At 43.8% G+C, this 144179-nt stretch overlaps 2 protein-coding genes across 2 annotated transcripts; one reads left to right on the plus strand and one right to left on the minus strand.

Annotated features, from left to right (window-relative positions):
* Positions 1 to 6712: 6712 nt before the first annotated feature.
* Positions 6713 to 51506, minus strand: rbm18 (RNA binding motif protein 18). The gene is made up of 6 exons (XM_078226571.1): positions 51428 to 51506; positions 47524 to 47642; positions 28690 to 28816; positions 19861 to 19947; positions 14187 to 14272; positions 6713 to 9792 (listed from the first exon to the last, which is right to left on the minus strand). Exons 2-6 carry the CDS (start codon positions 47634 to 47636, stop codon positions 9618 to 9620), a joined length of 588 nt encoding a protein of 195 aa, XP_078082697.1. The 5' UTR covers positions 47637 to 47642; positions 51428 to 51506; the 3' UTR covers positions 6713 to 9617.
* Positions 51507 to 51786: 280 nt separating this feature from the next.
* mrrf (mitochondrial ribosome recycling factor) lies at positions 51787 to 103815 on the plus strand. Its single transcript, XM_078226572.1, has 7 exons — positions 51787 to 51872; positions 73695 to 73906; positions 74721 to 74876; positions 78547 to 78665; positions 86381 to 86472; positions 92136 to 92295; positions 100988 to 103815. The coding sequence occupies exons 2-7, from the start codon at positions 73723 to 73725 to the stop codon at positions 101063 to 101065; spliced, it is 789 nt and encodes a 262-aa protein (XP_078082698.1). The 5' UTR covers positions 51787 to 51872; positions 73695 to 73722; the 3' UTR covers positions 101066 to 103815.
* The last annotated feature ends 40364 nt before the right edge of the window (positions 103816 to 144179 follow it).

Consider the following 144179-nt stretch of genomic DNA (forward strand, 5'->3'; position numbering starts at 1 on the left):
GGGAGACCTATTGAGAAACCCCCATGGCCATCATAACAGATACCTAAGAATGCAACCTGCCCAGTTAATGGAGCAAGAGTAAACAGACAATGAAGACCACAGCAACACTACAGACAAGGCAGTGATGCTCACTCAGACTGGTGTGTTAGAGTCATAGAATCCCTACAATGCAGAAGGAGGCCATTTGGCCCATTGAATCTGCACCGATGCTCTCCGACAGAGCATCTTACCCAGGCCTACCCACTGCCCTATCACTGTAACCCCATACATTTATCTCGCTAATCCCCCTAACCTACACACCTTTGGACACTAAGGGGCAATTTAGCATGGCCAATCCACCTAACGTGCACATTTTTGGGCTGTGGGAGGAAACCGGAGCACCCGGAGGAAACCCACACAGACACGGGGAGAACGTGCAAACTCCATACAGACAGTGACCCAAGGCCAGAATTGAACCCAGGTTCATGGCGCTGTGAGGCAGCAGTGGTAACCATTGTGCCACCATGCCACCCAGTCGGAGACTTTCAGCACAACACTCCAGTAATATGCTCTTTAACAGGTTACTAGGATTGCTGGGGCACTGCCTGGGATGGTGGCATCAGCACAGAAAGGGGACTGCAGTAGGATTAATGTTTTGTGTTGCTTTCAATGGGCATGATGCACAGTTTGTGGCCACAGACCAGCAGCACATTGAGGGAGAGGAATCCCTTTCGGATTAGCTACATGGCAGAGTTGGCTGGAATGCCCACAAAGCGATGTGCGTGCAGTCAATAGCAGCCTACACCACGGGGAAAGCTGCAATCCTTGCCAATCATCATCCTCTCTCTGCCTGCTTGTCTCTGGCAAGAGGTAATGAGATGACGGTATGGGAATTGTTCCCTAACTGCTCTCTGTAGTATGGTCTTCTGGAGACAATACACATCTTTTTAGCCTGTCTTGATGCTCTCTCCACTCCCATTGTTTTGTTTCTTAAAGACTGGATTAGTTGTAAGTATTCGCATTCCAACCATTATTCATGTAAATTGAGTCTGTGTCTTTATAAGTTCTGTTTGTGAACAGAATTCCCACTCACCTGAAGAAGGGGCTCAGAGCCTCGAAAGCTTGTGTGGCTTTTGCTACCAAATAAACCTGTTGGACTTTAACCTGGTGTTGTTAAACTTCTTACTATGGTCTTCTACCCAGGGGCCTTCTCTCCCCCTCCTCCTCCCCCTCCCTCTTCTAGCAGTTTGACCTGCTTTGGATGGCCTCTGCTCATTCTCCCAGTTATGATCAATACCAAGGGGCAGACCTACCCGTTTGCCATGTCGAGGAGCAATTGGTCCATACAGAACCCTTTCAGGCAGCAAGAGAAAGGTACTTCACAGCAATTGCCATACCATTCATTGGAGATTACTGAAATTTCAACATAATGTATAAAGCACCCAAAATGTGTACAATTGTACTAACTGCCAAAAAAAATAACCCAGCAACTAACCCAAAAGTAACTCACGATCCCGTGGGGGAGAAAGCCATGAAGATTTTCTGATTTCATATTCCCAGCAGATCATAGCACCCCATAGTCCCACAGCAACACTATAGACAAGTGCCTGGGTGGGTAGTAAAGGAGACACTCATTGAAAACAATATAACTGAGTTTAATTTTTAAGTCTCTGTTTCAATCCTGATTTTAAATGGGATTTTTTTGTTGGCCTTTGATTGCGTTGGCTAAATGATGAGTTCAAACAAATTAGGCTGGTGCGACGATGGTCTGCGGAGAATTTAGTCCCGAGCATGGAGATTTAGGAATTTTAAGGAAGAAATTGGACCGACTGTCAAGGTTGAGAACTTCCCACTGCCAGGACATGATCTGGGTTAAGGACATCCCTGTCAGTGTAAAGTTTTCTCCAACAACAAATGGTGTTAGATGTTTAACAATCTCATCTGTTTTAGCTGAGAGGAAGCTGGAGGTGTGTTTGCCTCCATAACAATGTCCATTTTAATGTCTTCACATGCATGATGATTTTATAACATCTTCTAAAAAGCCGATTAGGCTGAATTTTTAAAATTCTTTTTATTCATTCGTGGGACATGGGCGTCGCTGGCTGGGCCAGCATTTATTACCCCATCCCCAGCTGCCATTGGAGAGCAGTTGAGAGTCAACCACATTGCTGTGGCTCTGGTCTAAGCCAGCATGAACTTCATCGACAAATTGAGCTAATTAATGAGAGGAGAATCGCAAAGAACCATTCCCCCAGAAGACTAATGGCAAAAAATCTTCACTGACTTTTTCCCAGGGTGGAAGAGTCAATTACTAGGGGGCATAAGTTTAAGGTGCGAGGGGCAAGGTTTAAAGGAGATGTACGAGGCAAGTTTTTTACACAGAGAGTGGTGGGTGCCTGGAACTCGCTGCCAGGGGAGATAGTGGAAGCAGATACGATAGTGAGTTTTAAGGGGCATCTGGACAAATACATGAATAGGATGGGAATAGAGGGATATAGTCCCCAGAAGGGTAGGGGGTTTTAGTTCAGTCGGGCAGCATGGTCGGTGCAGGCTTGGAGGGGCAAAGGGCCTGTTCCTGTGCTGTAATTTTCTTTGTCCTTTGTTCTTTGACTGCAGAGGAAGCAAAACTCTTCCTTGAACTCAAAGTCAGAGGGCGGTGGGAGTCTGGAATGCACTGCCTGGGTGGGTAGTAAAGGAGACACTCACAACCTTGAAAAGCTACGTGGATGAGCACTTGAAATATCATAACATTCAACCCTATGGGCTAAGTGCTGGAAAATGGAATTAGCGTAGATTTAGTGTAGTTTTGTCAGTGCAGACTCGATGGGCTGAAGGGCCTCTTCTGTGCTGTCTGACTCAACATAACGATTCTCAAAACATTTAAGTTTTAATATCCTGTTATGTATGCCCCTGTGGATTAAGGGACATGAAGAATTACAACGTAGGCTTGAATACCTCAATACTGGGAGCTGTTTATTGAAGGTGCGCACTCATTTGCTGTTGGGTCTAAGACTGCCCAACAGGGTCCCCACACTGGACAGGGCGAATAGACCAGATGACCCATACTCTTAAAGGGGCAGTCCACACCCCAAACCCCAACATACAATATATAGTCTCACAACACCAGGTTATTTGGAATCATGAACTTTTGGAGCGCTGCTCCTTCACTCCTTCATCAGGTGCGTGAAGGAGCAGCACTACGAAAGCACGTGATTCCAAATCAACCTATTGAACTTTAACCTGGCGTTGTGAGACGTCTTATTGTACCCCACCCCAATCCAACACCAGCATCTCCACATCATACAATATATATATGCATACATCACATATCCAAAACGAACAAGTAAATCTCAGATAAAAGAAGATCTGTAGAGATTCCAGCCCTCAGGAAGAACAGGAAGATGAAGAGTAATTTAACACCTATCGTGCAGATAGTTTTGGACGATGGCAAAAGTTAACCGTGGTGTAAAATCACTCATGACAGCTAGTTTACAGGTTAGTCAGCATGTGACCCATATGCCAGAGATAACAACAATCAACCCAGAATAGTAATGATTCGACAGCTATGATTACTAATGTGGAACAATTGATTATACATCAGGATGATGCAGACGGTAGACTGCAGGCCACTAATCTGATTGAAAGGATCGCGGAAAGTTTAAACGTGAAGAAAAGGAAGAGGTCTGGAGGTAATTTTAAAAGGAATTTTAATAATCTTTTAAATAGCTCTCTTAACAACAACAAGTCCCCATAAAAGATTTGCTGAAAAGAAGTCAGATTTTAAGACCCAGGCTCTTTTTAAAAATGACAGGAGATTGACGAGAAGAATAATGGGCAACCCAAATCAAATCAAATCAAGAGGCCATTAGACATCAATAAATTCAGCATGGATTTTATGAGCAAATTATTGAATTTTAGGACTAAAACTGACATTCATAAATCTGCCACCTGCCGTAGAAAGGCAAATAATAATGTTTTAATGGAGACAGTTAGTGAAATAGAAATTAATGGGGCCTTAGAAGATTTTAAGAAAAACACTATCCCCAGTACCAATGAAAGGTCAGTCGACGACCTTTCAGATTTAATAAACACCAATTTGATGATGTCACCAAGGTTCTTTATCTTGTAGGTGAAAGCCCAGATGGTTCATGACATATTGAAAATAAATAGAACTGCATTGCTGCTCTAACATCTCCGAGACATTCAAGCTCATTGACAATTTTGCTCGGGCTCCTCAACAAAACAATCACTAAAAGATTGGCCAGGGCAATTGAGCTTGCTCGTAGACGGAAAAGGTTTTACTGCCGCAACAAATGGTTGTAATGCAAACATTTCTGCTCTTTAAAACTGCTTCACTCGTGCAAAGTGGTCGTAGTAATAGGCTGTTATTTTTGTAGGCCTTTGATTCTGTTAGGCATAATTTAGTTTCTCAGGGAGTCAATTGAATGAGATGGTGTGGTAAATTTATTAATTGACGTGCACTCAGGAACCATGACTGATGTTGAAGTAGGACTGTCCTTATATCCAACAGTAAGGGCAACAAGCAAGGTGTCCCCTTATCATCCACACTCTGTCCAATTCTCTTCCTGCAGCTAGTGGTGCACTAGGGTAGACTTTTGTCTGTTTCCATAGCTAGTTACTCCCATAACAGGTTACTAGTCTGTCTCACACTCTCCTTCTCTCTCACTCAATCTCCCTCCAACACGCACTCAATTTCACACAAATGGCAGTAAAAATCTCCACCCACCACTCCTCCTGAATGCAGGGGCCTGGCAACATTCTCCCCGTGTCTGTGTAGGTTTCCTCCCACAGTCCAAAGATGTGCGGGTTAGGTGGATTGGCTATGTTAAATTGACCTTAGTGTCGGGGAATTAGCAGGGTAAATATGAGGGGTTACAGGAATAGGGGCTGGATGGGATTGTGGTCAGTGCAGACTTGATGGGCGAAATGGTTTTCTTCTCCACTGTAGGGATTCTATGATCCTCAAACTGGCCTCAGTTCACTACTTCCCCCAAGCCCCGCTCTCCGGCTCACTACTTTGCTCAGGCCCCACTCTGGCTCATTGCTTCCCCCAGGCCCCGCTCTCCGACTCGCTGCTCCCACCAGGCCCCACTCTCTGGCCCACTGCTGTCTATCTGCAGCAAAGGGGGGGGAAGAACCCACCCGAGATTGGAGGAGCTTCCTTTGAACAATCTGCCACTGCAACTTACCTGTTGGACCAGCATTTTCAATGGCTCTGGGGGTCACACAGAGAGGCTTTGTGGGCAATTGCAGCCTGCAGGCTGTACTTTGGACAAGCCTGCTCTAGAGAGTCAGCATCGATTCGATGGGCTGAATGGCCTCTTTCAGTGCTATAAATGGCAACAATGAAAGGTGAGATTATTACTTTCTTTGGTTTCATCATTGGTGAAGGATAAATGGAGGAGACTGGCAATTGCTAATGAAATTCTTCCACATCCTTTGCCAACCAAATCTCTCAGCTTGCAATACTGTTGACATTTAAACTTTTGATCTCAGAGGTAGTCACAGCTCATTTTTAACTTCGCTGTTTTTTTAAAAAAGAAAAATCCTCTTTTAGCTTGTAATTTTAAATTAATTTATTCGTTTAATTTTATATTAACATATCAGATGAAGGGACCGCTTCTCATTCCTTATCAATTGTTTGACTGGAGTCCTCCCTTATGAATTGTTCTTTTATTCTTGGTGATATTCTACAGCTTTGTGTGTCTATCTTCTCCAGTTAACACCCATTCCTTGATTAATTGTGACTTTTTACCTGCATGGGACAACTTGGACAAGCCATGGAAATAGTTGAAAAATATACTGATTTGGATGTTTCATCAATAGCACTGATTAATGTTCCTTCATGTCAGTTAATGCTGTGTTCAGGTGTGCAAGGTTAGGAAAGGACATAGGATGAAGTGCAAAGCTCCGTAATGGCAGTGCGGACATTAAATCAGTGTTGCATGCTGATTGACATCATTATCTGCTTGTGAACATTAGACGCGAGCACACAAACACTTTTACACAGAGGGGGTGGGATTTTATGGCCTTGCTCGTCCCGAAACGTAAAATGCCGCCTGAGGTTAACGGACCTTCCCGTTGGCCACCCTTGGCCCGCTCCGATTCCCGTGGCGGGTGAGGTGGTAAAATTCCAGCCAGTGTCCAATGGATTTTATCATCAGAAACTTGCGCCACTTCCAACATTCAAAGTGCCTTGTGGCATCCCCTAAACAGACATTATAAAGTCCAATTTCTAGTGCTCTCCTAGACGTCAATTAGTTTTGAAACCATGCTATTCATCATGTCTGTACTTAGATACAACTTCTCTGCATCAGAAAATCTTAGATTTGAAACTGGACAAAAAAAAAGAGTGAAACAAAACATGTTCCCCAAATAGCTCCAATATTACATCTGAATTGTTCGTTATAAAACTGGAAGAGTCACATTTCATTTCAAAACTGGATGACCAAAACTGTAAATGACCATCAGTGCCCACAGCTTAATCAAATGTATAGGTTACATTGATCAAAGCCTAAAATCAAGATAGTTATACTAATATTTTAAAGAAATCTCGGCATGTAAAAGTTCAAACAAAGCTTCTTTTCAGGCTAACCATGCTTCATTCACATGCAATACAGATAAATTCAGGGACAGAATTACTGTGTCTAACTTCTTGTATCAGTTCACAAGCACAAACTAAGGTGCTTGTCAAAATAAATTCAACCGCATGGCTTAAAAAGTCAGTAACTTTATTGTGCTCTTCAGGCAGGTCAAAGCTTTAGATATGTTAACTTTACAATGTTATTCTCCTTTCCCTTGTATTACTGCAGCAACTATACCCCAAGTGTTTCATTGACTCATGTACTTTGGGAAGTCCTGAAATTTTGAATCACACTATTTAAATGCCCCTCTCTTCCTTTTAAAAAAAATGTATTTAAAGTTTTGAAAGTTTATTTCTTAGTGTCACAACTACATTTACATTAACACTGCAATGAAGTTACTGTGAAAATCTTCTAGTCGCCACAGTCTGACGCCTGTTCGGATACGTTGAGGAAGAATTTAGCATGGCCAATGCACCTAACCAGCATGCCTTTCGGACTGTGGGAGGAAACAGGAGCACCCGGAGGAAACCCATGCAGATACAGGGAGAACGTGCAGACTCCGCACAGACAGTGACCCAAGCCGGGAATCGAATCTGGGTCCCTGGCGCTGTGAGGTAGCAATGCTAACCACTGTGCCATCTTGCTGCCCTTAGAGTTCTAGACCTAAGGCCGATTATTTTCTCAATTTAAATGTTGCATTGTAATTTTGCGGACTCTTTGTAATGCAAGCTAGAGAGGCAGCAATAGACAGTAAACATGTTTCCTGCCCAGGAGAATTTAGACAAGAAAAGTATTATTTCTTTTAACATGCATTTACATTTTACAAAAATGGAAGCCTGAATCACATTAATGCACCACCAATATCACGGTGCAATAACGAACACTTTCATTATTTAGAGGTCATTTTGCATGTAAAATATTTCAAATGCATTGGAAAGTGATGCTGTTGCAATCAGTATTGATCAGGAACACAGGCAAACATACTTAAACCAATTAATTTTAAATACATTCATTTTAATAGTTTCCAAAAGTTAAAACAGGCTTTACAATAATGGAAACTTTGTTATACCAATCACAAAATCCGAAAAAAAAAACAACCAATACATTGCATTCAATGTTGCTGATTTGGAAGTCTAATATGTTTATCTAAACATGTTTAATTGTAAGCCATAAATAACAAATTGACACAAGAAATGACATTAACATTTTCCTATTATTTAGTCAGGACAATGTCTTTAAAAGGGATTCAGTCATAAAATATGTACAAAATACAGTTTTCTAATTGAAATCATGATCTGTTCCAGGGATGACTCTTCAATGTACAAGTAAAAACCTAGGGTTAAGTATTGGCCCCTTCTCCAAGGCATAGGTTCAACCCATTGTGAATAGGAATGATCCGGTCACTTTGGGTCTGATTTGTATACCAACGATTGGAAAAAAAAATATATAGGAAGCAATCTTACCACTTTGGATGGTTGATATTGGAAAAAAAAGCCAGTCAGTTCCTGAGATTGAGTTAGTGGCTTGGCTACAAATAAGAAAGGCCTACTCCTCAAAAAGCTCAGTCATAGTGCTCAAAACATCTGGCGAGCTATAACATAAAATCTGCATTCCCCCCCCCCAGAACATTAACCAATTTAACTCCAAGGCTGTTTGGAGTAACAGTATCAATTTTTGTAAATATTTACAAATCCACATTCACACATTACAATACACGACTGTGCTCATGTTACTGCATGGCAAATATTTTGTTACAAATGGTTTAAATTGTTTTAATGACCCCCTCCTGCATGTGGAGGAGAAAACTATTTCCGATTAGTGCAGAGGATGATAAACCTCTTATAACATGCGGCAAGCAGTGCATATCACGATCCCCAATGGCCATACTCGGTTACCAATCATGTCCTCACAGCAAGAATATGCTGGATCAGGGTTGACAAGAAACTTTAAAAAGTATACACAAGTCTGGTCTTATTAAAGAAAAACAACTAAAGAGTGTATCATTCAGTTATTCTTTAGCGATGTCTGTCACGTGCTATACCTCAGTTTACAAATTTCAAGGCTTGTGAATAATGAATGAAGACCAAAAAAAAAGCTGATGGTTTACAGGCTACAAACGGTCTACAGGATCATGGAAAATAAACTGAGGACTGGATGTTGGATCTATCACTATCCATTGCACAGTACCTTGGATCCTGACTTTCCATTGTGAGGGGTTTTATATGACAGAAGTTTCAATATATCCCACCATTCTATACTAATCTGGATCATCACCAATTTGTATTTTGTTGGTGGATTTAAAATAAAAATTATAGTGCATCTGAATACAAAATGGCAAACTTAGCCTGCCACTTTCAAATGGTCAAGCATTGCCATGTGATTCGCCTTTGTTGTATCGTGATAAACAACAGTCAGTACATACTATTTTGCAAGAATCAGTTTATGATCTAACAAACTCGCAATTCAATTTGAATACGGCCAGTGTAAAACTTCTTAATCACCAGACTTTCCATGATGCTTATTGCTATTAAAATCGGTAACTGTATTTGTACTCAGATTCTAAATTTGCGAAGAAATGTAAAGGGTAAACGTCACCATATAATCCAGGGCCTTTAGAGGCAGCCTTGGCTCAATAGAGAATTGCAAGATTACAGATGCGTCCTACATGATAAACCACAGCAGAACTTCCTCGCATCACAAATTGCAAGAAGTTAAACAACAGTACTCAAGTAACAGCCATACTTCCGGCGCACCCAAAGTCACGGGCACAGAGTCTCAAATAGCGTGGACAAAACTGACACTCTGATTAAGAGATCAGCTTCCCAGGAAGAAGAGTCGAAACACTCCTAATTACCCTGCTGGAATACATTTGAACCACATGCTCACCGCTTCAATCTGTTTTCTTAGAAAAATAAATTATATCATATCAAGTCACTGTGCAGTAATTGTTAGGTTTGACAGCGCCATTGAGTATCTTACGAAGAAATCTGATCAGAAAAGGATGTGACTGAAGCAAAGTAGTCTCGGCCTCGGTCATCGCTTGGATTTCCGAGCAACTCTAGAATAGGGAGCAGTTCGTGATTTGTTATTCTGTGCTTTGTCTGTGGGCTTATTGTACGCGTAAGTTGGAGACCCTGTATACTCGGCATCTGGGTTTTCGGCCATCATCTTAAGCTTGGTTTCAATTGCCTTTATTTTTGCACTAATGCTGCAAATAAAAAGAGAAGACCATTAGAACAAGATTAAAGCGCTTTAATCTACATTATACGCTGCGGCTTTGAAAAGTCAATAGCAAAGTGACTTTTGAAATCAAGTAGCTGGCGATTAACATAATAGCTTAAGATATTGTTTGCTAGACTTCAGAAACGGTGGATATCTAATGTCAAGCACCAATATAGAAGCTTTCCCAAAATGTTTGAAGTTTTCATTTCAATACAAAAATTTTAAAAAAATGGAATAGCCTTGGTTGCAGAAACTTTCGGAACATCAGGACCTAGAATTTGATTCAACCAACTAAATGGCAATTGTTTTGCATCCTGAAATAACATGAATCAAAAAGACAGCGCACTCAATAACCAAACTGCATTCAGTAAATCACACCCATTTTCTTTTCCCTTCTTCTGTTGAAGATGCTTCAAATGATATCTACTATAAAATGAATTGTGATAAACTCCCAGCCCATGAAAATACGCTTCCAGTAATCAAATGAGACATGGAATTTGGATCACAAATTCAAATCTGCTTTAAAGACCCACATATCTATTCCCACATTCTCTTTTACGGGTTAAGATTTCACAGGATGCTGGGGAAATTCTACTGGGACACCACCAACGTTTAGCATCATTTCGATTCTATACAAGAAACACACCAGGGCGGTGTAATTTTTCAAAGCAGTAACTCCAGCTGTCGGCTATACTTTTCAAATGTGCTCTGTGATAATACTGTGCCTTTAAAAAATGTATTTATATTAAGTTTCCTGTGAGGGGTATGTTTAAAATTCAGCTCTGTTTTACCTGGTGCCAATTTGTCTGAAAAACAGACAGGTTGAGAATGCAGAATAATGATTAATTTTAGCTAGGGATGTGTTTGTTTTAATCTGGGTTAATACATTCTTGTTTATTTGGTTTTGCCCCTCCCCCTTGGGTTTCAGAGTAGGATTTTGATTAGGTTGATTGACAAAGTCATGTGCTCAAGGGGAGGAGCTAAGCTTACAGGGAAAAGTAAGCAGTTACTGCCGGGTCCTGAAAGAAACAAGAGATGTCTCTCTCTCTGGAGGCTGCTGTTTGGGACCTGCGAAATAGGTCTCTCTCTTTGTCCTCCCTCTCTAGAGATGTTCTGGAGGCTCGAGAACTGGCTGTCCAAGCACAAGCGCGTAAGCATTTGTTGCTAACTGATTTTGAAGAGGAGTTTAAGTCTATAAGAAGAACCTTGCTTGAGTTGGAACCAATAGAGATAGGTTAACAGTTAAGAATTGTATCTTGTCATGTTTAAGTATTTCAATTGTAAAAGTTAAGCTAATTCATTTGTTATAGATATTGTCAAATAAAGTTTGTTTTCATAAAAGCTTCCGTGTGTCAATAGAATCACACCCAAAATGAAACAGCTTATCCTCACACTAATGCCAAAATAGAAAAACTGTTGGGGTCTAATTGTGCTTCATAATATACTTTGGGGTTTCTGATCTGCATCTTAACATCTGATTTTATATTAATAAAATGTCTATTCAAATCTAGAAATGTATTATATTATTTCAAATCAGTTTCACTGTATCACTTTAGAAAGTTTAGTAATCTTTCTATAAGTAAGAGGCTTTGGTCTTCATTCTGTTCTTGGGCTTTGACTGCTACTGCAGGTGAACCATTAACATGTCAAACCACGGGGCCACAGGTGTCTGTCTCTATACAATCTTGACACTTTCGCAAAAGCCTTAAACTACTGACTGTGTTTTCTTACATTAGAGTCTCAGTATAAATAGCACCGGGTTTATCATCTCTTACATTGCCTATTAGAAGCACCAGTTATAACAAGTAGGTTGTGTACCCAGCTTGGTGGGAATAGTAAGGTTTTTCTAAAAATACATGTTTTAAAAACAAATATGTCAAAACAATCCAATGTACCAATATGTGGGACATGAAGCACTTCAAACTGATTGATTTTGTCCTTTTCTGTTGTGGAGATGGGGCAAGAAACAAAATCACTGGTCGAGCAGGTGGTTCAGCATATCTGTATAATTTATATCTGGTTTCCTCCTTCCATCCCACTTTTTGTTTATTAGTTATGACCTTGCTTAGCTCCACAGTATGCAGCTAAATGCAATTTATCTCCCCTTTCTCCCTCTCTTACACCTCCCGCCCCACCGCATTCCCAGCCCTACACAAATTTCATCAACTCTTGAAGGTACTGGTTGCTCACTGGGCTACAGTGCCATGGGCAATGATAATTTAAGCTGCCATTATTCCAGTTGGAGCCTTGATAGTTAAGGTCAATGAGCTGTGTCATTGTGGGTACATCTCGCTAAACCAATTCCTGTCCTGTCCTCACCCTAGATCAACATGTGGACATTTCCAAGAGGGTTTTCTGGATGCTGAGCAGGAGCAGAGGTTCTGACTGTTCCCCCCCCAACCCTCGAGCTTGCTCCACCATTCAATATGATCATGGCTGATCCAATCTCGGCCTCAACTCCACTCACCTGCCCGTTCACCATAGCCCCTCAAACTTTTACTAATCAAAATTCTGTCGTCCTCTTCCTTAAATTTACTCAAAGTCCTGGCATCCACGACGCTCTGGAGTAGTGAATTCCAGACTTGTAAACTTGACTACACATTGATGTTGACAGAGAAGCTCAAAATATGCTGTTCTTGTAATAAGTGAATCAAACATAAGTTAATGTCAGTGGGTAGCACTCTCACCTCAACAGTCCGAAGGTTGTGGGCTTAAACCCCACCCCTGAAACTGGAGGACATAAGACTCGAGCCTGATAGCTCAGTGCCTACCGAGACAATGCTACGCTGTCTTTTGGATGAAGGGTTAAACCAATGTTCCCAATGCCTTGGCCAATAACAACTACTCAACCAGTGCCACTAGAACAGTTTAATTGATTGTTCACATTGCTACCTGTGGGACCTTGCTGTATGTAAATTGGCTGATGTGTTTCCTATATTACAAAAAAGACTACATTACAAAGTACCTCATTCATCGTAAAGTGCTTTGGGACATCCTGCGGTCATGAAAATGCAAGGGGGGGAAGGCAGTGCCGTAGTGGTATTGCCACTAGACTAGTAATCCAGAGACCTAGGGTAAAATGCTGGGACCAGAGTTCGTATCCCACCATGGCAGATGCTGAAATTTGAATTCAGTAAAAATCTGGAATTAAAGTCTAATAATAACCATTGTCGACTGTCGTAAAAACCCATCCGGTTCACTAATGTCCTTACCAGGTCTGGCTTGCATGTGACTCCAGATGCACAGCAATGTGGTTGACATTTCTTTTATTCAAAATGGGATGTGGGACATCGCTGGCTGGGCCAGCATTTGTTGCCCATCTTGAATTGCCCTCATTGGCTTGTTTGACCATTTCAGAGGGCATTTTAGGAGTGAACTACCTTGCTGTGGGTCTGTAGTCACATGTAGGACAGACCAGGTAAGGATGGCACATTTCCTCCCCTAAAGAACATTAATGAATCAAATGGGTTTTTATGGCAATTGACAATGGTTTCATGGTCATAGAATCATAGAAACCCTACAGTGCAGAAGGAGGCCATTCGGCCCATCGAGTCTGCACCAGCAACAATCCCGCCCAGGCCCTAACCCCCTATCCCCACATATTTACCCGTTAGTGTTACAATCCCACTAACATACGCATCCCGGGTCACGAAGGGGCAATTTAGCTTGGCCAACCAACCTACCCTGCATATCTTTGGACTGCGGGAGGAAACCGGAGCACCTGGGGGAAACCCATCATCATTAGACTTTTAATTCCAGACTATTAATGAATTCAAATGTCACCATTTGCCATAGTGGGATTCAGACCCGGGTTCTATGGGTCTTTAGATAACTAGTTCAGTGACAATACCACTACACCATTGACTCTGGAATGCCATCTGAAGTGGCCGAATAAGACCATTCAAGGAGAATTAGGGATGGGCAATAAAGGTTGGCCCAGCGAGTGACAAATTTAAAAAAAAATTATTTTATACTAAAACTCTGCAGGAAGTTAAAGGCTAATCAATTAAACACTGGAGTTTTGCTTTCTATAGAGCGAGAAATGGAGAAAAATGCAATTACAAATATTGCAATTTGTAATGAATCAGTTTAGCATCGTTTATTCAGAAGCAAAATGCTGCAGATGCTGGAAATCTGAAGTAAAATCAGAAAATGCTGTAAATACTCAGGAAGTAAATACATCAGGCCAATGATCAGGCCAAGGCACCAGCAAGAGTTGCCCTGTTTTTAAATCAGATTTGTGCCTCCAGATCTTTTGTATGCATGAAAAGAAAACTGAGGGGTTCCATCTTCCATGGCACACTGAACACTGGCACTTTCCAGTTCTGCAGACTTTACATACTTGTGACTAACTGATTAGAGAAACATTCTCTACATTACCTCAGATTAGACTGCACAGGCTCAGTGCTCGAAGAAGGCTCCAGACTTATTGGAAGAATCTTATCGTTTTTGTACTGATCATATCTCTGCGTGAGGAAAAAAAAACAAGTGGAAGAAATAAAGATGATAAACTTTCACTTGGTCGAACCTTTGATCAGCACTATCAGTAGATAAAAACTCAAATCTGAAATCCACTCTCATAAATAAGGCTTGACTAAAGAATAAAGAATATGTTATATTTTGGTGGAAGAGCACTTTGTTTCTTCCAGGTGGTCACCCAACTTTCTAGCACAAACCCTAACATTTACAGAAAGGTAAATTCTTCAAAGTGCAAACAGTATGTTACATTTCCTTTGGTACAAGAATAGCTAAACATGAACCAACCTACTTATGGACAAAACAATGGATTGCTGGAATGAAATAATTGTCCACAGCAACAATTAAGATCTGCAAATGTGTGATATAAAAGTAGGAAAGCAAATGTGCTTCCAGCAAGAAAGCATCACTTGAAGGAGTGCAGATCAGCAGCAGAGATACAACACTCTATGCCTGATCTACGGCTTGTGCTCCCCAAGAGTTCTCCAACACCAAGTTTTTGGCAAAAGCTGTATTCACATAACAGGAATGCATATTATTCAGGCATGTTCAGATAAAGTTGACCGAGTGGAACGAGTGGAATAATGTTCATGTACTTCTAGTTACATGGCAATAGTGCAGGATTAAACACCAGATGATTCTGAGGCAGCATTTGACATCAAACTGGCATGGTAGTCCTAACTCTTAAATACTGAGTATTTGATCAATTCAAATCTCTATGCAATGCTATTTTATACAGTGCACAAATATACAATTATGTAACATTTGTACTTCATTTACAAATCTACATACATTACATGCATATTCTATTCTGTGATACAATGAGATATGAAAGAGAATGAGAGATCCATGGATTGTAGAAAAATACTACTGGGGACAGGCGGAGGTGGTATTTGAAGAATTATGCTGATATACAAAGACGGAATTCTCTAGCCCTTCACCAAAGCTACTGCTGAATTTCCCTCTTTTGCCGAAGTGTGCAAGTGACAGTACTGATATCAGTGGACTATTGGTTCAAATATTTCAAAAACAATGCATAGTCCTCGCTAGAAAAACAACCATCATCTGTATTAAGCCCTCACTTTCAACAGTTATGAGAGGTGTATTCTAAATAGAGTTAAATAATGTTGGTTAAGTTTATCTATGCGATCCACTGGAGATTATATCAACCCAAACCATTTATGTTTCCACTTATTTCTACATTGCTTTCATATAATGCCAATGTACTATGAAATATTTTAATTAGCTAAGTACAAAAGAGAGCTAGGATAACTCACTCACTACCAGTTCTTGAAATAATCCCCCACTGTACAATGGATATTAGTCATGCCGACACTTTTTGTACGGATTAGTGTTAAATACTATCTCCATCCTTACTTTTGAATATAATTATTTTGGAACATTTACAAAGAAAAAATAAATAGATTAATGAGTGGACAAAGGCGACCTAATGATATGTCCAACTAAAATGTATGCTTTAAAGTGTTTATGCAAAATGTTTTAACAGCCTGGTTACTATAGTTATGAAAATAGATGCTGCAATTTTCAATTTAGCTGTAGGATTTCCCACCCTGAAAATGGAAGATGGGTCTCTGCTCCTAGTCCCAGGTTGCAAAGCCCCCTGAAACAGCGTCATCACGTTCAGCTTCCTCGGAAATGTTTTATTTGGCAGTTGTTCAAACTTACTTTCTAGGTGGGACTTTTGAAATGTCCTGCAGCTGCTAATGGCTCCTCACCCGGGCAATTTTCATGAAACTAGCCAGGGTCCCCAACATACCCAAGGTATAATTAGAAAGCTACAGAATGTTCCCCATTATTTATGACAACACTCAAAACAGAAATTAGCATAGTTCGATAAATTAATCAGCCTACATGACCACTGCAATCAACAATACTGAACTTGACAAAAACAATCTTTGGTCGGAGTCAGATGAAAGGAACTAGTGCTGCTCTCTCACTTTCTCCATTTCAACCCCGAGTTAACCTATTAAGAACCAGAACTCTTCAATCTGATTTAAATCAGATTTAAGGTAAAAGACCACTCGTCCTTCATGTTCGCCTCCCCTCTACCCACCATGCAGAAAGAGCTCTTTGACACAAAACACTGACACATTCCCACCTTCTTACCTCAACATAGAAACACAGAAAAACTACAGCACAAACAGGCCCTTCGGCCCACAAGTTGTGCCGAACACATCCCTACCTTCTAGACCTACCTATAACCCTCCATCCTATTAAGCTCCATGTACTCATCCAGGAGTCTCTTAAAAGACCCTATTGAATTCGCCTCCACCACCACTGACGGCAGCCGATTCCACTCGCCCACCACCCTCTGTGTGAAAAACTTACCCCTAACATCTCCCCTGTACCTACCCCCCAGCACCTTAAACCTGTGTCCTCTCGTAGCAGACATTTCCACCCTGGGAAAAAGCCTCTGAGAATCCACCCGATCTATGCCTCTCAACATCTTATACACCTCTATTAGGTCTCCTCTCATCCTTCGTCTCTCCAAGGAGAAAAGACCGAGCTCCCTCAGCCTATCCTCATAAGGCATGCCACTCAATCCAGGCAACATCCTTGTAAATCTCCTCTGCACCCTTTCAATCTTTTCCACATCCTTCTTATAGTGAGGCGATCAGAACTGAGCACAGTACTCCAAGTGGGGTCTGACGAGGGTCTTATATCGCTATTATCAACCATTTTAATCTGAAAATTCATTACAGTGAGAGACCTGTCTTAACTTACACACTTCGGGACCCACCAGACGGCAGTGTGTCAGAGTCAGTATAAAGCACTGCTGCAGTGCGCAATTTGTTAGTCACAACTTTCAGATGACCAGAACTACAAAAGCCGCATATTTTGGATAGAAGTTTCCACAATGACTGCATCGGTTATAAACTTCTACCCGTTTTTTAATTCATTCATGGGATGTGGGCGTTGCTGGCCAGGCCAGCATTTATTGCCCATCACTGATTGCTCGAGTAGTTGGTGGTGAGCTGCTTTCTTGAATCTCCGCAGACCATGCGCTGGTAGGGAGGGAGTTCCAGGTTTTTGACCCAGTGACAGTGAAGGAATGTTTCCAAGATGTGGAGATGCCGGTGTTGGACTGGGGTAAACACAGTAAGAAGTTTAACAACACCAGATTAATGTCCAACAGGTGTATTTGGTAGCAAATGCCACGAGCTTTCGGAGCGCTGCCCCTTCATCAGGTGGAGTGGAGAAATGCTCTCAAACGGGGCATACAGAGACACAAACTCAATTTACAGAATAATGATTGGAATGCAGTCTTTACAGATAATCAAGTCTTAAAGGTACAAACAATGTGAATGGAGGGAGCATTAAGCACAGGTTAAAGAGATGTGTATTGTCTCCAGACAGGACAGCCAGTGAGATTCTGCAAGTCCAGACAAGCTGTGGGGGGTTACAGATAGTGTGACATGAACCCAAGATCCCGGTTGAGGCCGTCCTCATGTGTGCGGAACTTGGCTATCAGTTTCTGCTCAGCGACTCTGCACTGTCGTGTGTCATGAAGGCTGCCTTGGAGAACGCTTACGTTCTCTTCCTGTTGGGGAGCACTTCAGCGGTCACGGGCATTCGGCCTCTGATCTTCGCGTTATCGTTCTCCAGTAAGGTTTACATTAACACTGCAATGAAGTTACTGTGAAATTCCCCTACTCACTACACTCTGGCGCCTGTTCGGGTCAATGCACCTAACCAGCACGTCTTTCAGATTGTGGGAGGAAACCGGAGCATCTGGAGGAAACCCACGCAGACACAGGGAGAACGTGCAAACTCCACACAGTGACCCAAGCCGGGAATCGAACCCGGGTCCCTGGCACTGTGGGGCAGCAGAGCTAATTACTGTGTCGCCCGGCAGCATATGCCTGGTTATTAGAGGTTACAGATTGTGGAGGAGTACAATTCTGCTGCTGCTGAAAGCTCACAGCGCCTCATGGTTGTCCAGCCTGGAGTTGTTGGATCTGTTCAAAACCTATCCATTTAGCCTGATGGTACTGCCACACATGATGGAGAGTATCCTCAATGTGAAGACTGAACTTTGTCTCCACAAGGACTGTGCGGTGGTCACTCCTACTGATACTGTAATGAACAGATGCATCTGTGGCAGGCAGGTTGGTTAGGATGAGGTTAACTGCATTTCTCCTTGTTGGTTCCCTCACTACCTGCCACAGACCCAATCTAGCAGCTAGTCCTTTACGACTCAGCCAGTTGGTCTGTAATAGGACCACCATGTCACTCTTGGTGATGGACACCACATTCTGAACCCGTGTCACCTTCAAATGCTTCCTCCAATGGTGCTCAATATGGAGGAAAACTGATTCATCAGCTGGGGGAAGGGGGTAAGTGGTAATCAGCAGTTTCCTTGCCCATATTTTGCCTGACACCATGAGACTTCATGTGGTTCAGAACCAGTGTTGGTCCATGTTGAGGACTCCCAAGGAAACTCCCTCCTAATTGTATAATGCCACCTCTGCTGGGTCTGTTCTGCTAGTGGGACAGGAACAGGGACCCAGGGATGGTGCTGCTAGTGTCTGGGACATTTTCTGTATGGTATGATTCCGTTGAGTTTGTAAATGTCAGATTGTTGCTTGACTAATCTGTGAGACAGCTCTCCCAGCTTTGGCACAATCCCCAAGATGATAGTTAGGAGGACATTGCAGGGTCTATAGGGCTGACTTAGCCATTGTTGTTTCTGGTGCCGAGGTTGATGTCATCTGGTTTCATTTCTTTAAGACGTTTTAAGCAGTTTGATACAACTGAGCACCTTGCCAGGCCATTTGAGAGGGCATGAAGAGGCATCCACATTGCTGTGGATCTGAAGTCACATGTGGGCTAGACCAGGGAAGACGACAGATTTTCTCTCCAAAAGGACATTAATGAACCAGGTGGGTTATTACAACAGTTGGCAATGGTTTCATGGTCATCATTAGACTTTCAATTCCAGATTTTTATTCAATCTGCCACGATGGGATTCAAATCAAGGCTCCTAGAGCACTATTAAGCCTGGGTCTCTGAACTACTAGTCCAGTGACAATACAACTGTATCACTGCCTCTCCTCCAGTGTTTTGTCCATGACAACCTAGACAAGGATGCCTGGCCCATTTCTACAGATTGCTTGTAACTTAAATGTTCAGGTACAAAAATCTTCCAACATCCACAGTTAAGAAAGAAGCCTGTAGTAGGTAAAATACTGTTGGGAAAATAAGAAACTCCTACTGGGATGTCAAACTGATGTTTAAATATGAATTATCTCCTGGGATAGACATTGGAACAACTTACAAAATTAAAACCTGAAATATAGGATATACTTACACCAGAGTCGAAGAAAAGGTCTGGATTGTTTAAAAGCACAAATTACAGCATTTATTGTGCTAATCATATAGAGCTTCTGTTCATTCAGCAGGGTAAGGGTTAAAGCAAGCACTCAATGACTATAAAATTATAGTCCAGAAAAGAAAACCAGAAGACTGCATTTTAAAATCTCAGATCCTTTCTGAAAAATCAACAAGTTCTTTTATATATTTATGACAAGTTGAGAAATTTAGCAACAGTATTCACCTTCACTTGTGCATGTGCCCAACGCACTACCAGTTTCTTAGAGAGAGCAAGTTTGCCATTTAAGCACTGAATGGCCCGCTCAGCTTCCTAGAAAAATAAAACAAGGGGGAAGTTAATAGTATTTGATTAGGCATCATACGCTTCTCAAAAAAAACTTGAACACTGATATATAGTTATCTGAATAATTCATTAGGTTTAGTCCTGGTCAGACTTGGCTCAGTTTATAGCACTCCTGTCTCTTCTATAGAAGGTCAAGGCTTCACATTCCACTCAAGATTCAAGTACATAATCTAGGCTGGAAGGTTGGTGCATGACTAAAGGGGTACGGTACTATCAGAGGAGCATGCAGTCTTTCAGATGAGAATGTCTGCTCTCTCAAGTGGATACAAAAGAGACGTCAGCACTACCTGAAAAACAGCATGCAAGTACTCATAGCCAATAATATTTATCTATGAATCAAATCCTGAAACAGATCATCAATTTCATTGATGTTCCGAGGGACTTGATATGTGTAAATTGGCTGTTCTGTTTCTTACACTAGTAAAGTTGCTACAATTCAAATGCACTTTTTAAAAATTCTTTCACGGGATGTTGTGTTCTGGAAAGAACATTTGTTGCCCACACCTAATTGCCCTTGAACTGTGTGGTTTGCTAGGCCATTTCAGAAGGAACTTAAGAATCAACCACATATTGCTGTGGGTCTGGAATCACATGTAGGCCAGATTTTGTACCCTAAACATCATCCCTAAAGGGACAGCATGGTGGTTAGCACTGCTGCCCCACAACGCCAGGGACCCAGATTCAATTCTGGCTTTGGGTGACTATGTGTGGAGTTTGGACATTCTCCCCTTGTCTGCGTGGGTTTCTTTTGGGTGCTCTGGTTTCCTCCCACAGTCCAAAGATGTGCAGGGTAGGTTGACTGGCCATGCTAAATTGACCCTTAGTGTCCCGAGATGTACAGGTTAGTGGGGGAAATATGTGGGGTTATGAGGATAAGATCTGGGTAAGATGATCTATTGGAGAGTCGGTACAAACTCGATGTGAAGAATGGCCTCCTTCTGTACGGTGGGGATTCTATGAATTAGTGAATCAGATGGGTTTTTGCAACAGTCGACAGTAGTTTCGTCGTCAATATTGCAGGGGTTGGCTGGGCTTCTAATTCCAGATTTATTAATTGAATTTAAATTCCACCAGCTGCCATGGTGGGATATGAACCACTATCCCCAGAGCAATAGCCTGGGTTTTGGATTGCTAGTCTAGTGACATTACCACTACACCACCATCTCTCCAATTGTCATTGGTAGTGAAGCACTTTGGTACATTCTGAAGTTGTGAAATGAGCTATATGGATGAAAGTTCCATTCTTTCTAGTGATGAAACTACACAAAAACATGGGGAGAGCTGGCAGCAAAGGTGCAGCTCTGTACAGACCTGAAATTCTATCAATATGCTATGAGAAGGTCTTTAAAAAAATCCACCCAGGAAGTGTTTTGACTGAGACAGTTTCAGAAAGAAAAATGACTCAAAGGTAATAAGAAAAAAACCATGGTACTATAAGTGGCAAACCTATCCATGTAAAATTTATTGAGGACTATACCTTTCAGTGTTTTAGGAAAACTTCAGTTTGTCCAAAAAATACATATATCTCAATGTTTCAAACACAATGATAACCATTAAATAATCACTTCTTAGAACATCCAACTGGAGGTCAAACTACTGTAAATTAAACTAACAGTTAAATTTAGGTACTGAAAACAGAATTATCTCAGCAATATTCTGTGTGTCTCAACCATTCTTTGACCACTCACCATGCATTGTACAATGAAATATACTTGAAAACTTTGACTAACTGGAACTAAGATGGTGCTGGAGTGAGGTGACTTCTTCAGAGCTGTCCCCCGCATGCCCTCTAATTCTATCTTTTACTCTTGTTCTATGCTTTTAAAACTCTTTTCCAAACTCTTTTAAACTCTTCCCTGCTGCCATCAGGCTTTTGAACGGACCTACCATATATTAAGCTGATCTTTCTCTGCACCCTAGCTATGACTGTAACACTATATTCTGCACCCTCTCCTTTCCTTCTCCCCTATGTACTCTATGAACAGTATGTTTTGTCCGTATAGTGCACAAGAAACAATATTTTTCATTGTATCCGAATACATTGACAATAATAAATCAAATCAAAAGATTAGGACATATGCTAACTCAAACTGAACAGGTGACAATTTCCAGCAACTTTGGAAGGCCACTTACAGAACACCTGTAACAATCACAGGTACAGAGATAGTTCAACCGTTTGATGATATAAAACACTCCAGTTATGAACTGCAACAGAACCTTGCCACTAAAACAACATTTACAAGCCACTTGAGGTTCAATCATCGTTTAGGATGTCATCTTAACCCCTTAATTGTTACAGCTTGGACACACACCAGGCTGGATATACCACGCTCCAGCTCAACTGCTGTTTTATATTAAGTATATTCTGAAAGGTGCATTGGACAGTCTTAAAACATGGCCCTAAACTCTGGTTGACAAAAGATGGTATGTGTGAACGCCACTCGAAACCTGTACTTAATCAGTTAATTTAGTACAGTGACATTACCCGATTTCAGACCCAGCCCCAGAGTAAAATAACAAAACGTTGTATCATATCATCCAGCCTACAGGCAAGCAGAATTTGGGTCAGGGCTTGGGCCACTGCAAGTTTCTCAATGAACTTACAAATCTGTTGGTTTTGTCTTGGGAATCAATGGTTGCTGCTTAATGTGGGGAAATTGAGAATGGTTAAGTAGGCTTGGTGGCATTCTGCTTTTAGTCATCATAAATCTAATAGAAATAATCCTTAATGGACCACCATTGTTAAGCTTCTAACACTGCCAAGATGTCATCTGCACTGGTTAAAACTCTGAAGTTGCAGACAACGCATTTTTAAATTGAGAAATATTGGAACAAATAGAAAGTGTGAAAGAATTAGGACCCAGGATTTTCGCGGCCGAGAGTTCATACTGTGAGCAGCTAGTAATTGCAGAAAATTATAAATTGAAGAATTTATCAAAACATTAGTGGCAAGGGGAGATTTAGGTAGAAATGTTGAGATAAAGCTTGCTGTGAAGAGTAAGGGGGGGGGATGGAAGACAATGAGCAAATTCATTGCCTCAGTTTTGATAAAGGAGTTAGATACTGAGAATCTAACAGGTGGTAGTTACAATTTAAAAAGAGATGGACATGATAAAATTAGCTGAACTTAAGCTAGAAAAATCACTAGAATTGGCAGGATTACATTAGTTCATTGAGGAATTATCAAGAATTAGCAGACTGACTAGAATTTTCCAAGATACTTTGGAATGGTTAAATTGTGCTAGAGCTGTTTGAAAAAAAGATGGAGAAAAGCCAGGAAATTATAGCCCAGTTAGTCTCACTTAGTTGTTGGTAAACTATTCGTCTATGCACATTACAAAGCTCACAAAGCCAGTGCCATTCAGTACAGGTGGCCAAAAAGGCAGGGTGTGCTTGATCAACATTAGAATTAACTGAAGAAATAACAGTGGACAGAAAAAAGAAAATGTCGTGGATGTTATGAATGATTCATCTGGATTTTCAGAAAGCATTTGTAAAAGTACAATGTAAGAGACAAAAAGCAAAGGTGACACAGAATTAAAGAGGAGGTAGCCACACAAAGAGCTAGCTGGAGGGTGGGAGTAAAGGGCTGGAAACATGTGGCAAGTAGTGTTTTACAAGGTTCTGTCTTGGTGATGCTTTCATTTAATACAAACATAAATGATCTGCTCTTGGACATCAACCGACCAATATTAAGATTTGCTGATGACACCAAATTGCACTTTAGGTGAGATGAATTTCCAATCACATATCTGTCACCATCAAGATTGTCTAATTCCCTCTCTATTACATATCACCCAACTCGCCTCATCTCCTTCATCTAGAGCTGAAATTTTCTTTCATGTTTTGTTTCCTCTAGATGTGACTATTCCAACACACTGTTGGCTGGCCTCTCGTTTTCTACCTTTTGTAAACTTGAGGTCATCCAAAACTCTGTTGCCCACATCCTACATTGGACCCCAGTGAACAATGTCTCAATTTTAAAGTTCCAATCCTCATTTCAAATGACTCCCCAACCTCCCCACTCTTCTCTATCTCTGTAATCTCCTCCAGCCCTACAACCTTCAAAGGTATTTGCACTTCTCCAATTCTGACCTCTCGAATAGCTTGGATAATTGGCAGCTACGCGGTCAGCTGCCGAAGAACCTAATTTCTGGAACCTCTCTGCCTTTCTTCCAAGATGCTCCTTAAAACCTACATTTTTGGTATCTGTCCTATTATTTCATGTCGTTTGGTGTCAAATTTTAACATTCCCGTGAAGTGCCGTGGGACACTTTACGATGTTGAAGGCGCTATACAAACGTGCCAACATTTGTATCGCATCTTCAACTTCTACAGATGCACCACAGAAAGCATTCTTTCGGGATGCATCACAGCTCTTGCTCTGTCCAAGATGGCAAGAAACTACAAAGGGTCATGAATGAAGCCATATCCATCACTCAAACCAGTCTCCCATCCACTGACACTGTCTACACTTCCCGCTGCCTCGAAAAAGCAGCCAGCATAATCAAGGACCCCGCGCACCCCGGACATGCTCTCTTCCACCTACTTCTGTCAGGAAAAAGATACAAAAGTCTGAGATTACATACCAACCGACTCAAGAACAGTTTCTTCCCTGCTGCCATCAGACATTTGAAAGGACCTACCTCACACTAAGTTGATCTTTCTCTACACCCTAGCTATGACTGTAACACTACATTCTGCGCCCTCTTCTTTCCCTCTCTATGAACGGTATGCTTTGTCCGTATAGTGTGAAAGAAACAATACTTTTCACCGTATACTAATACATGTGACAATAATAAACCAAGTCAAAGTAAGTTATTATTACTGTGGGTTGTGAAAGACTATGGATGAACATAGCCAGATTAGGAGGCTATAGAAAGAGTCAGAGATTGGGCAGATACTGTTCAAGGTAGAAAAATGCAAAGTAACAGATTTGGCAAATGAAAATAGGGAAAGGAAGTACACAACTCAAACATTTAAGGAACTAATTGGAGCAGGGAAATCTTATTGCACAGGTATACGGGTTCCAAAAAGATGGAGGACAAGCCAATGGGCCATAAAAATAGGTAAATGGTTTGATGTGTGTCCAGGAGTACAGAATACAAAAAGGAGGTAACATTGGAATTACGCAAGACTATAATTAGACTGTACTTGGCATTACTGTGTAGATTGGAGCACCCTCAAACAGAAAGGATACAAATGTAATAGAAAAGGTGCCTTGTAGGTTCAGTAGGTTATTGTGAAGGACGAGAAGATAGAATTAGGAACAGAAGCTTTGGACATTTTTACCAAAGCTGCAAAGAATTAAAGTGTTACCCAATCAAGGTTTCATAATTATGATGGGTGAAGATAGGGGAGGTGGTGGCCTAGTGCTTTTATCGTTAGACTATTAATCCAGAAACTCAGCTAATGTTCCAGGGACCCGGGTTCAAATCCCGCCACGGCAGATGATGGAATTTGAATTCAATAAAAAATATCTGGAATTAAGAATCTACTGATGACCATGAAACCATTGTCGGAAAAACCCATCTGGTTCACTAATGTACTTTTGGGGAAGGAAATCTGCCACCCTTACCTGGTCAGGCCTACATGCGACACCAGCGCCACAGCAATGTAGTTGACTCTCAACTGCCCTCTGAAACAGCCTAGCAAGCCACTCAGTTCAAGGACAACTAGGGATGGGCAATAAATGCTGGCCAACCAGTGACGCTCATGTCCCATGAATGCATATAAAAAAGATAATTATCAAGATATTATTTCTACAGGGTAGCAACAGTCAACAAGTGGGCAGAGCTTCAGGATCATTGCAAAATGTATCAGGAGAGATGAAAAAGGATTTATTTCCTTATTATTTCCTATGGTTTCTAGGTGGTGATTACAATGTAGAATGCTCTGCCACAAATTATTGGTGAAACAAAGCTCAAACTCTTTTAAAAATGGGAATGAAATAATTGCTTGATAAAACATTCTAGAAGAGTCTGGAGAGCAGGGAGATGCACGAGATGATACTGGTAACCACAAACTGGAAGCAAATGGCCAATTCTGGGCCGTGATATTCTATGATTCTTTGCAAGTAGGGCAACATACAATTATAATTAGACAAATGCCATGGTTAAATATTTTAATGGCTTGTTGGCCTTAAAGGGCTGTGGGGCAACTAACCAGGATGCAGGGACAAGGAATGTAAGTTTGAAGTAGAATTTAGTTGAGCTTGTTTTCTTTAGATAAGAGTCTTCAGAATGACTGAATCTTAATTTTCAGAATCCTGAAAGAGATTGACGAAGCTGATCATGACTTTGTTTTAAATATTGACATTGTTTAATCTCTTTAAAAAAAAGTAGGGTAGTCGCCATGAAGAATATTTTCATACAAAGGATGCTGGCAAAAAACTTAAGTAATACGTTTTCCAGGAAGACCATTGAGGCAAATAGAAAACAGGGTCAAAAAGTATCTGAAGGCATTGCTGAATATGGAATCGGACAAGAAGATGGATACATAGGACACAGCGGAAAAGCACAGATTTTAAAGTTTATTTATTAGTGTCATAAGTAGGCTTACATTAACACTGCAATGAATTTACTGTGAAAATCTCCTAGTCACCACATTCTGGCGCCTGTTTGGGTACACTGAGGGAGAATTTAGCATGGCCAATGCACCTAACCAGCATGTCTTTTGGACTGTGGGAGGAAACCGGAGCACCCGGAGGAAACGCACGCAGACACAGGGAGAACGTGCAGACTTGCACAGACAGTGACCCAAGTCGGGAATCGAACCGACATCCCTGGTATTGTGAGGCAGCAGGGCTAACCGCTGTGCCATTGTGTTGGGCTAAATTGATGCCAAAGAGGGTATAATTTAACATGTACTGACTTCTGCGTTTGACAAGTCAGTCTCACATATGTACTTCACCTTACAAAATGCTGGGATCCACTCCTGCAACATACACAACCTCCCAACACAACTGAGAGCTAATAAATCATATCTTTTGTTTTTAAAGCCAACAAGGCTTCTGTACCTACTCTTGTTAAAAGCAGGTCAAGAAAGTACAAAGTTAGCGTGACATAATTAAGAAATCTCACTTTAACATTACGGTAAATAAAAATCAACAGTTGAAACCAGGTTGGTTACTTTTCACAAAGCTGTTTTAGATTTTTCTTTCTCTGTAGGGAAATATTAACTGCACCTTATTAGCATTTGAGGGGAAGTGAAGTCAATAGAAAAAAAATACCTGAGGGAGGGCACCTAAGGTCGCCAATTATTAAGGTCTGTACAGTTGACTGGTAAACAGACTGGCTCAGGAGGTTTTCCTCATGTTCACTGCAAAGGTCATCTGGTCTTTATTTTCCTTTGCTGCTACTAAGTTCTAATATTTGAACCCTTCACCAAACCAATGGTTTACAGAAATTTCAAATGTTTATCCCGGCGGTTTGTGAAAATAGAAAGGAACTGGTCTCTATATAAATATTTTATTCATCCCTTCAAGTTCTGAATGCAATTGCCTTGTATACATGATTAAACACCCAGACACTGTGAATTTTGATAGGGCACAGTGGAAAAGGACAGATTTGATGGGCTAAATTGATGCCAGAGCGAGTATAATTTAACACTGACTGTTGTACATGACAGAGAGTACATTAAATTTGATATCTAATACCAGGAATTAAGTCAAAGATAAAATCCCACCACAAATACTGTCTGTAATAATGCTCAGTGAGGTTTGAGAGAAATGAACAGGTAAGCTTGTTGACTGCTCCTAAAACAGGAAAACAGCCACTGGCTATTAGGCATTACAAAAAGGAATCTCCATTCACAAAGTTCCAAGGGTGTGATATAAATATGAAGTCATTATGAAGGCATAAAGCACATGCATAAAGTAAAGTCTTAGATAGTATTTGACATTAACATTTAATTATTGAGATTTTGTGAGCTTGTTATGAGTGACCCCCGCTGTGATTATATAAAAGTGCTACTGAAGCAGGGACTGTGCATACAGAAGACTATACTGGCCATCTTGCTGGTTGTTTTCAAACAAGTGAGCTTTGTTGTTTTCTGCTTTCCCGCTATGAGCCTTTTCATTGTAATTTAAGCCAATATGTTGGCTTTTTATGCGTGCCGCAACATACAAAGTGTGACCCCCGCTTGATAAACCACCCAATGTCCCAAGCTTTTGTTTTTACTTAATTAAGTTTGCAGAATGAGGGATGATTGACAAAGTTGTTGTAGGCAAATTGTTCTAATACTGGGGGATTAATAAAAATTACAATGCAAGAATGAAACTTAAGTTAATAGGCTGGTAAGTTACAGGGAAGGCCACGAAGATGAATAATAATTAGGTACAACAGACAACTGGATAGAATTGTGACAGTAGCAGAGACTAAAGAACATGATGAGAAAATTGGTAGATAGGAAATTAAAATGACACCATAACCGTGACGGATAAAATAAATAACGTTTAATATGACTTTGACATGCATATTAAACAGTTATTTGAAAACACTTTGCTGCTCCATTGTTAAATAACATTGAAGCAACTTTTATATTGAGGTTTCAAATAAAACTTAACTGTACTAAGAGTGTTAAATTTAGGAACAGTATTAGTTGCCAGATTTCTTTAATTCCACACAAGTGTCCAACATAAGTACCAAATTAAAAAGCCTTGATTAATCTAAAGCAGTCCAAAAGCAATATCCTTGGAAAAACACCTACCTCTTTTGTCTCAAAGTTGACAAAACAGTAGCCCCTAGGTTGCCCTTCAAGTGGACCCGATTTATGAAATAGAAAGTCAAATTGCTTGACTTTTCCAAATTTCTGGAGAAGCTTTAGAAGGTTATATCTGCAAAACAGGGGAAAATATCGTTAACATGAATGCAGTGACAGGCATTTCACAATTGAATATCACCGTCAAATAAACCTGTGCATCCACACATAGTTTTAACAAACTTTGTGTGTAGCCTCAACTGTAAATTCAAATAGGTGGTTTACTGAGGGCTCTATTTAAGGCCTTGCTTTTATCCCAAGCTGGAACATTTTGTAAAACTCAGTATAGGAACCTCCTGCACATCAAGAATCAGAATGCCATGACTTGTATCTGTTGAATACACAAGTTTAATTCAGGGGATTGTGCAATGAACATCAGAACAGGCATATTAGCAGAATGAGTACTATGTGGGGAGTGTCATGGGCGGACATGGTTAGTGACAGAAAAGCAAAAGTGTAAATGGTTGGGGAGAAATCTTTTTATTTAGCTTAACCAAAAGGGAATATTCCAAAAGAGAATATGTAAAAAGGACAACACGACAGGGAAAAATGTTTCATTTTTTGGGAATAATGTTTCTTTTTCCTCTCCCTTCAATTAAAAAGTGGGGCAATTTCTTTTGCCAAGACTTCAGACAGTTCTGGTTTTGAGTAGCACCAACTTTGGGATTCTGCACATGTCAACTCAAAGCCACTTTCAACGTATTTCCTCTGGTATCTCACTCCCATACAAAACGAAAATATAATAATTTATACCATGCAACAAAAATAAGACGGGTAGTTGGAGGAGAAAAGTTTATTGGTGAACCTTGAAAAAGAAAGATTTCCACGAGTACTTATTGTGCAGAATATCATGGCAACAGCAGGGCACAAAAAGCTGACAGCCCCCTTCCATTTCCAATATCAGTTTGACATTACAATCTAATAAAATCAATCCAATGGCATCCAGTGTCCAAATCTTTCTGGAGGAATAATTTTAAAATGATTTTGAGTGCAGCTATTTAGGTTCAGACCTCTGCTTCAAGGACATGGTCAACAGCAGCAATGGATTCGACAGCTGTAAACACAACTTGTCAATCAAACAAGCCATTTCCACCCAATTCACTGCCAGGTTTTAAAAACATTTCTCAGCCTCTCGTTTTAAAGAGCTATTGTGCTAAGTGGGACCCCCCTTTCATTCAACCATTAGACGGCAACTTTCTATAACTTTTAGTATCACAATGGGAAAGCCTTAACTGGGAAGTTGATAATGGACCAAAACTGAAAGCTGGGAGTGAAGAAAAAAATAGCCAAACATCGAATTTAACACAAATCCTCATTTTACCCTGATTGATAAGACCTTACTGATAAAAGTACATGACAAATTTTAATCAAAGTAACCTTACTTTTGCGGTTTTGCCTCCATTCTTAATACACGCAGTTTGGAGTGAAACCATACTAACGTGACAAACAGTCTAACTGTGCTGATAATTCAAATGCAGTAGCTTTGGGAGGTATATTAGTAGCTTCCCTTATTTTCCCTCTAGCAGTGACCTTCACGTACAGAGGTGCTCACCTTCCCAGTCACCACCCACTGAGGCTAGACAAATATACCCTTTTCCCAAAGGGAGTTTGAGGGCTTTAAGAAGTTGCAAGGAATGCACAACAAAGTACAGATCTAGATGTCAGGAGTTTACAGAAGCATTTCAAATTTTAATTCCATTGATTTATGGCTTATGTGATATTAAAGTAAAACAGAAAGGTTTACACGCGCGGCAGAAATCAGAAGCTAGGGGAGGAGTTGGGCTGAAAGAAAGAGATCAGTTTCTGAGACAGAGATAAGCATTTAAGAAACCAATGGGGAATCAAACACGACAAGAAAGGCGTGAAGGCAAGACACAGGTTTAACAACACAAAATAGGGAGCAGAGAATGCTTGCAATATACAACAGACTGAGAGAATAGAATTCTTACAGATATAATGGTACATATGAAGAATGTATAAGAGGTAGGGGTAAAGAGAGGACAGTCAGAATTACAGGAATTATGGGTCAGAGCAGGAACTTATTTTTCAAAGAGGTGGCAATATAGAAAGATATCGTTGATATGGATTACGTAAGAAGTCTCACCACACCAGATTAAAGTCCAACAGATTTATTTGGAATCACGAGCTTTCGGAGTGCTGCTCCTTCATCAGGTGAGTGGAGCCCACTGTGCATACCCCAGTCCAACGCTGGTAGCTCCACATCATGATATAGAGTAAGGCAAAGAGACACAAAACCAATAGAAAGTCACACAAACAAACCAAGGAACAGAAAGAAATCAGGAGAGGAGGTTCGAGGGCGAGATAGATCAATAAAGAAACAAAGATGGCCATGATGTGGAGAGGCCGGTGTTGGACTGGGGTCACACGACACCAGGTTATAGTCCAACAGGTTTATTTGAAATAAAAGGTGGAAATATAGGTGGACAGAGAAAGATAAAGTTCATGGTACATAGCAGAAATACTGATCAAAGCACACAGCAATCTCAAGAACATCTGTCCAACTACTCTGCCTGACGATTCCATTGGCCCAGAATCTACATCATCTTCCAGCAATTTGAAATTCCTGTGGGATTCACACGATCTTTGCCTTTCCTTTCCCGGGCAATGCTGATTTTTTAGCAATCGGACTGGTCCATGGGATGCAGCATTCTTCTCCCTCCTGTAATGACGGCCTCCAGGTCTTTCCCTCCCTCCCCAGTCCTTGACCTTACTGGCGCTGCACTGTGTCCCCTTTGTAGGGATGTTGGGACATTGGGCTTTCCTACATGAAGTAATACTTGAGCCGCAACATGGGAGATGCATTCCCAGCTTCCTTTAATTTTCTCCACAGGGTTTCTGTATGGAGTTCGGAGGCACTATTTTCAAAAATGACCCATCTAGCATCTTATGGAGAGAGAGCTGTACTAAAGTTTATACAGTAAGGAGTCTAACAACACCAGGTTAAAGTCCAACAGGTTTATTTGGTAGCAAACGCCACTCGTGGCTACCAAATAAACCTGTTGGACTTTAACCTGGTGTTGTCAGACTCCTTACCGTGTTTACCCCAGTTCAACGCCGGCATCTCCACATCATGACTACTAAAGTTTATACGCATACATAAAACGCAAACTGTTGAGGCATACATTTATAAAACTTTCACATTTCAAAATATTGTGGAGCAGTCACAAGTTAAGAATACAAGATACATATGGAGTCTGCCACACAACCCTTTGAACTTACTCCTTCAGTCAATACGATCATGACTGATCTTTTACCTCCATTCCATTTCCTGCCCCCTTCCCATACCCCAGATTCCCTGGGAGATCAAAAATCTATCAAACTCAGTCTTGAACAGACTCAACAATGGAGTTTCAACAACCATATGGGATAAAGAATTCCCAAAAAATCATAAACCTCAGTGAAGAAATTTCTCCTCATCTTAGTCCTTAGTTCCTTCACTGTCGCTGGGTCAAAATCTTGGAACTCCCTCCCTAACAGCACTGTGGGTGTACCTACACCTCAAACTACAGAGGTTCGAGGAGGCAGTTCATCACCACCTTCCCAAGGGCAACTAGGGATGGGCAATAAATGCTGGCCAGCCAGTGATGCCCACATCCCGTAAATGAATTTAAGAAATAATGAAATGATTGACCCCTTATCCTGAGACTATGCCCGTGTTGTAGAATCCCGGGGGAGAAAAAAAAACACTCAATGTCTATCCTGTCAGAATCATGTGTGTTTTAGAGATCAACTCACATTCTTCTAAATTCCAGAGAATATAGGCCCAACGTACACAGTACCCCATCATAGGACAGTCCTCTAATCTCAGGACCCAATCTAGAGAGCCTTCATTGTACCGCCTCCAATATCCTTCCTTAAAATGGAGACCAAAGCTGCTGAAAGTATTCCAGGTATGGTCTCACCAAAGCCCTATATAACTGCTACCGAGTGTCCTTATCCTAGTAGCCCAATCCCCATGCAACAAAGGTTAACATGTCATTTACCTTCCTACCTGTTTGCTGTATCTGTAAGCTAACTTTCCACGTTTCTTGTATACTTCACCCACTTCTTCTCTGTATCTCTATGCAGGTTGTTTGTGTCCTCCTCATAGCTTACATTCTCACCCAAGTCTACACTGTCAGCAAACTTTGATACATTATTCTCCATTCAAGTCATCAACATAGATTGTAAATAGCTGAGGCCCCAGCACTGATTCTCGCTGTACTCCATTAATTACACCCTGACAACTTGAAAATGCCATGTTTACTCTGTTAAGAAGGTGGAATGAAATATGTTTGTGTTAGATCCCATATGTTCGACTCTAAACTAGAAGAATGGCCCCCAAATAAATCTACAGATCCTGTGGGAATTATTTGTTGGATTTGACTCAGTGCTAAAACTTTTGTTGTTGTTTTGGGGGGGTGTATTCTCGGAGCTTAGGAAAGTAGATAGATTTTGATTGGGGTCAATTTAAATATATGGTCTGGGTGACCATTATTGTAGTTAATTGTAGATGTGGTTCATTCCGATTGCCTTTCTTGCTGTGCGTTTTATAGTTTAATAAATATTTTGTTATTTGAATAATTTACAAAGAGACTGACTTCTTTCCTCACTGGGTTTCATCTCTTTTCCCACGTTTCTTCCAAATTGCAAAAATACATAGTTAAGAACCGGCATTCCAAGCTTCCTCTCTGGGATTTGGGATGCTCTCACATTGAACATCAGCGGGGTTCATAACAATTCCTACTCTTTGTTTCTTGCCCGTTAACCAATTTTCCATCCATGATAATACATTACTCCCAACAAATGAGCTCTCAGCTTGCATATTAACATCTTGTGTGGCATTTTATTAAATATCTTATGGTAATCCAAACATACTTCATCTATTGGTTACATCCTCAAAAAAAACGCTCATAAATTTCCCCTTTTGTAAAATCATGTTGACTTGTTCTAATCATACTAAATGTTCCTAAGTTAAGACTTTCCTAATGACAGATTCCAGCACTTTCCTGATGACATTATTCATTAATTTTTTTAATGGGACACGAGTGTCGCTGACTGGGCCAGCATTTATTGCCCACCCCTAACTGCCCTCCATTCCAGAGGTCATTTCAGAATCAACCACATTGCTGTGGATCTGGAGTCACATGTAGGCCAGACCAGGTAAGGACGGCAGATTTCCTTCCCTAAAGGACATTAGCGAACCAGGTGGGTTTTTCCAACAATCGACAATGGTTTCATGATTAGCATTAGACTTTTAATTCCAGATTTTTATAGAACTCAAGTTTCGCCATCTTGGCGGGATTTGAACCCGAGTCCCTGGGTCATGTCCTGGGTCTCTGGATTGAGTCCAGTGACAATACCACTATACCACTGTCTCTAATTGGTCTGTAGTGTTCCGTTATTTCTTGTAAGGAATATGGGCTCTAACCCGACAAAGAAATCGACAGTCAGATTAGTCAACTTATAACAAGTCGGAGAGATTTATTAAATATAAAAACAAAAGTTCAATGTTTGAAAGTCCTGACTAACATTTATCCCCAAACTATCATAAGCTGGTCATTTATGGCAGTAAGTGAATTATCTGCCATGATTCCCTACATTACAGTAAGAGTTTTAACAACACCAGGTTAAAGTCCAACAGGTTTATTTGGTAGCAAACACCATTAGCTTTCGGAGCGCTGCTCCTTCGTCAGGTGGAGTGGAGTGGTGTTTGCTACCAAATAAACCTGTTGGACTTTAACCTGGTGTTGTTAAAACTCTTACTGTGTTTACCCCAGTCCAACGCCGGCATCTCCACATCATCCCTACATTACCACAGTGATTACACTTCAAAAATATTCAATTGGCTATGAAGTACTTTAGAATGTTCTGGGATGATAAAGGCACTATGTAAACGCATATTATTTCTTTGGAATGTTTCAAAACACCTGCTAAAGGTAGAAAAATACTATTAAGATACTATTGCTAACTTAATTACAAGTAGCTTAAAGACTGCAGTTATTTGAAAACTAGTGCAAATGCATACACAATAGTTGCGAACATCTGTGGGGGGGAGAATAGAGCCAACGTTTCAAATATAGACGACCCTTCGTCAGAGCTCTGACAAAGAGTCATCATGACTTGAAATGTTGGCTCTATGCTCTCCCCACAGGTGCTGTCAGACCTGCTGAGATTTTCCAGCATTTTCTGCTTTTGTTTCAGATTCCAGCATCCGCAGTATTTCGCTTTTATCACAAAGGTTGAGAGTTTAGCAAGAAAAGCTACAAAAGATCTAAAATCTGGGTGTGCTAGAAAGTCGTTCAGCATATTCAGATCATCAGCTTCAAACAAACCCTGTTGCTTTTGGGTTCAAATTGAAGATAATTGCAATATCTATGTTGTGAATATGTGCTTTACTCAATTAAATCTTTAAATCCTCACCTTCATACTTCAATAACAATCTGTATGGAAGTATCTCCTGGAACATGTCTGTTGTAAGTTTATTTTCTTTTTAAACTCTTTATCCAATTTAGGAAATCTCAGATAATTCCACCCCACTCCAGTCTAGGCAGGATATGTTGCTGCTTTCTGGTGATTGGATAACCCAGAAGGGGCTGAGATTTGTTCTGGAACCTGCTTGGTCCACATGGTTGAGTTCCACACCGCACAATTATTAAGAGGCAATGAGTGTTTTCAGGGGTGAAGTCATGCTGACACCTGGGAAGTTCTTAAAGCGGGATTTAAAAGAAAAGATTTCTGGGATGTCATTTACTTCCAAAGGGGAGCCAAAAATCACACTTCTGTTTCTTAATAGCTTAAGCAAGCATTTAAGGTGCCACTATTCTTCATGATTTAGCCAAAAAAATTCATTGCTGTCTTTGTTTTTGAAAAGCACTTTCTGCACTGGCAAGATTTCCTGATGACATAATCAGAAAAAGTAGTGCCTAATGTGGAGTTAAACAGATTAGAATTGGTACACGCTCACTTCGACTTTTGCTAGTCTCAATAATCTAATTATAAAACCCAGTAGTTCAGGTGCCAAAACTGGCTTTACCACTCTGCATTGGAGGGGGGAAAAAAGAGAGGAGAGAGGGGGGAAAAAAGAGAGGAGAGAGGGGGGGAAAAAAGAGAGGAGAGAGGGGGGAAAAAAGAGAGGAGAGAGGGGGGAAAAAAGAGAGGAGAGAGGGGGGAAAAAAGAGAGGAGAGAGGGGGGAAAAAAGAGAGGAGAGAGGGGGGAAAAAGAGAGGAGAGAGGGGGGAAAAAAGAGAGGAGAGAGGGGGGAAAAAAGAGAGGAGAGAGGGGGGAAAAAAGAGAGGAGAGAGGGGGGAAAAAAGAGAGGAGAGAGGGGGGAAAAAAGGGAGAGAGGGGGGAAAAAAGAGAGGAGAGAGGGGGGAAAAAAGAGAGGAGAGAGGGGGGAAAAAAGAGAGGAGAGAGGGGGGAAAAAAGAGAGGAGAGAGGGGGGAAAAAAGAGAGGAGAGAGGGGGGAAAAAAGAGAGGAGAGGGGGGGAAAAAAGAGAGGAGAGAGGGGGAAAAAGAGAGGAGAGAGGGGGGAAAAAAGAGAGGAGAGAGGGGGGAAAAAAGAGAGGAGAGAGGGGGGAAAAAAGAGAGGAGAGAGGGGGGAAAAAAGAGAGGAGAGAGGGGGGAAAAAAGAGAGGAGAGAGGGGGGAAAAGAGAGGGGGGGAAAAAGAGAGGAGAGAGGGGGGGAAAAAGAGAGGAGAGAGGGGGGGAAAAACAGAGGAGAGAGGGGGGGAAAAAGAGAGGAGAGAGGGGGGGAAAAAGAGAGGAGAGAGGGGGGGAAAAAGAGAGGAGAGAGGGGGGGAAAAAGAGAGGAGAGAGGGGGGAAAAAGAGAGGAGAGAGGGGGGGAAAAAGAGAGGAGAGAGGGGGGGAAAAAGAGAGGAGAGAGGGGGGGAAAAAGAGAGGAGAGAGGGGGGGAAAAAGAGAGGAGAGAGGGGGGGAAAAAGAGAGGAGAGAGGGGGGAAAAAGAGAGGAGAGAGGGGGGGAAAAAGAGAGGAGAGAGGGGGGGAAAAAGAGAGGAGAGAGGGGGGGAAAAGAGGAGAGAGGGGGCAAGAGAGAGGAGAGAGGGGGCAAGAGAGAGGAGAGAGGGGGCAAGAGAGAGGAGAGAGGGGGCAAGAGAGAGGAGAGAGGGGGCAAGAGAGAGGAGAGAGGGGGCAAGAGAGAGGAGAGAGGGGGCAAGAGAGAGGAGAGAGGGGGCAAGAGAGAGGAGAGAGGGGGCAAGAGAGAGGAGAGAGGGGGCAAGAGAGAGGAGAGAGGGGGCAAGAGAGAGGAGAGAGGGGGCAAGAGAGAGGAGAGAGGGGGCAAGAGAGAGGAGAGAGGGGGCAAGAGAGATGAGAGAGGGGGCAAGAGAGAGGAGAGAGGGGGCAAGAGAGAGGAGAGAGGGGGCAAGAGAGAGGAGAGAGGGGGCAAGAGAGAGGAGAGAGGGGGCAAGAGAGAGGAGAGAGGGGGCAAGAGAGAGGAGAGAGGGGGCAAGAGAGAGGAGAGAGGGGGCAAGAGAGAGGAGAGAGGGGGCAAGAGAGAGGAGAGAGGGGGCAAGAGAGAGGAGAGAGGGGGCAAGAGAGAGGAGAGAGGGGGCAAGAGAGAGGAGAGAGGGGGCAAGAGAGAGGAGAGAGGGGGCAAGAGAGAGGAGAGAGGGGGCAAGAGAGAGGAGAGAGGGGGCAAGAGAGAGGAGAGAGGGGGCAAGAGAGAGGAGAGAGGGGGCAAGAGAGAGGAGAGAGGGGGCAAGAGAGAGGAGAGAGGGGGCAAGAGAGAGGAGAGAGGGGGCAAGAGAGAGGAGGCAAGAGAGAGGAGAGAGGGGGCAAGAGAGAGGAGAGAGGGGGCAAGAGAGAGGAGAGAGGGGGCAAGAGAGAGGAGAGAGGGGGCAAGAGAGAGGAGAGAGGGGGCAAGAGAGAGGAGAGAGGGGGCAAGAGAGAGGAGAGAGGGGGCAAGAGAGAGGAGAGAGGGGGCAAGAGAGAGGAGAGTGGGGGCAAGAGAGAGGAGAGAGGGGGCAAGAGAGAGGAGAGAGGGGGCAAGAGAGAGGAGAGAGGGGGCAAGAGAGAGGAGACAAGAGAGAGGAGAGAGGGGGCAAGAGAGAGGAGAGAGGGGGCAAGAGAGAGGAGAGAGGGGGCAAGAGAGAGGAGAGAGGGGGCAAGAGAGAGGAGAGAGGGGGCAAGAGAGAGGAGAGAGGGGGCAAGAGAGAGGAGAGAGGGGGCAAGAGAGAGGAGAGAGGGGGCAAGAGAGAGGAGAGAGGGGGCAAGAGAGAGGAGAGAGGGGGCAAGAGAGAGGAGAGAGGGGGCAAGAGAGAGGAGAGAGGGGGCAAGAGAGAGGAGAGAGGGGGCAAGAGAGAGGAGAGAGGGGGCAAGAGAGAGGAGAGAGGGGGCAAGAGAGAGGAGAGAGGGGGCAAGAGAGAGGAGAGAGGGGGCAAGAGAGAGGAGAGAGGGGGCAAGAGAGAGGAGAGAGGGGGCAAGAGAGAGGAGAGAGGGGGCAAGAGAGAGGAGAGAGGGGGCAAGAGAGAGGAGAGAGGGGGCAAGAGAGAGGAGAGAGGGGGCAAGAGGGAGGAGAGAGGGGGCAAGAGGGAGGAGAGAGGGGGCAAGAGGGAGGAGAGAGGGGGCAAGAGAGAGGAGAGAGGGGGCAAGAGAGAGGAGAGAGGGGGCAAAAGAGAGGAGAGAGGGGCAAAAGAGAGGAGAGAGGGGCAAAAGAGAGGAGAGAGGGGCAAAAGAGAGGAGAGAGGGGGCAAAAGAGAGGAGAGAGGGGGCAAAAGAGAGGAGAGAGGGGCAAAAGAGAGGAGAGAGGGGGCAAAAGAGAGGAGAGAGGGGGCAAAAGAGAGGAGAGAAGGGGCAAAAGAGAGGAGAGAGGGGGCAAAAGAGAGGAGAGAGGGGGCAAAAGAGAGGAGAGTGGGGGCAAAAGAGAGGAGGCAAAAGAGAGGAGAGAGGGGGCAAAAGAGAGGAGAGAGGGGGCAAAGAGAGGAGAGAGGGGGCAAAGAGAGGAGGGGGGGAAAGAGAGGAGAGAGGGGGGAAAGAGAGGAGAGAGGGGGGGAAAGAGAGGAGAGAGGGGGGGAAAGAGAGGAGAGAGGGGGAAAGAGAGGAGAGAGGGGGGGAAAGAGAGGAGAGAGGGGGGGAAAGAGAGGAGAGAGGGGGGGAAAGAGAGGAGAGAGGGGGGGAAAGAGAGGAGAGAGGGGGGAAAGAGAGGAGAAAGGGGGGGAAAGAGAGGAGAAAGGGGGGGAAAGAGAGGAGAGAGGGGGGAAAAGAGAGGAGAGAGGGGGGAAAAGAGAGGAGAGAGGGGGCAAGAGAGAGGAGAGGGGGGAAAGAAAGGAGAGAGGGGGGGAAAGAAAGGAGAGAGGGGGGAAAGAGAGGAGAGAGGGGGCAAAAGAGAGGAGAGCAAAAGTGAGGAGAGAGGGGGGGAAAAGAGAGGAGAGAGGGGGAAAAGAGAGGAGAGAGGGGGGAAAAGAGAGGAGAGAGGGGGGAAAAGAGAGGAGAGGCCCACAGCATATCAAAGGTATGCTTCAGTGTGATTTTTTAAATTAAATGAAGTGTAGAGATAAAGGGCTGTTAGAAATACAAGTTCTCAGAAAGGACAGGATAAACTATCACATATTTTCTATGTTTCTATAAAAAACCTGCTGTGAAAATTATGGTACATAGTATTAAAGGAAATGTAGCTGCACAGAAAGCAAGTTATAGGAAACACAACAGAAAATGGGGATGGGAGGGGTGGATAAATAATGTTTTTCAGATTGGCAGGATGTGGGTAGCCATTTGCCACAATAATCTGTCTGGGCCTGCTTTTGCTTTCTATTTATAGGCAATTTATTTTGACACAGGTATTAGGAATAATATAGTCATTAAGGGCCATTGAAGATTGTAAAGCATGCAAGCAATTGCAGGAGAGAAGACAGGTTAATAGAGTGAGAAAATATGTAGGAAAAGTTAATACACCCAAAGAAGCAAGATTCTTAACAGACTGGAGAAATAGACATTTGGGGTGTAGGTAAACTTTAAATGTTGGTAGGTAAGAACAATGAAAGGCAGCAAATCGGATTTTACATCGGTATATTCCAGGGATATTGAATACAAAAGCAAGTTTGTGGTGATGTGGAATTTGTGCAAGATGTTAGTTGGACCAAAGTTTAAATTTGCTTTGGGCACCTACTTATAAGAAGGACGTTAGAGAAATGGAAAGGGTACAAGGCAGATTTACTCAAATTGTTAATCCATGTATGAAGAAAGGCTTCCCTGCAGCTGAAAAGAGAATAATAATGGGGGAAATCTACTGGAGCTTTACAAAGTTTGGATGTTTTTGAGATGTTATCATATAAAAAATGGTTTTCACTAGATAATTATATGGTAACGTAGCATAACAAATTTAAAATATTATGGATGGCCTAGCCCACTCTATAGGAAATAAACTGCCTTTAGGAAAAGCACAACTTAAAACACCTGATGGTGTAGACTTAAACAACACCTGCAGGAACAGTAGGCTATGCCTCACAATAGGTTACTCTGCAAATGTTGGAGTCAGTGAGAAATGACTAGAATGGATTAGGAATTGGCTGTGTCCCCTTAGGTAGAAAGTTAGGAATGGCTGTTGGCACATTACTAGTGCCGATGCATAGGAATTGGTGTCAGGCATTGTAGGGAATGGCTTGCAATTTTATGGACGAGGAAACAATTTAAGTGTTAGGACTGTGAAGAACAAATTTCTGCAAGGAGATTTCGATGCATTGTGAGAATGGGGCAAACTCTGACAAATGTCATTTAAAGTAGTGAAGGGCAATGCTTTGTACGTGGGTAGGACTAACACTAAGTATACCTACACTTCACATGAAACAGACTGGAGTTGGTTAGGTAAAGAAAAGACCCATGGCGTTATAGCTCAGAATTCTCAAAAGTTCAAGTCCATTCTCTAGAAGCCATAGCCAAAGAAATTAAGGTATTAGTCTATTTAACAACACTGTTTAAAATAAAACATAGGACACAATTTTGTGCTTATATAGACCTCAACTAAATCATATTTAGAACACTGCATGCAATTTTGATCCCCTCATATTGGTGGTGATTTGAGGCTTTGGAAAAGGACCAATGAAAGATCCAAGCACTCATTATATTCTCTAAAGCAGGCTTCAGAGTGACAGCAATCACAATTAACAAGCCCCAGCTGCCCAGAAAGGAGTGGTCATGCATGTTACTGCTGGCCAAGTTTGCCTTCTACTTCCCGACAACTGATGTGAACGTGAGTCACAACAGCAGCCTTCCCAATTCTCTCTCTTTCCTCTTCCTCTGGCTTTCCGCCTGGCAGTATTACAACTATTCAAACTTTTTTGCCATTAGAGTCAAGGCTTCTTTCAAAACAATAATATCTCAAACACCGAAAGCAATAAAACAGCAGTCAACCACATATGCTAAATCAATCATCGCCAGTGATTGTACCCTGAGGAACAATGCTAGTTTATTCTGACATAGTCCTGCTACAACATCTTAAAGTATGAAAGCCAAGATTTAGCCTAACAAAAGCAAGCTAAGCCTACCCTCTATACATTTTGAGCCGAGAACAGTTTCAATATAGTACTCACGTTTTCTGAATCTAACAAGCATTTCCAAATAAATCATTAGCCTTTTGAGAAACTGAGCAAAATTCCTCCACCAAATACATGACAAGATCCCCAACTTGTTTGTAAAGTGTTGACATGATCAAGTATTCAGTACAGTGATGCAATTCTACTAAACACCTGTAGAAAAGCAAACATTTGTAATTCAGATTTATTAACAGTGTAGAAGGCTATAAAATGATTAAGTAATCTATTACCCATGCGGATTATTTTAACCACAAATGAGATGCTGAACCTGATACTGATATTACTATGCTATGTTCAGATCTGCCACAACGTTTTAAAGACTATTGCAACTCAAGTTCTCGGATTGCGACCGAATCCCAACAGTAACCAGTGTAGAGCTGACGTAACCCAAGTTCACACTGTCTGCCTAATGAAAATACAGTCTGTTGTGTTTCTCAGCTTCTGTTCCTCCAGAAAATTCTCAGGTTCAGTATCGCAGACCACACCCACGATCAAACCCTCACCCCTTCACCGGCCCAATCGCTGGGTAAGTCGGTGAATTCCAAAATCAAATAGAAATTCTCTGGTGACTGTATTTCACCTTGCTGATAATATCCTGATGTGATTTAACTTTCTAAGGAAATAGAAGACCAGGGCTGTAGCTTAGATGACAAAACTGCCAAAAATGTATATATTTTTTAAACTGTAAAAGGCACATGAACAGCAGCAATGAAACACTGTACAGTTCCTCTTCAGAAAATAACTCAACTTGAATCTGAACTGGACCAGGCATATTAAAGTCATAGAGGTTTACAGCATGGAAACAGGCCCTTCGGCCCAACTTGTCCATGCTGCCCTTTTTTTAAAAACCCCTAAGCTAATCCCAATTGCCCGCATTTGGCCCATATCCATCTATACACATCGTACCCATGTAACTATCTAAATGCTTTTTAAAAGACAAAATTGTACCCGCCTCTATTACTACCTCTGGCAGCTTGTTCCAGACACTCACCACCCTCTGAGAAAAAATTGCCCCTCTGGACACTTTTGTATCTTTCCCCTCTCACCTTAAACCTATGCCTTCTAGTTTTAGACTCCCCTACCTTTGGGAAAATATATTGATTATCTAGCTGATCTATGCCCCTCATTATTTTATAGACCTCTATAAGATCATCCCTCAGCCTTCTACACTCCAGAGAAAAAAGTCCCAGTCTATTCAGCCTCTCCTTATAACTCAATCCATCAAGTCCCGGTCGCATCCTAGTAAATCTTTTCTGCACTCTTTCTAGTTTAATAATATCCTTTCTATAATAGGGGTGACCAGAATTGCACACAGTATTCCAAGTGTGGCCTTACCAATGTCTTGTACAACTTCAGCAAGACATTCCAACTCCTGTATTCAATGTTCTGACCGATGAAACCAAGCATGCCGCATGCCTTCTTCACCACTCTGTCCACCTGTGACTCCACTTTCAAGGAGCTATGAACATGTACCCCCTAGATCTCTTCATTCTGTAACTCTCCCCAACGCCCTACCATTAACTGAGTAAGTCCTGCCCTGGTTCAATCTACCATATTGACTCTGAATATTAATCTTAAATGCTGTTTCATTGCTGACTGTTCATGGGGTCTTCACCAGCCTCTCTCTCACGGGGGGGTTCAGAAAGACTATTAAATTAGAAGATAGGAATGTTTTAACTAACGAGGGAGGACAAAACTTAAGCTTGTCTGTATATCTCATTAAAATAGAACTGCCAAACACAAGTCTGAACAAAACCCACAAGATGCTTGCATTTGAATTGAATGACCCAGTACCACGTTCAGATACCTTGACCAGACAAAACAAATATTCTGGTGTGATTGTGTATTAAAACAAGTTGGACCATGATGTTAAATCCTGTATATAATGTGACAGAAAGATTGAAAGCAATGCTATGATACAAGATTTTTTTGAGTGTCGTGCTGAATAGGATTTTTTGAATGCAATAGGAGTTTTGTGACTACTCCTAACTTAATACTTTTCATTTTAACTCCAGCAACAAATTGCAGGAGGTATGAGTGAAGGAGGTGCATTTTGTCCTGATGCTATATCATACTGTAGTTCAATGTGCTCCCGAATTCTTATTCTTTACATCCATACAAAATATACATGTATATATTACTAAGTTTCTCTTGCTTTTGCAAAACTAAACAGCAACAGCATGATTCGAACATCCACCAAAAGAAACATTCTTCCAAATTCATTGCAAGAGAATAAAAATTATCCTTGATAACAGAGCGCCAGGGATCCAGGTTCAATTTCAGCCTTGGGTGACTGTCTGTGTGCAGTTTGCATGTTCTCCCCATGTCAGCGCGGGTTTCCTCCTACAGTCCAAAGATGTGTAGGTTAGGTGGATTGGCTGTGCTAAATTGCCCCTTTGTGTCCAAAGATATGTAGGTTAGGTGGAAATGCGGTGGGGTGATGTTCTTTCAGAGTCGGTACAGACTCAATGGGCCAAATGGCGGCCTCCTGCACTGCATGGATTCTATAAACACTTTTATGCTTAACAGAAATATCCTGGGACTTTTCTTTAATCAGAACCTTACTGCTTTTGAAGTTTAGTCAACATTAAAGCAAACCATTTAACCAACAATATGAAATCGAACAGCTCATGCCAAAGGTTAGGGTATGTGGAGTCAGGAAACCTGCAAATAGCTCCATGGATAGCAAGTGGGCCACAAGTAGAGAGAAAGAGTAGCTTTTCATTTTATAGAAAGATAGAAAGTAGTGTTACACACTGAACAATGCTGGTAACACTTAGTTGGAATTTACACTTACAATTAGGAACAAGTATCACAACATCAACATTTTCAGATGCCAAACTGTGCAGAAAATACAGCCAACACCGAGGATCAAGACACGAGAAAACCCGCTGACCCGGCGGTGGGAAATTAACTTCAACACGAAGAAATGTGAGGTAATGGATTTGTTAGAAACAAATACATCAATTACATCTTAAAAACTAAGAAACTAAATGGGATAGATAAGCAAATGGATCTAAGGAATACAAGTGAAAATATAATTAAAAACAGAATCAGGGGTTGGCAAAGGAATTAAACATTGTCAAAGGCATTGGGATTAATACCTGACTGTCTTGAATTCAAAAATAGTAAGGTTCTGCTAAACAGGACTCTGATCAGGCTTCCCTTAAAAACTCTGTGCACAGTTCTGAACACCATACTATAAAAAAGGAAATAGAAGCACTGGAGAAAGTGAGGAATAGATTTACAAGGATAGGACTGGAACTGAGAAAAATCGCACAAATTTGGGCATTTTTCTTTAGAAAAAAGAACTAGGAGACTTGGACATTAGAGGCATAGAGGTTTACAGCATGGAAACAGGCCCTTTGGCCCAACTTGTCCATGCCACCCTTTTTTAAACCACTAAGCTAGTCCCAATTGCCCATGTTTGGCCCATATCCCTCTATACCCATCGTACCCATGTAACTGTCTAAACGCTTTTTAAAAGACAAAATTGTACCCGCCTCTACTACCGCCTCTGGCAGCTTGTTCCAGACACTCACCACCCTCTGCGTGACAAAATGTGTTAAATATGTGCAGTAGTTGGATGGTGATATGGAGGAAATGTTTCCACTCGTGGCAGAATTCAAAACTCCGAGCCACAAATACAAGATAGTTACCAATAAATTCAATAAGGAGGAATGTCTTTATTCAGCAATTGGCTAGAATGTGGAACATGCTCCCACAGGAAATGGTTGAGGCAAGCTGCCTAGATGCTTTGAAGGCTGAGATGAGGCAGATTAAATGGGAGGGCCGGTTACTCAAGCAAAATAGCCCCCCTTCTGTGCTTTATGTAGATTTTCACTTAGTTGTAGTCGCGTTCCTGAAAATTGCGTCTTTAAGTGAAATGACTTTAAGCAAATCACATTTTCCCATCTAAACCAATGTAGGAGCTGCAGATAGATTCTGTTGGACATTCCTCATTCAAAAAAAAATGAAAACATTATACACTGCAAGTTGAAATATGTTACACTGATAAATTCCGAAATTGTTAAAGGAAATAACTTTTAAAATAAAATCAATTTAAAACTATAAAAGGAACTTTCTACTTTAAGTACTTCTTGCTCGCTGTTGATCCTACTTCCCGAACCTCCGTTTGCCACTCTCTGGGCTTCCTGACCATTGCAGACCCATCATCTTGCTGACCCTCCAACTTGCAGCACCTATTGCTCCCAGACCCTCTGATTTGTGGCCTCTCCCCATCCCTGACTCATCCTCCCACCGATCCTTTATCCCATTGGACAACCACTCCCTGACTAACCCATGACCTTCTCTCTTGAACCGGTTCATGATCCAGTCCAAAGCTGGAACTCTATGGTTGTGCAAGTGCCAGTCCCGATGTTGTGCAAATGCCAAGCTGGGGCTGTTACAACCAAATTTAAAAAAAAACAACTCCTCCATGCCGCTTCCCTTACTGAACCTTCGCTGTGAGCGAAGGCTCTGGTGATGAGTGGCAAGAGGCAGGAGGAGCCACTTCAGTTAAAAAATAACTCAGATTATAACAACCCCAGCTTGGCACTTCTGCATTATTGGGACTTGCACTTTCACAACCATGGAGCACCAATTTTGGATTGGATCTGGATTATGAACAGGAACATGGGATCGGCGAGAGGGTGAATCAGGGAACGGAGGGGCTGCAGGCTCGAGAGGGGCCAGGAACGGATCCAAGAGTGGGAAGGGCCGGGAGCGAGAGGGGCTGAGAGTCCAAGGGCCCGGGGCAGTTATGGAGCCATGGATTAGAGGGCCTGGGAGCAGTGGAGGGGACCACTCCAAAGTGGTGTTGAACTGGTCATGCAGGAAAGATTGTTGCGAAATGAAGTTAAAACTAATCTCACAATGTTAAAAAAGAATACAGGCCCCATTAAAGCAAAAACAATGTGAAACAGAGTTACTGAAATGTAGCAACGCAGTCTCGTATATCAAAAATGTAGCAACATATTCTTATAGATTAATAAACAAGTTTCATAGTTAGATGCAACTTCTTAAAAAGACATTTTTAAACCTCTGTTTAGGCATAACTCCGTGAATTTGCTGAAATATCACAGATCATAGACAGAAAGAGGCCATTCAGCCCATCAAGCTTGCACTGACAACAATCCCACCCGAGCCCTATCTCCGTAACCCCACATATTTACCCCGCAAATACTCCTGACATGAAGAGATAATTTAGCATGGCCAATCCACCTAACCTGCACATTCCTGTGGGTTGGAGATATTAGATGTGTCATATTAACATTGCTCTACAGGCCAGCGAAATACAGAACTAAAAATATGTGGGTGGCACTTATTTAGCAGCCCAATCCAATTATGAAGGCTTTGACTCCCCCCTCTAGTTTTGCTAATGTTGGCTGAAGTCTTCTGGGCAGTTTCCCTTAAAAGGTGGAATGGGACAGTGGAGAAAATGGAAGCAAAGTAAAGCAAAAAGAGCAAATCTGTTCCAAATTACTGGCGATTGTATGCTGTCAACTTGCATATTGCACTTTAATTTGAGTAGATTAATAATTTTAAATCAATATCTGATTCTTCCCGATCATGGTACAATACAGCACAGATACTAGATTTATGTTAATGCTACTCCACAGGAGACAAGTGTAAATCAGAACTGAAAGATACATGTGGTATTTGTTTAATAGCCAACATAAATATGGGTATTAAATATATTTTTAAAATCCAGCATAATGCTTATAGATAGCATATGTACATATGAGCAGGAGTCGACCACTCAGTTCCTCCAGCCTGTTTCGCCATTCAATAAGCTCATGCTGATCTGATTGTAACTTCAACCCCACACTCCTGTCTATCCCGATAACCTTTTACCCCCTTGTTAATCAAGAATCTATCTAGCTCTACCTTAAAAATATTCAAAGATTCTGCTTCCACTGTCTTTTGAGGAAGAGAGTTCCAGGGACTCTCAATCCTCTGAGAAAACACACTTCTCCTCATCTCTGTCTTAAATGAGCAATCCCTGATTTTTAAAGAGTTCTAGATTCTCCGACAAGAGGAGCCATCCTCTCCACATCCACCTTGCCAAGACCCCTTAGAGTCTTAAAGGTTTCAACCAAGTCACCTCTTACTCTTCTAAACTCTAATGGATACAAACCTAACCTCTCCAACCTTTATTCATTAGACAACCCGAGTGACAACATTTTGAGTCTGAACACTATTTGGAAAACAAACTAACATTTGCTGTACTTACTCGGTTAACCTGGAATCGAGGTTGCCAATCCAGAGTCGATGTCCCTCTTGTGAGGAGCTTTCAGAGAGAATAGAAGCATTCTCCAATGGAAGAGATTCATTTTCAGTCCCCATACGTTGCTAGAGGAAAGCAAGAACTGCATTTATTCAGTGCTTAGCACAACCTCTAACATCCCAAAGTGCTGAAGCACTTTTTAAGTGTAGTCACTGTTATAATGTAGGAAACGCAGCAACTAATGTGTTTAAAACAAGGGCCCACATGTAGTTATGAGACAAATGGCTAAATTAACTATTTTTAAGAGATGTTGGTTGGGGGGGTGACTATTTTCCAGCACACCAGGGAAAACTCGAATAATGCTGTTTGATCTTTTATGTCCACCTAAGGGCAGACTGGGCCCTAGTTTAATGTCTCATCTAAAAGATAACACCTCAGATAGTGCAGTACCACGCTGGAATATCAATCTAGATTATCCATTTGAGTCCCTAGCATGGAACTCGAACTGGAAAACCTTCTGACCCAGAGATTAGAGTTCTACCGCTAAACCATGGCTAATATCCCAAGAAGATTCAGCAGGTACATTACTATGTTAGCCAATTTAACATTTTTTTCAGCTGAACACACAGACTCTCACTGGGATACAGTTCCACACACACTGGCTCTCATTGGGATATAGTTCCACACACACACTGACTCTCACTGGGATATAGTTCCACACACACTGACTCTCACTGGAGAAATGTACTTTGTATTGGAGGCTCTCACTGTGAGAAATGTACTTTGCACTTCTGTATTGAAATTCATCTGCCACTTGTCCACCCATTCTACCAAATTGTCTGTGTCCTTTTGAAGTTCTACACTATTCCTCTCACAGTTCACAATGGTTCCAAGTTTTAGTATCATGTGCAAATTTTGAAATTGTGCCCTGCACACTAAGGTCTAGGTCAAAGCAAGGGTCCCAACACCTTAGAATCTCAGTTACAAACTTTTCATCAGTCCAAAAATATCCATTAAAGCACTTCTCTCTGCTTCCTATCACTCAGCCAACTTTGTATCCATGTTGCTACTGTCCCTTTTATTCCATGAGCTATAACTCATTGGGCGGCACGGTAGCACAGTGGTTAGCACTGCTGCTTCACAGCTCCAGGGTCCCGGGTTCGATTCCCGGCTCGGGTCACTGTCTGTGTGGAGTTTGCACATTCTCCTCGTGTCTGCATGGGTTTCCTCCGGGTGCTCCGGTTTCCTCCCACAGTCCAAAGATGTGCGGGTTAGGTTGATTGGCCAGGTTAAAAATTGTCCCTGAGATGCGTAGGTTAGAGGGATTAGCGGGTAAATATGTGGGGGTAGGGCCTGGGTGGGATTGTGGTCGGTGCAGACTCGATGGGCCAAATGGCCTCCTTCTGCACTGTAGGGTTTCTATGATAACTCTGTTCACAGGTCTGCTGTGTGGCACTGTATCAAATGCCTTTTGGAAGGTCTATTCACCTCATATACCCTCATCAACCCTCCCTGCTGCCTCGACAAAAAAAACCTCCCGAAAGTTAGTCAAACACTTTTCTAGGCAGTAGTGTGAAAAATACAGTGGGAAAGCTTTTAAGAAGCTTTCAGAGGCAAGGAGGGAAAACAAGGTTGAGATGTTGAGTTCCCGAGGGCAGGGACAGTAACTGAAGAATAGCTGTCAGTGCTGTAGTGAAGGGAGGGTCGAGGCTAAAAGCTCAGCTGCAATGAATGCAACTATCAGAGGTAGGTTGAGATGATGACAAAAAGGGATTAGCAGGGGAGAAACCCAAGTCAAATCGCTGGAACAACCAAGAGCTTGGTAAGAACGTGGGCCACAACTTGTAGTTTGCAGAAGATGAAGCAAGGAACTGATCAAATAAATGAAATAAAGTAAGCCACGTGGTAATTGTTCGAGCATGATGCTGGTTTCGTTTCAAATCATAATCAATGCAATAAAAAGTTGGCTAAATAATTGGAAATAGAATGGATATTTTTCAGGCTGGAGGAAGGTTTGTAGTGGTGTTGCCCAGGGGTTGGTATTGGGACTCTTGTTTTCCCGATATATATTAATGTTCTAGATCTTGGTGAGCAGGGGACCATTTCAAAGTTTGTGGATAACAGAAAATTTGGAAGTATTGTAAACTGTGAAGAGGACAGTGTAGGACTTCAAAAGGACATAGACAAGTTGGTAAAGCGGGCAGAAGAATTTCAATGTGGAGAAGTGTAAGGTGATGCATTTTGGCGAGAGGAACATGGAGACGCAATATAAAATAAGGGGTATAATTCTTAAAGCAGCTGAGGCATTTGAGTGTGTATGTGTTTTGATCATTGATGGTAGCAGAACAGGTGGAGAGTGGAGTTAGTAAAGCATATAGTATTCTGGGCTTTATTAAGAGGGGCATAGAGTACAAGAGCAAGGAGGTTATGCTGAACATATACAAGTAGTTGGAATATTATGTACAGTTCTGGGCACCACACTATAGGAAGGATGTGTGAATGCATTGGATATAGTGCAGAAGAGGTTTACAAGAACGGTTCCAGGGATAAGGATAGATTGGAGAGGTTAGGACTGTTCTCCTTGGAGAGAAGGCAACAAAGAGGAGATTTGATAAGAGATGTTCAAAATCATGAGGGTGCTGGACAGAGTAGATTGGGAGAAACTGTTCTGCTCGTAACAGGATCAGAACAAGGCGGCACAGTTTTAAAATGATTTGCTACAGAAGTAAATAGATATGGAAAAAATTTTTTTCACATAGTGAGTGGTTCAGGTCTGGAATGCCCTGTCTGGAAGTGTAGTGGAGGCAGATTCAACTGAGACATTTAAAAGGGCATTAGATGATTACTTGAATAGAAAAAAAATGTGAGGGGTACAGGGAGAACACAGGAGAAGGGCACTAAACCATTTTTTGGAGAACCGATACAGACGCAATGGGCCAAGTGGCTTCCTCCTGCGCCATAACAATTCTGGGAAAAATCAGATCTGTTCTGCGGTGGGTGAACAAGCAATCTACTCTGCCATGCGAACCCCTACTCCAGCTGGCGATGTTGAAAATTACTCCCTTTGGTTTGCAATACCTTTTTCTTCATGGCATTTTGCTCACTGGGCAGTTAGTAACTGCTGACCAAAACTTGGGTTCATATCACATGCTCAATAAGGAGCAGTTATCCCAAAGAGCTCCACCGCAGCACTGTCAGACACAGACCTGACACTGAGCCACATTATGACAGGTGACCAAAGGGCTGGTATTTGAAGGAGCAACTGAAAAGGAGGGAGTGGAGTAGAAGGGCTTCAGGGGGAATTTCCAAAGCTTGGGGCCCAAGTAGGTTAAAGCACAATCATTTCGTGCATCACTGGAAAATGGGTGGGTACACAACAAGAGCAGAATTGGAGGAGGGCAGACACCAGGGATGGGGACAGGAGCAACAAAACTTTTCACTCTATACCAAAATACATGTGACAATAATAAATCAAATCAGGAGCGGGGGCCACCGCGGGGACTTGGGAGAAGGAAGATAAAGTTTGAGTGAAGTGTTCTTGCAGAGGGCCGGCACTGACAGGACGGGCCGAGCGGCCTCCTCCTGTGTTGTCACCGACGGTCGGGAATGCACTACCCCCCCCACGGGTTACCCGGGGACCCATAACCCAGGGTGGGAGAGGCTCACTGCGGATCTCCAGACAGCGGTGAAGCGAAGGCCTCACGTTGTCCCCGGGGCGGCTCCCCTTCCTCCCGCGGATCACCCTCCATTTCAACCTCGGTGACAAGATGCTCTCGACTGGGGAAGGGAGCGGCGGCGGCGCCATTTGTTTTATTCATCCGCCGATCGCATCCTCACTATCCCTCCGTGCGGCCGACTCAGCCCCCACCGACCCCGGGCTCGCGCTCTCTCTCCCCCCGCCTTCCGTTACCTGTCCACCCGGCTGAAACTTTCATTCCCCCTCGCCTCCTCACCACATCCGGTCAGGACAACGGGTAACCTTTCACCCCGCCCGCCTCCACTTCCGCTCCCTGTCGCCCGGAGGGGGAGGGAAGACTACATTGCCCAGCATTCCTCCGCCCCGCGGGAGGACTACATTACCCAGCATGCCCCTGCGGGAGGACTACATTACCCAGCATCCAGCCCCCTCGCTGGGGGACTACATTGCCCGGCATGCCCCCCGGGGAGATTTGCAATCCCAAGGCTGGTCCACGGGAGGACTACATTACCCAGCATGCCCTTACCATGCGGCCACAAAGGCTCAGCCGGCCCGGGCATTCTGGGTAATGTAGTTCTCAGGGGGGTGGGTGGCCCGGATGTGGCAGCAAGACGGACGGCGCAGGAGGAGCGGGAGAGTCTCGGAAGCTTCTAGAAAGGTAGCTGACCTTCCAGCTTCATCACTCCCACCACCACAACAATAATAATAATAGTAATAATAATAACCGGCCGCTTTGCTAAGATGTCGTCGAGTAAAGCATCCCCGCTTTAAATGACTAAGACTCTAGGGCTTCAGGCCACATGTCCTTTAGTAGCACCTCTGTACCACAGGCTGAGCAGCCCTATGATTTGATTTGATTTATTATTGTCACATGTATTAGTATACAGTGAAAAGCATTGTTTCCTGCGTGCTATACAGATAAAGCATACCATTCATAGAGAAGGAAAGGAGAGAGTGCAGAATGTAGTGTTACAGTCGTAGCTAGGGCTTGAGAAATACCAACTTAATATAAGTTCAAAAGTCTGATGGCGGCAGGGAAGAAGCTGTTCTTGAGTCAGTTGGTATATGATCTCAGGCTTTTGTATCTTTTTCCCGACGGAAGAAGGTGGAAGAGAGAATGTCCGGGATGCTTGGGGTCCTTGATTTTGCTGGCTGCTTTTCCGAGTAAGAAGTCTCACAACACCAGGTTAAAGTCCAACAGGTTTATTTGGTAGCAAATTTGCTACCAAATAAACCTGTTGGACTTTAACCTGGTGTTGTGAGACTTCTTACTGTGCTTACCCCAGTCCAACGCCGGCATCTCCACATCATGCTTTTCCGAGGCAGTGGGAAGTGTAGACGGAGTCTCTAGATGGGAGGCTGGTTTGAGTGATGCACTGGGCTACGCTCAGGACCCTTTGTAGTTTCTTGCGGTCTTGGACAGAGCAGGAGCCATACCAAGCTGTGATACAACCACAGTAAGAAATCTCACAACACCAGGTTAAAGTCCAACAGGTTTATTTGGTATCATGAGCTTTTGGAGCGCTGCTCCTTCATTAGATGAGTGGAGAATTGGGTTCACAAACACAGCATGTATCAACAGAGACTCAATTGCAAGATAATGGTGGGCTTTCTTAAGTATCGTGTGGCGTGGAGGGACCAGGGCAGGTTGTTGGAGATCAGAACACCTAGAAACTTGAAGCTTTCGACCATTTCCACTTTATTGGGGATTGTCCTCCACTACATTTCCTGAAGTTGATATGATTATACATTGTTATACTTCAAAGTAATTACATAATTCAAATGATAAATATGATGGAGGAGGTAGTGAAAGGCTACATTAGCACATAAACACATTCACTCTCTTCCTGAGGCATTAGTCCCCTATAATAAAGCAGGGAAATTCACTTTACTCTTTGTGTGGCGTGACACAGTATTTAGTTTTGTATTGTTTGATCAGCAGATCGACCAATTCCAGTCCGTTTTGGGACAGACTGGATGTGTAGAAATTGTTACAGGAATGCAGAAACTGCTATATGAATGCAGGTTCTTTCTTTCAAGGACATCCATTTACCTATAACTTCTAGATTGCGAACTCATCTGTTGACATAGCAGTAGCCTGGATGATGCAGTTGGTTAGAACACTGGCCTCTGACCTCTCGGAACTAAATCCAGTCACTCTCAATTTACATTTTTCTAGTCATGGGCCCAGCATAAAATATCCTTCAAATTATATTAAACAGGTAATCTCAACTTAGAATCATCGAGTCATTTACAACCCAGGAGTCCATTTGGCCCATTGACTCCAAGCTGACCTTCTGTAGAGCAAACCACTCAATCTCGTTCCCACAGTCATTCCCAAAGCCCTGCAAGTTTATTTCCTTCAAGTGCTCATCCAATTTCCTTTTGAAATCATTGATCATCTCTGCTCCCAGCAGCCTTGTGGGCAGCGAGTAACTGGTTATTAACACTCGCTGCACAAAAAAGTTCTTCCTTACATCGCCCGATAGACCTGTGTGGAAAATGGAAAAATTCATATGCAATAGCAGTATTGGGCACTCTGGATGACACAGTGGTGCAGCAGTTAGTGCTGCTGCCTCACAACTCCAGGGATTGGGTTCAATTCTGGCCTCAGGTGTCTGTCTCTGTAGAGTTTGCACATTGTTCCTGTGACTGTGGGTTTTCGCTGGGTGCTCCAGTTTCCTTCCACAGTCTAAAGACATTCAGGTGGATTGGCTACGGTAAATTGTCTCTTAGTCTGTCTGCATTTGAGTGTGTGCTTTGTGATGGAGCATATTCCGGCAGCTCTTGCAGCCAAACTGATGCTAAACATCGTGCTTTGCACTCCTTTGGACCCCACCAGCAAGGCCAAGAGGGGTTTCTGACTCTTGGCAACCAAGAACCCCCATATAACCGACCCAGGGCACATGCCCATTGACCGGACTTTTACTGCCACGCCCACCCGGAATCCGGGCTGGTGCGCTTCGCACAATGCAATTCTCCACTGGCCTCGGGTGGGATTTTACGAGCCTCGCTCAGGCGAGGTCGTAAAATACCGGCCATTGTCTGTCGAGACCGCATGGTAGGTTGTTGCATAAAGCTAAATCTCACGGGATCCAGGGTGAGGTATCTAAATGGATACAAAATTGGCTTCTTGACAGAAGCCAGAGGGTGGTTGTAGAGAGTTGTTTTTCAAACTGGAGGCCTGTGACCAGCGGTGTGCCTCAGGGATCAGTGCTGGGCCCACTGTTATTTGTCATTTATATTAATGATTTGGATGAGAATATAGGAGGCATGGTTAGTAAGTTTGCAGATGACACCAAGATTGGTGGCATGGGGGACAGTGAGGAAGGTTATCTCCAATTGCAACGGGATCTTGATCAATTGGGCCAGTGGGCTGACGAATGGCAGATGGAGTTTAATTTAGACAAATGCGAGGTAATGCATTTTGGTAGATTGAACCAAGGCAGGACTTACTCAGTTGATGGTAGGGCATTGGGGAGAGTTTCAGAACAAAGAGATCTAGGGGTACATGTTCATAGCTCCTTGAAAGTGGAGTCACAGGTGGGCAGAGTGGTGAAGAAGGCATTCGGCATGCTTGGTTTCATTGGTTGGAACATTGAATGCAGGAGTTGGGACGTCTTGTTGAAGTTGTACAAGACATTGGTAAGGCCACACTTGGAATACTGTGTGCAATTCTGGTCACCCTATTATAGAGAGGATATTATTAAACTAGAAAGAGTGCAGAAAAGATTTACTAGGATGCGACCGGGACTTGATGGATTGAGCTATAAGGAGAGGCTGAATAGACTGGGACTTTTTTCTCTGGAGCGTAGGAGGCTGAGGGGTGACCTTATAGATGTCTATAAAATAATGAGGGGCATAGACAAGGTAGATAGCCAATATCTTTCTCCAAGGGTAGGGGAGTCTAAAACTAAAGGGCATAGGTTTAAGGTGAGAGGGGAGAGATGCAAAAGTGTCCAGAGGGGCAATTTTTTCACACACAGGCTGGTGAGTGTCTGGAACAAGCTGCCAGAGGTAGTAGTAGAGGCGGGTAAAATTTTATCTTTTAAAAAGCATTTAGATAGTTACATGAGTACGATGGGTATAGAGGGATATGGGCCAAATGTAGGCAATTGGGATTAGTTTAGGGGTTTAAAAAAAAAGTACGGCATGGACAAGTTGGGCCGAAGGGCCTGTTTCCATGCTGTAAACCTCTATGACTGTATGAGACACAGGCTGTCCAACAACAATAATAATAATTGGGCACTCTTCTGAAACTGTGTTTATAAAATGCCACTGAGACAGTTTTTATTTTGCCCATTTGTATTTCCTTCTTTTTAAAGAAAAGATTTTTCATTCGTAATTATACAAGGGGGAGATCTTCAAAGAATTGATGGCTCAGGTACAGACTTAATGCATTTCCAGGAGGAGCAAAAGGAGGTCATTTAAAGTTAGAGCTGCCTGAATGACTAAAAATATCGAGATTACAATGAGACAAAAATAGGAGACCTATAACAAATGTAAGGTTCATAATATAGAAGAGATTCAAGCTGAATAAAGAAAGTACAGGGAAGGTCCAAAAAAAGAATGGGGGGAATCGATTAGCAGCTAACATAAAAGAGAACCCAAAAGTCTTTCATTGACATAGATACCGCATGTAGGTTGTTGCATAAAGTTAAATCTCACGGGATCCAGGGTGAGGTATCTAAATGGAACACGTGCTGCTGCAGTCCCCCGGACGGGTCTCCCCGAGGCCGGGTGTGAGCGGGGCCCTCGCGGCTCCGTTCAGCCCGGTCGAATTCGACCCGTCCTTCTTTTACAGCTTGCCGGGGGACTGGAGCACCCCAATTTTCGGGTCCCTGGGCGGCGGTGGTGAGGAATTTATCTCCCCCTCTCTGTCCCAGCCTTTGATGCTGGGCACCCCCAACATGAATCCGGAGGGCTCTCCGGGCTTGGGGGGTGTCCAGGCGTTCGGGACGGAGGGGGGGACGGAGACGCCGCCGCCCACGGACCCACAAACCCAGGGTCGAGAGCCCGAGGGGAACCCCTCCTCCGCCGATCCTGGGGGTGGGATCGGGGGGGAGTCAGGACTAGTTGGCGGCTCCGTGCCGCACGCCCTGCGGCGGGGGACTCGGAGTCGAAGGGCGACGGCCCCGAGGAGGTAAGCTGCTCGGTGGTGGGCACGGGGATCGTTTCAGGGTCCACCTGTAGCGAGGCGGGGGACTCCCTCGTGCCCCTCACCGAGTCGCCCCATATCCCCTCTGGGGAACTCAGGGCTTTCATCGAGGACCATTCTGGTCGCCCTGACAGCGTCCGACTGGCCCTCGACCGTTGGTCGGACCTGGCGCTGCTCGTCCGGTCCACGCGGGCCTGCTCCCAGGCCGCGTCGGACCTGACTGAAAGAGAGCGGCGTCGGGTACGGGAGTTTCTCGACGGGCTCGAGGGGGAGCGGACTGGCGCGTCTTGCGCCAGCGCCCCCCACGCACTTAGATAAGTGGTGACGGTGGCACAATGCTACTGACATGAAGGTGATTATAGCCAGCCTCAACGTCAACGGCAGCAGCGAGCCACTCCGCAGGTTCCAGAACTTCTCGGTCCTCCGCGACGGGAAGTATGCGGTGTGCTTCCTGCAAGAAACCCGTACCATTCCGGGAGACGAAGCCCGATGGCTCCTGGAGTGGCGAGGGGGGGTCTACATGAGCCACCTCACTCTCGCTTCTAGCGGGGTGGCTATCTTGTTGGCCCCGACTTTTCAGCCGGAGATCTTGGGGGTCAAGGAGCCGGTGCCAGGCCGGTTGCTGCACTTGACGGTCCGTGTGGGGGGCGTGGTCATTCACTTGCTGAACGTCTACGCCCCGGGCGCCGGACCACAGCAAACGACTTTCTACGAGAAAGTGTCCGCTCACCTCGACACCATCGCTGGGGGCGAATGCATCATCCTCGGGGGGGATTTCAACTGCACCCTCGAGGCACGGGACCGCGCCGGCTTCTGGCAGCGCACCCCGGCGATGGTGAAGTTGCGGGACCTGCTCGGGACCCACGACTTGGTGGACGCCTGGAGACATCTCCATCCTGGCTCCAGAGCTTTCAGTTTTGTGAAGCCTGGAGGCGGAGCGTCCAGAATCGACCGCCTTTACATTTCGAGGGCGCACGTGTCCGGCGTGCCGTCGGCCTCCATACGGCAGGTGCCGTGCACGGACCACCACCTGGTGTGGGCGGAGTTTGCTCCGTCTCGCGTCCGGGGGGGGTCCGCGTACTGGCACTTCAACAACACGCTGCTGGAGGACGAGCGCTTCCTGGACTCGTTCTGTTGATTCTGGGCCGGCTGGAGAAGGAAGCGGGGAGGCTTCCCCTCCTTGAGGCTATGGTGGGACGTGGGCAAGACTCACGTCCGGACCTTCTGTCAGGAGTACGCGAGGGGGTCGACGAGGAGGCGGAAATCCAGGCTCGAGGAGTTGGAGAAGGAGCTCTTCGACCTGGAGGCACGTCTCAGTCAGCCCGACGCGGACCCGGCCCTGCGGCTAGAGTACAGGGAGAAGGGCGCGCTGCGGGACCTGCAACTGGTCGGGTCCCGCGGCGCGTACGTGAGGTCGCGGCTCCAGTTCCAGGTGGACCTGGACCGCGGCTCCCCCTTCTTCTACTCGCTGGAAAAAGGGCGGGCTAACCGTCAGCAGCTCCTTACGCTGCTGGCCGACGACGGTTCCCCCGTCTCGGATCCGGAGGGCATCCGGGCCATCGCCCGGGATTATTACACCTCCCTCTTCTCTCCGGATCCGTCCAGCGAGGATGCCCGCAGACTTCTGTGGGAGGACCTTCCGCAAGTCAGCCCGGAGGGCGTCGGCAGGCTCGAGGCCCCCATCGCCGTGGCCGAGCTGGCCGGCGCCCTCAATGGCCTCGGTCGGGGCAAGGCCCCGGGGCTGGACGGGCTGACGGTAGAGTTCTTCAGGGCGTTCTGGGACGTCCTGGCGGGCGACTACGCGGGGGTCCTGGAGGAGAGCAACGCCACCGGGGAGATGCCCCTTTCGTGGCGCAGGGCCGTCATTGCCCTGCTGCCAAAGAAGGGGGATCTCCGGTGCCTTAAAAACTGGCGCCCGGTCTCCCTCCTCAGCACGGATTATAAAATCTTTGCCAGGGCTTTGGCTTCACGCCTTGGGTCCGTGCTGGACCACATGATCCACCCCGACCAGTCCTACACGGTCCCGGGCCGATCGATTCACGATAACCTCCATCTGGTCCGGGACCTGATCCACCATTCCCAGAGGGCTGGTCTGTCGAGCGCCTTCTTGTCCTTAGATCAGGAGAAGGCGTTCGACAGGGTGGAGCACGAGTATTTGCTCGGGACTCTGCGGGCATTCGGGTTCGGGACGCAGTTTGTCGCCCGGATCCGTTTACTCTACTCTGCCGCAGAGTGTCTGATTAAGGTTAACGGGTCCCTGACGGCGCCCCTTCGCTTTGGGAGAGGAGTACGGCAGGGCTGCCCCTTGTCCGGCCAACTTTATTCTGTATGTGTGGAGCCGTTCCTGCGCCTCTTGTGGAGGAGGTTGTCGGGTTTGACTCTGCGCGGCCCGGACGTAGGGGTGGTCCTGTCTGCTTACGCCGACGACGTGCTCCTCGTGTTCACGGACCCGGCTGACCTGCGGAGGATGCGAGAATGCCAGGCGGTGTACTCCGCCGCGTCCTCCGCCAGGATCAACTGGGCCAAGTGCTCCGGACTCCTGGTCGGTCCGTGGGAGACGGACCCCCTTCCGGAGGAGCTCAGGCCTTTCACCTGGAGCAGGACCGACCTCCTCTACCTGGGGGTCCATCTCTGCCCAGCCGAGGAATCCTGGCCGGCGAACTGGCGGGAGTTGGAGGCCAAAGTCTCCGCCCGCCTGGGTCGCTGGACAGGACTGCTCCGAGTGCTGTCCTACAGGGCGCGAGTTCTCGTCATAAACCAGCTGGTCGCCTCCATGCTGTGGTACCGGCTGGTCACTTTGACCCCTCCCCCTGGCTTTGTCACCGATATGCAGAAAGCCCTCGTGCAGTTTTTCTGGGACAACCGACTGCACTGGGTCGCTGCCGAGGTGCTGCATCTCCCGATTGAGGAGGGCGGACAAGGTCTGGTGTGCCTCCGCACGCAGCTAGCGACCTTCCGCCTCCAGACCCTGCAGCGATACCTTTACGTCGAGCCTCCTCCACGATGGCGTGCGATGGCGACGTATTTCTTCCGCCACTTGCACGGCCTCAATTACGACGTGCAGCTCCTGCACATCAACCTGGGGCGTATTCCCACCTCTCTGCGGGAGTTGCCCGTCTTTTACCAGGACCTGCTCACGGTCTGGAACACGGTCGCCTCGCGACGCAGCTCTCCCCCGTCAGGAGTAGCGGCTCTCGTGCGAGAGCCGCTGCTCAGGAATCCGCACCTCCAGCCTTACGACTTCAGGTGGCTGGCGGAGAGGAGGGCCGTGGACGCCGGGGTGACCAGGATCGGGGACGTGCTGGATGGCGGAGGAGCGGGCTGGATGAGCCCCGACGTGCTGGCTGAGCGCGCGGGGGTGACCGTCCGGCGCGCGGCCAAAGCCATCCAAGACCTTAGGACGGTCGTGCTCGGCCCCGAGTGCGCACGCGGTCTAGAGGCGGCGCAGGCGTGCGGTGGGATCCCGCCCGAGCGTTCCCCTGCTCGGACGGAATTTCACATTGGCCCGAAGCCTAGACCTCCCCCCCCCGGGTCAGGTGCCCCACTGCGTGTGCCGCCTCGCGGAAATGCCCTCCGTGCCCTTTTCCACCGCGCGGAGGCGTTTCCTGTACGGGCTGCTGCTGCACACCTTTCACTACCGCGTCCTCGCCCGTCGCCCGGATACACCTTGGCGGGCCTTGTTGCCGCCGGGCGGCGGAGGTCCCCAGTGGAGGTCCCTCTACGGAGGGATCTCCCCCAATTATCTCGGGGACCTGGGGTGGAGGGTGTTGCACGCAGCAGTGCCGTACAACCGTAGGTTTTTCCGGTACACGGGCTCCCGAGACTGCCCTTTCTGTGGCCTCGTGGAGTCCGTGGACCATGTCTACGTTCTGTGTTTTAGACTGCACGCCCTTTTTGGTTTCCTCAAACACCTTTTACTGATGTTTTGTTTGCACTTCAGTCCCACGCTCCTGATCTACGGGCACCTGGTGCGGAGAGGGGCGGGTCGGGATGCCGACCTCCTCGTGAACCTGCTCCTGGGCCTGGCGAGACGCGCCATCAATAGGTCCAGGCAGCGGGCGATCGACGGGGCCGTCCATCCCGACTGTCTGCCCCTCTACCGCGGCTACATTCGCGGCCAGGTGTCTCTGGAGAGGGAGCATGCGGTGTCCACGGGCGCGGTTGACGCCTTCCGCGACCGCTGGGCGCCGCAGGGGCTGGGGTGTATTATCGACCCCGATAATCACCTTTTGGTTTGACGTTTTAAGTTTCCTTTCGACTTTGATTTTGGTTCGGGCTGTTCCCCCCTTCCTTTTGGGGAGCCGCCCCTTTTACTTTGTCCCTAAGTTAATTTGAGTTCGTTTACTTGATTGGTGCCGAAAGAGCTACAAGACATTGGTAAGGCCACACTTTGAATATTGTGTACAGTCCTGGTCACCTTATTATAGAAAGGATATTATTAAACTAGAAAGAGTGCAGAAAAGATTTACTAGGATGCTACTGGGACTTGATGGTTTGAGTTAGAAGGAGAGGTTGGATAGACTGGGACTTTACTCTGGAGCGTAGGAGGCTGAGGGGTGACCTTATAGATATCTATAAAATAATGAGGGCATCAATGAGGTAGATAGTCAATATCTTTTCCCAAAGGTAGGGGAGTCTAAAACTAGAGGGCATAGGTTTAAGGTGAGAGGGGAGAGATACAAAAGTGTCCAGAGGGGCAATTTTTTCACACAGATGGTGGTGAGTGTCTGGAACAAGCTGCCAGAGAAAGTGTTAGAGGCAGGTACAATTTTGTCTTTTAAAAAGCATTTGGATAGTTACATGGGCAAGATGGGTATAGAGGGATATGGGCCAAATGCGGGCAATTGGGATTAGTTTAGGGGTTTAAAAAGAAGTGCGGCATGAACAAGTTGGGCCGAAGGGCCTGTTTCCATGCTGTAAACCTCTCTGACTCCATGACATGTAAATAGGAAAAAATATTAAACCAATTACGAACCAAAAAGATCATGCTGTAGAGGCAGATGGCATTGGCTGAAGTACTAAATTAGTCCCCTGCAGCCATATTAACTGGTGAACTAGATGTTGTGTTAGAGAACAGGAGGTATATTAGACCGGACAAAAAACAGAAAAAGAGAGAGGTACTTAAAAGGCTGACCATACTCAAACAAAAAAGCCACCTGGTTGTGATGGGATGCATCCTAGATTCCTAAGCAAAAGAAGGGTAGAAATTGCAGAGACTCTGGCCTCATTAGCTACAGTAAGAAGTCTCATAACACCAGGTTAAAGTCCAACAGGTTTATTTAGTAGCAAGAGCTTTCGGAGCACTGCTCCTTCGTCAGGTAAGTGGGAGTTCTGTTCACAAAGAGGGCATATAAAGGCGTGTCCAACGCCGGCATCTCCACCTCATTAGCTGGGGCAGTGGGCGGGAGGATTGCAAATGTCACACCTTTGCTCATAAAAATGTAAGGCGTTAAGCCTTGCAACCAACGTCAGTGATCTGGAAATGTTTGAAACAATAATCCCGGATAAAATTAATTTGCATTTGGAATAGTTACAAGTGAAATGTCATTTTTTTTTAAATCGGCAAGTCTTGATTGAGTTCCTTAATGATGTAGGGTAGAGGGTTGAAGACGGTTGTAAGATTGACGTGGTGTACATGGACATTCAAAAAGTGTTTGCTAAAATATCACATGATAGTCTTGTTAGCAATATTAATGGGGGAGTGGCAGTGTGGCTAGGAATCTGACTTGATTTTCAGACTGGATGAACAGTGCCCATTTGGCAGTGCCTACTGGACACCACTGCCAGTGTGCCAGGGGCAGTGCCAAGGGGATGGGACAGCTCACCACTCTCGCAAGAAGTGGCTGAGTGTGGGATGATTGCGGTGCAGAGTACACCTGACAGGCTGGCGTGGATCGCTTAGGTTTTCTCGCCGTTTTGACACTTCGTTTTTTTGGGGGGAAATTTTGCCCCTGGTCTTAGATATACAGGGAGGACCTAAGACAGGTGAAACAGGCAGATGTGTAAGATGATGAAATTTAATACAGAGAACTGTGATGTGATACATTTTGTTAGGAAGAAGGCGAGGCAATATAAAGTAGGTGGTACATTTGAAAAAGGGGGATCTGGAACAGGGAGACCTGAGGGTGTACGTATACAAATGTTTGAAAGCGGCAAGACAAGTTGAGAAGGCTGGCAAGAAAGCACATGGGATCCTTGACTCAATTAATTGAGGCGTAGAGTACAAAAGCAAGGAAGTTATACTAAACTTGGTCAGGCTTCAGCCAGAGCAGTATGTTTAATTCTGGACGCCACTCTTCAGGAACGATGCCAAAATTTTAATGAGGGCGCAGAAGAGATTTACTAGAACGATATCACAGTTGAGGGATTTAGTTATTTGGAGCAGCTAGAGTTGTTCTGAGAGAGCTGAAAAATAGGAGTTTGGATGAAATGTTCAAAATCATGAACTGTTTGACAAAGTAAGTAAGGAAAGACTATTTCCTGTGGCAGAAGGGTCAGAAACTAGAGGACACAAATTTAAAGTGATTGTCAAAAGAACCAGAGGTGACATGAAGAAAAATAAAACCATGCAGCAAGTTGTTGTGCTCAAGAATGTACTGCACAAAAAAAAGTAGTGGCAACGTGTTCAAGAGTAATGTTCAAAAAGGAACTGGCGAAACCCTTGAAGGGAAAGCAATTACAAGGCTAACAAGAACATGTAGGGGAGTTCAAACTAATTGGATAGCTCGAACAAAGAGCTGGCACTGGCACGATGGGCAAAATCGCCCCATTTGTGTTCTGTCATTCTCCAGTGCACCAGGATTTGTTATTCCCATTTAACAACTCTATTCTGATGAAGGTGAGCACTGTGCTTGAAATAATATAATGTGTAGTAAATTATATTTTGAGTTTGGAACTTTAAATGGCAAAAGAGAATAAATAAAACCCTGCTAGAAAGTGTTTTATAATGCAGGAAACCACATAAGCAGTTTGTACAAGTCTGTCATTCAGTATTGAAATCCTTTAATACCTCAGAAAGCATTATAAATTGGTTGCAAATCAGTTGAACTTTTGTGTTTTATAATTTCAATTTTACACAGTAACTCATCAATGAATATTGTTTTCTGATGCAATATGGGGTAATGAAACAGCACATTTCTATACTAAATGCAACTTAAAAATGCAAAGTACTCACTAGTACAAACTGAGCATTTCATTAAGATCGAAGGACCCAAGACAGGTTTACCAGCATTTTAAAAAATATTCTAATGTGCTGTCTCAGAATGCTAGGCCCCGTGCTCAAGGCTACTGCCCGACAGAGAGAAGGGGCGAGCTTGTGAGCCCATACGCTGGTACACATCGTAAGACTCAAATTGAGTATGTTGGGAGGGCATTGCCTCCCAGCCAGCTGCTTAGCCTCTGATTCACAGAATGGTGAATGGCAGAGGATAGATACAAAAAAGTAAAATAGAATATCGATTGATGATTAGTCCTTTACAGCTTTGTTCAAAATCAACAAACAATTCATGTAAAAAGAACCATGCTTCCTTTGTTTAAAAAAAAATAATGGAATAATATTTATTTCTGCAATTTAAGAAGCTCAGTCTTGTTCTGTTAATGTAAAATACAGGTTCAGGTGGAAGCTGAAGGATCCGGTTATTATGATGCATTTCACTTGATGTTGTCCATCAATGACTTCAATCGTGGCACTAATGCACTAACCTGCACCTTTATTGTTAATGTTTCCCAGAGTGAGGCAGGCTGAATTTATTTTCTATTAAACTGGACTTCAAAAGATAAAAGGAAAACAAACCTATTTTGTTTCTAATTCTGTGTGTGGTTGGCAGTGTCTGTACTAAGTGGGGCTTCACTCTTTCGTGCAAATGTACTTTGCATCCAAATTCTGTGGCTTAGCTCTTAGAGCTATGGGCTGAAAATTTGAATTCAATGTAAAATTTCCCACTTTGATTTCATGGAATAGATTTCATAGAATCCCTACAGTACAGAAGGAAGCCATTTGGCCCATCGAGTCCGTACTGACCACAATGCCACCCAGGCCCTTTCCCCGTAACCCTAATTTAGCCGGTTAATCCCCCTGACAGTAGGGCCAATTTAGCATAGCCAATCAACATAACCCGCACATCTTTAGACTGTGGGAGGAAACCGGAGCACCCAGAGCAAACCCACGCAGACACGGAGAATGTGCAAACTCCACACAGACAGTGGCTCAAGGCCAGAATTGAACCTGGGACCCTGGTGCTGTGAGGCAGTGGCACGGTGGCACAGTGCTAACCACTATGCCACCGTGCCGCCCTTTGCATGCTTTAAGTCATTTTAATTGTTCTTTATCTCTTCTCTTACTCTGATACTGTTTTAAATGTTCATATTCTACACTTCATCCAAGGTTAACGATACAATTTAACAGGTCAGCCAACTGTGGGGGACACCATATAGAATGAACTGCGGTGCTTGTGCATACGTGCAGTTCTAGTAAAGCTGTTGTATAGCATTCAACAGTGATAATTGTGGCTGATTTTCTGTTTCCAGCTCAGTGGTACTTTCAACCAATTATAGAACCCTTAAATCTACAATCTTAGCAGAGCTATGATATGTAATCTGGAGTCTTAGAGTCAATGTGACTCAAAGACAAGGATTTCACCTTTGAAGGCTCGAATGGATTGTAGAGCAATTCCAGGCCTAAGAGGTCCCCAAAATAGAATTGTTGCTTGACCAACCCAATGCTGAGCTCCAGAGTAAGTTGCTTGGTGGCATGGTATGGGTAGTGTATGCATATGTGGAGATCTGACTGAGGGTCAGTGATTGTGGCTACAAACTGTAGCCCTGGTCATCTGAAAACCATCCACTCTGTTTCAATGGCTCAGTTATAGAGTGCCCAGCTAGGTTAGAATATTGGGGCTTCAGGCTCCAGCACAGAAATAGAATGCTGCCTTAGTGGCGGGAATGCGCTTTGGATGAAATTTTAAACTTTTTTCTTTATTTGTTTACGGAATGTGGGCACTCTGAGCTGTTCCCCATTGCCTCTTTCAAACTTTGGAATGGGCCATTTAAGAGTCAGCCACATTTGTGTGGGTCTGGACTCGCATGTAGGCCAGGCCTTACATTAATGAATTAGATGGTAGTTTCATGGTCACTTAGCTGCTCACAGTGCCATGATGGGATTTGAACCCATGTCCCCAGAGCGTTAGCCTCTAGATTACCAATCCAGTAACATTACACTATGCCACAATCTCTCCTTTTAATTTTAAACTGAGACCATGGGCAGGATTTTCTGGCCATGCTCGTCCCAAAACAGGAAAATCCCACCCGAGGTCAACGGGCCACACGTGGTCAACCCCTCCGCTCCGATTCCTGTGGCGGGCGGAATGGGAAAATTCCCCCTCATGTCTGCCTGTTTAGGAGGAATTGAAAGATGCCATGACATTCAAAGAAGAGAAGGGTGTCTTCCCAATGTCCTGGCCAACATTTAACTCTCAAACCAATTCTAAGTAATCTTCCTTTATGGGACTTTGCTGTGCCTAAATTAGTTGCTATTTTTGCCTACATGGGCGTGACTATGCTTCAAAAGTAATTTATTGTAAGTTGGACATGACAAATGTTATATAAATATTTCTTTCTCAAGACTATGAATAGCATGCACCACTGACTGCTACATTGTAAAAGCTCAGTGACCCTCAGGAAAATGGGTATAATGTGCTAGAGAAGTTTGAGTGTGGCTGGAAGCCCCCATTACAGAGAGGAATGTCTTCTAGTCATTGTCTTTGGGTTGACATGTGAATTTCCAATGACAAGATGTGTTAAGACCTACGGGACGATGGAAGTTTTGAGCCCTCTTTACTGAGTGTCTTTTTTCCAATGGGAAAATGAATAAATACCTCTCCTCTTAAACCTGAGATGAGCCACTTCCTAAATACAGAAGATGGATTTATTGGCCAGATATCCCTGCAGTGGCCTGGAAAGATAGTACAGCATAGAAGCTTAATGAAGTCATAGCCCTTGTAATATGGGAAGAGTGATCCAGTCTTTATAGTTGTCATTAAAATAGCTTATAGCATGGAGCATAGCTGAATCAATGTCTCGACTATGGAGTGATGGTGCCAAAGACCAATATACCTGATGTATCCATGTAGGAATGGCATAGTCTGTAAACTTGGATCCTTGGATCTTACCAAAGAGAAAACATGTTACATGAGGTGTAATTGATCTGAAGATGTTGTGCTCCTTTTCATGCAGTTCATTCAGCCCTATGGTAACATCAATAGGGATTCCTAACTTTGTAAACTGCAACTTGACCTGTAACAGCAATAAACAGAATTCCAAAAAAAGTGTGTTGGCTAGTTGTTGCTTTTCGCTAATCAGGCAACATGTAGAGGGAGGAAAGGTATACAGGATGTTCGAAGAAATGTTTGTTGTCAATGCACTAGACTTCAAAACACTCTAACAACAACAGCAGCCTTGCTGTAAGAGATAGTCCAAAGCTAATTAGGCCAATTTCTCTATAATGCATGTCTCTAAACTCCTACAATTCAGTATGGGACCTCATTTCCCTAATTATACAATTTGAACAAGGCCTTTCATGCCCGTGTTACAGTATCTTTGTCTCCCTCGGAAATGTTGGGCAATAAGTTGAGATCCAATTTTCCTATCCATATTTGCTGCCAGTGAGTCTGTGGAAAATAAAGTACGTTGTTTCCGGATACACATTCAGCTGTTGTCCTCTTTGGCATAGCAAGGTCATTTTGTGGTTTATGAGACATGCAAGTAACCAGTCATAGTGACATCCATAATGCATTATTCCCCTTGTATTAACCCTTTAACTAATCCATAGTTTTACTCTTGGGAACAAAATGTATTCCATTCCAAACACCACCCTTGGAAGTTCTTTGAAATAAGTTATTAAATTATTTTAAGTACTCCAGGATTTTTGCAGTATGTGGCATTGCTTGACTTGTGTTAAAGCAAGCAACAACAATTTGCATTTATATAGCACCTTAACATAATAAAACATTCAAAGGTGCTTCACAGGAGCATTAAAATCTGGGTGGGTTAGCTCAGTTGGCTGGTTTGTGATGTGGAGTGATGCCAACAGCGCAGGTTCACTTCCCATACCGGCTGGGGTTATTCATGCGCTCTCAACATTGCCCCTCACCTGAGGTATAGTGACCCTCAGGTTAAATCACCACCAGTCAATGCTCTCTCTCTCTCTCTCTCTCTCTCTCAAAAAGGATGAGAGCAACCCATGGTTCCCCGGGACTTTGGCAACTTTCATTTTCAAAACCTGCAGTATTGGTCAGTCAGAGTTCCCGTGTCACAGTGACACAGAATGGTAAGATGTGAATTCACAACACAACCAGTTCCCCCTTGCAGACACATCATTGCAGGGTGATGACTGGAGCCTAGAATACTCTCCCAGGAATACTGTGACAGCTTCTGTGAATGAACCACCTTGGGCCATTCTGCCAATGGCCGTCTCCAGCAGAAAAGTAGGTCTCCTATTGCATCCCAGCTTGGGAAGAGCAGAGCGATGATACCTTAGAGGAGAAAAAAATGTGAATTACAGAAGGAGACGAGATAAATTTTTTAAAAATCTGCTGGGAGAAATTGTCTAACTTCGTCCGGGACATGGTATTTTTACAACTGTACTTAATTGTACATTTGGAATAATACTGAGTACATTTGGGGAACAAAATTACAAAGATATATTCATCGGTCAAGCCACCTCTCATGCATTAACTTGCAGGCGGAAATTGCAGAGTAATGTTAGACCCAGAGATGTAAAAGATCTGCTTCCAGAATGGGATTACTGAACAAATTCTAATTGTTAATGACGAGGAATAATGAGTAAGTTCCAAACAATAATGGTGGCTGCCTTTGAGAATTTAGTTTCAGGAAGAAAGGGTTAAACATGCAGCTGCACGAATACAGTAATTACAGATTTCATTGGGAATTAAGATTGTTAATGAGCCTTAAATCCTTAATACCGATGCCCGACAATTGTGCCATTCTTCTCTTGTTTGGTGTTTTACTTAAAAATACTTTTACACAGCCCATGTGCTCAGAAGCAATATTAAAAACCCAACCATATTGGAGGCGGTATGACAAAAATAGTTAGAAAAGTACATGAGATGATTTGAATAAACCATTATGAATAAAGGGAAGAAAACATTAAAATGTGCATCTCATTTGTTTCTGAAGCACTCTATACATGATTGCTTCTGTATTTGAAGACATTTAGAAAGGATTTTCAGGTAAAACTTTGCATGTAATTTTGTATATTATAGTAAGTTAAAATCAGGTTGCAAAGGTTAAAAGGAAGCTTCTATTGATTGGGGAGTGATCTGTGTGAGATGCTTTTATTCAAATGTGTTAATATCAAATTTGAAGTGGGTCTTCAAAGCAGGTTTTTTTTTTGTCATTATTGCTTATGTAGGCCCAGATTTTTGCTCCTGGTTGGGTGCGCAGAACCTGACCTTTGAAAATGGCGGTCCAGATGTTGGATTTTCAGTCCAGGGGGATGGGCTGGATAGAAGTCTTGACAAGGACAGCGAGGATGCCAGGTGTGGAGGTGGGCTGGGTGAAAGGACTACCTCGGGGCTTCAGAACCCATAGAATCTCTACAGTGCAGAACAAGGCCATTCGGCCCATTGATGCTGCACTGACAGTCCAAAAGAGCACCTTACCTAGGCCCTATCCCCCTCCCTATCCCCGTAATCCTGCACATTTACCATGGCTAAGCCATTTAACCTAAACATCTTTGATCACTAAGGGGCAATTTAGCATGGCCAATCCACCTAACCTGCATAACGTTGGGAGGAAACCGGAGCACCCAGAGGAAACCCACACAGACATGGGGAGAATGTGCAACCTCCACACAGACAGTCACCCAAAGTTGGAATCAAACCCAGGTCCCTGGTACTGTGAGGCAGCAATGCTAACCATTGTGGCACTGTGCCACTCTAACCTGCTCTTACATGGTCTAATCTTCACACTGGGTTTCAGACCCCTGACCTACCAAATTCCCACTGCAGTGGAGGCAGCTGATGATTTAAATGGCCAGCTGCCCCTTGGAACCACCCCCAATTCTGCCCCATCAAAATGGGAAGCGCTGCATTTAGAGGTGAGACAGGATTTTGGGCATTTCTACTATTTTTGCCACAACAGAGAGCCCTTCTGTAGTGACAAAAATCTGGGCCATAGCGTTTAAACCCACTAACTACAATAACACTTCCAGTCTGCTGGGATACGTTTTCCTACATGCTAAGCCCCATGACCTAATGCTGAGGGGTGAGACTATAAATTGGTTTATTTTTCCCAGAAGAGTCACCCGAGATCCCCGTTGAGCAGCTTCTAGTAGCCAGATCCAGAGCAATAAATACCTGGCAGGTGGCCACGTGATAACCCTTTGGGTTGAACTGTAGCGACATGTTTTCACCAGATTCTCAGTCCAGTGATATGCTTTGTCCCATACAGTATGTAGTTAATATTCATAATTAATGAATGATAAATGCAGTGGACATGCTGAACATTTGATGTCTTGGAGAGTATTGTGAGTTAGTAGCACATTGAGGCTTCATATAATGCCAAACTGGAGACCAGGAAGCAGGTTCCACAGTACCTGATCCTTTGAGACATAGTGGACTGTGGTGTATGTTGTTTCTTTCACAGTTTTGGTTGAAACTTCTTTGGTCAGACTTCTTTCTTGCACAGAAATTAATTGTCAGGTTCTCTCTTTCTGCATTCTGAAATCACTGGGAATTTGCCCTGATTTTAGAACTGCCTGTGAATTAGCTTTCTCGATCTAAAGTGAACTCAGAATCGTTTACTCCCCGTTTTCCTGCTGCAGTTTAAATACACCAAAAAAAAGAACTTCAGAACCATCGGAAAATCTTGCCAAACTGTTTATAGTCCTGAATTGACAATGATGGCCTATACAATTCTGAAAAAATTCTGCTAACCCACCTAACAGGCAATTTCCTGTAACAAAAACAGAAAGTGCTGGAAATACTCAGCAGGTTCGGCCGCATCTGTGGGGAGAGAGACACAGTTAACAGGTGGGACCGGGACCCCCCTGCCAGCGCGGCTGTTTTCCGATGACGGATGCAGTTCGCCATTGGCCGCCAGCAGGAGACCTTTCGGCCTCGCCAGTGTCTACGGCATTTTGTGTACTTCCCGCCACTGGGGAACCTGCCTCAGGGGTCACCTTCCGTGGGACTGGAAGGTCCCGCCAGCAGAATGGGCCGAAAAATCCAGCCTAATGTTTCAGGGTGAATAACCTTTCGTCAGAACTCTGTTTCTCTCTTCATTGATGCTGTCTGACCTGCTGAATATTCTCAGCATTCTGTTTTCATTTCAAATTTCCAGCATCTTCACCATTTTCCTTTTGTAGGCAAGCTCCGAGTAAGAGTGAGTGATATATAGCCTCATATTTCCTGGGATTTTTAAATTATAAATTGCTAGTTTGGGTGTAATGTTTGTGTTCAAAGCAGAGCCAAGCCTCTCCTCTAAACTGCAATGTAACAGCAGTCCAGATGAGTGGCATAATTATTAATAAAAGACCATAACTGAAGAGAAATATACATTAAGCATCTCATTCCACATTTCCATTTATGTTATGAAACAATTCAGGGCGGCACTGTGGCACAGTGGTTAGCACTGCTGCCTCACAGAGCCAGGGACCCGGGTTCAATTCCGGCCTTGGGTGACTGTGTGGAGTTTGCACCTTCTCCCCGTGTCTGTGTGGGTTTCCTCTGCTGCTCCAGTTTCCTCCCACAGTGCAAGTATGTGCAGGGTAGATAGATTGACCATGCTAAATTGCCCCTTAGTGTCAGGGCATTAGCGGGGTAAATACATGGGGTTACAGGGATAGGGCCTGAGTGGGATTGTTGTCGGTGCAGGCTTGATGGGCCGAATGGCCTCATTCTGCACTGTAGGGATTCTATGAATTGGATGACCCCTGAGATTATATTAATTTTGAAATTTTGTGGCACATCTAGGCTTAATTCCTTCAAGGAAAGATCTTTGCAAGCATTATTAAGATGCTGCTGTGCATGTTTACCATTTCAATCATTTGCTTTCCCCAATCTCTCTTCAAAGGATATGATACTTACCTATCAGATAATGGGATGGAAGGATAATAGTTCATCATTTGGAAAACACCTTTATTTTTAAAATATCTTGTCGGTTTAGTTCACTAAACCGAGAGAATCCAAAGAACAAGCTGATGCTGTGCAGCTGAAATCAGCTCAGTGTTGATTCATGATCACCAACCAGATTTCTCTCATCGCTGTTGACCTTCTATGTATTTCGCTTGCCCACTTTGCAACATCCTGCCTTCTCTACCTCTGAAAACATCAGGCCGGCTCCTGTTGGTCCATTTACACTTCTCAACTCCTTCTCCTGCTTGTAAAACCATCACAACTGGCTCTTTGAGCCCCACTACTAATCTCACAGTAAAAGTCAGTCTAAAGTCACACCTGAAATTCGGAAGTGCCCTCATGTACGGAGGGGGACTAGGTACGGCGGGGGGGGGGGGGGGGGGGTGGATCTCAAGCCCCTTTGTTCTGGAGTCAGCTGAGATTTTAATTTTAGACTTGCATTACAAGTATGACCGCAGCCTTGCTTCACTGTTACCAGGAAATGCCATGCTTTGTATAAATGCTTTGGGAGTCATTACAAAATAGTAATCTATATGTGGGGGCTGGGAAGATGCCCTCATCAAACCACATGTGAGCTGAAGCAGCGTCAAAATAAAATTACTGCTACAAAATCACCGCTTCTGTTTTTCTAATGGCTTTAGTTTTGTGGGAAGGTTTTATCCTTTTGAGTTTGTTTTCCTGCCCCCTATGCCTTTAGAACACCTTGATGTTTAAATTAAAGGTATTATAATTCTGAGTTGCCTCCCACAAGTATACTGGAAATTAGCATTCAATTCTGTAACTTGTCTGCGTTCAGTAGAATCCGCCTTAGGTGCTTGTAATTTTAGACAGTGGCATCATTCCTAGCTGTTAAACAACCATTAAATAAAAGGTCTCTATTATAAATGTTATTAATAATTTTCTCAGGTTAGTATTAACACAGCGAATATGCACTTTAGATAATTGATTGAGATTCTCACTCTGGGTTGATTTGACTGGCTTAAGAGGGCAATACTAATAGTTTGTGATGCATTGTTACATTTAGAACTCTGATCATAGGATATAGAAAATGATATATTCAGTCACCGTTCTCAAGAGTTGGAGTACCGCTGACTGATATTTACAATTAATATTCACTGAGCCATTGTAATTTATCCTCCCGTAACGAGGTGAAATCGTCATGACTATGACTTTGAGTGTTATTGATATTCAGTCTATTTTAGGATGTTGAGTTTAAACCCGTTCTTTGATCTGTGGGACTTGCATTCGAATCTAGCCCAGCCGTGCAGAGAAATGATTCCTCTTTCCGTTATAACTCTACATAAAATGAGTTTGGGCCGCTTGAACCCAGTTCTGAACGGGAATAAATTGAAAGCACAAAGCTGCTCGAAATAGAGCACTAATTAGCAGTCTCATTCAGAGGCCACCGGGATGGTTTGTGTGAAAATTGGAAACATTCACACCCCTGTAGCTGGCTTGCTGTTGTGAAAATTGGTTTAAGGTGCATCGCAGGGATGGAGCAGAATGAACTTCATTCTGCATCTGGTCCATGTTATACTTGAACTGGAAAGTGGTTCAGTGGGTTTTAAAGTGGAACGGTTTCAATTTTCCAGCAGTGGCACCAGTCAACTTAATCAGCATTAAACTCAACCAAAAATCAAATAGAATTTCAAGGCCTACCTTAATTGTTGGAGATTAATGCAAATTGTTCAGATTGGCACGATATTTTTGCCACACTTCAGTACCTTCCCTCTCCCGATAACATCTATGTACCAAGCTTTGATAGCTAGGTTTTAAAGCCTCGGCTATGCACAAGGTATCAGCTGGTGTTAAACTCATCTTAAATGCTCAGTGTAATAATTGATTGGCAGTACTTTTCTGAGGCTGTATGCCATTGAATACTACATTGAGTTGGAATCGGCTATTTTAGGCCACGTGTAAAAACCCTTAATGAAAAAAACCTGGAATAAAATGAGTTTTGTTTTGAATGTTGGAAGATGTTGAAGGAAAAGCCTGCCTTGCAACATTGGGAATAGATAGGCGACTCACTGACAGGCCTGGGAAAACTAAAGCGAGTGAGCAAAATGAAAATTTAAACCATGTTAGCAAGCTGCTGAAAGCTTCTCTGTCTTGCATCGGTCTTTTTTGAACTTTGCCTCAACCCTGAAAATGCCTTTCTCTTATACTCTAGGTAACAATTAAAAGCAGTTTCCTGCACAATGTCGATTGTGCTGAGACAGATGTACCAGCTAGGACCTATGCTGTACAAATTCCGACCGCTTCTCATGCGATCAGCAGTGGAGAGCCGGGTGGGACCTGCAGCTGTGTTCCTGGACAACTGCAAGCAGTGTGGGGCCCTACGTATATCCCTAAGCCGACCGCTTGCAACGAAGAAGACCAAAGGTAACCACCCTTTTTTGTTACTTCTCCCGTTTTTATAATATAAACTATGTAGAAATGGAAAAGGTGTGTACACATCATTGTTAAAATCATTTGCCTTTGTAATACTATTGTAATAGTATTACATTTGTAATACTATTAGAGAAAGTCACTCGGCTCAGTTTAGTTTATGGTTTTTGTAATTCAGCCAGAATGGTTGAAGTATTGATTCAAAATGTAATCTTAAATTTAATCTTATTTTGGGCTTGAAATCCTGTCAACTGGGAACTTATTTTGTGGGATGCAAGTGTGTACAGTATCCATCTCTTAATTCAGTATATATCCTTGCTAGTTTATGGGATGGAAATGTTTACAGGTCCTTTCCAAATGATTACTAAAGATATCTGTTGGTTACACGGCCAGCATGATGCAAATACCACCACTGGAATGTAATTCTAAGGCGGTTGTCAAATCTGAACATTTGCCCAGAAAAATGTAATGAAAGATTTTAGTAGAATATTTGAAATGAGCGGCATTACAGCACTGTATACAAAGAGCAGTCTGCAAACAAGAAAACATCCTACTTAATTTGGTCTACAGAATATAGAAGTAAAAGGCAGTAGTCTTAATTACTGAGTTTTTCCAGTCTAAACACAAAGTGACCCTGCATCAATATAATAGCTTGAGGCAGGTAAATCTATGTCAATTCAAATGGTTTCAGCTATTTGCAGATGAGCTCCCAGTGGCAAGTTACTGTGTGCTAAACTCACATTAGCTTATAGTTTATTGATATGTGCAGAATAATGTGCCTGAACCCGTTGTTGATTGTAACTTGCAGTAAAATCTAAAGGACAACCAGGACCTCGAGTGAACATCAAAGCTGATTTAGTAGAAGACATCATTGACCTCAATGAATTAAAACAAGAAATGTTGGAAATCATAGAGAACCTCAAAAATGATTATGGGAAGAATCTAAATATAAGAACCTCACCAGGTAAGCTTGATGGATGTAAATTTTGATTTGATTTATTATTGTCACATGTATTAGCATACAGTGAAAAGTATTGTTTCTTGCGTGCTATACGGACAAAGTATACCGTTCATAGAGAAGGAAAGGAGAGAGTGCAGAATGTAGTGTTGCAGTCACAGCTAGGGTGTAGAGAAAGATCAACTTAATGCAAGGTAAGTCCATTCAAAAGTCTGATGGCAGCAGGGAAGAAGCTGTTCTTGAGTCGTTTTGTACATGAGCTCAGACTTTTGTATCTTTTTCACTACGGAAGAAGGCGGAAGAGAGAATGTCCAGGGTGCATGGGGTCCTTAATTATACTGGCTGCTTTGCCGGGGCAGTGGGAAATGTAGACAGAGTCAATGGATGGGAGTAAAGTGTATTTTAAAATATGAATTATTGATCCTACTCTTAAAAATATAACATGTTAAAAACCTAGAGGCTTTAGAAATAATGCACATTTAATTATACTGTGCATATGTGCTTATTCATGCTGGTTTGTTGGCTGGAGCTGGTTTTTTTATCTAGTGCGATCCTGCCAGTGTCATAGCACATGTACTATTACAGGTCACCCAGAATTTTGCTTTTGCCACTCACCACTTCCTACATGACATTAACCAGCACTTTTTAAAAAAATGCCACACATGTAACCATCAATAGTCCACATAACACGACAGTGGAATATTAAGCTGCTTTTGGCTTTGAATTAAAACAATGTTGGAAATCATAGAGAACCTCAAAAATGGTGATGGGAAGAATCTAAATAGAAGAACCTCACCAGGTAAGCTTGATGGATGTAAAGCGTATTTTTGATCCTACTCTTAAAAACATAACATGTTAAAAACCTAGAGGCTTTAGAAATAATGCACATTTAATTATACTGTGCATTTGGGCTTATTCATGCTGGCTTGTTGGCTGGAGCTGGAGGGACTACCAGTCCATATTACAATGTGATCAGATTGGCTCTTCTCATCAAAATTGCATAGTCATTATACGCAACAGGAAGTTGACCTCCATTTTATGTATTTTTGTTAATTCTCCCACAGGCTGATTTGGCTCCCCACAATTTATCCAATACCTAAATTGCTGCACACGTAATCACTCGTTTTGTTTGGCAAAATTGACCTTCATTTCCACTGCTGTGTATTTGTGAGACCGTTCTTTTGGTGGTGTGACACTATTTTTATAGTCAAGTGCCTGAATTAAATGTTCCTGGATTTGCTGAAATGTACCCCAGGCTAAATTTCGTTACATTCTTTCTCTGCATTCTAGAAGCTAAAAAGTCAAGATGGGTGATTAGTCAGACTTTATATTTAAAAGATCTGTGTGTGGTGTGAAACCCTAATAGCCTCCAGAAATTATTGTCTGAGGACCATGTTTCTATATCAAAAATTCAGTATTCCATTTTCACTTTGAGAATATTGCAACTGAATGTGAAGACATCTATAATTATTATCTTTTCACAATACCATAAGAAGTACAATTTTACTTTCTGTTCCCAAAAGAGAGATGTTAAATAAAAATGGAGAATGTCCTCTTCAACTTGATAATAGGCTTTTGAAAATTATAAACTATTTCCTAATTGCTTATTTCAGTAATCGGAATTTAAAATTTTGCAGGAAAGTGCTGTGGAATTTTTCGTTTGACAATTACGTAGGACGTTTAATGCTCAATTATTTTTAATTGTATACCAATTTAAAAAGAAATCTAAATACCACTTTAAGAAAGCAAATGGCATCAGTTATCCCACATTCCAGCTTCCCAAGTTTTGATATTCCACACTTCACTATAAAATGCACATGCTTTGCGCATAACCGTGCTTTGGGTATGTTACATTATACTTTGGTCACTTTTGTCTGACCTTCCAGAGCCCCTTTCTACCATGGTCTTGACCAGGAAGAATCCATTTTTGCTAATAGCTTCCTGAAAATGGTTTTTGTAGAAGGCACATGTCAAAACTGTCTAACAGAAGTGTTTGCAGATGGTTTTCCATATAGGCTGACAGGTAACAGCATCCCAAGGCAAAAAAAAAATGTTCCAAATATCTAGCAAACTGAAGAATCTAGTTCTAGTATTTAAGGAGCTGTTTTTTCACCTCAGTTGATTAAGTGTTGACGTGAAGCTTTCAAATTAAGAAACAAATACTGATGCTATTGAACTGCCAAATTTGTGAGAACGAGCTGCCAGTAGTAAAATTCACGTTTCTTTTCAATGTTTCTGCCAACAATTTAAGTGCATCAGAGTTTGTGGCATGTGGGATAGTAGGAACAAAATATTAGGCATCAGGCACCATTCAATATTGTCTTGCTTATTTTAACAAATAGAATTGAAATTTTGATACTTGAAATTGCCACACGGTCTGGTAAATAATAAACCATTCAGCAATTATTTTCTGTGTTCTGAATTTTGAGATATATTCAATAAGCCTCAATAATACTGTACAGTTATATTAGACCATGAGACTATAAGATATTAGCTATATGTGAGTGGACTGCAAAACAAGAAAGTAAGGTATAGAGCCAGCATGTGAACAGATACTGAGCCCTTGATTTATTTGAAATGGAACAGTTTTCAGATACCAGAGTTCTTTTAGGATCAAATATGAGGTTTTACATCTGGAGTTACGTGACATCAATATTTCTGTATGTGTTTACTGTCAATGAAAAGGATTGTAGCGATGACAAAATAAATTGTTAATTCCACTTCATTTATTATCAGAATCAAATTTCTAAAACTCGTCGACTTTTACTGTTAAACCAAAATTTATTTCAGTCATGTCAAGAAGGGAGCTGTTAATTCAGATAAATTTACATCAAATATTCAGTTCCTTTTCCCTCATGAAAACTTTCTGAAAATTAAAACCATGAAAACTTAACGTTACAAGATCAAACATCAGAAAGAAGTACCTTCCCACTTGGATTTATTAGATTATGTTCCATTATCCAATAGGATTCTCTCACATGGTTACTTGAAGAAACCAATTCATCGGTGATTGTTATACATCGGACTCATTTTCATAGTGATATCGGTAACCAGAAACAGCACCACGTTTCTATTGTGCAGCGATGCCGTGGTGTGAAGTTTTGGGATTTACCCGGGTTATATCATTGATCTATGTTGACAGCAGCCCAGAAGGCACAATTATCCAGCAGCTTGAAACTTTCTTGTATTGTAAAAGAAACTTATTTCTGAACACAAGATAGAAAATAGCAAAACCGTAGAGTTAGCAGTTTTGGGTTTGTCTCCATTGTTTTCTGCCTATTTCCCAAAATAGCTGCTTTGTAGTTTCAGAACATAAAGTGTGTCACAAGCAGCCAGTGAGCCGTAGCATGCCATCCGTCATCAATTGCATTTGACATATAATTTTAACTGTGTATTGCTGCTAGGCTATTTGTTAAGAGATAAAATTGAACTGAATTTCTATAATTTACAGGAGATTGTCTCTCAGGACCTATGTTCTATGACCTATAAGTAGGATAAAAGTATGGGAACAATTCTAAATTGAATACAGGGAAGACCATTTGTGATCCATGAACATTCAATTTAAACAAGTACATCTATTACTATAGAAATGTTATCCAACAACGCTCCATTTTACATTTGCTTGATCTTGTTTGTTAAATGCTATCACCATGTGCTGGAATCATATTTTCTTTAGGTGCTCTGGATCATATAACAGTTACCACTAACAAAGGAAAATTTCCATTAAATCACCTGGGACAAATCTCCCTGAAGTCACCTCAACTCATCTTGGTAAATATGATGAGTTTCCCTGAGGTGAGTTCATGTATAGACTATGCACATGTTTATGTTCCGTAAGTGTGTGATATTTGTGGTTGTAATTAATGGCGTGTGCCTATTTAGCCTTCACTTGGTATTTAGCTAAATATTGGTCGAAAAAAAACAGTACAGTTGTGTGTGTACAGCACTATTCAAATAAGAAATTGAATAGTGCTTACACAATTTTAAATGTAGTAGCCCTTTGTTATAGTCTGTGCAAGCTAGAAGAATAAAAGCTGCATTTTAAAAAAGCGTAAACTTATGAATTCTATTTCAATGCTACCCTGAAGTACAGTAAAGTCCCCGCTGTTTGCAGGGGGGTTATGCTCCCATGAACACTCACAAGCGACTTTTCATTGGGAGTCAATTAGATAGGTTCCAGCCATCCTAACATTTGACATATATGAAGGATCAAAGGCAGTAAAAGCTATGTAATTTACTGGAGAAAATGTTTAATAAAAACAATAAAACAAGAACAGCGTAAAATTTGTGATACTGTGATCAGGAAGTAAATTGCAGCAACAATAAACACCCACATGCAGACAGCAGTAGGCAACAATCTTTCTACTGCAGGAAATGTGTCATGGACACCTTCAGGTTTTTTAAAAACTTCATTTAGGTTTTTGTTTCTTCTTTCAGCAATTTCTAAATTTGGCTTCTATTTGTGATGTTTAAATCCGTGGATAGGTGAACATTTGGGCCTGCGTTTGGGCGATCTGGTGTACAAGGACCTTTGCATGAATTTGTGGAAGAAAGGAAGTCGCGAATGGCCGGACTTTAAAGTTTAGTTCATTTATTATTAGTCACAAGTAGGTTTAGATTAACACTGCAGTGAAGTTATTATGAAAATCCCCTAGTTGTCACACTCTGGCACCTGTTCGGATACACTGAGGGAGAATTTAGCATGGCGTTGCACCTAACCAGCATGTCTTTCGGACTGTGGGAGGAAACCGGAGCATCCAGAGGAAACCCGGGGAGAACATGTATACTTCACACAGGCAGTGACCCAAACTAGGAATCGAACCCGGATCCCTGATGCTGTGAGGCAGCAGTGCTAACCACTGTGTCACCGTGCCACCCACTGAAAGTACTAAGCATAAGAGTCATGCAGAACTTTGATTTTTAATAGTCTTCAAAATTGATATTCATAAACAGACCATCTTACAAACGTCCCACATGCAATCAGTGTGCAATTGTCATAAAACTAGGTAGCGATGCAAAGCATTTGCCTGTGTTTGGGCGATCTGGTGTACAAGGACCTTTGCATGAATTTGTGGAAGAGAGGAAGTCGCGAATGGCCGGACTTTAAAGTTCTTGCTTTCTCTGCTGTTCACACTTCTAACTGAAGTGGTGGGGGTGAGGCATGCTGCCATGTAATAGGCCTCATTCTTGGTGGGAAATGCACTTGCTCCTCACAATCTCCTGAGAATTGGGAACTTTCTGTGTGGGAATCACAGGAATCCTGTCACTGTAGGCCAGCAGCTTAGTAGATGAGCGCACTACAGTGCTTTTTTCACCACAAGGTGATGTAATGTGTGATTTTTTTTCCAATCAGTAAAAGCACCATGAACCTGACAAATACTTTTAATTTAATTTTTCAAAATTAGGAATGATTTAGAGAGGGCAGTGAAAAATGGCACCCACTGGTTGTCAAATCATTGACAATGGGACTTAAACACAAAATAGTAACGAGAAGAATAAGAGAGAAGTTAGAAGATCTTTTACATAGAAGATTATTAAATGATAGAATGCTTTTCTGCAATTAGCTATTGTGGCAGGAACTATATCATTTAAGAAGGGAATGGAATAAGGAATGAAAGAATAATGGGAAAAGCTGATAACACTAGTTGAAGAGCTGGCACCAGCCCTGGTGAGTTAAACTGCAGAGCCTCTTATGCTACAATTTGCATGATTTTGACCAGTTTTAAATAACACATTCTGCTGGATATTATGATTGTACCATATTTCAAAGGCTGCCACCATGAAAAGAGTGAGCTATTCAATTGAAACTCACGCTCAATTACAATAAAGCCTGTTGTTTACTGTATGACAAGATGATGGATTGTTCAAAACCTATTTTAACTTTTAAGTACTCTATTCCAAAGCATCTTTCATGAGAAGGAAATGAGCCACACTTCCACCTTGTATTGTCTTATTCAGAAACATGTTTGCTTGGTAAACAGAGGTTTCACTACAATTGTGCAAAATTGCCCTGCCTACTTTGATAATGCCTTTTACTGTTATGAATGTGGTTACAAAGACAAAAGTGTTGTTAATAGAACTGTCATAACAATGGGGGTTCTGCTACTTTCCTCTGTCACTGTGAACTATAATTTGTTCCAACACCCTGGCACGTGACCGTTCTGTGGCAGTAACTCTGTTTCTCTCCTGGAGGTGCTACTTCATGTGGGGTAGAGTTCTGCGGCACTGGCAACCATGCATTAACTTACTCAACAAATTCTGAATCTAAGACCAGAGCACACAGCCTAAACATTGGAGTGAGGCCTTTCAGGAGTGAAGATAGGAAAATGTTGGACATGCAAACCATGATAAACATATGGATCTCTCTTCTGCATAAGGCATTTGATGCAAGATCAATTGTTAATTTTAAAATTGAGGGGCAAAATCACCTGCTCCTCTTCCTAGATACCTAAACCATTCTTAGTGTATGATTCCACATCAACGCCAGTAGGCTATTGATCCCTGGAAGGCATTGCAGCCACACCTAAGTCTGTCCTCTCCTGATGCATGTGGACATATTTCCCACCAAGGGATATTAGGGCAGTGGACAAGGCTGATGGATTATGTTTCTTCTGTCCCCAATTCCCATAGGTTTTTACACTGTCCTAATGACTGAATAGAAATGCAAAATTACTGTTGGTTAATGACACTTCAGCAAAACTTATGTATTTTGAATTTCCTGAGTGGAAACGGTCTAGCCAATAAATACCATGGGTGGGATTTTCATCCGGTCCTGTTGAAAGTCAATGGACCTTTCGCTGAGTTGCTGATTTCCCCACAGCGGGTCCCACCACGACAGCACCGTTGAATCCAGGACCATATTTCCATATTGGCCTAACTCCACGGATTTTGAGTTTCACAACTTTAGAAATTTTGAATGTTATGCAGTTAATACCAGGCATAAAAGGGAGCAAAGTGATTTATCTTTTATACCATCGCCACTTTCCTGTCTGCCTGTGACTGTTTGTCATTTGGAGACATTGGTGTTTCTGCTTTCATCACCAGAAAGGCAAGCTGAGCTTACTTATTACATTCTGATTTCTCTTTGTGTTTGAATAAAAGGGAGCTGGTCTGTCAAAACAACCCAGATCTAAATCTACAGTTCAGACATTTATACAGGGACGACATAATACTGAATTATTTTGTCTCTGAACAATTTGGGTGTTTATTCAGTGTTAAAAACATTGAGTGACTGTAATTATGCAAGTCTATTCATAGTCACTGCAATGTTCAGAAGGCAATTAACACTATTTCCCCATATTTTTATACTGCCTGGACCTAGGAAAACAGTTTGTGTACAAATAGTGAAAATCTCATAATTTGAATTTTCTATTACAATAAAACTTCCCTAATATGTTTGGAAAACCGATTGAACACTTCAGATGATAGGTTGGGATCTCCAAGTTGGCTGTTTATTTACCTTATTGCCCACTGGATAACACAGAATGGGGCAAGTGGACAAAATAACAACTTTAAATGGAAAGGCCTCTTCTATACTGCAAACTAGTAACTGGAGAATATGAAAGAGAAGAAGCTTTCCCAACAACAGATAAGAAAACGCTCTGTAACTTCAGTTGGTGTTTCAGACATCCTGGTGAATAAACCATTTAATCCCTCTTGCTCGAGGGGAGAAAAATGAGCAGGTGCAAAGGTAGCAATGTAAGCAGTTTAGTTGGCTACCCTGAATAGAGTGTGATGAACTAACAGTAATCTGGCTGGAGTTAACACAGGCAGTAATGGTGATGTCACTCTTTGCCCCATGAATTGGTCACTATGCCTTCAACCACCTAAGCCTCACTCCCTAGAATTTCTTGCCTCAGTCCATCTGCTCCTCCACCTGCATTCCCTCCATAATATATCCTTTTACTCGGCATCCATATCTTTTCCCATATGTCTCTGTGAAGGAGTTTATTTTTTTTAAGTTAGAAGCGCTACATAAGCTAGTTGTTATTGAATAGAGTAGAATCCCTACAGTGCAATAAGAGGCCATTCTGCCCATTGAGTCTACACCGACTACATTCCCACCCAGGCCCTATTCCTGTAACCCCACATATTTACCCTGCTAATCCCCCGGACACTAGGATCAATTTAGCATAGCTAATCAACCTAACCCGCACATCTTTGGACATCTTATGGGAGGAAACCGGAACACCCGGAGGAAACCCACGCAGGCACAGGGAGAATGCGCAAACCCCACACAGACAGTGTCGATTCCCGAGCCGGGAATCGAACCCGGGTCTGGCATTGAGGTAGCAGTGCTAACCACTGTGCCCTTATTGTTATACCTGGTTTACTAACATGTTATTTCTATCACTGTGCTAATTTAAAAGAAAATCTTGCACGTTAACGCTGTTTTCCATTTGATGGCTAGCATAATCAGTTTGACAACCATCACTTTAGAAAAGGTCGCTGTTTAAGCAGTATATACATTTCCTGCTCATTTATTTGCCATGGAAACCATTAGTACAGCAAAGTGTGACATCTATACTGAGACTTACAAATAGCTTTAACTTGGTTTTTGACATCTGGCTTGTAAACCACCACTGTATGTTAAAAATATCTCTCCGAGGATATTGATTGTTTGTGTTTGTGCTAAGTGCCGGCATCATTAACATTTTTCATTTCTCCCCTTTTCCTTTCCTATTTCTCTGCTTTTCTCCTGACTTTTGTTGGAGTGTTGTTTTACAGGGATAGCAGCCTTCTACTCCCTCAGCCAAATGACCATTTAAAAACAGTGTAAGCCTAGGCAAACTATTTGACTATAAAAAACACTTTGCAACCCAGTCTGATTTCTTTGCTACTTACATGTTGCATTGGATTGAGATCAGGAGTGGGAAACCTGGCTAACGCCTTCCTCCCTTATTCAGTGACGTGAAGGCTAATCGTTGTTCCCCAGCTGCTGTCATGACTGAAGTTACCCAGATTGGGGATTAGCTTTTGCTGCATTACGTTCGATAGCCTTATCCAATAAAAATCCATCAATCTCCATCTTGAAAATTTAAATTGACTCAACGTCCATAAGCCTTTGGGGGAAAGAGAACGCGAGATGAAAAATGCTTCCTGATTTCACTCCTAAATTGCCTACTTCTCTTTTTTAATACTATGCTCTCTTCTCGATTCTACCACCTGAGAAAATATTTTATTTGTATCTACCCTATCATTTCAAAAACCTCAATTGGATCTCAACACAACTGTCTAAGCTTAAGAGAATACAGGGCAAGTTAATGTAACTTGTCCTCGTAACTTAACTCCCCAAGCCCCAATATTTATGCTGGTGACAGCACTGTATTTCCTCCAGTATATTCTCTCTTGAGGTTTGGTGCCCAAAATTGAATGCTGTTTTCCAGTTGGGGTTTGACTGAGCTTCTGTACAACTGAAGCATTGCTTCCTCACTTTTTGTTTTGAATTCTAGCCATCTTGAGGTAGAGACCAAGACCCCATTAACCCTTTGTTCTCAGGGAGAGGGAGAAAGGAAATATCAGAAAAGGCTACTATTTGCATATCTCTCAGCGTAACAGTTTTGGAAAGCACTTCCGGAGACTTTGGAGCAGACTAATGCCCAAGTCAATGTCACGTGGATGAACTTAGAACTTAGAAACCCTACAGCACAGAAAGAGGCCATTCGGCCCATCGAGTCTGCACCGACCACAATCCCACCCAGGCCCTACCCCCATATCCCTACATATTTACCCACTAATTCCTCTAACCTACGCATCCCAGGACACTAAGGGCAATTTTAGCATGGCCAATCAACCTAATCCGCACATCTTTGGACTGAGGGAGGAAACCGGAGCACCCGGAGGAAACCCATGCAGACACGAGGAGAATGTGCAAACTCCACACAGACAGTGACCCAAGCCGGGAATCGAACCCAGGTCCCTGGAGCTGTGAAGCAGCAGTGCTAACCACTGTGCTACCGTGCCGCCCAAGTTTGGTGCAGGGAGATTAATTATTAAGTAAAAGGGACAATGAGACCAAAGTTGAACCCAAGATAGGATTATTAGCTGGAAATCAAGCTCACTTTTTCGTAACCTTTCCAATACATACACTTGGATTTAGGGATGTTTCACTTGAAATTTTGAGTCCATGTTTGTGTTGGCAAATCGTGCCACTCTGGACACAGAGGGCCCGATTTTACCATCGTGTTGCGCCCGTTTTCAACTTGGTAAAGTCGGGCGTGAGGTGAGTAGCGCGATCCGCGCCCGCCTCCGTGCAGGTTCCCCCTTTACCAAAGCCCAAAAATGGCCACGATCGGGACTGCGCCTGAAATGGGCGCTCCAGCAATTGACTTAATGGACTGCATGCTCAACCTTACCGGCACTTCCCCCTTTACCACTGCGTTCACCCATCCAGAATCAATGTGAAACAGACATGCTCCACAAAAGTCCGGTTAGTGAGGAGGTAGGTGCCTAGCGTCCGATGCTCTCTGCTTGAGATCGGTTGGGGGGGGGGGGATCCACTGCCACTCTGCCTGAGATCAGCATTATTTTTCTTTCTGCGCATGTGCAGTTGGAGGCGCCAATTGGAGCTGCAGGGGTTTCGGGCACGCTAAGCCCCGCCCAAGGCTTCTGCAACGTGATTCGGAATCACTGATATTTTTTCAGGCGGAGTGTGTATGGGAGCGCCTGAGAACTGGTCTAAAAGTCAGATCTGAAACACTCCCAGTTTCAAGTCCGCCCAGCACTTAGAATCAAAATGGTAAATTAGGGCCCAGAGTTTCACTGCCTGATGTTGATGCATATCGCTTTTGCTACTATATCAAGAAATAATTTGTAGTTGATTAATGAGCAATTCTGCGTCCAGTATATAATAAAATTAGTGTTTAGCACAATTAGGAGGAAACCTGGTTTTAATTATAAAATCCTTTCTGTTCATTGCTTTCTGATCAGTCCAAAATTACTCCTGAGAACTACCTACCTGTGTTTTTATTGATGTCAGATTGGTATGTTTTAACAATAATGCAAGTTATATTTTTCTGTGCATCTAGATTCTGCTCTTCAACTTAAATCTGTTTGATATTTTAGAAAATGCAATGATTTAATTTACAATAAATGCCATATAAAACTCTATTAGATACCCAATTTAAACTTTTAAAAAACTTAGATTTACAAAAATCTTGGTTTTGCAGCTATTCCCTGGAGCATGAATTTGTGGTTTCTGAAATAGATGGCCTCAAACCATTGAAAATATGTTCAAAGAGGCAGAACTTTTTTTTCTTTTAAAACTTTTTTTGTTTCCTTTCTCCTCCTCTGCAATACCACAATTTTATCCCTGTGTGTGCAGGGGGACTTAGCTCGCAGTTCACAGTGGGATCAAAGCTGCTTGGACTGAATCTAACTTCCTGATATTCTTGGTGAAAGAGGTAAACGTTTCCATGTTCTGGGCAAATAGATTAGCCGGACGGAGACGGAGCAGTCATCTGTAAGTAATTACTCTGCTAATGCCCTTTACCTTTTGATCTGGTTCACAGGCGACGGTGGCTGCCACCAAGGCCATAAGAGAAAGTGGAATGAACCTGAACCCAGAAGTGGATGGGACTCTGATCAGGGTGCCAATTCCTAAGTAAGTAATTTGAAGGTTATGCCTAAGGTTTCCATCTTTGTCTGCGGACTGTCATTACAGGGCAGTTGCTGGCAAAAATACTTACGGCTCAAAATGAAATTTTGAAATCACAATGCGAGTTTTCTTGAAGATTACTCTGCATAAAGTGCCATGTTTTGTGTTCTCTGTTCAGCAAATGATGTGAGTTAAATATTTTATTTCTTGCTCTAATTTAGAATACTTTGTAAAATGCAGAGAAATAAGGTGTAATGGAAAATGTGAATATTTGACAATTACAAAGCCAGTTTATTTACTTGAAAGTAAACTTGCTGGTGATACAAATGCGTGCCAAGAAACTCCAGTTTAAATACTGCTGGGGTAAGATGATTAAAAAAAAAATCCCCAGCTCTAAGTAGTGTAATTGCTTTGGTAAATCTATAGTTTCCATTCCTGATTCTTTGTCAAGTTTGCTGATCTCTTCTGTCTTGAATTCGGGACAAGTGGAATATTTGAAAACTGCTGTAATCATTTAGAATAATCCAATTATTAAGGCATGACTTATTGTTCAGTTAGAATACCGCATGTCTTCTTTTAAGCATGAACTCTCACACAACTTGATCTTAAACTGTCGGATCCACTTCAGTAATGGTAATATCTAATTGTGCGTTAAATTGGCCTAGAATCATCCCTCTGTGTATACCACACAAAAGCAAAATTCCACTGGTTGCTGGTAGATCTGTCATTTAGACAGTTTCCAAAGACTAAAGTTTTTAAGTGTGTACAATTAGTTCATTAGACATTAGAAGCATCTGCAGGAGATACACAATAGCCGCAGTAAAGGGCGAGTTAATACTTAAAAAAAACATGTGTTTATATAAGACCTTTAATATAAAAAAAATCCAGGCTGTTTTGTAGATAGTTACCTGAGATAATTCTATAGGGAAAGGGATGACTTTGATTTTCCCAATGTTAAGCTGGAGGAAGCTATGATACATATCAAGACTGGACATCTGACAGCACAGAAGTACTCATATAAGATGGTGGAGAGGTGGAACTGAGTGTAAGTGCAGAAGATTACCCTGTGACTATAGTCACTGAAGAGCAGTATGAGAATGAGGAGAAGGAGAAGGGCAAAAATAGCTTCTAGGGGAATTATAGTGTGGGGAAAGGAGGAGAATCCTTTGCTGAAGATCCTTGGGTTACATTCAAATAGGTAGGAATGGAACCATATAGCAGTGTTACACAGAGCTGGATGATGGAGAAGCAGTACTGATCTCATTGTGCTGAACACTGGAGTGGGATCTATGAGAAAAGGGAGAGATAAAGCACCACAGCCAGTGGATTCATTCAACGTTTTAGTTAGGGTTGTTGTTAGTGTGAAACCTGAGACCGGGCTATAGGAATCCAAACAGACATGGGAAGAAAGCATACAAAGTTGGGAGGCTTCCTGTGTCTGAGGCCCTTGGAGCGGAAATGAAAGTTGGGGATAAAATAGTGTTTAACAATGAAAGAGACAAACCGGATGTAATTTCTGAGGAAGTGACTGCAAGAGGAAAAGACAGCACCTGAAGATTCTACCTTGTGAAGTAACCATGTGATGGATATGATGGATACCTTATCAATATAATGGATTTCATTCATCCACTTCCCTAATGACTTCCTCAAAATTTTCCTAATAAATTTGTTAGGCATGACCTTTTTTCCAGAAGCCATGTTGTAAATTTCTAATGGCTATTTCTTTTTACCAGTGATTCTAAAGGACATCTCTTATCCTTTCTGGCACCTTCTCAGTAATGGATGTCAGGAAGATTGACATGTTATTCCTCCCTCTGTTTTGTCCCCTTTATTTGAAAGTAAGAACTGCTTCAGATAACTTCCAGTCTAAAAGATAGAGGCAAGGAGATCACCGAACATGTGTCCTATCCCTTTAATCACCTTGGATAGATATTATCCGAACCTGGAGCCTTATCAATTTTGAGCTTTCCTAATCTAGTCAACACGACGTAACTATCTAATATTAATGTGCTATTGCATACTGAGCAACCTTAATATGGAACGTAAGCATCATCTATAGGGGTACAGACTGACGCAAAATAATAATTTAACAGCTCTGACAACACTGCTCTTCAGTATCTTTTAGTCGCTATATATGATCCATAATGTATTAATCGTTTGTTGGTTCATGTCACAGTTGATTAAATATCATGTGAAATAGGATCGACTAGCTTTTGTAATCTTAGAAATTTATTGGTTTAGCCAATTGCCCTCATCCAAGTTGCAAATTTGAAAGTGTGGTAATGATTGGTGCAAATAATTGGAAAACAGCAACAAACTGTAATTTATGTAGTGATTTTATCAAATTAAATGTCGCAAGGAACTTCATAGGAACGTCATCACACAAGACTTGATATCAACCTGCATGAGAGATTAGGTGTTGTGACCAGAAGCTTAGTCAAAACAGGTGGATTACGGAGCTTCTTGCAGGAAGAGAGGCTTAAAGAGAGTATTCCAGAACTTAGGGCCCAGGCAGCTGAGGAGGCAGCCTCCAATGGTGAAACAATGAATATTGCTGAGCAGCAAGAGCCAAGACATGAAGGTGCACCGTGATTGCGGAGGATAATGGAGCAAGAAGAGGGTAATAGTTATGAGAGGCCGTGGAGGGATTTATAAACAAGAATAAACATTTCAAAATTGAGGTTTAAGTTTATTTATTAGTGTCATAAGCAGGCATAGATTAACACTGCAATGAAGTTACTGTGAAAATCCCCCAGTCGTCACACTCCAGTGCCTGTTCAGGTGCACTGAGGGAGAATTTAGCATGGCCAATGCACTAACCAGCACATCTTTTGGCGGTGTTGCCAGACTGGGAGCCAATATAGATCAGAATGCATGGGTCAATAGGTGATTGGGACTTCTGTGAGTTAGGATTCAGGCTGCAGAAAATTAGATGAGCTCAACTTTACAGAGCATGAATATGGGAGGCTGGCCAAGGGAACATTGGAACAGGTGGAGAAAATAGGAACATTAATTTAAGTACACAATGCAGTAAAATCATAGGAAGAGGCTCTTCAGCCCATTGAGTCCATGCTGGCTCTCTGCTCGAGCACTTCAACTAGTTCCACTCCACTACCCTTTCCCAGTAACATTGCAATTTTTTTATCTCATGTACTCATCCTTTTGAAAATATTCTTAAATCCATAATAATGTCATTTCAATCATGTTTTATTGTGTTGAAATGTCTGAACATGTTTCACGCAATGAATTCTTTTGAAGTTCAGTGGTATATGTGAGCAAATACAAAAATCTTTGATTTACAAGTATTAAAATGCTCATTTGTGATGGTGGGTTTGGAATATTACATTGTAAAGGATATATTTTCGACTGCTGTTTTCATACAAATTGTTTTGACAGCGAATCAAAATGAGGGTTGTCATGTACTGATTGATTTATTGAATAATAATTACAAGTTTCCCAGATTTAATTTGTGATCAGTCTAAATGTAAAGAATCGTGTGTTTTTTTTTAAACATAAGGTGTGTGAGATGTTGGAGAAGGAGATGTGCTTGCCTTCTAATTTCCTTTCGACAAATAAATTAAAATAAGAAATATTCGTACCCCAGTGATAAAATGCAAAGTGAATGTTAAATATAGAAATCTATTATTTCAGCCTTAATATTCAAAAAGGCAAAGCAATTTACAATCAGTATATTTTATTTTAATCCTTGCATTGTGAAGTACATTGTATATAATATGTCCCATTGTTAGCCAAATCAAAGCTTGTTATTCATGTAAATAGAAACGTAACAAGTGTTTTCAGATCCTGGAAAAGAATAGGAACTTTAGGTACTGTCTAATCATAGTTATTAAGGAAAATTTGTATTTTAAATTCAAATTGCTTCTTCATAATTTCAGTTGGCCCATGGTAATTATACTAGATGAAGTTCAGAGTCAATTCAACCACAGATCTTTCAGGGCTACTATTACTATGCAAGATTGTTTTTATAATGAATCTGTAACTCACACTGAGCTGGTGCTATAATGAAGAACAGCAAAATGTCAAGGTCTAACCTAGCACTACAACCGACAAACACTTTTTGTAATATGTGTAACGACTGGTTTACGTGATGAAGATTGAATGCAAATTTGTACTTGCTACCATTTCAATACAAGCTTTCGAGACTTGAGGGCAAAAATTACCAAACCAGCCTGAGCAAAAAAATTGAATTCAATTGTTGAACATCTTCACATTAGTTTTCCATGTAAAAAGATTCATACGTTTGGAATTTGGTATTGAGTTTCACAAGAGCACAACAAATAAGTTAACCCTAGGAGCACTGAAAGTCTACTTCAGCTAAACATTAGCAGCTTTTGTTTTCACAATACACCAATACAGCTCGGAGGCGAATGTTTACAAGTAAAATTGGTGATGCATAAGCATCAGGACTTATGACACATTCTGAATATTTCAAGACAAGAAATAATACTTCTAAAACCTTCGGTTCAAGAATGTGTTGAGGTGGTATGATATGGTAGCAAGTACAAATATTGGTGTACTTGACGAGGTGTGCATGGAAGATTTGTTTTATTCATTGGACATGGGCGTCGCTGGCTGGTCAGCATTTATTGCCCATCCCTAATTGACCGAAGGCAGCTGGGAGTCAACCACATTGCTGTGGCTCTGGAGTCGCATGTGTGCCAGACGGGCAGATTTCTTTCCCTAAAGGACATTAGTGAGTCAGATGTGTTTTTCTGCCAGTCGACAATGGTTTCATGGTCATCAGTAGATTCTTAATTCCAGATATTTTTTATTGACTTCAAATTCCACCATCTGCCGTGGGGGGATTCAAACCTGGGTCCCCAGAACATTAGCTGGATTAATAGTCTAATGATAATACCAGTAGGCCATTGCCTTTCCAGATGGGCACTACTTCGTATTTATAGTTCATGTTCATCTCATGTGAGCTGCAGGAATAATGCTGAATGGAGGCAAGCACCCTCGCAGAAGGATGGAAAATCCAACATGAATTATCCTCTGCCATTCTTAGGCACCGACTGGCAGATCACAGACAGCTTTAGCTAACTGGATCCTGTACAAGTCTGTGGTTCACATACTGGCAATTTTAAAAAAATCCTCCATTGAAAATAGTTAAAAATCAGAATGAATGACTATCAGTGGAGTAAACAAAGATACTACGATATTGGACTACATTCGAGGAACATCATGTTGCAAAACATTTAGATTAGAAATATCTATTGCTTGAAAATACAGAAGATGAAGCAGTTATTTTTTTTATTAGTGTCACAAGTAGACTTACATTAACGCTGCAATGAAGTTACTGTGAAAATCCCCTAGTCCCCACACTTGGATGCCTATTCAGGTACACTGAGGGAGAATGCACCTAACCAACACGTCTTTCAGACTGGGAGGAAACCGGAGCACCCAGAGGAAACCCAATGCAGACACGGGGAGAACGCGCAGACTCTGCACAGAAAGTGACTCAAGCTAGGAATCCAACCCGGGTCCCTGGAGCTGTGAGGCAGCAGTGCTAACCATTGTTGTACCGTGCATTCCTGCACAGTTAATTTTTGATGCAGTATTTTTTTGAAGGCATGTATTTTTGTGTGTGTTTACATATGCATGCACCCTTCGGACTTTAACTTTCTGGAATTTGCTATCATTTGCAGAGTGACCAGAGAGCACAGGGAAAATCTAGCCAAACTAGCCAAACAGTTTACAAACAAGTCCAAAGAATCACTGCGAAAAATGCGCACTAATGCCATAACTCAAGTAAAAAAATCAAAGGACTCTGTCTCTGAAGACACAATCAGACTACTAGAAAAGCAGGTTAGTCTCATATCTTTTAACATAGGATGGTTCTAATTTTTCCACCCTTTTTCTCAATGTTTTCAGTGGACCATAAGGTATCATATCTTACATTGTTTTTAATCTCACTGAAGACGTTTGCTGTTCCCAATTGTACACAAGACTAAGTACCTGACTTTATTCTGCTCCATGCTTTCTGTAGCTTTACAAAAATAGAATAATAAATAGATAGGATGCATCACACAATTTTGTTAGGTTAAAAGGTGATACGATTCACTCAACAGATTAATAATCTCTTCCCTTTTCCTATTCTCTCCTTTTTCCTCATTTACTGTTTTCTTGCATACACATTGGATGCTGTCAAGATAAAATAACAAGCTAGGTCTGGATGAGGAAGACCATTCAGCCTATCCATCCATCCAGTCAAATACTGTTCTTTTTCACTTCCCCATCCTATTAGACTTGGATGATATTGGAAGTGGACAAATAGTAATACCAAAATCCAAGAGTTGGGAAGTGATATTGGACCAGACTTTGCTCTGTGCCACAAAAGAATGGCTCTCATCATTCACCTGGAGTACATTCGCCCAGAGACTTTTTACGGGTGTTGTCGGTAGCAACTTCCTTCAATGGAACTTACTGTCGATGGCGAGGGTCTCACAAGTCGACTCAATTAAGGGTCCAAAATTTAATTCCGGCAGAGGTGAGAAGGTGGCAGGGTTTAGGTACACCACCATCCCACCTATTTGGATGTCTTTCCTGCCTCCACGTTTGCCATCTTTGGAGTCTCTACAAGACTCCACACTTGTAACGTTTCAGGAGCTATTCAGTGGCAGTTACTTTTTATGCTGTTTTTAAAAACTCATTCATTTCTGATTCCACTAGCCTGAACATTTTTATCCATCTTGGTGATTCCAGCGGCAAAGGTTGCATTTACATAGTATCACTGACAGTGACTTCCAGATTTCCACGTGTTTGGGTGCCAGTGGCTACTGTCAGCTTTGCTCTGCAATGGCAGTGAGCACCAACAGCCTTGCCTTTATTAGTATAGCAAAATTTGGACCTTTGTATATTCTGACCATCAATCATGAAAAATATCGCTTTTTTCTTTCATCTCAATTTCCCTGACCCCTCCAGAAAAAAATACCGGATAGTTAAAGACACATAAGTTATAGGAAATAAAGCAGTGGGAAAATGAGATAGGCAATGACATAAAATATCAAAGGAAGTCTGACTGGAATGAGTGCCCATTATGGCTTTAATGCATTCTCATCTAAATTAATGTTATATGTAAAAAAAGGTAAAGTTTATTTATTAGTCAGAAGTAAGGCTTACATTAACACTGCAATGAAGTTACTGTGAAATTCCCCTAGTCGCCACACTGTGGCGCCTGTTCGGGTCAATGCAGCTAACCAGCGCGTCTTTCAGAATGTGGGAGGAAACCGGAGCACCCGGAGGAAACCCACGCAGACACGGAGAGAATGTGCAAACTCCACACAAACAGCGACCCAAGCCGGGAATCGAACCCGGGTCCCTGGCGCTGTGAAGCAGCAGTGCTAACCACTGTGCTACTGTGCCGACACACGGTACAGTGTCAATTGCCAAAATGTTCAGTTCCCTGTGATATAACCTGTAATCTTCCTACTACTGAAACAAGGAAGGTTTGCTGCTGAGGATGAATTTACTTGGCAGAGTAACTTAAGGTTTCCTCTACAGTGGCCCAATTAATTTGTGTTGAAAATGAAGAACTGCAATGTAAAAATAAATTTTAAATTCCTTGTGGTTTTGCAGGTAGTCGGACATGACATTGTTGCGAGTGGGGGCCGTGGGTGTGATGAGTTTTCTGATTTTTACAGCAGTGCTGAAGATTGTGTAAACGGGGTCAATAGCAGATCAAATCAGCCTCTCTCGGCAACTGTCCACCACAACATCTAGTGGTGTCAGACTTGAACTGCAGATCTGACTGCAGTGTCTGCCGTTCAGGTTCCAAAGGGTGAGGATTCAGTAAGGCTATGGAAGCAAACCTTTTTACTGTTTTGCAAAATTGTTACTTCATTGGAAACCCCTCCTTGGATAAAGTTTAAAATAATTTTAACCTCTAAAATGTTCCTGTTTGGCAATGACATTGTGCCACCTGCATACCAGACAAACATTCGATTCGATTTGCTTTATTATTGTCAAATGTATTAACATACAGTGAAAAGTATTGTTTCTTGTGCACTATACGGACAAAGCATATCGTTCATAGAGAAGAACAGGAGAGGGTGCAGAATGTAATGTTACAGTCGTTGCTTGGGTGTAGAGAAAGATCAACGTAATACAAGATGGGGAAAAAGCTGTTCTTGAGTTGGTTGGTACGTGACCTCAGACTTTTGTATCTTTTTCCCGACGGAAGAAGTGCAAGAGAGTATGTCCGGGTTGTGTGGGGTCCTTGATGATGTTGGCGGCTTTTCTGAGGCAGCAGGAAGTGTAGACAGAGTCAGTCGATGGGAGGCTAATTTGTGTGATGGACTGGGCTTCGTTCATGACGCTTTGTAGTTTCTTGTGGTCTTGGACAGAGCAGGAGCCATACCAAGCTGTGATACAACCAGAAAGAATGCTTTCTATGGTGCATCTGTAAAAGTTGGTGAGAGTCGTAGTGGACGTGTCAAATTTCCTTCGCCTCCTGAGAAAGTAAAGACGTTGGTGGGCTTTCTTAACTATAGCATCGGCATGGAGGGACCAGGACAGGTTGTTGGTGATCAGATTTAGTGGGAAGCATTTGTCTCAAACATCTGCCAGTTTTGCATTCAGACTGTGAGTTTGAAGCCATACTGCATGTTGGAAGGAAATTTGTAATGGTGTTGAGACTAGTCTGGTACCTTTGCTTTGTCAGAAATACAAGACTCCAATCACACATTCTTAGATATTCAGCTTAAAATACTATTTCACAGATGTAAATCTTTAATTTCAGGCCATTAATTAAATTACATTTCCAACACCAACCCTACATAATTAAAATCAAAATAATTATGAATACGAAGGAAACTAATATCAATACAAAAAAACCCCCAAAAACTCCCTTATAAAAGTAAAGTTCCTTTTACATCGTATTTTGGATGAACACACATCCTTTTAGAAACAACCATAGAATCCCTACAGTGCAGAAAGAGGCCATCCGGCCCATCGAGTCTGCACCGACTCTCTGAAAGAGCATTCCACCCAAGCCTTCCCCCCTGCACTATCTCTGCAACCCCACGTATTTACCATGGCTAATCCAACTAACCCGCATATCTGTGGACTGTGGGAGGAAACCGGAGCACCCGGAGGAAACCCACGCAGACGCAGTGCCACCATGAGCCAAGAGATTATGAATAAATCCCCCAATTGTATATTATCTTTAAGTTTAGTGATAGTGTTATATGGAAAACATGTCAATCCATTGGGAAGATGGTGGCTGCAATTTTGCACTCCATTCGCGTTGGATGTGAATGGCAACGGGAGCACAAAATCTGACGTTTTACTTTGGCAGGAAGTCCCATTGTGATTGTTCCTGCCAGTGACGTAACAAAATTCCCGACATTGAAAGTCAGGGACCTCATTACAATAAAGTTAAGTCTAGTTATCAGGCCTCAACACCTAATAATCCCCCTACCTAATATATTATCAATTCATGTTGGTGTGAGGGCAAGCTGTCGTGAATTACAACAGGTCTCCCACAGTGTGCACCTGGCGGGCACACCTGGAGGAGCTCAGGTGAGTGGATCCACTCAGTGTGGGTGCGGGGGGGGGGGGGTGTGTGTGTGGAGTGAGTCATGTTCGGGCAGTACCCTGGCATTGCTCCCTGGCACTTCCATGTACTGGAGCGGCCTTTAAAAACACTGCCCCAATCTTTTAAAAAAACTACTTTGTTGGTGGGCCCCACCAGTGTGACATTGTGGGACCTGCCCCTTGGATTCTATTTTTAAAGTTGCTAGCAGTACGGCAGGAAAGCAGCTGTGGGGCTGGCAACTTCTCCACCGCTTTCTCTGCCCACTCCAACACTCTGCCTCAAAAAGGGGACAATTCCACCTGGCATCTTTCATTTTATAATGGGATGATGGTTGATGTCCCTGCCTGAAATTTGCCACTAGATTTGGTTGCTCTTTGGGGAGGACCTCCAAAGGAAGCAAGCAATTCAAATTGTGCCATCACCCCCATATTAAGCCCAAAAGGTGGGAGTGCACTTTCTAAAGCACTCTAAAGTAAGTGGAAGTAATCGGAATCTCTTTATCATAGATTACATTATTGAAAATCCTTAAATGTGCTGTTGCGTGCAGAACTCTTCATTATTTTGTTTGATGAAGCTGGAAATTATTGTACATGTTCATATTTTGTAAGGTCAGGATCCAATTTGCAGAGTGGTCGTGAAGGAACGAGGTTTTGCTGGCAGAGAACATGATTTCTCTGGAGGCATTCGGTTTAAAGATTTGAGAGGAATTTATTAGCTCGGGTTCCTTGTGTTTAGTTGTGCTGGATGAGGGGATACAAGTTTTTACCTAATAGATTGAACATTGCGCTACATTAGGTATCATCCTTGAAGAATCTTCTCTCCTATTTTCCTGATTTGGCCTCCGTACAATTTAAATTGTCCGTAGTGGAGTAGGGTAATCCACTCCCAGAGGTTTACCAGTGTGCCAAGATGAATTTGGCCAGTGGGAGAGACACAACAGACCAGCAATGATTCTTCCTCTGATTTGTGTCCTTGCTTCCTGCAGGGAAGCACCTGGACTGAAGTGATCCCTATTTTTTAAAAAAAGGCCAATTAATGTTAGTGTAGATATCATATATATCAAAGATTCAATGCATTCTAAATAAAGGAAGATGTAATTATACTGGCATTGCTGCATTAATTTTCTGGTAAATGATATTCCAGCCGTAAACCCATTGCGGATCAGCGTATGCAGTCTCTTGCATGACTTCCTGTAATTACTTCCTTCTGACTGAGTTGTTTGATTTTGTTCATCATGTTATAGTTCTTTAAACTTTAATTACGATAGTCTCTGTGCTGGTTGGTCAAGTTTGTAAAGTTGACCTGAAATTACAAAAGAAGGTATGTTTGCGTATTGTGGAAGGGAGTCACTTTGCTTTCTGTCACCTGATTTTATTTAAACTTGGGGGGGAAATATCTTTTAAACTGTGTAAATTGTTTGCAGTGCAGGAGAGCTAATGGTGTGATTCAAACCAGTATTGTGTCCTCCTTCAAATACATCAAATCCTCCTTCAAACACCTACACATGGGCGGCACAGTGGTTAGCACTGCCTCCTCACAGCGCCAGATACCCAGGTTCAATTCCCTTGGGCCACTGTCTGTGTGGAGTTTGCACGTTCTCCCCAAGTCTGCATGGGTTTCCTCCAGTTTTCTCCCACAGTCTGAAAGACGTCCTGGTTAGGTGCATTGACTCGAACAGGCGCCAAAGTGTTGCGTCTAGGGGAATTTCACAGTAAGTTCATTGCCGTGTTAATGTAAGCCTTATTTGTGACTAATGAATAAACTTTAAACTCTTTTAAACCTGGGCTCTGAAATTACATAACCACTTTAAACGGGCTGATACTTTGGCTAAAATAGTGAAGGGAGTAATTTCGATGGAATGTGTGTTAAGTGTTCGTACGCAGCATTGTACGGGATGAATTCAGGGTTAGGGTTTCCTCGTGTTAGTATGCTGGAGTGGTTTTAACTGAATCACATGGGCTGACTATGTTGATACTGATTGTAATTGTGAAGTTAGATAGTGTGGCTTAATAATGCTGCAGTTTGGGAACAATCCCCTCAATTATATTTAAATGCTGCAGCTCGGAGAAACTGGCAAAATATCAACTGCGAGACTTCATTTCAAAAAATGCCTTCCAGTTATTTTTGTACCTGAACCACAACATGTACAGCAAAGGACTACAGAATTAATAGATCCAAACAGACCAACAAAAAGTTAGCTTTGAATAAGAAATCATTGCGTGGATAGAGGAGTAGCAAGTCATGCCAGACCATGTTCGGGGTGAAATGCGTCATGCCACTGCTTTTGATTTAGTTGATTTCTATCATATAGCCCATTGCTTAATGGGCTATATAGTGGCTCTATACAGAATCAAGCTTCACAGAAGGAGGCCATTTGGCCAATCATGTCCCTGCTGGGTTTTGAAAGAGCGATCCAATTACCCCCCTGCTATTTCCCCATAGCCCTGTGAATTACTTTGGTGTGTTTTCTACCGACGCTGACTCTTATTTTACTGATTAACAAATCTAACAATAGTGCCTCCGAAAGGCCAGTTCCTTCCATTGATCACCCGTCCGCACCAAGTTACCTTTTACAGATTGAATATTTATGCGAATAACCAGCGAGGGGCAGAAGCAAAGCAAATCATTCGGACAGAGCTGCTTCTGTGATGTTTGCACTGTCTTTTAGAGAAATGATCCTTCTTTACCAGTGATGAATATGTGTTCACTGTTGTAGTTTAGTTCAAATGGACCATTTTCCAAGAGATCGAAAAAGAACAAGGCCTTTTCTCGAAGCAGTGCAGCATTTAGGCCTGAGCATGTTCTGGATAGTGCAAAACTCTCTTCGTATTCTTAATAATAAAAATGGGATGATACATACTACATGAACCTGGAATATATTTTGCCCTGTGTAAAATTAACAAAATAACTGAACTTCAAAATATCATAGGCAGTAAAGAATACACACTGGTGTCTAAAAATCAGTGCCGTTTTATAGAGGTTGATTCAGGTTACCATTTATTTGGTGGTTTAAATTTATTTAATGATTTATTAAATGACATCCTGCGTGTTTGTGACAAAGTAAACTCTACCACTTTATTCTGTCAACAGCATTTGACATGGATGGTCACTCTGTCCTCCTCAAATGCCTTGTCAATGTTGGGTGGGATTGCACTCGCCTGGTTGCATGCTTATCTATTTAATTGTAGCCAGCGTATCGCTTACAGAAGGGTCTTGTTCTGTTCCTGCACTGTTACCTCTGTGTCCCCAATACTATGTAGGTGGAAATAGGTGGTCCTAGCAAAGGCATGGATAAGATACGTAGTCAGGAGCTCATGAGTGTCAAACAAAAGATAGAACATATCCTAAATCCCCTCCGATTTCTCATCTACATGCTGCCCCTCAGCGACCTCATTCGAAAGCACAATGTCTGCTTTCACCTGTCAGCTGATGATACCCAGCTCCTTCGCAGCAGCTTTTCTATCGATTCCACCCCTGTCTTATCCAACATCCAAGACTGTATGGGCAGAAATCTCCACCAATTAAATATTGGAATTACTGAAGCCATTGGCTTCAGTCCACGCTACAAACTTTGTTCCCGAGCGACCAACTGCATCTCTCTCCTTGGTGACTGTGTGAGGCCGAACGGGATTGTTCACAACATTGATGTCATAGTTGAATGCTTGACCATATTTTCTATCCATACCATCACAATGACCATCTATTTCCACCTCCATAGCATTGCCCAAGTCCACCCACCTCGACTCACCTACTGTTGAAACCCTCATCTACATCATTGTTACCTCTGGCCTTGACTATTCCAACACACCACCGACCAGTCTCCCACATCTTGTCCTCTGTGAACTTGAGTTCAGCCAGTCCTCTGCTCCCTATATCTTTGCTCATGCCCAGTCTTATCTACCCATCATTTCTGTGCTCACTGATGTACATCAATTCCCAGTCTAGAAGCATTTTGATTTTAAAATTCTCCTCATTTTCAAAACCGATATGGCCTCAGCCCCTCCCTATCTCTGTAATGTGCTCCAGTCTCCCAACCTTTGGCCTCTTGGGCATCCCAGATTTTAGTTGCTCCATCATTCGTGGCCGTGCTTCAGCTGCCTGAGTTCTAAGCTCTGGAATTCTCTGGCTAAACATCTCCACCTCTCCTTCTTCCTTTCAGAACTCCTTAAACTCTACCCCTTTGACCGAGCTTTTGGCCATTTGCCCCAATATTGTCTGTTGTGGCTTGGTGTAAATTTTGCTTTATAACACTCTTCTGAAATGTCTTGACAAAACATTTCAAAGACATGCTGAAACTCTCCTTGAAGCGCAGCAACATTGACATTAGTGACTGGGAGGAGCTTGCTGCTAATTGTGGTGACAACTTATCCATCAGTTTGTACCTGGCTTTGAGTCTCAAGGTCGCTGATGCGACAGAGCGCTGGCAAGGCAGGAAAGAAAGAAAGCAAACCCCATGCTCCAGATCTCACTATTTCATGGAACACCCCATGTGTCCAAAGATCTGTGGACTGAGAATCGGCCTGTTCAGTCACATGAAGACCCATGGGAGAAACTCGCAACCCTGAGTAGCCGCCGTCTTTAAATTGAGGGACAGCCAATGACAATGTTTCTTGGGCCATTTGTTACATAGAAATCATAGAAATCATAGAAACCCTACAGTGCAGAAGGAGGCCATTCGGCCCATCGAGTCTGCACCGACCACAATCCCACCCAGGCCCTACCCCCACATATTTTACCCGCTAATCCCACTAACCTACGCATCTCAGGACTCTAAGGGGCAATACATGAAAGGTGTCATATAAATGCAAGTTGTTGCTGTTATTTTAAATTCAGATTTGTTGATCCAAAAGAAAAATCGACATTCAGTGCTACAATGAAGGTTGTTGGTTAGAAACACGGGTTCAGTGAGAGGTTAAGTGCACAGTGGTTGCATTCGGTAAATTCCTTTGTTTTTCTTTGCAGATTCAACAGATGGCGGACGATGTTGTTGCCGACATGGACAAACATCTGATGGCAAAAACCAAAGAACTCTTAGGATGAGCAAGTTGGGAAGAATGTAAATGGGCCAGACATAAATAAAGCTATTCCTCTCCCCTCCCAACCTCCTTTCCCAAAATTGATTCCCCCTGCTAGATACAGATTTAGAAAAGTTAAAGAATTTTTGAAATGCAGTCACTGTTGTCATCTGGGAACACGGCAGCCAATTTTATGCACAGCAAGCTCTCGCAAACAGCACTGAAATAAATGTCCAATCATCTGTTTTTGATTTTGGTTAGGGAGTAAATTTGGGATACTGGAAGCATTTCCCTGTCCTTCCTAGAATAGTGGCTTGAAATTTATTTTACTTTCACCTGAGGATGCACTATGTGAGCCCTCATCTTAAAGTCTCAACTGAAAGGCAGCACCTCCAACATAGCAGCGTTCCCCTCAGCGCTGCACAGAAGAGCCACCCTAATCCATGTATCTGGACTGGGACTTGAACACATTAGCTTCTCACTCTGGGGCTACCCCTGTTAACATAGCCATTGACTATTAGCAAGGTACTTGAATATGATATCATTCAGCTTTCCAGCGCATCTTCTCTTCTGCTCCCAGTGAAGCAGAGCTGAGTAAACCGAACACAGACAATGGATCAAACTTGGAATGTTCCAGATCTTTCTGTCTACATAATAACAGTGACCGTACTTCATCAGTAATCTGTTGGTGGTGCTTAGGTATGTCCTGGGGAGATGAAAGGATCTGTATAAATGCAAGTTCTTTTGTATGGCCTGATATCATACCATGTGCATTGTTCACTGAGGACATGTTGTACATTGAAAAGACTGAATATGTTTTCATCGAACTGTAGAGAATGAAATAGATGCATTCCAATTTATGTGCCTGATTAACTTAATTTTGTAAAGCAGAATAACTTAATTTAACTAACACAAGTAAAAGACAATATCATTGTGTCACTTGAATTATGGGAATGGCTTTAAACTGCTATTGTCGGAAAGAACTGTAAATGTCTTTAAAATAAAGAAAGTTTCTTCACAGCATCCTCTTTCTGTAATCCGTAGTAGATATGAGACCACATATTTCATTGTTTAACAAAATTATTGGAAATCATTTGGACTCACTTCCTAAATGTCTGAAAGACAAGTTGGTTAGGTACATTGGCCATACTAAATTCCCCCTCAGTGTACCCGAACAGGCGCCGGAGTGGGGCGACTAGGGAATTTTCACAGTAACTTCATTGCAGTGTTAATGTAAGCCTATTTGTGGCACCAACAAATAAACTTAAATGTTGATCCTCAACAAGTGGCTATTTAAGAAATGAACGCAAACAGCATCAATCTGACGAACATCAAATTATTGAAGACTCACAACACAGAAGGAGGCCGTTCAGGCCTGATGTGAATGGGCTGGCTGTCTGAAAGAACAGCTGTGTTTAATCTCACATCCCTGCTTTGTGTCCATAACCTTGTGAGATTCTAATCTGCAATACCTATCCAAGTCCCAGTTAAAATGATTTCTCACAATAACTTCCAGCACGTTTTTCAGATAGAGAATGCAAGCAAATTGAAAAAAAAAATTCTTCTCCCTGGTCTATTGCCAATGGTTTTCAGTCTCTGACTGTTGATTCGTGACCCATTGCCAGAGTCAATAATAGATTCTTTATCTTCTCTATGAACGCCCCTCATCATTCAACCTCCGTTAGATTATCTCACCTTTCTTTGTTCCAAGAAGAAACGTTTCCAGCATCCCCTCATTATTGAAGTTCCTGATCCTTGGTAACACCCTGGTAAATCGCCTCTATACTCGCTGTGTCCAAGGTGAGCTGCCCAGAATTGTCCATATTACTCTAGCTGAAACCTAACCAGTGAATTATAAAGTTCTTGCGTGATCCCGTTGCTTTTACAGAGTCACCGAATTCTTACGGTGCAGAAGGAGACCATTTTCTAAAATTCATTTTATGGGATGTGGGCATGGATCAGCATTTATTGCCCATCCTTAATTGCTCTTCATTTCAGAGGGCATTTGAGAGTCCACCACACTGTTGTGGGTCTGGAATCACATGTAAGTCAGACCAGGTAAGGACAGCAAATTTTCTTTCCTAAAGGACATTAGTGAACCAGATGGGTTTTTACGACAATCGACAATGGTTTCATGGTCATCAGACTTTTAATTCCAGATTTGTATTGAATTCAAATATCACCATCTGCTGTGGTGGGATTTGAACCCTGGTGACAATACCATTACACCGCTGCCTCCCATTTGGTACAATGTGGGCAGGATTTTCCTGTCCTGCCCATCACAGTAAGCATAACGGGTGCGGGGGGCAGACCATGCAAAGGTCCATTGACCTCAGGTGGGATTTTCCAGTTTTGGGGTGAATGCGGCCGGAGAATCCCGCCCTCGGTCTGCACTGGCTTACCAATTAAGCAACTCACCTATTCTCTGTTTTATTTCCCTGCCTTCTCCCTGTATCCCTGCACATTATGACTTTTTAGACAACTATCCAATTCCCCTTTGAAAACCTCATTTGAATTTGCCTCCAGCACACTCTCAGACAGTGCAACCCAGACCCTAATCACCTAATCACTGTGTGGAAAAACATTTTCCCCTGCATCACTTTAGCTTCATTTGCCAATTATTTTAAACCTGTGTCCTCTTGTTATGATATTCTCTTCCTCTGTTCATAAACCTAAGAAACCTGTATATACAACCTTTCATGGATTGTATAAAATATTTTTGCATAAAATTAATAATGTAAATTTACTAATCAAATAAATACTATGGGCTCTGTTTTCTCTCTGGTTTTGATTTATAATTAATGCACTTTGAGAAACAAGCGCAAATGTTAAAAGTGTCTTTTTAAAAATTGAATAAAATCTTGGCCCTTGATGCCTTTAAGTTCAGGCTAAGCACATCTGTGCTCAACTCCCATACACAACTCAGAGTACATTCATAAAATAGTCCTAGATGGCACAGGAATATTGGGCAGAGTGGCAGCGGGAGGGAAAAGCGACGTTGAAACTGCTGGCCCCAGTGTCAGCTTTCTTGACAATATTGGCCCAAATTCAGTTGAAAAAAATTGAAGGAGCAGGTCCCATGACATGCTGGCAGAGCACGCCCCACTCAGGACAACTGAAGGAAGAAATAATTTGCATTTGTTTAAGGCCTTTCATGACCACTCGACATCCCAAAGCATCTTTTAGCCAATAAAATACTTTTGAAGTGAGTCACGGTTGTAACATTGGAAACACAGAAGCCAAATGGCGCACAGCAAGTCCCACAAACAGTAATGTCATAATTCCTAGCTCATGAGGCTAAAACCAATGGAATTGAGCATGATTGCAGCAGTTTAGGCACCGAAGCTTAAGGAACTGAAAACTTAATTTTGGAGCGGCAGCATAGATGCTGCTGATAAAATAATGCGAAAGTCTTTGAGGGCAGAAAATTCGTGCAGTTGGGAAGTCTTGGTATGTCCCATGAAGATGAATGGCTGTAAATTGGGAGATGGGAGTGTGCAGTGGGACCTGGGTGTCCTTGTGCACCAGTCACTGAAGGTAAGTATAAGGTGTAGCAGGCGGTAAAGAAAGTGAATGGCACGCTGGCCTTCATTGCGAGAGGTTTTGAGTACAGGGGCAGGGATGTGTTGTTGCCTTGGTGAGGCCACACCTAGAGTATTGTGTGCAGTTTTGGTCTCCTGTTCTGAGGAAGGATGTTCTTGCTCTCAAGGGAGTGCAGCGAAGGTTTACCAGGTGGATGGTGGGACTGATGTTTGAGGAGAGATTGACTAGGTTAGGATTGTTTTCGCTGGAGTTCAGACGAATGAGGGGGGGATCTCACAGAGACTTATAAAATTCTAACAGGATTAGACAGGGTGGATGCAGGGAGGATATTCCCGATGGTGGGGGTGTCCAGAATCAGGGGTCACAGTCTGAGGATTCAGGGTAAACCATTTAGGACGGAGATGAGGAGACATTTCTTCACCCAAAGAATGGTGAGCCTGTAGAATTCATTACCACAGAAAGTAGTTGATGCCAAAACATTGAATGTTTTCAAGAGGCGGCTGGATTTAGCACTTGGGATGAATGGGATCAAAGGTTATGGGGAGAAAGCAGGATTAGGCTTTTGAGTTGGACGATCAGCCATGCTAGTAATGAATGGCGGAGCAGGCTCGAAGGGCCAAATGGCCTCCTCCTGCTCCTATCTTCTTTGTTTTTCAAGAATAACCAGTTTCCCAATTCATTTTCTCATTGTGTCAAAAAGGAATATGAAAATCGCTGGACTTGGAACAACTTTGCTGAATTATGCTTCTAAATCGTTCTGATCATGTCTGAAAACCTAAAAAAAAAAGTTCAGTTTTGACATTAATTCAAGCTGGCGCTTTGCTTACCAGGACGTTTGGAACATTGATTTCACCCTAATAGAGTTTGTTCAGCTTGAAACCAAAAAAAGAGGGCAGGGTGGATGAAATGTAATTTTGGAACAGATTTTCCTTAACGGCAACTTTTTAAAGAAAAAAAAATTGACAAATCTTTCACCTACTCTTAAATCCACCTCTTAGCCCATTAGTTGAAGGAGTAAAAATAAGTGCTGGGTTGGGGGTTGTTTGAAAATTAAGTTCTGTCTGCACGTGTTTGTGAGAAAAAAGGTTCTACTGTGTTGTGAATGTGCTGTTCGAAATATTTCCAAGTCAAATAATTAACGCTATAATTATTTTACAAATGAGTTTATAATAAACAGAAACTACACTTTAGGTGGATATTAGCTAACCCTTTGTAGTATCAAAGTCCCCCTGACATTTATAAACTGCATAATTTCAACCACATAGCTCCAAAGTGCTTTGTAAAATTTAAAACGTGTAATTCCCCGTCTAAAATATCCAGCATAATGAACTGTTTGCTAATGCACTTCACAATACAATTACATCAATTGGCATTAATTCTAATTGCTGATACCATAATTAGAGAGTTAAAAAGCTCAAAGCCTCTCCACAACTCTCCAGAGTAAGGGTAAGGTAACGATTTAAAAAGTTTATTTTAAGTATGATGTCATTATGTATGATAGAAAAGAGCAGATGCCAAGGAGTTAAAAAGCCGCAATTAAATCTGTGTTCTGCCGATGTCTCAGTGACATCACCAGAATCCCTTTGCCGATTTAGATTTATAGCACCCTTCCAGTATAGTATCTGTTGTACTGTAAACATAGGCTAAACACTGGCACTGGTGCATGTACCAGACTAAAGCTGTGTGTGATTTGTGCGGCATATTTACACAGTGGGACACACGTTATTTATCCAGCTGCTGTCCCTGCCTGTACTGTAGTTAAATACAACACGGACTCCTCCTTGGCCGACACAGCTTGTTCTGCTATCAGATATCAGATTCTCTGCTGTGCGGGGCACGCAATTTAACACACAGCTTACAGCAGACGTACATTTTATTTGACGCAGTGCTGCAACCTGGCATATCAAATGATATGATATTAACCTGGCACCTAATGTGAAGTAGAAATGCAAAATCTACACAGTAAATAGTCCTTTTGAATTATTCAGCGGACAAAATTGAGAGATGGATGTAAAGAAACGATCCCCTCCGCTGGTAGGCTGCACCTACAGATCCGTGTAGGTAGAGGGGTGGAATTTTCCCGTCCCGTCCCGCCCGCCACGTTGACCTCGGGCGAGATTTTCCAGTCTTGGGGCGAGCGTGGCTGGAAAATCCCGCCCAAGTTTGGGCTTACTGGCACAAAGCTTTACCTGTTCTTGGATTTATTTGCTTTTACCTGTTCTTCTCTGTTAAATCCATCCCACCCCACCCACCCACCAGGTATGGCAGTGTAAAAATAACTCAAGAGGTATCATAAATTATTGCAGAGATTTCACTCTCCTCTCTGAACTTGGGTTAGAATGAAGTCTTATTTCTCAGCAGAAGGGATGCAGGGTGGATTCTCTTTGTGCTGTTGGACTCAGAGTGCGGTTGCGGTGCATTTTACACGCAGTTTGGATTTCGTGTCTACGCATAGGTTAAAATATTCCATTAAAAGATTGCATTATCGTCCTGCAGATCGAGCTATGGTTGTACTCCTTCCTAATAGACTGAGGAAATTGCACATTGTTTAAGAATTGCATTAAAAAAACATCATTGCTAATAGCGAGAAAATGCTCAATGGTCTTCAAATAAACAAAAGTTTATTTTGCCCAGGCCCAAGAAAAATGTGGGTTTTTTTTGGTGCAGTTCAGTCTACATATGTCAGCAATTTTACTGCTTTGTGTATTTTGGCTAACAACAGTATTTCATGATAGATGAATGAAGGAAAGTCATAAGGCCTCTGGCAGTCCCAGGGCCATGCAAATTGCTTTCAGCTGATTATTTCATTTGACATTTATCAAATAGTTTTCAATGGATACATGGTTCTACTACTGTGCAAGAGATTGTTAGAATAATTTAAAAAAACTCAATATAATGTGTTAATAAGTTTGAGCGATGCAAAAATGTTAATCTGCTGAAGTTATGGCATGTGAGCTGATGGGGGGACACTTCTGACAGACATCAGCAATTTTCGAACAAAAGGCTTGTCGCTCTTCAGGGCGGCCAGCTCCTGTCCAGTTTTGTTTTCTGCCCATCCTTCACCTTACTCATGTTAGGCCCCAATAGTATTAGCATTGAGCGAGATGAAGGTGGTCCACTCTGAGGCAGTCAATAAATTATGCCACTTCTTTATTTGGAGATGGATTGGAACACTGTGGCATACTTGGCGTAAATTCTCCCACTCCCTGGGAGTGAGAGTTGGAGTATCATCATTCATTAAAATTAGAATTTGAAGCTGAAAGGTGCCCCCACCACTGTTAGCTTTTGAAACGATGAGAAGTACTTTAGTTTCCTTCTCCTTCCATTGGAAGGGATGAGGCTCAGATACTGAAACCAAAAGAGAAAATGCTGGAAAATCTCAGCAGGTCTGGCAGCATCTGTAAGGAGAGAAAAGAGCTGACGTTTCGAGTCCAGACGATCCTTTGTCAAAGCTTTGTCAAAGGGTCATCTGGACTCGAAACGTCAGGCTCTTTCCTCTCCTTACAGATGCTGCCAGACCTGCTGAGATTTTCCAGCATTTTCTCTTTTGGTTTCAGATTCCAGCATCCGCAGTCATTTGCTTTTATTTGGTTCAGATGCTGCTTGGGCACGACCGTTTTCCTTGCTGAAAGTGTTACACAAATGGAGTTGTGGGGCAGAATTGTACAGCCCCTCCTGTCGATGTTCCAAAGTCGATTGCATTTTGAATGGTTTGCCGCATTTTGCGACCCCCGCTGCGACGGGACAGTAAAATTCCACCCATCGAATTGCCACGCCACAGAGAGAGGCCATTCGCTTGATTTGTTTCTCTCATGGTGTCCATATTCCAGTCTCTTCTTCCAATTCGACAGCCCCCCCTCTTTAAAACTGGAAATGAAATTGTAATAACTTCAATGAGGCCATTGAAGTTGGCTTCTTGGAATATGAACTCCCTGATTGAGCTCCCTGATTGAGCTTTCCCAATCAGGGAGTCTTTTCTGTGTATATAACTGGGACTGTCAGCTCTCCCGGATGCTGGCACTGAACCTGCAGCACTCTATGAACTACAATGGAGCTTCGAAATAAAGGTAGGCCATTTGCAGGAGTGTCACAGTCTGAGGATTCAAGGTAGACCATTTAGGACGGAGATGAGGAGACATTTCTTCACCCAAAGAGTGGTGAGCCTGTGGAATTCATTACCACAGGAAGTTGTTGATGCCAAAACATTGAATGTATTCAAGAGGCGGCTGGATATAGCACTTGGGGTGAATGGGATCAAAGGTTATGGGGAGAAGGCAGGATTAGGCTACTGAGTTGGACGATCAGCCATGGTCGTAATGAATAGCGGAGCAGGCTCGAAGGGCCGAATGGCCTCCTCCTGCTCCTATCTTCTATGTTTCGATGTAAAGGGGAATCTGGTGAAGAGCTGCTGAAACATTCTAATGGAGTTTCAGGCAAACTGGATCAAATAAATGAAGCTGCGAGCAAAATATTGCAAAAGAAACACTTTTATGTGCAAATGCTTCCGACTTGAAAAGAAGGTCACACCTGAATTCACACAGGAAGGGAAAACAATGCAACACATTCCAACCCCTCTGATGTATGGGAGTTGGTCAGATTTTCACACTGGCAATAACATGGCCTTAAGTGGAGGAGAGGGAGGGTGAAGTGACGGTTTAAGATTTTCTTTATGCATGGGGCATATGAAATGAGCTGCCAAGGAAAGCAGATAGAGCGAATTTGATCAGCAAATTCATGAGTAAGTTGAATAAAATACCTGGAGAAATATTTGCGGGGGGGGGCGGTGGGGGGGATGGGGGGCATCATAGACTGAGATAGTTCCCAGACTCTGGGACCGCTCGGGTGGTCTGGAGCAGATTTTTTTTCTGGTCCTCTCCATTCCTAGATTTCAATTAAACTTTGAGTAGAACCTTCTGGGCTCACTCGAAACAAGGAGATTGGCAGGTGGGGGAACTTAATTTAGAGAGAGGCAAAAGAATCAGTTTCGCAACAGCAGGATGAATCTTTACAATCCTGACGAGCGGTGTCGGAAAACCCCTTTGCAGCTGGCACAGTGGTTAGCGCTGCTGCCTCACAGCGCCAGGGACCCGGGTTTGATTGCTAGCTTGGGTCACTGTCTGTGTGGAGTCTGCAAGTTCTCCCCGTGTTTGTGTGGGATTCCTCCGGGTGCTCCGCATCCTTCACACAGTACAAAGATGTCCAGGTTAGGTGGATTGGCCATGCTAAAATGCCCCTTAGCGTCAGAGGGACTAGCCAGGGTAAATGCATGGGGTAATGGGGATAGGGCCTGGGTGGGATTGTGGTTGGTGCAGACTCGATGGGCCGAATGGCCTCCTTCTGCACTGTAGGATTCTATGATTCTAGGTCATGCTTACTCATTAAAAGGCCCGCTCACCAGAATTTAGTGCCCCCTCCAAATTAAGTTCTCTACAAGCGAGAAACCTGTGTTCAGATTCAGGACTGTGTATAAGTGGCATGCTCCTGGCGAGGTAGACTTACTCCTGGACTTTGGAGAGAGTGGCTGCTGCCAGTGGTCCAAGCTGAGTGGAAGCTGGGCAGCGGAGGCAGGATGAGCGGGAGAGGACGGGAGGGGTTCTGGAGCAGACTGTCCGGGCATTTCAGGATGCTAAGCGTATCACACATGCCTTGGTCCTGTTGTACATTGGTGAGTGGGCTTTCTAGGCAGTGAGCTGTTACTGCCCCCCAAGTGCAAATGACTATCAAATGCCACTGTTATGAGTTTTTGGAGATGCTCTATGCCGATTATTGGTGGTAGAATCATAGACAATGTAGTCTATGGTGGCTAGACTGACTGTTTGAAAGAACTGGGAGACATAGACAGGGTGGATAGTCAGAGGCTTTTTCCAAGGGTAGAAGTGTCAATTACAAAGGGGGCACAGGTTCAAGGTGCAAGGGGGAAAGTTTAAGGGTGATGTGCGGGGGAAATCTTTCACACAGAGAATGGTGGGTGCCTGGAACGCGCTGCCAGAGGAGGTGGTGGAAGCAGGCACATTAGCAACATTTAAGAGGCATCTGGATGGGTGCATGAATAGGGAGGGAATAGAGGGATACAGACCGAGTAAGGGCTGAAGGTTTATTTTAGTTTAGTTTGGGCGTCATGATCGCCAGGGGCTTGGAGGGCCGAAGGGCCTCTTCCTGTGCTGTACTTTTCTTTGTTCTTTTAACTGTCTAATTTAATCCCACAACCCTACTTTTCTCCTCGTTATCTCTGCAAATTAATCCTCTTCAAGTAAACGTCCAGTTGCCTTCTGAAGGCTCTTAACAGAATCACTTGCAAGATCTGAACAACCTGCTGTATGAAGAAATGTCTTCTCCGTGCTCTCTCTCCATGCGGATGATCTCTGGTTACTAACCCATTCGTCAGAAGGAAAAAAAATCACCTGACACGTTCCATCAAAACCCAACAGAGCTCTTATCAGTCTCCCCTTTGTCTTCTCTGCTCTTAGGAGAACAAATCCCAGTTTTCCAATTTCTCCATGGAACTGACGTCCCACATTCCTGGAAAACCTCCTCTGTATCTTCAGGTTTCATGTTGCATTGAGATAAATTCAAAGAAGTACAACCATGGCAGGCAAAGCACAGATTTGCAATTTTTTTAATGACAAATTTGAGTATTAAATGCGGTGGTTTTTATTCCAAGTTGCAGTTGACCTTTACACTACAAGATTACTCAAGTGTTCACTGGAATTACATCCCATTTTAGTCATTGCAATATTACAAATTGTATTTTCTTTTATTCGTTCATGGGAGGTGGCCATCGCTGATTGGGCCAGCGTTTATTGCCCATCCCGAGGGCATTTAAGAATCAACCACATTGTTGTGGATCTGGCGTCACTTGTAGACCAGACCAGGCAAGGACGGCAGATTTCCTTCCCTAAAGGACATTAGTGAACCAGATGGGTTTTCCCGACAATCGACAATGGTTTCATGGTCATCATTGGACTTTTAATTCCAGATTTTTATTGAATGCATCATCTTTCGTGGTGGGATTCGAACCCGGATCCCCAGAGCTTTACTCTGGGTCCCTGGATTGCTACTCTGGTGAAAATACCACCAAGCCCACCGCCTCGCTCGCCTTGGTGTACACCAAGCTAACAATGAAAGAGCAGCAAACATCTGTGTATAAGGACCCCCATGGATTACTTTGCCTCCAACTCATGTGTAATCCTGAATCCATTCAATAGACGATTCAATCTAGATGACTAACTTCTAGCTCTGTGTGAGTGTGGATCTGCAGCCCGAAATATGCACCAGAAACACAAGCTGGATAGTCTCATTGCAATGTGGATAATTCAATGTGGATGTGATCACGTTTTTCCAGCCAATGACATACTTTTTGAAATGTTGTCACTGTTGTAGTGTGAGAAACATTGCAGCCAATATCCTTTCAACAAAATCCCCCAAACAGCATTGTGAAAACAACCAGACAATCTCTGTATTTTTGTGATGTTAAATGAGGGATAAGCAGTGATAGGTCTGCTGTCCTTTGAAAAATTGTACAGTGGGATCTTTTACACCCATGCGAGGGGCAGATGGGGGTTTTGATTTAGCGCCTAATCCAAAAGACAGCACCTCTGACAATGCAGAGCTCCCGTGGTGTTGCACTGGAATGTAAGCCTTGATTCTTATGCCCAAATCCTGGAGTGGGACTTGAATCCAGTGTTCCCTCGAGGCAAGAGTGCTGCCAACTGAGCCACAGCAGAAGATGCAGTGCTTAAAAAATACATGATTTCCTTATACCTGGTACCCCAGCAGAGTCTCTTGAGTTGAGTGTGTCTGGGTTAGAGAGACAGTCCCTGTCTGCTCCTGTTCACCTGTCCATTTTAGAGGTGGTTGAATGTCAGACACAATGGCCTCGAATTTTGCTGTGAGCACAAATGGCGACCCGGACACAAAAAATATCGCAAGATTCAGAAAACGAGAATCTCGCCTGTGAGATCTCATTTTCTGATTCTCCCCGCCCCTCACCGCTGGTCATGAGGCTCCTGCCCAGGAAGCTTGGGAACCTCATTTCTAAAAATGTGTAGGTTAGGTGGATTAGCTGTGTTAAATGTGTGAGGTTACAGGAATAGGGTGGACCTAGGTAAGATGCTCTTTTGGAGAGTCAGTACAGACATGATGGGCCGAATGGTCTCCTTCTGCACCGTAGGGATTCTATGGTATTAATATATTTCCATATCATCACTGGGCTTCCCATCTCATTGTCCCCCTACATTTCTAATTCCTGTGAGCTTTACAACTGCTTTTTAAAAATGGGTATCAGGCAAAGGGAATCGGCTGGGGGCACACGGCTAAGTATAGCCCTCGGGGGGGAAAAGGGACATGCCCAGGCAGTACCCTGGCACTGTCCCATGGCACCTTAGCACTGCCCCTTGACATTGCCCTCTGACACTGTCCTCCAGTACTGCTGCCAAGGTGCCAGGAGGCTCTGTCGGGGTGAGGGGGTGGGGGGGGGGGGGGGGGGGGGGGGGTGGGGGGGGGGGGGGGGATCAATGGGGTGGGGATTCCTCCTTGAACGTATGGGGGGCACATGTGGGAGGGGTTTCCTGATTAGTCTAAAAGAAATTGGGGCACCCTTTATAAAGGGCCAGCATTCTGTGTAGAGAATGGAAAATTCCACACGAGGCCGAGATTCTCCGCCCACCTGAAGTTAGCAGACCTTTAGCTGCTCTGTCAAATTTTCCATCTCACCCACGACAATTTCCGCCACGGATGGACCCGGAAAATCCCCGCCAGTGAGTATCCCATCACATCACTGGAGGGAGAAGGGGCCAATCTACTTACTGTCCTCACAGAGGGTAAATATCTTGTACTCTCATCGAAAATTTATTGCAAGACAGCACCTCCTTAAAATAAATATAACCATGATAATAGAGCAGCAGAAGTTAACAATGTGTGTGCGTGTGTGCATGTATGTATGTGTGTGCATGTGCACATGTGTGCGCATGTGTGCATGTGTGTTCATGTGTGTTTGTATGTGCGTGTGTGGGCATGCACGCACATGTGTGTGCATGTGTGCGCATGTATGTACATGTGTGTGTGTGTGTACATGCGTGTGTGCACACGTGTGCGCGTGTATATGTGTGTGTGTTTGCGTGTGTGAATGTGTGTGTGTGTGCGTGTGTGTGAATGTATGTGTGTGTGAATGTGTGTGTGAATGTGTGTGTGTGTGCGCGTGTGTGTGTGCGCGTGTGTGTGTGTGTGAATGTGTGTGCGTGTGTGTGTGCGCGTGTGTGTGTGTGTGAATGTGTGTGTGTGCGCGTGTGTGTGTGAATGTGTGTGTGTGTGAATGTGTGTGTGTGTGAATGTGTGTGTGTGAATGTGTGTGTGTGAATGTGTGTGTGCGTGAATGTGTGTGTGCGTGAATGTGTGTGTGTGTGAATGTGTGTGTGAATGTGTGTGTGTGTGAATGTGTGTGCGTGTGTGTGTGAATGTGTGTGCGTGTGTGTGAATGTGTGTGTGTGTGAATGTGTGTGTGTGTGAATGTGTGTGTGTGTGAATGTGTGTGTGTGTGAATGTGTGTGCGTGTGTGTGTGTGTGAATGTGTGTGTGTGCGCGCGTGTGTGTGCGTGTGTGTGTGAATGTGTGCAAATGTGTGTGTGTGCGTGTGTGTGCATGTGTGTGTGTGAGCTTGTGTGTGCTCATGTGTGTGTGTGTGCTTGTGTGTGTGAGTGTGTGTGTGTGTGCTTGTGTGTCCGCGTGTGTGTGAATATGTATGTGTGTGTGTAAATGTGTGTGTGTGAATGTTTGTGTGTGAATGTGTGTGTGTGTGAGTGTGTGTGAATGTGTGTGTGCGTGTGTGAATGTGCGTGTGTGTGTGTGTGAATGTTTGTGTGTGTGCGTGCGTGTGTGAATGTGTTTGTGTGAATGTTTGTGTGCGTGTGTGAATGTGTGTGTGTGTGCGCGCGCGTGCGTGTGTGAACGTGCGTGTGTGTAATTGTGTGTGTGTGCGCATGCGTGTGTCAATGTGTGTGTGAATGTTTCTGTGTGTGTGCGCGTGCGTGTGTGAATGTGCGTGTGTGTGTGCGTGTGTGAATGTGCGTGTGTGAATGTTTGTGTGTGTGCGCGCGCGTGTGTGTGAATGTGTGTGCATGTGTGAATGTGTGTGCATGTGTGAATGTGTGTGCATGTGTGCGTGCGTGTGTGTGAATGTGTGCGTGTGTGAATGTGTGTGTGTGCACATGTGTTTGTGGAGAGCACTCAGGATAGATCTCAGCTCAGGCAGTTTCTCACTGAAGCCAAGGTAAATTTATTCTGGGCCCATGAATAAAGATAACAGAAAACAAATGCAGCTCTTTTAAGCTATTGGGAATATATTGTTAACATTTTGCAAAGTGGTACCATTGGCATCCTGCCCGGGGAGCTCACAGAAAGGATACTGTGTCTTATAATCCACACTTTGTTGCATGTATACATTTACACGTTTTACTCATTATCCCACCTATTTTCCATTCTGACAGTTAACACGAACTATTTATAGTTCGGGGCTGTGTTACGCACCAAACAACCCTCATTAAAAAAGTTAAAAGGTAATGTGATTTATTGAGTCGGCAAGTATAAGAGAAGACAGCACCCGACGAAATGCCCTCCCCATTTCCTCATCCAAAGGGCCGTCTGGTGGGGTAAGGCCAGGCAAAACCCCCTCACAGGGGTTCAGGCTGAGAAGAGTCTGGATTGGTGTGTAAATAACATGAAAATAAGCCTTTGTTGGTCTGGCCAAGTTTTTCTATTATCCTCTAACAAGGTCGGAATAGAATTTATTGATGTTTATATTCTACATTTCCTCCCTATTGTTCCAAAGGAGGACGTAATTCACTGGATCGTCCAAAATTTCCACAATGCCATCATTGCTAATCCATATCTGACCAATCTGGAGTTCTCGTTGGACAATGTTGTTCCATTTTTGGATTTTAAGTCTGAACACCTTTACAGGATTGAGTGACATGTGGACCAATCCCATGAATGAGGACTTGCTCCCTATAACCCATTGTTCGATATCCAAATTAATATGGAGCCCAGCAGTTGAATAAAGAATAGGTCAATTGCTGTCACATAGTTTTCTCAACTTCAAAGCAAACAGTATTAGAAGCAACTTTGGCTACGGACTATTGGAAAGATCTATTCAACGTGGGGGCGTAATTTCCCGTTCTGCCCGCCACGGGAATCGTAGCAGGCGAGGGCCGAACCGTGGAAAGGTCCATCGACCTTGGGCAGGATTTTCCGGTTTCGGGGTGAGCACGGCCGGAAAACCCTGCCCACGAACAGGATTTACAATTGTAGTTTACAATTCTGACAAATTTTATTGTTCCTCCTGGGAATATCAAAAATAACAAAAACACTTCTCCCACAATAACAAACTGCAACAGAAACTAACAGTTTCAGTGGATCAACCCCCTCTCTATCATACCTCTGCATCCTGGAAAAGGTTGCCAAATATAAATTCACATCAGACAACTCTGAAATGCCCTATGTTAGGGGTTGTGGGTTTTTAACAAAAAGAAAAGATATGCTTTGCTCATGCAGATTCAGACCAATAACAACAGATTTATTATGGGAGCTGTTGACTGTACAGAGTGCAAACTGAAACTAAAAGCAGGAGCCTGTGAAACACCCTAATGGCGTCGCCATCAAATCATGTGATCATCTCTTAAAACAATCATGCAACCAGTTAAATATATAACAAACTGCTGGCTACAGCTCTGTGAATCAAATGCTCTACAGGAATCAAAGACCCCCGACCCTCACAGACCTGAGTCAGGACAGAAGGCATTCCAAACAGTATTTGTACTCACAATGGGTTCAAAAGACATCTCTCAGCTCATGCTGGAATTGAAAGGTTTGCACATCTTCCTGGGAAATAGATTAATCCCTCTTCAAATGCTTGAGATGACCTGTGAGCAAGGTCACCATCCAGTAACAATGGTGGGGGCTAAGCATTCATATAGTAATCCATCCCTTAGCTCTTATGCTACTTTTAACTGATTTCACATATACAACCAGGCAGCCCTTTTTGTGTTGGAACCTAATTTTAACATGGAATACTCTGCACCCAGTGAGACAGAGGTCAAGAATATATCCTAGACAAACCAAAAGTGAAAATGCTGGAAAAGCTCAGCAGGTCTGGCAGCATCTGTAAGGAGAGAAACCAGCTGATGTTTCGAGTCCAGATGACCCTTTGTCAAAGCTAAAAGGCATTGAAAGTAGGAGGGTGTAGGGAGAGGGAATGAAAGATGAGTCATAGCCACAAAAACATGGGGAAAGGCTGCTAATGGCAGTCCATAGAGAGAATAAAAGGCGTGAATGGCCAAACGGCTGAGAAGGTGAAATCAGAGGGTGAGCTGTGACAAATGAAGATCTGAAGTTGATTAAGCTTTACCCCACCTCGACCCCTTTGTTTCCATTTTATTTAATTTTTAACTGTTCTCTACCTTTGCCTTTTAGCTTTGACAAAGGATCATCTGGACTCAAATCGTCAGCTCTTTTCTCTCCTTGCAGATGCTGCCAGACCTGTTGAGATTTTCCAGCGTTTTTTTCTTTTGGTTTCAGATTCCAGCGTCCGCAACAATTTGCTTATATCCTCGACAGGCATTTACTTCTGTTGTAGCGTGTAGAAAACGATGCCTGAGGTTGGGAAATGACTTGAGGAGGAGGAGGAGCCTGGAGCATGATTGCAGTGTTAAAGCACAAGGCTTTCAATGAACAACTCAGTCAACATCTTCCCCAGGTTCACCCCCACCCAACCCCATGTGCTTGATCCAGCACACGCTGGCTGCCAGAACAGCATGACTCATTGTGGGCCAGTTAATCGAGTCAGATTCAAAGGTTTCACAAATGACAAATTTCCGCATCATTGCAACAGCTACCGTAAATCAAAAGATGACAACAAGAGCTATCTTGCACTTTATTCTGGTTGGTACAATCTCGAGATAAAGTTTTTCAAATTTAAGTTGATACTTTCTGAATTTGAACCCATCACATCTGGGGAAGAATACAAACGGCTTGATAGCAATAAACTGAGCAACTAGGAAAACATGTTTTTTTCCCTTCAGTAACCAGTTAAAATGGTGTTGGAAAACACACACGTTTGTACACTGAAAGTATTATCAGTTTAAGTTTTGGTAAATGTTTTATGTTTGAGTTTTAGAACACAAACACAAATCAAGTGACCCCTCTTCCTTGATTAAAAACCTCATCGTTCAACTAATGTCAGGATATCTTAGCAAATGGCAAGTTTACAAAACAAATTTGATCACAGTATTTTTAAAGGAATGTCAATGGTACTTGTGGGAGTGCTGAAATTAATCAACTGCAAAGCACATTGACAGCAATGTATATTTCATGTCCATTGTTGTTGAGGTGCCAACTTGGTTAACTTTTATTGTTAATCTGTTAGTTTTAAACATAAATCCCATGATCACAACATATTTAGAAGTCTCACACCGGGTTAGAGTCCAACAGGTTTATATGGTAGCACGAGCTTTTGGAGTGCTGCTCCTTCATTAGATGAGGCTCACCTGATGAAGGAGCAGTGCTCCGAAAGCTTGTGCTACCAAATAAACCTGTTGGACTCTAACCTGGTGTGAGACTTCTTACTCTGCCCACCTCAGTCCAAAGCCGGCATCTCCACATCATCACAACATATTTATAAGCCAATCTTTGGTTTGATTGTCCTAGGTTTCTGGATGCATGTCCCAGTCATTAAACCTCAGCATCATGTCCCTTAAATATACTTCCTGTCATTGGCTAGTTGTAATGTGTGCCATTGGAAGAGCCACATGTTTGAAATTCACACATGTTCCGTTGACCAGAGCTGTCCCTGTGTAACCCTAACCTGGATACAAGTCATGCTGGCATCCTGCAAGATTTCAGTGTCCATCATTCTTGTCCTGCCAATTTATTTTCTTCAGCAATTATACATGTCAAATGGAATTTTTCTTAGTTATATGACATGATAAATCTAAAGTGGTGAGCATGACTTTACTCTCCAGCCTTAGGAATAACATCGGCTGTAGATTGCAATGGTTCCAAATACAATGGGCCACTAAGGGCAGTTAGCACTGCTGCCTCACAGCGCCAGGGGCTCAGGTTCAACTCCAGCCTTGGGTGACTGTGTGGAGTTTGCACGTTCTTCTTGCCTGCCTGCGTGTGTTTCCTCTGGGTGCTCTGATTTCCTCCCACACTCCAAAGATGTGCCCAAAGAAACTACAAATGGTCATGGACGAAGCTCAGTCCATCACACAAACCAGCCTCCCATCCATTGAATCCGTCTACACTTCCCACTGCCTTGGCAAAGCAGCCAGCATAATCAAGGACCCCACACGCCCCGGACATTCTCTCTTCCACCTTCTTCCGTCAGCGAAAATGATACGAAAGTCTGAGGTCACGTACCAACCAACTCAAGAACAGCTTCTTCCCTGCTGCCATCAGACTTTTGAATGGACCTACCTTATATTAAGCTGATCTTTCTCTACACCCTAGCAATGATTATAACATTACATTCTGTACTCTCTCCTTTCCTTCTCTATGAACAGTATGCTTTGTCTGTATAGCGTGCAAGAAACAATACTTTTCACTCTATACTAATACGTGACAATACTAAATCAAATCAAAAAATCAAAAATTGACTCCAAAATAAAATCAAAGATGGATGAAATTATTTTGTTTAGCTTACTCTTGTGAAAATGGAGCAGTGGAAACTCAAAATGGTGCATTTATGAGGCAGTTGTTACACCCACACAATAGGAGATGTAGTGCCGTTGCGTTGTCTATTTCTATACATCTGGCATATTCATAAAATGAGGTCTTTAATATTATATTTATTTTAGTTCTCTTATCCTCCATTTCTAGCTTCTATGCCTACTGTTGGAGTTATTTAATAGTCAGGTCAGAGTAGCATGTGCTCTTGGGGAGCACTCACTGTTTTAAAAGTCAACACTGTGAATGTTTCATTATTTTATGGGCTATTGGGCAGGATGAGACCATTGAAACTGTAAAATCCCAAATGTTTTCACAATAAAAACACTTCCAGATTATTAAAGCAAACACGAGGGGAGCTCCTACTGTGTTGATTTGTGAAAAGCATTCAATCTTTAAGGACAATTGATAAGTTCCTCAATCTGGAAAACATCTGATAAAAGGCACCAAGTTATTGAGCAAGTTGTGTGGGGGGGGGGGGGGGGGGTGGGGTGGGAGTCTTCTGGGATACTGCAAACACATGTGCGCACTTCAGAAGCCATTCATTGTCCAACGGGAAGACGCTGAAACTTCGGACATTGCATTCCAAAGAAGTGTTTTCCATTCCTGGGTTAATATAGGTCAGTGCTCAGGGTGGAAGCAGTACCGCAACTCGAGTTGTTGTGATCTAGAAGGAACTGACTGACTGGGTGGAGGAGGCAGATTTGAAGGTAAATTTCATTCAGGGAATTGGATACATATATTTGAAAACTTGCAGGGCTATGGGGAGAAAGGAAGGGAGTGAAACTCATTGGGTAGCACCTTCAAGGAGCCACCACAAACATTACAAACTGAATAGGTTTCTGTGCTGTATAATTCTATGACTCTGTGAGAAATCCCTGCTGCCATCAGACTTTTGAATGGACCTATCTCGCGCTAAGTTGATCTTTCTCTACACCCTAGCTATGACTGATTTGAGTTGATTTGATTTGATTTATTATTGTCACATGTATTAACATACAGTGAAAAGTATTGTTTCTTGCGCGCTATACAGACAAAACATACCGTTCATAGAGAAGGAAACGAGAGAGTGCAGAATGTAGTGTTACTGTCTGTGGTGAACCATCGTTGGTTACCACTGGGGGTTGTTCTTATGTTACTGTTGGGTTAGGGTGTTGTCACTGTGGGGGTTGTATAATGTTGTTGGGTTAGGGTGTTTACCTGTGGTAAATGTTATTATGGCACATCCCGGTGGGGCCCCGCCTCCGAAGGAGAGGTATAAGACCCTCTGCTCCGGCAGGACCCCTCCAGTCTGAACTGGTGTACTCGTGTTAGTTAGTTCCATTGTTTGCTAATAAAAGCCTTCAATAACTGAAGCCTTGTTCCACGTGCTTGATTGTCGCGCATCAACTTTATTAGCAAACATAAAACTCTCAACAGTAAAAAGGGAGTATGGAACAGATATTAAAACCAGAACGTCTGGCGTTGGACCCACGTGCGGTCGGTGCCGCTAACACCTTCGACCACTGGTGGAAGTGTTTCGAAGACTACCTGGCAGCCTCTGTAGCTGTTACTACAGACAGCGACAAACTCCAAGTCCTCCACGCGAGGGTAAGCGACACGATTTATCTTGCGATTCGTGCGGCCACCACTTACCCGAGGGCCATCGAGCTCTTGAAGAAACGATACACGAGACCACCCAACGAGATACACGCTCGTTACCTCCTCGCTACACGACGTCGGCAGTCGGGCGAAACCATGGAGGACTACGCCAATGAGCTCCTGCAGCTTGCCAGGGGTTGCGATTGTAAAGACGTATCAGCCGAACAATATATGTATGACCTCGCCCGAGACGCGTTCATAGCAGGGGTAGGGTCCTCGTACATCCGGCTTAAGTTACTGGAGAAAGGGAACCTCAACTTGACCCAAGCGATGGAGATGGCTGAGATGCTGGAAGCGGCGTCGAAAAGCTTGGCGCTGTACCCCGAGGACCACGTGGAGACAACGTGGCAAGAGCAAGCTCAAATCCCTCCTCGCCCCGCGGGCTCGCGCTCCCATATCGATCCGACGACGGCGGCAGCTCCAGGCGGCCAGCGATGCTATTTTTGCGGTGGGGCCAAGCATTCATGGCAACAGTGTCCTGCAAAAACGGCAATCTGCAGCCAGTGTGGTAAAAAGGGCCACTATGCTAAAGTTTGCAGGTCGAAGTCCAAAAACGGCAGTGCAGCTTGTAACCCTCCAGAGCGGAGACAATCTCCTTCGGCGTCGCAGTACCCACGAGGTCCGACCACGTGCGAATCCAGGATGGCGCCATCGCGGCTGACGGAGGAGGAGGAAGACCACCAGGAGTCGCTACGTTTGGCGCCCTCACCCACGTGCGATTCATGGGGGCGGCCATCATGGTCCACGACGACTAGGAGCGACCAGCAGGGGTCCTCAGCATCAACATCGGCTGCATGCAGTGACGCCCAGGGGCCAACGGTGGCGTCGATCTCCCTGGACCAGACAAAGCACCACAGGCTTGAGAATTCCATGATGAACATCAAGGTAAATGGTCGTACTGTGTATTGTCTGTTTGACAGTGGGAGCACCGAGAGTTTCATACACCCTGACACTGCAAAAAGGTGTGGACTCCGGGTTCTACCTGCCAAGCAGACAATTTCCATGGCATCACGGTCCCGGTCTGTACCGATCCAAGGACGGTGTATGGTAACTCTAGAGGTACAGGGCACAATTTACGAGCAATACAGGCTCCTTGTGTTACCTCACCTTTGTGCGCCAATTCTCCTCGGACTAAATTTTATGGTCCACATGAAGAGTGTGATCCTACAGTACGGTGGGCCACTCCCTTCACTGGCAGTAGGGAATCAGCCGCAGCCTCCAAATTGCCCAAAGCGCCCCGCATGCAATCTTTCCACTCTGAAAATCACCACACCTTCTTTATTTAAGAATCTGGTACCAGGCTGCAAGCCCATCGCTACTAAGAGTATGCGTTACAGCGCTGAAGACCGGATCTTTATTAGATCTGAGGTTCAGCGGCTCCTCAAAGAAGGGATCATACAGGCCAGTGCTAGTCCGTGGAGAGCGCAGGTCGTGGTAGTCAAAAGCGGGAACAAACCTCGGATGGTCATCGACTACAGTCAGACCATTAACCGTTATACGCAGCTGGATGCGTATCCTCTCCCGCGCATTTCTGATATGGTCAATCAGATTGCGCAGTACCGAGTGTTCTCTACCATAGACCTTAAGTCCGCCTACCATCAACTCCCCATCCGCCCAGAGGACCAACAATACACGGCTTTTGAGGCGGATGGTCGTCTATACCATTTTCTCAGGGTTCCATTTGGTGTCACCAATGGGGTCTCGGTCTTCCAGCGTGCTATGGACCGAATGGTGGACCAGAACGGGTTGCGGGCTACCTTCCCGTACCTGGATAACGTCACCATCTGCGGCCATGACCAGCAGGACCATGACACGAATCTCCAACACTTTCTGCGCACTGCATCTCGCCTGAATCTGACCTATAACAGGGAGAAGTGCGTATTCCGTACGCGCAGGTTAGCCATCCTTGGATACGTGGTGGAAAACGGGGTCATTGGCCCTGATCCAGACCGTATGCGGCCCCTTACTGAACTTCCCTTGCCCGCTAGCACGAAAGCACTGAGGAGATGCCTCGGGTTCTTTTCGTATTATGCGCAGTGGGTCCCCGACTACGCGGACAAAGCCCGTCCGCTCATCAAGTCCACGACCTTCCCACTCACGCCGGAGGCCCAATTGGCCTTCAAGGCTTTGAAAAGCGACATTTCGAAAGCCACGATGCACGCGGTGGATGAATCCATCCCTTTCCAGGTGGAGAGTGATGCATCTGATTTCGCCCTAGCCGCCACACTAAACCAGGCAGGCAGGCCCGTCGCGTTCTTTTCCCGCACCCTTCAAGGCCCCGAAATTCGGCACTCAGCGGTGGAGAAGGAGGCTCAGGCCATTGTGGAGGCAGTCAGACACTGGCGCCATTACCTGGCGGGGAAGCGATTCACTCTGATCACGGATCAACGATCCGTGGCGTTTATGTTCAGTAACACGCAGAGGGGCAAGATCAAAAACGATAAGATCTTGCGGTGGAGAATTGAGCTCTCCACCTATAATTACGATATTATGTATCGTCCAGGGAAGCTCAATGAGCCCTCGGATGCCCTCTCGCGCGGAACATGCGCCATCATGCAGGAGGACCGCTTGAAGGGCCTCCACAATGACCTGTGTCATCCTGGAGTCACCCGACTCTACCACTTCGTAAAAGCCCGCAACCTGCCCTACTCGGTGGAGGATGTCAGGTCAGTGACGAGAAGCTGTCGGATTTGCGCGGAATGCAAACCGCACTTTTATCGACCAGACCGGGCACAATTGGTCAAGGCCACTCGCCCTTTCGAGAGGCTGAGTGTGGATTTTAAGGGCCCCCTTCCCTCAACGGACCGGAACGTCTATTTCCTCAATATAATAGATGAGTACTCCCGGTTCCCATTTGTTGTCCCCTGTGCGGACACGTCGACTGCCACCGTCATTGAGGCATTCAGTGAGCTTTTTACCCTGTTCGGGTACCCCTGCTACATACATAGCGACAGGGGCTCGTCGTTCATGAGCAAAGACTTGAGGCAATTCCTGCTCTCATACGGGATTGCCTCTAGTAGAACCACGAGCTACAACCCTAGGGGTAACGGACAGGTGGAAAGGGAGAATGCTACAGTCTGGAAGGCTGTCCTACTGGCGCTGAAATCCAGGGGCCTTCCAGTCTCCCGTTGGCAGGAGGTCCTTCCAAATGCGCTCCATTCTATCCGCTCCCTCCTGTGTACGGCAACCAATGCTACTCCCCACGAGAGGATGTTCTCATTCCCTCGGAAGTCGTCCTTGGGGATCTCATTACCAGCCTGGTTGACGTACCCAGGACCCGTCCTTCTGCGGCGACATGTGAGGGCCCGCAGGTCCGACCCCTTGGTCGAACCGGTCCAACTCCTCCACGCCAACCCTCAGTATGCCTATGTGGCATATCCTGACGGGCGAGAGGACACTGTCTCCATTCGAGACCTGGCGCCCGCAGGGGACGTAGCAACTCCTGTTGCTCCCATACCCCCTGTCACGAATCCCCTACTACTTATTTCTTCCCCAGACGTGGCGCGGTCAGCACCGGGACCAGTGCATAACAGTTATACTCCCATGTACAGCTTGCCTGAGACTCGGAGATCGGCGCCACCACAGAAGGTTCCAGGATCCCCTGCACCATTGCCTCACCAGGGTCAACCGGCCCGGGAGTCCTTGAGGGGACAGCCGGACGCTGTTTTGGAGAGAACGCCACCGCAAGCACCTGCTCCGGTTTCGCAACCGGTGTTGAGGAGATCACAGCGACGGTGCGGTCCTCCAGACCGTCTGGACTTGTGAATTTTGTACATATATGACCTGTTTTTTGCACCCCGCCGGCCTTTGTTTTTAAAGGAGGGGTGAATGTGGTGAACCATCGTTGGTTACCACTGGGGGTTGTTCTTATGTTACTGTTGGGTTAGGGTGTTGTCACTGTGGGGGTTGTATAATGTTGTTGGGTTAGGGTGTTTACCTGTGGTAAATGTTATTATGGCACATCCCGGTGGGGCCCCGCCTCCGGAGGCGAGGTATAAGACCCTCTGCTCCGGCAGGACCCCTCCAGTCTGAACTGGTGTACTCGTGTTAGTTAGTTCCATTGTTTGCTAATAAAAGCCTTCAATAACTGAAGCCTTGTTCCACGTGCTTGATTGTCGCGCATCACTGTCATAGCTAGAGTGTAGAGAAAGATCAACTTAATGCAAGGTAAGTCCATTCAAAAGTCTGACAGCAGCTGGGAAGAAGCTGTTCTTGAGTCGGTTGGTATGTGACCTCAGACTTCTGTATCTTTTGTAACACTGCATTCTGCACCCTCTCCTTTCCTTCTCTATGAACGGTATGTTTTGTCTGCATAGCCCACAAGAAACAATACTTTTCATTGTATACTAATACATGTAACAATAATAAATCAAATCAAAAACACTTTTCAAAGAGAGAAGCTGTTAAAAATGTTAATTTTGTTATGATGTGTAGATTTCTAAATATTGTTATCCTGAGGAAGGGAAAGGGAAATTACTGTTAGGACCTGATAGGATCCATTTTAGTCTACGAAATATAACAGTATTCAAAATTGAACCACGTTGGTTTAAAAGGGCTGATGGAAAGAGAACAAAATTGTGTTCATCTATATTAAAGAACACTTTTCACATCCTCAAGAAATCTTCTTTAATTGAGGAATCTTTTTGAAGTTTCCTTTCAAGGTAATAAGGCAGCCAGATCTCACAAGTAACTCCAAGGATATGTGGGTCAGGCTGATTGGCCATACTAAATTGTACTCTTAGTGTCAGGGGGATTAGCAGGGTAAAAACGGGGGGGGGGGGGTTATGGGGATAGGGCCTGGGTGGGATTGTTGGTGTAGGCTTGATGGGCCGAATGGCCTCCTTTTGTGCTATAGAGATTCTATGATTCTAACAATGCTGCAAATAATCAGAATAATCTGTTTCTGGCGGTGTGGGTTGAGTGATAAATATTAAGACACTAGGGGATCTTCCTCATCCAAACAGTTGGAAGGTGCTACATGAACATTTGAGTTCATTCAACTTAGGGTGGCCCGGTGGCACAGTAGTTAGCACTGCTGCCTCACAGTGCCAGGGGAACCCGGGTTCAATTCTGGCCTTGGGTGACTGTGTGGTGTTTACACATTCTCCCCGTGTTTGCATGGGTTTCCTCTGGGTTCTCCGGTTTCCTCCCACAGTCCAAACATGTGCAGGTTAGGTGGATTGGACATTTGTCCCTTAGCGCCAGAGGAATTAGTAAATTATATACGTGGGATTATAGAGATAAGGCTTGGGTGGGATTGTTGACAGTGCAGGCTCGATGGGCCAAATGGCCTCCTTCTGCACTGTGGGGATTCTATGATTGATTGTTTCATAAATATTCGAACTGGATGGGTGTTTCATTTGAAATTCAAGCTTTGATACACAAGAGCACCTCTGGTTGCAGCTGTTCCTCATGTTGTCTTTGCAGCAACTGCAGAAGGTTTCAGTGCCTCACAGTACATAAGACAAGAATATGGAATGTGCCTGTCCACGACACTTGTTTATACACAGAACCAACATCTGGAAGAGGAGCTGGTCTTTAGGCACTGGCAGCTAATGTTAAATTTTGTCTCTGGGATGTTTGACAGGACAGACACTGTACCTCTCTCTCTCTCTCCCCAGATTTTGACACTCCCAACAGGTGAGATGCAGATGTTTTTTTCTGGAGGTTTTTACTGCTCAGTGAGTTGGTCTGGAAGAGAATCTACTCCCAGTCCCAGGACCCAGTTACATTTCCTGAGGGCTTCAGAAAAGAGAGAAGCATTTTCCATAGTTCCTGCCAATTTAGGGGGATTCCTCCTTTGATTTCAACAATAAAACATTTTTAATAGTTCTGAAAGAGATATCATCAAGAGTTCTGAAAGATTTAAATGCTGGTTGTTGCCGTAGATATTAATAATAGCAAAAAAGTGGCTGCAGACTTATAATAAAAAATACAACTCAACCTGACTCACCAGCCAACAAATCCTGGGCAGCACAGTGCATTGGAATTTGATATTGGACAGTGATGGTTTTTTTACATACTCCTACAAACCTTCACTCGGATGGTTATTATGCTGATAGCTATTATGAAAAATGCTCTGTTGGATAGCCGGTGCAGACTCGATGGGCTGAATGGCCTCATTCTTCATTGTAGGGATTCTATGATTCTATGAATTAAATTGAACACTATTGTTTCATTGGAAGGAGCGTGCCTTTGGTGTTCTCTAGAATTTCTCAAAGCAATGTATAGCCAATGAAGTACTTTTGAAGCATAGACAGTGTTATAATGCAGGAAATGCAGGAACCAATTTGCGTACAGAAAGCCCTGCACACGACAATGAGATTTTGGCAAGATCATCTGTTTCAGGTGTTTGTTGAGGGATACATGTTGGCCTGAGATCACCTCCAGCTCCAATTTCCTTCTGAAATCATTGTCTGCTTGTGGGCAGCGAGTTTGAGGTGTGTAAAAACATTCCCCCTCACATTTTACCACATCTCTTTCTCCAAACCTTAAATCTGCGTCCCCTACTTTATTAAGCATGGAGTGCCACGAGATGTTTTATGTCCCCCTGAGAGGGCAAATTGGCCTTTGGATTAATGTCTCATCTGAAAGACAGCACCCCTGAAACTGCAGCCCTCTCTCAGCGGGGAACTGGAATCTCAGCTTTGATTCTGGGCTCGAGTGTCTCTCTGGTCAGGTGGACATCAGCTGTCATCACACTCAATATTCTTTGTGATGTGACAGAAATATTAATCCTATTGTCGCCATCTTATTGTGGAAATTAGCAGCTGCCTCTTTACTGGGAAATTTCAAACTCTTTTTATATTATTTGTGATCCCTTTAATGATCTTGAAGATATATTTTATGTTTAATAAAATAGGGGATGTAGACTTATGGTTTGGGCAAGAGATGATGTGGAGATGCCGGCGTTGGACTGGGGTAAACACAGTAAGAAGTTTAACAACACCAGGTTAAAGTCCAACAGGTTTATTTGGTAGCAAAAGCCACACAAGCTTTCGAGGCTCTGAGCCCCTTCTTCAGGTGAGTGGGAATTCTGTTCACAAACAGAACTTATAAAGACACAAACTCAATTTACATGAATAATGGTTGGAATGCGAATACTTACAACTAATCCAGTCTTTAAGAAACAAAACAATGGGAGTGGAGAGAGCATCAAGACAGGCTAAAAAGATGTGTATTGTCTCCAGACAAGACAGCCAGTGAAACTCTGCAGGTCCACGCAACTGTGGGAGTTACAAATAGTGTGACATAAACCCAATATCCCGGTTGAGGCCGTCCTTGTGTGTGCGGAACTTGGCTATCAGTTTCTGCTCAGCGACTCTGCGCTGTCGTGTGTCGCGAAGGCCGCCTTGGAGAACGCTTACCCGAATATCAGAGGCCGAATGCCCGTGACCGCTGAAGTGCTCCCCAACTGGAAGAGAACAGTCTTGCCTGGTGATTGTCGAGCGGTGTTCATTCATCCGTTGTCGCAGCGTCTGCATAGTTTCCCCAATGTACCATGCCTCGGGACATCCTTTCTTGCAGCGTATCAGGTAGACAACGTTGGCCGAGTTGCAAGAGTATGTACCGTGTACCTGGTGGATGGTGTTCTCACGTGAGATGATGGCATCTGTGTCGATGATCTGGCACGTCTTGCAGAGGTTGCTGTGGCAGGGTTGTGTGATGTCTTGGTCACTGTTCTCCTGAAGGCTGGGTAGTTTGCTGCGGACAATGGTCTGTTTGAGGTTGTGCGGTTGTTTGAAGGCAAGAAGTGGGGGTGTGGGGATGGCCTTGGCGAGATGTTCGTCTTCATCAATGACATGTTGAAGGCTCCGGAGGAGATGCCGTAGCTTCTCCGCTCTGGGGAAGTACTGGACAACGAAGGGTACTCTGTCCACTGTGTCCCGTGTTTGTCTTCTGAGGAGGTCGGTGCGGTTTTTCGCTGTGGCGCGTTGGAACTGTTGATCAATGAGTCTAGCGCCATATCCTGTTCTTATGAGGGCATCTTTCAGCGTCTGGAGGTGTCTGTTGCGATCCTCCTCATCCGAGCAGATCCTGTGTATACGGAGGGCTTGTCCGTAGGGGATGGCTTCTTTAACGTGTTTAGGGTGGAAGCTGGAGAAGTGGAGCATCGTGAGGTTATCCGTGGGCTTGCGGTACAGTGAGGTGCTGAGGTGACCGTCCTTAATGGAGATGCGCGTGTCCAAGAATGCAACCGATTCCGGAGAGTAGTCTATGGTGAGCCTGATGGTGGGATGGAACTTGTTGATGTCATCATAGAGTTGTTTCAGTGATTGTTCACCATGAGTCCAAAGGAAGAAAATGTCATCGATGTATCTAGTGTATAGCATCGGTTGAAGGTCCCGTGCGGTGAAGAAGTCTTGTTCGAACCTGTGCATGAAGATGTTGGCATATTGAGGTGCAAATTTGGTCCCCATGGCTGTTCCGTGTGTCTGGATGAAGAACTGGTTGTTGAAGGTGAAGATATTGTGGTCCAGGATGAAGCGGATGAGATGTAAAATTGCATCTGGAAACTGGCAGTTGTTGGCGCTGAGCACTGAGGCCGTTGCAGCAATGCCATCGTCATGGGGGATGCTGGTGTAGAGTGCTGAGACATCCATTGTGACGAGGAGCGCTCCTGGTTCAACTGCTCCATGTGTGCCGAGTTTCTGTAGGAAGTCCGTCGTGTCGCGACAAAAGCTGGGGGTTCTTTGTACAATGGGTTTCAGGATGCCCTCGACATAGCCGGAGAGGTTCTCGCACAGGGTCCCATTGCCCGATACGATGGGACGGCCGGGTGTGTTTGCCTTGTGTATCTTCGGGAGGTATTTGAGTGTATCAACCGGGATATTGGGTTTATGTCACACTATTTGTAACTCCCACAGTTGCGTGGACCTGCAGAGTTTCACTGGCTGTCTTGTCTGGAGACAATACACATCTTTTTAGCCTGTCTTGATGCTCTCTCCACTCCCATTGTTTTGTTTCTTAAAGACTGGATTAGTTGTAAGTATTCGCATTCCAACCATTATTCATGTAAATTGAGTTTGTGTCTTTATAAGTTCTGTTTGTGAACAGAATTCCCACTCACCTGAAGAAGGGGCTCAGAGCCTCGAAAGCTTGTGTGGCTTTTGCTACCAAATAAACCTGTTGGACTTTAACCTGGTGTTGTTAAACTTCTTATTGGGCAAGAGATGCAGGGAAATGTGAGGAGGAATGATTTTACACAGTGGCGGCACGGTGGCACAGTGGTTCGCATTGCTGCCCCACAGCGCCAGGGACCCGGGTTCAATTCCGGCTTCGGGTCACTGTCCGTGTGGAGTTTGCACGTTCTCCCCGTGTCTGCGTGGGTTTCCTCCCACAGTCCAAAGATGTGCAGGTTAGATGGATTGGCCACGCTAAAGGTTATGAAGGGGATAGATAAGATAGAAGCAGGGAGGTCATTTCCACTGGGGGGTGAAACTAGAACTAGGGGGCATGGCCTCAAAATAAGGGGGAGCAGCTTTAGGATTGAGTTGAGGAGGAACCTCTTCACCCAAAGGGTGAAGACTTATAATAAAAAGGGAATCTGTGGAATTCCCTGCCCAGTGAAGCAGTTGAGGCTATCTCATTGAACGTTTTTAAGGCACAGATAAATACATTTTTGAACAGTAAAGGAATTAAGGGTTATGGTGAGCGGGCTGGTAAGTGGAGCTGAGTCCACGAAAAGATCAGCCATGATCTTATTGAATGGTGGAGCAGGCTCGAGGGGCCAGATGGCCTACTCCGGCTCCTAGTTCTTATATCCTTATGTTCTTATGTTCAAATTGCCCTTTAGAGTCAGGGGATTAGCCGGATAAATCACTTGGGTTAAGGGGATAGGGCCTGAATGGAATTGTTGTTGGTGCAGACTCGATGGGCTGAAAGGTCTCCTTCTGCACTGCAGGGATTCTATAATTTTATGAGTGAATATCACCTGAATAGGGGAAGCTGACACAATCAACAAATTCAAGCAAAAATTGGATGGGGGGAGAAGCTTTGTAGGAAATAATCTTGCAGGGCTACACCGACCAAGCAGGGAATGGGACTGACTGGACATCTCTACGGAGAGTCGGCATTGACACAATGGGCTAAATGGCCTCTTTCTGTGCTGTAAATGACTTTGGTGGGAGTTTTCCCACCCCACCCACCACAGGAATCGAAGCGGGCGGGGGCAGACCATGCAAAGGTCCGTGATCTCGGGTGGGATTTTCCGGTTTCAGGGCAAGTCCAGCAGGAAAACTCCGCCCAATACAACTGGAGCTTGAATCACCATCCTCTGAGGCAGGAGTGCTACCAATTGAGCCAAGGGTGACTTCCTAAGCTGGTGCTCAGAGAGAGTCAATCAGTAGTTATTTGGCTTAATTTGGAGAATTAACTTTACTATTTTATTTCTTCTGAAGAGAGCAGAAGGTTTCTTAGCAACCATGATTCTAATGGACTAAATCAATATCAAATGATAAATGAGGATAGGAAAGGGCACAGAGACACAGCTTTCTGACATTCCAATCGGTACTGTGCCAATAAATGGCAGCCAGTGCTACTTGTAATTTTCTAAGCATGAGACAGTGAAGGCTGGGTCTCTCTGCACAGGGTGGGGAGCTGTTAGGTGGAGCACAGCATTGGCAAACAACTAGGAACAGGGCACCCAGGCACACACCATCTCAACTAGCGAGTGAAACATGGCGAGGAGACTCCTACAGAGCAGGAAACACAACATTAACAAAAAGGGAAGAGTTCTTTCAGAATTACTCTACTGCATGTGAAATTTCTATCCTTACTGAAATGCAGCAAATCGATTAAACCAATCAGGCTCACTTTATGGAGTCTGGCCCAGGGCATCTTATAATAAGGCATGAATTACATTTTAAGTTTATTTATTAGTGTCACAAGTAGGCTTACATTAACACTGCAATGAAGTCACTGTGAAAATCCCCAACGAGCCACACTCCGGCGCCTGTTCGGGTACACTGGGGGAGAACTTACCATGGCCAATGCACCTAACCAGCACGTCTTTCGGACTGTGGGAGGAAACCGGAGCACCCGGAGGAAACCCACCCAGACCCACCTCCTGCACTATCCCCATAACCCCATGCATTTACCCTGCTAATCCCCTGACTTGCGCATTTTGGGACACTAAGGGGCAATTTAGCATGGCCAATCCACCCTAACCAGCACATCTTTGAACTGTGGGAGGAAACCGGAGCACCCAGAGGAAATCCAAGCAAACACGGGGAGAATGTGCAAACTCCACACAGACAGTGACCCAAGCCGGGAATTGAACCCAGGTCCCTGGTGCTGTGAGGCAGCAGTGCTAACCATTGTGCTTCCCCATATATCCAATGGCTGCCCCAAGGCTCGTTAACTTGTCCCTGTCTCATTTTATTTTGATACAGAAAGCAGATTTTCGGTTTACCTCACACCCTAACAAGCACAAAGTGTCTTAACAGGATCCAAGCCACTTGGTGAAATAGAAACCAAGACACAGAGGCTTTCTTTACTGATAGAGTTTATTAACTTTGTTCAGTCTCATAACTCTCTTCCCAAACATTCAGCCAACCCCTATTTGTATTATTTTTAATAAACAGAAATAAACAAATAAAAACTAATGCGAGAGGAGGTGACAGGCCCTAGTGGGCCAGTGTAACTAAAACAAAACATCAAAGGAAACTTAACTAACTAAAGAAAAAATGTCATTCGCAGCGGTGATGAAGCACCCCAGCTCCCGTGGTGCCCATTGGGCACGGGAGGCCTGAAGCGTGCCAGCAAACACAGTGGCCAAGGCCACTCAGCCGCAAATGTTGCCATGGTAGAGGGGCAGACACTCTGGTCAGGCAACCCCCCCTCGATTGTTCACTGCCTGGACTGGTATCCCCTTTTTGAGCACAGCAAATGAACAAATAAACAGGGACAAATTAACAATAGATCAAATTAACAAATTATACTCTTTTTAATGGTCAATAAATTAAACAAAAATGAGCGGGGGTGACAGCGCGTGGTGGGGCACTGTAACTGAAACAAAACTCCAAAGGAAACCTAATTAAATAAAGCAGAAGTCATTTCTGGGGGGTGATGATGCACCCCCGCCCCTGCGGTGCCCATTGGGCATGGAAGGCCTGAAGCGTGGCAGCGAACACCCCAGACTCCCTCTCCAAGGCCACCCAGTTGCGAATATATCCATGGCAGAGAGGCAGACAGTTGGGTTTAATGACTCCCTTGACTGCCCGCTGCCCAGACTGGCGTCTCCTATTTATTTTGCTAAAGTACTTAAGTAGACAATGCCCTTCACCCGTGTGCCCTAACAATATAGAAATGTAGAAAGTAGCAGGAGTCGGCCATTCAGCCCTTCGAGCCTGTGCTGCCATTCAATATGAATCTCAACACCATGTTCCTGTGCTCTTCCCAGACTCCTTGGTACCTTTAGAGTCTAGAAATCTATTTCCTTCTTAACTATATTCAGTGACGTGGCCTCCACAGCCTCTGTGGCAGAGAGTTCCACAGATTCACCACCCTCTGAGAAAAGGAGTTCTTCCTCATCTCAATCCTAAATGGTCGACTCCATATCCTGAGACTGTAACTTCTTGTTCTAGATTCCCGAGCCAGAGGAAACAATATCCCTGCATCCAATCTGTCCAGCTATCAGAGTTTAATACGTTTCAATGTGATCCCCTCTCATTCTTCTAAACTCTAGTGAGTACGGGCCTACTCAACCCAATCTCTGGCTGTTCACTCTCTCCTTTCAGAATATCCTGCAGCTATTCACTGACATCCTTGACCCTGGTACCAGGGAGGCAACATACCATCCTGGTGTCATGCCTGTTACCACAGAAACATCTATCTGTTCCCCTGAAGATAGAATCCCCCATCACGATTGTTCTCCCACACTTTTGTCTCCTCCTCTGTGCAACTGAGCTCCTCGTGGTGCCATAGACTTGGCTCTTGCTGCATTCCTCTGAAAAACCAGCTCCCCTATCAGTATCCAGACTGGAAAAGCCGCCAGAGAGGGAGACGGGTCCTGCATTACCTGCCTAGTGCTTTTACTCTGCCTGGCGGTCACCCATTCCCTTTCTGCCCATGCACTTTTTACCTGCAGTGTGACCACCTCACTGTGTGCGCTATCCATTAAGATCCCATCATGGTGGATGCTCCATAGTGACTCCAATCACAACTCCAGCTCCGAAACATGAATCTCAAGTAGTTGCAAATGGAGACAGTTTCTGCACACATGGTCACCCTGATGTGGAGATGCCGGCATTGGACTAGGGTGGGCACAGTAAGAAGTCTCACAACACCAGGTTAAAATCCAACAGGTTTATTTGGAATCATAAGCTTTCAGAGCGCTGCTCCTTCATCAGGTGAGTGGAGCAGTGCTCCGAAAGCTTGTGGATTCCAAATAAACCTGTTGGACTTTAACCTGGTGTTGTGAGACTTCTTACTATGGTCACCCTGGGCACTGGAAGTGTCCCTGATTTCCCACATCGCACAGGAGGAGCATTCCACATGGCCAGGTTATCCTGCCATGACTTACTCTTAAAGTACTCCCTTTACATTAACTTCCTCTAGTTTATAGTATATTAAAGGGCAGTAGAAATACTCACCAGGTCCTACTTACCAGGGCAGCCACTCTTCTTTCTGAAGAAAGGTTGAAAATGAAAGGATCACCTCGTTCCTTCATCACCGAACTCCGGCTTAGAGCATTCCACTGCAGCTCAAAGCAGTACTCCAGTGCAGATCATATATAAATATAATGTTATAATTAACATACAATTAACAAAATTACTTATTAAAGGTATGTGCTGTAATCAAGTTCTGGAATAGTCTTAAAGATTCGAGAGGAGAAGCTGAATACTCATGTAAAATAAATAGAAATGATTGTAAAATATAACCAATACAATAGATTTATATTTAAAAGCTTGTGGAAGCTTATAGTGTCAAATCTAACTGACCGATCATGGCGAGGAAATAACTCTGCATTCAGCTGCTACTGCATATCCTTAACTTCTTCTGGATCAGTTTTAGCACCAAAAGTATGCCATGGCCTCAGCTTTCCATTCGGCCCATTGAGTCTGCACCGACCACAATCCCACCCAGGCCCAATCCCCACGCATTTACTCTAGTTAGTCCCCCTGACACTAAAGGGCAATTTAGCAAGGCCAATCCACCTAACCCACACACCTTTGGACTGTGGGAGGAAACCGGAACACCTGGAGGAAACCCACGTAGACACAGGGGAGAACGTGCAAACTCCACAAGACAGTGACCCAAGCTGGGAATCGAACCCGGGTCCCTGGCGTAGTGAGGCAGCAGTGTTAACCACTGTGCCGCTGTGCTGCCCTCTGTTTACATCAGAACAAGAACAACAAGTATTCAACTGTTAACATTGTACCTTTAAAATACAAAGCCCCAGTGATCATCTAAAAGAAAAAATCACTTTTTTCAGACAAAATGTGCATTGTGTTTAGTGTGTCACATAGAAGAAAACAATGTCAAATTCACACAGCCTCGGACAATGTTGCAATATTTCCAGCCAGAGTGAATTCTTGGAAATGCAGCATTCGGAGAATGGAGGAAGGCTTTGGACATTGTCATGGCAGTTAGATACTGCCAGTAAGTAAAGCTTAGTAAAGTACATTTTACCAGGTGGTGATTTTACTCCAATTAATATTTGTTCCAGTCAAAATTCCAGGTTGATAGCAGGACACCTGCCTGTCAAAGGAATGTTACTCTGACCGATTCTGTGTTGTCTGTAAGTGCGGATCAATGATCAAAGCCTCTTCCTTTGTGTGGAGCGGGGGGAATCAGGAAAGTCCGAAGGTGTCTCATCCAGAGGCCGTTGTCACACCATTTTCAGTGCATTAGACTGCATATCCCCCAGTACCTGGCCTGCCCGGGTATGGTGGCAGTCCAGACAGACTTACCTATGAGCGGACAAAGAATAAGATTGTTTGCTTCTGCTGCAAGCTCTCGTGTACTGTTACTGTCCAGGAGCCTTTCAAACATAGTGTGATCATTCAACAACACTGGTTAGACAAATCTGAAAGCAAAACACCAGCACAGCCGGACGAAGCATGTTCCTAATAACATGTAAAACAGACTGAAAAGACTTAAGGGGGCAGAAAGCAACATGCAATTCCTATTTATAGATGTCACTTACACATCTTGCTTAATAAAAACAAAACAGCCATGTATTCAAAAAGGATGTTTTTGGCTCTCTGCTGCTTCCTTGCTCGATCTCCTCATGTCTGTCACCATTCTAGTTCAGCTCACAGGAAGCACCATTCACAGGGCAAGTTAATCTTCATTGCGGATTTCTAAGGCAGAGCAATCTACTTGTGTAATATATTCCAATCACTGACTGGGGAAATGCCAGTTCTGAAGTAGATTTCAGAATTACTCAATTTAAATGTTTACTAAGTCCAGCAAACACAATCATCATAGAATTCCTACAGTGCGGAAGGAGGCCATTCAGCCCATCAAGTCTGCTCCGACTTTCCAACAGAGAATTTTACCCAGGCCCACCCCCTACACTGTCCCCGTAACCCCACGCATTTACCTCGCTAATCCCCTAACTTGCACATCTTGGGGCACCGAGGGTCAATTTTAGCATGGCTAATCCACTGAACCTGCACGTCTTGGGCTGTGGGAGGAAACTGAAGCACCCGGAGGAAACCCACGCAGGCACGGGGAGAATGTGCAAGACTCCGCACAGACAGTGACCCAAGGCTGGGTCCCTGGCGCTGCGGGGCAGCAGTGCTAACCACTGTGCCACCGTGCCACCCAATCGCATGGATCAAACCCATCACACATTTCACCTCTGGCCCAGGATTTCTGTAGCAACAATCAAAATCCTTAGGCTCCTCCATGAAAGGCCTTGCTGTCTGGCTCCTGACGTTTTTCTAATCCAGTCTTTTTCCTTAATGAGTCCATGTGTACTATTTAACATTGAAATATTCAATGCAAAATTGTCATTCATACTGCAGCTTCTAATTAGCATATCCTGCATATTACTTTGCATCAAGTCGTAATGAAATCATGCTCAGAATCCGGATTAGCAAATGCTTGTAAGCAAATGAGTTTACATTATTTAATAAATTTGTTACATTTTCAATGTTTGTTCCATTTGTTGTAATGATCTGGAAGAACCAGCAGATGGAGTTTCTTTGATATTAAAGCGTACAGTAGCCATTCTGAGGTCCAATGCATTAAGTGGTGTCTCAGCATTGCCACAACAAGTGTAGCCTTCGGCAATCTTTGAACGAAAGCCTGGGATATGCAAGCCTAGCAAACTGAAAGTCTTTAGATCAATAGTCCTGCCCACTATGTTCTGCGCATGCAAGATTTGGACTGTGCCCCTCGGGCCACATGTCAAGAAACTCAACCACTTTCACCTGAGCTGAAACCAAAACAGAAAATGCTGGAATGGCCTGACAGCGTCTGTGGAGAGAGAATAAAGCCAACATTTCGAGACTGGATGACCCTTGGTCAGAGCTCAGCTCTCAGAGTCATCCAAACCCGAAACATGGGCTCTGTTTCTCGCTCCACATACGCTGTCAGACTTGCTGAGGTTTTCCAGCATTTTCTGTTCTTGTTTCAGATTCCAGCATCCGCAGACCTGCCTCCGGAAGCTTCTGACAATTAGGCACTCAGGCGCTTCCCCGAGCCGGCGTACCAAACAACCCCACCCAGATGACAGTCACAACTGAGTTGGGTTGGCCATGTGGCCAGAATGCCTGACACCCTCTTACCAAAGCGAATTTTCTATGGGGAGTTTGAGTCTGTGATGCACTCTCATGGTGGCCAAAGGGAGTGCTTTGAGGAAAGACAAATGTCTTCATGTTGGAGTTTCAATATCGACTTCGGGTCTGGGGAGAAGATGTAACCAAATTAAAACTGGCGCGTTCTCCTTCGAAAGCACACTCAAAGCAAGAGGCTAAAAGCAAATGCAAGGAGAGGAAATCTTGAGTCGCAGCAACTTACCCAAAGCTCAATGGCCTGTGGCATCCTGTGGGAAGAAACTGGAGCACCCGGAGGAAACCCACGCAGACACGGGGAGAACGTGCAAACTCCACACAGACAGTGATCAAGGCTGGAATTGAACTTGGGTCCCTGACGCTGTGAGGCAGCTGTGCTAGGGCGGCACGGTAGCACAGTGGTTAGCACTGCTGCTTCACAGCTCCAGAGTCCCAGGTTCGATTCCCGGCTCGGGTCACTGTCTGTGTGGAGTTTGCACATTCTCCTCATGTCTGCGTGGGTTTCCTCCGGGTGCTCCGGTTTCCTCCCACAGTCCAAAGATGTGTGGGTTAGGTTGATTGGCCAGGTTAAAAAATTGCCCCTTAGTGTCCTGGGATGTGTAGGTTAGAGGGATTAGTGGGTAAAATATGTGGGGGTAGGGCCTGGGTGGGATTGTGGTCGGTGCAGACTCGATGGGCCAAATGGCCTCCTTCTGCACTGTAGGGTTTCTTCTTCTTCTAACCACTGGGCCACCGTGCCACCCTTATTGACCTGAAACATCTCCACAAATTCTGGCTGATCTGCTGACTATTTCCAGGATTTTCTGTTTATATTTGATATGTTCGTGTCTGGTTTGCTAACCATTTTTTACATTTTCTAGCTTTACATTCCCTGAGTATTGTGAATAACCTGCTTGAGCATGTATCATTAGTTCCCCTCAGCATCCGTTAAACCACAATCTTATCTGCTCTCAATCTCCAGAGCAGGCATTTTCAGTTTGGAGGCCTCCTGCAAGGAGTTGGTTTGATTGGGCCAACAATAGAGTTATGTATCAAAAACAGAAAATGCTGGAAAATCCTGGCAGGTCTGACAGCATCTGTGGAAAGGGAATAGAACCAATGTTTCGAGTCAGAACGCCCGCTAATAGAGCTATGTATGCCAGGTGCACACAGGTAGTAAAATATTAGCTGTAAAGACTCGCATTCCAATCATTATTCTGTAAATTGAGTTTGTGTCTTTATATGCCCTGTTTGTGAACAGAAATCCCACTCACCTGACGAAGGAGCAGCGCTCCAAAAGCTCGTGGCGTTTGGTACCAAATAAACCTGTTGGACTTTAACCTGGTGTTGTGAGACTTCTTACAGTAAAATACAACGCCAGATCCCTGACATGCAAAGTGTTTATTGGTGAGTCTCGGGGGAAAATAAATAGAGGTGCGATTTTCCAGTGGCCGCCATTGCTGTCGGCCGGATCTTCCAGCCCTGCCGATGCCTTTGGGGTTTTGTGTGCCTTGCACCCTCCGCCACCGGGGAATGTACCACGGTGGGTGGGGGGGAGGAGGGGGGAGAGGAGTTGCTGGGAAGGGATTGGAAAATTTCGCCCATATAAGTCGATGTTCAATCCCTGCCTCAGACTCATTTCCAACCTCCCCACATCTCAATATTGTGCTCTGTATTCCTCTGAACTTCCCTCTCTCATCCCTCCTTCATTTAGAATATCCTCACCCTCCTCATCATCCTGTCATACTGAAAGCTAGATTGTATTCCAATTCATTCTTGCCAGGTATCCCGTGTATGTGGAGCCTCTTACCTTCCGCCCACAATCTACAGGCCTTTAAAAGCAAATCTTGGTCTATCATATAATCAACATCATATAATCTTCTCTTCAGTTTCGGATTCGCCCCAAAGAAAGCTCTGCTCCCGGGCAGTCTAGCGGTGACTGTGCATCTGATTCCTGGAGGATCACTTTTGTCTGCCTATCCGTCGCCTGCGTCGTTAGAAATTCCACTCAGAAGAAGACAAAAGCCAGGCTGAGGGTTTGAAGCTTAATGCACAGCTGATGTTCATGTGCCTGAACCTGAAGGTCTTCATTAGACGCCATCTGCTCCAGCTAATACTGTCATTCACATTGAGCGTGAGATTGTGAAATAAGGCCTGTCATTCAAAATAATTTGTGGTTTACTACTGAAGGTATTGCTGATGGCACAGCAGTGTGAATGGATTAAAATACACAGCAATTAAAATGAGCTAATTAGTAACCACAATATCAGGGTTAAGTAATAAGGTGAGAATTCAAAAACAACATGTGAACATTCAGAGCTGTGCCGCCGTGATTCTGCTCATACTGATGAAGAGCCTATTATTGTTCTGAAAATAGTACCTTGTCAATCTAACCCTTCAATAGCATTGACTTGGACCATCTTCCTTATCCCTTTGTACCAGCAAGGTATTGATTAGTGATGTCTCATTAGCATCTCAGATTATAAAGGGTTTTTAAAAAACTAACGGCTGGATTTTCCGGCCACGCTCACCCCAAGACTGGAAAATCCCGCCCGAGGTCAACCGACATTTGTACGGTCAGTGTCCCCGCCCGTTACAATTCCTGTGGTCAGCGGGACGGGAAAATCCCACCCAAGCACTTTCAGCAACTTTTATCTGTAAAGCGCCGTTACCAAGGTAAAATTTCCCAAGCTGCTTCAGATGAATGTTACCAAACACAATTGAATATAGAACAAAGAAAAGAACAAAGAAAATTACAGCACAGGAACAGGCCCTTCGGCCCTCCAAGCCTGCACCGACCATGCTGCCCGTCTGAACTAAAACCCCTTACCCTTCCGGGGACAGTATCCCTCTATTCCCATCCTATTCATTTATTTGTCCAGATGCCCCTTAAAAGTCACTACCGTATCTGCTCCCAGTACCTCCCCCGGAAGCGAGTTCCAGGCACCCACCACCCTCTGTGTAAAAAATCTGCCTCGTACATCTCCTTTCAACTTTGCCCCTCGCACCTTAAACCTGTGCCCCCTAGTAATTGACTCTTCCACCCTAGGAAAATGCTTCTGACTATCCACTCTGTCCATGCCCCTCATAATCTTGTAGACTTCTATCAGGTCGCCCCTCAACCTCCGTCGCTCCAGTGAGAACAAAAATATGTGCCACAGAAGGAGCTATTGGAGTAGGTCAGCAAAGAGAAAACAGTTGGCATTAAGAAGCAGCTTGAAGGGGGAAAGAAAGGGGGAGAGAGAGGGAGAGTATAGGGATGGGGGCAGGAGGAGTGGGGACAGAGGGGGGGCACAAAATTCCAGAGCTTAGGGCCTTGACAGCTAAAGGCGCAATTGCCAGTGATGGGAGCTAAACCTCTGACGGCAAACTAGTGAAGGAGGAACCCAGGACTGGAATTTTACCGCCCTGTCCACCACGGGAATCGGAGCGGGTGAGGGGCGGACAATGGGAAGGTTCGTTGACCTCGGGTGCAGTTTTACGGTCTCAGGGTGAGCGCGGCCATAAAATCTCACCCCAGAAGTCAATCCTTATTCAGCTTTAGATTTATTCACAAGGTGATACATTACAAACATATCGCTCCCAACTCTACAGCCCACCACCAGTGTCAGTAAAAGGGTCTCTTTATACTCTTTTGAGTAAGCAAATTTAAAAAGTTTAATTAACTAATAAACAAGTTACTAGTCCCCTAAAGGGGTACTGTAACAAAGAGACAAAACGTTAAGGGAAATGTAGTGAATTAAACTAAAATAATGTTTGAAGGGCTGATGATGCACTCCAGCCCCTGTGGCGTCCCCTGGTCATGGAGGCATCAAGCGTCCCGCCGGACATCACATGCTCCCTCTCCGAGAGCGCTCAATGTAAAGAGGGGCAGACAGTTAGGCCAAACGGCCCCCTTATCTGCCCAGTGCCTGCACCTGTTAATGGCTGCATTGGCCAGATCCAGGAACAGGCTTACAAGGAAGTTCCCCACCCTTCCCACCCTGCTCCACCCCGGGTGGCTCATGATCAGGAGTGTGGGGCTGAGGTGCAAACAGAACTTGAGGAGCAGGCCCGTCAGAAAGTGGAACAGGAGCTGCAAGCTCACACTTCCCACATAGACACAGAATATGGACTCCTAAAGGAGAAGTATCTCTTTATATATGCTCAAGTAATGTCCAATGAAGGGCCTCCACCTACATAGACTTAACCTGAATTTATGTGGTGGCGTGGTGGCATGGTGGTTAGCACTGCTGCCTCACAGCACCAGGGACCCCGGTTCGATTCCGGCTTGGGTCATTGTTTGTATGGAGTTTGCATGTTCTCCCCGTGTCTGCGTGGATTTCCTCCGGGTGCTCCGGTTTCCTCCCGCAGTCCAAAGGTGTGCAGGTTCGATGGATTGGCCATGCTAAATTGTCCTTTAGTGTCCTAAGATGTGCAGGTTAGATGGATTGGCCATTGTAAATGCACAAGGTTACAGGGATAGGACAGGGGAGAGGGCCTGGGTAAGATACTTTGTCAGAGTCGGTGCAGACTCGATGGGCTGAGTGGCCACTTCTGCACTGTAGGGATTCAATTTACAATTGGTCAATGAAAATAGGTGAAACTCAAGAGGCTGGAATTAGGGCAAAGCAGATATCTCAGCTAGCTGTAGACATGGAGGAGATTACAGAGATAGGAAGAGGTAAGGTCATGGAGGCATTTGAAACAAGGATGAGCAGTTTAAAATTGCTTAACTGGGAGTCAGTATATGACAGAGAGCACAGCAGTGATGAATGAATGGTGCGAGATAGAACAGGGCCAGCAGAGATCCGGATGAACTCAAGTTTCCCGGGAGCAGAAAGTGGGAAACCAGCAAGGAATGCATTGGAATAGTCAAGAGTAGAGGAAACAGAAACATGGATGAGGGTCTCAGCAGCAGATAGGCTGAGGGAGGGGCAGAGTCAGGTAATGTTATGGAGGTCAAAATAGGCATTCTTAGTGATAGCCTGGGTATATGGCTGGAAGGTCATCTTGGGGTCAAATATAACACCAAAGTTGTGAAAATTCCATTTCAATCTTACAGGAATGGGGCTGGAAAAGGGAGGGACCCAATGGCTGAGGAATGGGGCTTCTGGCAAGGGCCAAATACATTGGCTTCCCATTATTTTATTGGAGGAAATGTAAGCTTATCCTGTACTCTTTAATATTCATTCAAGGACATGGACGTCGCTGGCTGGGCCAGCATTTATTGCCCATCCCTGGTTGCCTGAGGGCAGTTGAAAGTCAACCACATTGCTGTGGCTCTGGAGTCAGATGGAGGCCAGACCAGGTAAGGACGGCAGATTTCCTTCCCTAAAGGACATTAGTGAACCAGATGGGTTTTTCCGACAATCGACAATGGTTTTATGGTCATCAGTAGACTCAACGTTGGATAAGGAGTGTGACATTTTAGAGACAGTAGAGGAGTGGAGAGAGTGGTCTGTCCTTCTGTTACCTCTAGTTTTGACTATTCTAGTACACACCTGGCTGGTTTCCCTCTTTCTACCCTCCTGTAAACTTGAGTCCGTCCAAAACGCTGAGGAGCAGGGGCTAGGTGTTGTCAGCATGCGTATGGAAACTATTGCCATGCTTTTGGATGCTGTCAGCAAGGGCAAACAAGTAGGAAGAGGCCAGGGTTAGACTTGCTGGGGAGCACTAGAGGTAACGCTGCGGGAAATGGAAGAGAATCCATAGCGGCTGGATTCACCGGCTGTGTCTGATAGACCATCGAGCGAGTTTGGCTTGATGGGCTTTGGGAAGAGAGGGAAGTGGAAGAGGCAGCTGAATGGATGGTCTCACATTTAGTGGCAGAGAAATGCATGAGCTGTTCACATCTGCTCAGAGTGGAGAACGTAGAGGAGAGGGGATTTAAAACGGCTTGCTTGCAGTAGCGAAAAGAAGCCGAGGCTACCTTTGGATTCTAGAACAATCCGTGAATACTGGACAGCTCTGACAGCAGCAGCACCTGATAGTGTTTCTTGTGGTCCAGCCAGAACTGATGGTGAGTCGCTAAACCGGTTATCTCCTTTAACCATCCATATCTCCACAAAACCACACATGGCAACTTTCAAACTGGCATTGCAAAAAAAAGAATTGGGGTGAAGGGAAACATATGGATAAATTTACTGCAGGTGCTGAGAGTCACTCTGTAGCGTACTCATGAGACGGTGGGGTAGTGGTAACATCACTGGGCCAGTAATCCAGGTTAATGTTCTGGACACATGGGTTCAAATCCCAATTTAGAATCAGATTGAAAAGCTAGTGTCGTAATGACCACGAAACTATCAACGATTATTGGAAAAACCCATCTGGTTCATTAATGTCCTTTAGGAAAGGAAATCTGCCGTCCTTACCTGGTCTGGCCTATATGACTCCAAAGCCACAGCAATGTGGTTGACTTTCAAATGCCCTCTGAAATTGAATTGATTTATTATTGTCACATGTATTAGGATACAGTGAAAGGTATTGCTTCTTGCGAGCTATACAAATTAAAGTTAAAGTTTATTTATCGTC

Source organism: Mustelus asterias, chromosome 13 (genome assembly GCF_964213995.1).
Source record: "Mustelus asterias chromosome 13, sMusAst1.hap1.1, whole genome shotgun sequence".
NCBI lineage: Eukaryota > Metazoa > Chordata > Chondrichthyes > Carcharhiniformes > Triakidae > Mustelus > Mustelus asterias.

What these genes read in the sequence shown, in the direction of transcription:
- rbm18 (XM_078226571.1), bottom strand. Translation starts at nt 47,636, where the DNA reads ATGGGGACTGAAAATGAATCTCTTCCATTGGAGAATGCTTCTATTCTC. An exon ending in TCAACTTTGAGACAAAAGAG is followed by an intron (nt 19,948 to 28,689) that starts GTAGGTGTTTTT and finishes TTATTTTTCTAG; the next exon opens with GAAGCTGAGCGGGCCATTCA. An exon ending in CCTGTGCAGTCTAATCTGAG is followed by an intron (nt 9,793 to 14,186) that starts GTAATGTAGAGA and finishes TTTTATTTGCAG; the next exon opens with CATTAGTGCAAAAATAAAGG.
- mrrf (XM_078226572.1), top strand. Translation starts at nt 73,723, where the DNA reads ATGTCGATTGTGCTGAGACAGATGTACCAGCTAGGACCTATGCTGTAC. An exon ending in AAATATAAGAACCTCACCAG is followed by an intron (nt 74,877 to 78,546) that starts GTAAGCTTGATG and finishes TATTTTCTTTAG; the next exon opens with GTGCTCTGGATCATATAACA. An exon ending in ATATGATGAGTTTCCCTGAG is followed by an intron (nt 78,666 to 86,380) that starts GTGAGTTCATGT and finishes TCTGGTTCACAG; the next exon opens with GCGACGGTGGCTGCCACCAA.